Genomic DNA, 144,179 nt, shown 5'->3' with positions numbered 1-144,179 from the left:
CCTATACAGAGAGCAAATGGATATCTGGAAGGAGGGAAGTGTGGGGAAGAGAAGGGCCAGAAGGCTGGAGCAGGGTCTTTAAAATGTATAGCAAATATTTGTGAGTAGGGACTGAGGGAGCCTGGGGGCTGGCATGGGCTTCAATACACAACCTCTGATAAACGTCAATGGAACCATATGTCATTTTTGCCAGGGATAAGAGAAATGACTCCTAGTGGCAGATGGGAACTGGTTTCACAAGTCCCTGCGATATTCTGGCCTTTGTCTAGAAATCCCCCCATAGTTCAGTGTGAATTTATTCTGGATATTTGGGCTGCCTGAGACCTGACACCAACATGGTGGATTCTAGGCATAGACTATCCAATTTATCCTTCTGCAAGGTTTCTAACCAGAATCCAGATTAAGTTTCTTAATTCTCCAAAGTTGTTCATTGCTGATGTTGACTTCTGATAAATAAATAAGAATTACACAAAGTACCTTAAATTCATAAGCAAATTCAGTGCTCACAGCAACCTCTTGAAATGGGTACCATTTCTCTCTTATTTCTACAAGGACAGAGACTGAGGCCAAGAGTTTTGCTTAGACAATGACTGGTCAGTGGTGATGCAGGCTTAGAGTCTGGCACTGTTATACCTGCACATGCAAAAATACAGCTCACATTTCAAAGAGAATAAGAGATCATTCATTCTGGAGCCCAAGATAAATGATGACGTGCAGGAACACAGACTCAGATCATCCCAAATATTGTATTTCAACACAGTGACAGTTCCAAGAACTTTTTGTACTAGCAGAATAACAAAAGCCATAAATAAGGCATTTAAAAAAATACATTGGTGGAAAGTCAATGTAGCCCCCACAGGTTCATATGTTTAAATGCTTGGTCCCCAGTTTGTGCAACTATTTGGGAAGGATTATAAGGCGTGGCTTTGTTGTATGGGTGTGTCACTGGGGGTGGGCTTTGAGGATTCAAAAGCCTACACCATACCCACATTCCCAGTATCCTCTCTCTCTTGTCCTCTGGTTTGCAGATCAAGATATGTGTTCTCAGCTGTTCCTGCCACCATGCCTCTGCTCTACCATCACGGACCCTCTGAAACAGTAAACTTAATGAAATGTTCTCATTTCTAAGTTGGCTTAGCCATGGTTGTTATGAATTATTTGTGGGGGGGGTCGTCGGAGGGACCCTGAGGGTATCCCGAGTGTGCAGGGAAGCATGCTGGACAGATGCAGTGGCAGGCTGGGCAGATGCAAACCATGCAGGCATGGTGGCCATGGCCAGTAATTCACAACCCAGATGCTGCACCCGAGTGGAGAGTTTATTATAATAGAGAGATGCAAAGGAAGATAGGAAAAGGAGAGAAGAAGAGAGAGAGGGGGGTCAAGGGTTCCTGGGAGGGAAAGCAGAAGAGAGAGAGGGGAAGGGAAGGAGTTTTTCCTTAGAATGAGGCTTTTACGTCAGGATGCAGGGTAGCGCCAAGGGGTGGGATTTCAAGGGGCGGGTCAGAATAATAACAATGGTGTTTTGTCACAGCACTAAAAAAGTAATTGAGACAGTTGGGTAGGTGAATTACAACCAAGCCAGGAAGTCTCTGCTGTAGGTCCCAGATGTTACCTTGATGACGTTCTTAGCCTTTGAGTTGGGAGAAGCTAAGGGGTCCCGTTGGCATATTACATTAGAATTTTTCTAATAGTTACCAGGATTGTTTGATCCTACCACACCACCACCATAGGTGGTGGACAAGCTGTGTAAAGATCTAAAACTAGCCTAAAGTAGAATATTATGGAAGAAGGTGCAGAAAGGACATAAGAACTAGAGGAAGGAAAGGAATACTGTAAAACACTGTCTCCTGAAAACGACCTCTCTTCTACGCATGAACTCAGCACCAATGGCTACCCACCCAGGATCTGCACAAAACTAGGCCCGACAATATTTCAAGACGGGTGGTGGAGGATCTTCCACCCTCTCTGAGGAGCCATAGATAGTAAATGATGATTGAAAAGGTGGGAATCAAGAGTCCTCACTGATGTGCTCATTGGCTCAAGTAAACAGCCTCCCACTCATGCTTCTGCAGGTGACCCTTAAATATAACGGCTGTAATAACAACAACCAAAAGACACCAAGATACAAAAAAGAAGAAGTGGGCTAGTGGTAGAAGGGAAGGGGTGAAGGGAAGATAATGGGGGTACACTCACGTATATTTTACATATAGATGTGAAATTGCTTAAAAAAAAAAACTTTTAAGATCATGATAATTTGACTCTAAGCAACAGCTCTCCACCATCATTATTTTTTATCAGACGTGTAGAATGTTTGGGGGGGGTGTTTATTTTATCCTGGAAACTTCAACTCACACACCCACATGCTTCTCTCAGCTTAGGTTCCTCTACCGAAGCGGGACCCACGGGCTGGAACTCAGCCTGTAGAACTTTGAGCGAAGAGAAACTCCCAGGTGGGAAATGTGTAATCGGAACCTGGGACGTCTAGCCACTGGAAATGAAGGGAAACCATGTTGGGAATCATACATAATAAGCCCCAGATGTGACAGCAAGTCTTCGGGGTGATTCATCCGCTGCCACGGCCGGAACCTCAGCCTGGAAGAACTCGGGCTGTGTCAGTGTGCTGAAATGAGGACAGCACTCCTTCCTGTTCTTTTCTCTGGGCTTTGGAGATCTGCCAGAAATGCCTGGGACTAGCCTTAGGAGGTGTACTGGCAGCACCCCTCGGAGTCCTTAGCCAAAACCTCCCAACACTGTGGGAATCACTGAGACTCATCTGTTGTACCTTACTCAGAGGTAGTCTTTCCACCGAGATAATTGGTTTAGCACAAAGGAGCTGTTGTGGTTTGGAGCTCACAATTGATTACTAGGTTAAGATAAGTGTTGTTCTCGCCTTCTTTCCCCCTGGAGACCTCAGATAGCCAAGTACTTTTGACCTTGTGCAACTGATATGGGGAGGAAGGGGGAGGTAGGATGATGTGAGCATCCATTGTTCCACTTTTCAGCATGTGTTTTCACCCCTCACCTTCACACAAGCCACAGACATCCCCCCTCACTGGAGAGTTGAGGACAATGTGATGATCAAAGGCCCTCATAATAAATGGAAACTCTGTGCCTCAAAGAGTTTAATGAACAAAACTAGCCCAACTAACGACATTCCTCTCCAAAGCATTTTCTCTGTGACTGTTCTTATGTATCTAGTCATAATTATTACAGAAGATATAGAAAATACCTATCATCAAAAATAGGAAATTGAGCCGGGCGTTGGTGGCGCACGCCTTTAATCCCAGCACTCGGAAGGCAGAGCCAGGCGGATCTCTGTGAGTTCGAGGCCAGCCTGGGCTACCAAGTGAGCTCCAGGAAAGGAGCAAAGCTACACAGAGAAACCCTGTCTCGAAAAACCAAAAAAAAAAAAAAAAAAAAAAAAAAAATAGGAAATTGAAAATCAGGGACAATTGCCATTAGTAATTTTGTGTATCTCTGAAGCTTTTATTATTTTTTATTTTGTTAAATTTATCATTTTTAATTTCATACATGTATCATATTATACTTCTCTCCTCCCACCAATCATTCCCAATCCCCTTCCCACTCCCTCTCAAATTCATAACCGCTTTTTCTTTAATTATGTACATATATGCATATATGCACCTACATATAAATACATAAATACAATCCACTGAGTCTGTTTACTGTTGCTCATATGCTGCGGGCTGCAGGAATATATCATAAGAACTCAGCTGGTTATGGCAAAGTCACTACCTGGAGGGATCATGAAATTCCTCCAGAGGAGGCCAAATCCCAAGGAGTTTTTGGTGTTACTTGGCTTGTTATATATCAGCTGTATTCTGTTATGAAAATCATGTGTGCCTTCATAGCTTTCCCAATTGACTTTTCCCTAAGAAGGGCTAACAGTGTAGACTGATCACTCTCTGGACATACACATTCCAGGTATTTGGAGAACAGCCTCAGGAAAGGCTTTCTCTGGAATCAGATTATCTATCTCCCTTGGCCACTTTCAAGGACTGCAGGAAACACCACCCAGGTGGGCGCCCATTGTTAGTCCCAGGTGGACTAACAGTGATAACAGCCCACATGCAAGTCTCCTGATTTACGGTAAATTCCACAAGGAGACACCGCCTAGGAGAGGTGGACGTTAAGTAATAGCTTTACACAATTTAGTTCGGATCCTCCCTTTATATACCGAGACTTCCAGGAGGCAGGAGAGAAGAGAAAAGAGAATGGAAGAACTAGATGGGTAAGAACTTGAGAGGAACGAACTGAGATAGGGAAGAACAAGATTGAAGGACTAAAAGAGAGGACAAGAGGAACGAGATGGAAGATGAGGAAGAGCCAGATGGGGAAGAACAAGATGAGGAAGAGCCAGATGAGAGAGAAGGAGATGGGAGAGGAGCTGATAGGGGAAAGAACTAGATAGATGAGAACCTAGAAGGGACAGAACTAGATGAAGGAATTAAGATAGAACCTAGAGGGGACAGTAGATAAATATAGAGAGAAATCAGGCAAGAAAGGAGCTAGACATGAGAACAGAACTGAAGCTGTGTATAAAGGATGTTATGCCAGAAGAATTAAAGCGAATGGACCAAAGAACTCTGCGTGCGTAGACTGATTTACCGACCTTAAAGAATAGATTCTCAGCTGGTTGATAGATCCTTCCTCGGACCCTGGAAAGGAGACTATTAGGGGCTGGACCCCAATAGTCCCCAACACTCATATGCATATGTATCCAGGGCTGACAACTTGGTATTAGATATTCAATTGGTACTGGACAGCCAATTAGGAGGCTCTTACCTGGGGAAGACTAATTCTCCTCTCGGCAGTTGTTCAATACCTGGAGCTCTTCATAGACTATTCAAACATAAACATTTAAATACATCTTTTTTTTTGGGGGGGGAATTGGATCAAATTCTACATATGGCCTTGACTTAACAACAGCTCGTTATCAAAGACTCTCCATAGAAAAAGTTACACATTTTCTTTAGCGGCCGTCCTTTGGACTGCAGAACCTGGGCACCGTCCTGGGTCATCAGCTTCCTTGTTACGTTCAGGCACATCTCAACAACTGTCATTCACACGGTATTGAGCATCACCTGCCAATTGTTTCCTCAAGATAAATCACCAAAGCTCAAAATAAACATTAATTAAGGCTTATTAATACCTTTCCCGAGAAAGATGGTATTCATTAACGATTTCACTAGTGATGTTGAAAGTGCCATGAAGACCTTCCAAAAGAACAGAACAAACTGGAGACCCCCCACTAACTCCTAAGAGAGCCAGGGTTTCCCTGTCTCACCATAGCCTGACCCCCAATGTACAGACACTGGGACGCTTAATAGTTCACATCAGATGATATAAACAATTCTCCCTCTGTTGTCTCCATCTCCAGGTTATGAGATGAGAGAGTTATTATGCCAGAACAGTGGTGAGCTCAGGGCCTGTCTGGACAACATTGTCACCATGGGGAACATGAGAAGAAAGACCAGCAAAAGTCAGCATGTGCTGTAAAGGCCGACACATCTGAAGTACAGATTTATATATGAATCTAATACTTATAAGTCATCTCTTTTTTATTGAAATATTTTTATTTTATAATTAATTTAATTTTACATATCAGCCACGATTTCCCTGTCCTCCTTCTCCCAACCCCAGCCCTCCCCCCCCAATCCACCCCTATTCCCACCTCCTCCAAGGCAAGGTCTCCCCTGGGAGTCAGCCCAGCCTGGTAGATTCAGTTGAGGCAGGTCCAGTGCCCCCTCCTGAGCAAAGTGTCTCAGCATATGCCCTAGATTCCAAAAAACGCCAGCTCATGCACCAAGGACAGGTCCCAGTCCCACTGCCTGGGGGCCTCCTAAACAGTTCAAGCTATTCAACTGTCTCACTTACCCAGAGGGCCTGGTCCAGTTCCATGGGGCTCCTCAGCTATTGGTTCACAGTTTATGTGTTTCTGCTAGTTTGGCTATTTGTCCCTGTGATTTTTCCAATCATGGTCTCAATATCTCTTGCTCATATAATTCCTCCTCTCTTTCACCGATTGGACTCCTGGAGCTCCACCTGGCTGGGTTTGGCCATGGATCTCTGCATCTGCTTCCATCAGTCACTGGATAAGAGTTCTATCATGACAGTTAGGGTGTTAACTCATAACTCCAGGGCAGCTACCTAGTAAAGAGGACCCTAAGAAAGACACAGGGATTGCCCAATGACAGAGAAATGGATGAGATCTACATGAGCAAATTGGACCTGGGGGGGGGGGGGGCGCGTAATGAAGGGCAAGGGTCGGGGAAAAGAGAGCTTAGAGGAGCGGGAGGTCCCAGCTGGATCAGGAACAGAGTGGGAGAGCAAAGAAAGAGAGACCATGATAAATGAAGACCTCATGGGAATAGGAAGAAGCAGAGTGCTAGAGAAGTCCCCAGAAATCCACAAAGATACCTCTACTATAGACTACTGGCAATGGTCGAGAGAGTGCCTGAACTGACTTATAAGTCATCTCTTAAGTGCCAGCCCCTCTCCAAGTGCTTTATACATCTCAACTTTTTTATTCTCGTAATAATTCTATGATAAAGAAGATACTGTTTTGATCTTACTTTTTCCAGAAGGCTAAATACTTCGTTAGAGTTAATGAGTCTCTGAGTCTAACCAAAAAGCAGCTTTGCCCACTAGATGTCCCCGATCACACTAAAATTATTCTCAACAATGCCCACACCCAGGGATACTGAATACTCCATTCTCCAGTGAGCAGGAAGCATGATCCCACTGGGAGAGCCACAGAAAACATGGAGAAAACAGAACATTGCCCACAAAAAGCCACTTCATGCCCAAAATAACTAAAATAACTTTAGATAACAATGTATTCCCTGTATCCGACTTAGTCTTGCTTTCATTTGCCATTCACCAACTCTAGTTATTCCATTTCCTGCAAAGATGCATTTTTTTTCCTTCAATAAACAGAATTGGGCAATTTAAAATCTTACAGTTTCCAAGGCACTTTGATATATGTCATACCCTTAAGTCTGCAAAACACCCAGTTTGAAGGTACTGGGCTCAATAAATAGGATCCAAGACCTAAGCACCATCACTTGATGTGACATCTCCTCTCTACTTTCAACTCCATCCTTACCTGCCTTTGGAAACCTGCAACTGGCATGGAAATCATGCAAAAGTTTACAGGCACATACAGATAGGTCAAAAGACATAGGTATGTCGGGAGATTGACTGGACAGATTTGAGAGAAAATAGACTCACATGTAATTAGGGAAGGTCAGAGAGAAAAAGAGTATTCTTTTTTAAAAAAAAGTACAGTCATGGGTTGGATAAGGTCAGGTTCCAGGAAACAGGACAACTCAATTCTCACAGTCAATAGAATCTTATTTTTTAAAATACAGCATAATGGCTCCTGCCTTCAAAATGGAGTCAGGCAGGTTCCTCATTCCCCCTGATTTATGTTTCGCTGTTAAATCTTTGGTAGGGGGATGTCTTAATAATATCTTCAAGCAGCAATGATTCTAGAGTTGTTATCTGATGAGTAATCATGTTGGTGACAGATTGAAGGGCACAGAGCCCACTTATGACAATTAGTAAAAATAATATTAGAGGGCCAATGAAGGGGGAGAACCATTTTAGCCATATTGTGTGGTGATATTTTATCTGTGTACCCCAATAAAGCTCATCTGAGGAACACAGGAAAAAGCCAGCCACTATAGTAAACCCAGAGTCAGGCAATGGTAGCACATGTCTTTAATCCTAGCATTTGAGAGGGAGAGATCCATCCGGATCTCTGTGAGTTCAAGGCCACATTGGGAACAGTGTGGTGGCACATGCCTTTAATCCCAGCCCTAACCATAGAGGTCTGGAGGTCTGTACAGACAGACAGGAAGTGATGTAGCTAGGCTGAGAGAGGAAGTGAGATGACAGAACAGAAAGGCATATACGTGTGGGTTTACAGGAAGTAGGTCACTTTAGAGGCTGAGGAGTCGGTAAGATAGGGTTGGCTGTGACTTGTCCTATTCCTTTGATCTCTCAGTTTTCACCCCATTATCTGGCTCCAGGTTTTTTATTACTAAGACCATTTAGCAATTCGTCTTACAATATTGGCCAGTCTAAATTTGTTTGAGAGATTTTTGTCTATTTTTTTACAAAGATTATCAATTTGGTGGTCAATAGTGTGAGTGAAATCAGAGATATTAAAACAGCATGTTCCAGTAAATTGCTGACAACCAAGATTATGTTTAAGTAGAAGGTAATCTATAGTAGCTCTATTTTAAAGAACAGTTGTTCTCAGTTCTCCCATTTCTTGATTAATGTTTGCTAATGTTTTTGCTGTAATATTAGTGGTCTTTGCAATTAGACAGACTATTTTAGAAACTTCTCTCTGTAGTCTAACGACAAGTCCTGGGACAGGTAACAGAGAGGCTGTGGTAGCAGCAACTCTAGTGGGATCTAATAGATGTGAGGAATCATCACAGTTTGTAGGAAGAGCTCTTGTAATTCTATTAACAGATTGTAAAGATTTGCTGAGCAAAATAGGTATAACAGATCCTATCCCACATAAGCCCTTATATCCTGCTGGGAGTGCAGAACAAGTATTATTTTCACAGGGAAAAAAAAAGTCCATCCTAAGAGCAATTGTTTACCAAAGGAGATAAGATGTGATAAGAAGTGGAATTAAAATAAGAAGGGACATTTGTGCAATCAAAACATAGACAGTGGAGGAAAAAGACATTATCAATGGGAACATCAACCACAGCCTTTAAAACATTAGTAGGGGCCTGTTCCACTTTATCCCCCATTATCATTGTACAATTTTCATAAGAAACCTCTGTTCCATACAAATTTCTTTTTAAGATCCAAGGAATAGAGGGATCTTTTCTGACACAGAAGGAGTGTTCTTGTTGGCTTTTTAGTGCTAAATGAACCCAGAGATTATATTCCACATTATTAGTTATGGACAGGGTTACTCTGGGTATGTTAAATTCAATTGAAGTGATTACTGAATCTTCCCTTCCCCCTCTTATTTTAGCACCCTGTAATTTCCACTATCAGAACCCTTTAAAGAATATTTGATTATGCTAAAGTCTGTGTTATTATGTTGAGATTGGTCAGTTAGATTAGTCCATCCCGAGTATCTCCCATCCATCTGGCTAAAGACAAATTGTCCCCCTTCCCTTGTTCAAATATGGGCCCCGGTGAATAAAGGCAATCGTTTGCATGGCAAGACAATATCAGGATGTTTTCAATGATAGGAGTGCCTTTTGTTTCCCCTGTAAAGATGCATTTGGGTTCTGTTTGCATAAGTTGAGAATAAAACAGCAAAACTGTTGGCCACAGGACAGTGATGATGCAAATTTCAACAGCTAGAACACAGTTATGTTAGACAGTCAAACCTTAGAATGTTTGATTTTTTTTGTTGTTGTTGTTTTTGTTTTTGTTTTTTGAGACAGGGTTTCTCTGTGTAGCTTTGCGCCTTTCCTGGAACTCACTTGGTAGCCCAGGCTGGCCTCGAACTCACAGAGATCCACCTGGCTCTGCCTCCCGAGTGCTGGGATTAAAGGCGTGCGCCACCACCGCCCGGCTTAGAATGTTTGATTTTTAACAATCCTTTTTCAGACACTTTCCACCTCTGGGAGTTGGACTCTTCTTCTGTGGGTTCCTCAGGTACCTTCTTGAAGTGTCAGTGATGAACCCAGGCAGAAATACCAGGGACTTTAGCAGCAGTAGGAGTCCAGAGAATCACGGTGTAAGGTCCATTCCATTTAGGTTCAAGCTGGTCAGTTTTCTGTTAAGTTTCTGTCTGGCAGACTTGTCCATTGGTGAATATGGAGTGCTGAAGTCTCTCACTATTAGTGTGAGGAATTTAATGTGTAATTTATGCTTTAGTAATGTTTCTTTCACATATATGGATGCCCTTGTATTTGGGGCATAAATGTTCAGAATTGAGACTTCATCTTGGTGGATTTTTCCTATGACGAATATGTAATGTCCTTCTTGATCTCTTTTGATTGATTTTAGTTTGAAGTCTATTTTGTTAGATAGTAGGATACACCAGCTTGTTTCTTAAGTCCATTTGGCTGGAAACACTTTTCCCAGCCATTTACTCTGAGGTAGTGTCTGTCTTTGAAGTTAAGGTGTGTTTCTAGTATGCAGCAGAACGATGAATCCTGGTTTTGTATCCATTCTGTTAGCCTGTGTCTTTTTATAGGTGAATTGAGTCCATTGATATTCAGGGATATTAATGACCAGTCATTGTTAATACCTATCATATTTTGATGGCAGTGTGTGTGTGTGTGTGTGTGTGTGTGTGTGTGTGTGTGTTTCCCTTCTTTAGGATTTGCTGGTGTGATTATCTATTGCCTGTGTTTTCGTGGTGCATCTAACTTCCTTGGGTTGGATTTTTCCTTCTAATGCTTTCTGTAGGGCAGATTTGTGGATAGGTATTGTTTAAATCTGATTTTGTCGTGGAATATCTTGTTCACTCCGTCTATGGTGATTGAAAGTTTTGCTGGGCATAGTAGTCAGGGTTGGCATCCGTGGTCTCTTAGTGTCTTCATAATGACTGTCAAGGATCTCTGGCTTTTAGAGTCTCCATTGAGAAGTCTGGTGTTATTCTTATGCGTCTGCCTTTTTAAGTTACTTGGGTTTTTTCCTTTGCAACTTTTAATATTCTTTCTTTATTCTGCATGTTTAGTGGGTTTGATTATTATATGGTAAAGGGACTTGGGGGTGGGGAGTGTCCAGTCTATTTGGTGTTTTGTAAGCTTCTTGTATCTTCATAGGAATTTCTTTCTTTAGGTTGGGAAAGTTTTCTTCTATGATTTTGTTGAATATATTCTCTGTACCTTTGAGTTGGTATTATTCTTCTTTTATCCCTATTATTCTTAGGTTTGGCCTTTTCATAGTGTCCCAGATTTCCTGGACATTTTGTGTTATGACTTTGTTGGTTTTAATGTTTTCTTTGACTGATGAATCTATTTCCTCTATCATATCTTCAACACCAGAGATTCTCTCTTCCATCTCTTTCATTATGTTGGTTATGCTTGCATCTGTAGTTCCTGTTCATTTACTCCTGTTCATTTTCCATTTCCAGCATTCCCTCAGTTTGTGCCTTCTTTATCACCTCTATTTCAATTTTCAAGTCTTGAACTATTTCCTTCACCTATTTGATTGCTTTCTCTTGGTTTTCTTGGCTTTCTTTAAGGAATTTATTGATTCCTTCCAGTTTTTTGCTTGTCTTTTCCTCGATTTCTTTAAAGGAATTTTTCATTGCCTCTTCAAAGACCTCTATCATCTTCATAAAGTTATTTTTAAGGTTGTTTTCTTCTGCTTCTTCTACATTGGGATGTTCAGGTCTTGCTTGTAAGAACCACTAGGTTCTGGTGGTGCCATATTGCTCTTTATGATGTTGAATGTATTCTTGCACTGGTATCTACCTATCTCTTCCTCCAATTGGTGCAAGCAGTATCTGTGTCTCAGGGAGCCGCTCTTGGTCCAGTCAGTGCTGGTGGTGTTTGTGTCTTAGGGAACTGCTGGGGTCTCAGGGGATTGGTGAGTTTGTGGGACAGAGAGGTGCTTGTAGACTACAGGGTCCAATGGGGGATGGTGGTGGGAAGGTCTGCCCACAAAAGTCTTGCCTGCTGGCCTGCAGCCAGGGCTGCAATGGGTGGGGGTGGGGGGCACACACTGTGCCTCGGGGTCTAAGGCCTAGAGACTGAGCTGACCGGCTAAGAGAACAATCACTTACCTCTTAGTCCGGTCAGAGTTGGCAGAGTCTATGTCTCAGGGGTTGATGAGGTCTTGGAGCAGGAGGAGGTTTGGAGGACAGAGTGGGGCTTGTAGATTACAGGGTCTGGTGAGGGTGGTGGTGAGAAGATCTGTTCTCAGGAGTCTTGCCTGCTGGCCTGCACCTGGGGCTGCAATCCAAGCTGGTCAGTTTTGAAGCAGTGGACTAATACAGCATCTCTGGCCTGGAATGGGTGATCATGTGCGTGGTACCCAACAGACTGAGCAGCCTGCACCTGATGGAGAATCTCATCCAAAGTTAATTTCAATCCTTTTAGGGACTCAGAGATTGGAGTGGGGCAATCTGATAACAGTCTGGTATGTACCTGAGAGATCATGGGAGGTGGTCACCCATAGTCTATTTCATATGGGGTGAATTTTTCTCAGTAGGAGGTACATCAAACTTTGAGAAGAGCATAAGGCTATGGGTCAACCTAGTTACTAGAAGTTTCAAGAGTGTATTTAGTTAAAATATTCTTTAAAGTTCTATTCATCCCTTCTATATTTCCTGAGCTCTGAAGATGATGATACATACACTGACATTTCCAACTTATGTTATGAGCCTTAGAGAGCAATTGAGATAACTTGGCTGTAAAGGTCAGGCCCTTGTCAGGCCCTAGAGATATGGGAAAGCCAAATCTGGGAATAATTTCTATTATTAATTTCTTAGCTACTATGTGGGCCATTTCCGTTTGGGATGGAAAGGCCTCTATCCAGCCTGTGATAGTATCAACAAAGACCAGCAGATATTTATAGCCATTTAGTCCTGGCTTGAATTCAGTGAAGTCCATTTCCCAAAATTCACTAGGTAGTGTATCCTGACTCCATTGGCCTGGAGGAAGTATGTCCTTCTTTGCATCTACCCGGACACAGGTCAGGCAGTGGTCTGAAATGCTCTGAAGTTTTCTTAGTGTCCAGGCAGCCAGATGTGAAGGGAGATGAGTTCTGAGATTTTCTTATGTAACAAGTACATGGCATGATGCAAAGCAGTTAGCCAGTTTGGGCCTACTGCCTTTGGCATGCAGATTCTTCTGATAGGCAAGATCCATCCGCTGCGACTCTCCTGAGCCCCCAAGTCAGAATGTGGATCATACTCAGGAACATCTTCATTGAGGCAGAGTGGGGGGCTCAGGGAAAGCAGATAGTTCCAGGACAGTCTGGATTTGGGTTCCCTGAGAGCAGCTTCTTTGGGCAACTTGAGCTGGATGGTTGTGACCTTGAGTTTGGGGTCTTTTTGTCTTTTTGGTGTCCTGCCCAGTGAATAATGGCCAGTTCAGTGGGTAACCAGATGGCCTTTAGCAACTGGACAATTTTTTTTATTAGTCTTTCTCTCTGGGGTGAGTAAGCCCCTCTGCATATATATGTCCATGAACATGAATGGTAGCAAAAGCATATCTGCTGTCTATGTAGATGTTCACCTTTTTCCTTCAGCTCATCTTAAAGGCTGTGTCAGAGTAATTATTCTGCTGTCTGGGCAGATGTGCCCCTGGGCAAGGCTTGTGCCCAAATGACCTCCTTCTGGCCTGTAACCACTGCTACACCCACATTCCTGGCTCCTTCTTGAATGAAGCTACTGCCATCCATACAGAGATCTGCATATCTCTGATACTGAAAGGAACATCTCTCAGATATGGTCCCGTACCTTGGAAGTCCATGGAGGGGCTCCCCAGGGTTATCATCTGGCAGCAGGGTGGTGGGACTAATGGCCAAGGATTTATCAAAAGTCAGTCTGTCCTTATTTAAAAGGAAGGCTTGGTAAGTCAGATGAGCATTAGACATCCACAGGTCGAGGGCATCTCTTATCAAGACTTCCACAGTGTGTGGAACTGTTACAGTTAGAATCTGTTCTAATGTGAGCTTGTCAGCTTCTTTTGTAAGATTTACAGTGGCTGCAATGACACTTAAACAAGGGAGTCATCCAAAGGCTACAGGATCCAGTCTCTCTGAGATGTAAGTTATTGTCCTTTTCCAGGGACCCAAGGTCAGAGCCAGGACTCCCTTGACAATGCCCTTTCTTTCATGGGTGTAAAGATGAAAGGGTTTGGAGATATCAGGGAGAGTTAATGTGGGGGCTTATACTGGGGCCTCTTTTAAGTTCTTAAAGGCATATTCATGTTCCTCAGTCCATTCCAAGGGGAAGTTGCCCCTAGCCATAACAGAGTACAAGGGTTTGGCAATTTCAGCAAACCCCAGGTACCCAAAGATGGCAATATCTGACACCCCCCAGAAATTCCCTAACTTGTTTCTTGGGTTACTTCAGGGTATTTACTACAGAAGAGACTTAAATCCTGGTTGAGTGCTTTATAGAAGATGGTGGAAGAGTTTTTGAACCCTTGAGGAAGTCCAGGTTAGTTGTCCTGCTATCCCAAGTTCAGTGTCAGCCCATTCAAATGCAAAGATGGGATGACTTAATTTTGACAGAGGGTTGGAGAAGAATGCATCCTTTTAAGTCCAATACAGTGTGAACTCTATGTTCTGGTGGTAATAACTTAAACTAAGTATAGAAATTAGGAACAGTTGGGTAAATGGACTCTATCCTCTTGTTTGCTTCCCTCAAGTCTTGTACTGGTCTATAGTCTCAAGTTCCAGACTACTGGGCAGACAGCAAAGGGATATTCCAGGCTGATGAGCAAGGAATAAGTATGCCTGCTTCAAGGAGGCACCTGATGTGAATCTTAATCCCTCCCTTTAGCTTAAAGTTTTCCTGTGTCCCACCCAGTCCTGCAGATGCTCCAACCCAATTAAACACACAGAGGCTTGTATTACTTACAAACTGTATGGTCTATGGCAGGCCTCTTGCTAGCTAGCTCTTATATCTTAAAGTAACCCATTTCTATAAATCTATACTTTGCCACATGGCTCGTGGCTTACCAATAACATCTTCACTTCTTGCTTCTCCTGGAAGCGGCTTGCAGCGTCTGCCTTGCCTCTCCTTTCTCTTCCTGTCTGTCTGTTTGGATTTCCCACCTGCCTCTAAGCTGCCTTATCATAGGCCAAACAGCTTTATTTATCAACCAATCAGAGCAACACATATTCACAGCATACAGAAAGACAGCCCCAGCACCTCCCCTGGCTTCTGAACTGATGGGGTACTGCTTGACTGGAATGGGCATCGCCCCAGATGTTAGTTGCACTATGATGGGTAGTGCATGTTTTGCCAAGCTAGGAGGATTGTCCTCTGTCCAAACTAGGTATTTCCTGGATCAGCAACTTTTTCTATTCCCCTTCAAGGGAATGGGTTGGATTTTGGAGGAGCAGATATTCCTCACTTATTGGTCAGGTTATACTTAAAGCTTTAGCAGGGCCTCCCAGTTGCAACCTAGGAGAGTCTCTTGAAAATGATATTGTTGCCTGGAGCTTGTTCAAGAGGTCCTCTTCCAGTAAAGTGTTATTCAGGAATAACAATAAAAAGATGAGTTATAGTTCCTTGTCCTAGGTTAACAACAGTCCAGTCACTGGTCCATTTTTATTATTTGACACCCTCTGTTGCCCCCTGTACTTCCATTGTTTGCTTGGTAAGGGGTCCCAGGGACTCCTATAATACCAAATGAACAGCCCTGTGTCCACCAGAAATTTTATAGTTTGCCTTCCTATGGCGAAGATTACCATGGGCTCCTGGAGACCCAGTTAGAAGGAGCCTTGGCCTCGCTAATCCTCCATAGCTAGGGATTGTCTTGGGTTTGGAGGAGGGGTACCTGTTTCTCATATGGATATTCATTTTTCCAATGACCTATTTCTTTGCAGCAAGTACACTGGTCCTTTTGTCAAAGGTCTCCTCCTTCCATCATGGTATGTGACAGGGGGTGGGGAGTGGGGGGGGTGGAGGGGGGGGTGGCTGGGGCTTGCAGTGCAGCCACAGTGGCGCCCCCCATCTTCTTTATCAGATCTTCTTTGCTGTCTCTGCCGTCAAACACTGTCTGGGCTCTCTCTAGTGCCTCTGACCTGTTCTTTCCTGCAAACCCGTCCATCTTTTGTATCCTTCTAAGTACGACCTGGGCCAGCTGAGTAACAAAGGCTAGGTTAATCACTTTAAGATTTGCCAGGTTTTCTGAGTCTACGGGAGTGTGTAGTCAATAGGCATCCAGGAGGCACTCCTGGGAAGCTGAAGGTGATTCATCTGGGCCCTGTTTCACATCTGTTACCTCAGATTGGTTAGTGGGCTTCTGGGCTTTCATTCCTCCTAGCAGAATCGGGTGGTATTCACTGCGTGACCTCCTACCTCTCTCTATACTGTAGACACATTAGGGTCTCCTTCTTGGCAGAGCACAGTCAATCACTTCTGCCCTCTGGTCACCAGCCATTGATGCTTTTCCGGGGAGCGTTTCAGCTGCTTTCCATGAGAATCTGTTCCCTTTCTTTGGTAGGGAAGAGAGTATGGAGAATCTGCTGACAGTTGTCCCACATGGGGAGATGATTAAAAAAGATAGAATCAATTAGAGAAATTAAGGAATCAGTGTTGGTGCTGAAAGGGGGTTCTGGTTCTTCCAGTTTGTAGAGATCTGTGGAGGAGAAAGGGACATACAGGTAATGATTGTCAGGAAATGACCACAGGGGACTGAGGACTGAAGGAGGTGCCACCCCAGAACCAGAATCGGAGGAAATGATGGGAGGGCCCTATGGGACTCCCTGGTGGGTGTGGAGAGCGGGAGGGACAAGAGGAGGTAGAGAAGAACTGGAGGAGGGGGGCAAAGGTAGGTGGAGGTAGGGAAGAACTAGATGGTGGGGTAGGGGTAGACACGGACGGGGAGCAGAGTGAGACCTTGGTGGTGGGGACTTGGGTGGCAAAGGTGGAGGTTGAGGTGAGGAGGGGAGAAGATGGTAAAGATGGTTATACGAGGGAAAAGGGGTTCTTCCTCCTGTGAGTCCCGCAGAACGGTCTTCAGAGGGGGCTCCTTGGTCACCCTTGAATAGTCCATCTGTTGACAACCAAGGATTGGCCACTTTGCCCATTTGTGGACCATACAGACCATTGGGGGGGGGGCGCAGGCTGGAAATTGCTTCAGCCCAAGGCAAGATGTATCCAGTTCGATCTGGGTGGCCGGTGAACCACTGCCCAGGCGATCTGAGAGTCAAAAATACCCTGGGAGTCAACCCAGAATGTGGGCCATTCAGTTTCACAGAATGTTCAGAGGTGACTCTTGGTGATAGGATAATCATAATCCTTCTTAACTATGGCGGGAGGTAGGAGGCGGGGCCTGGGGGTGAAGTTTATCAAAATTCTTTAGAACACAGGTTAGAGGCCTGTTAGATTTGCTAGTCTTACTACCCATACTGTCTGTCAGTTCAGTCACCCCAAGTCCAAAGTAAATCAATTAACACAGGAAGTACAAAAGGCAGAAAGAGAACAGTAAAAATGAAGCCAAGACAAGACGCACAAAGACAAAAGAAACTGGGCATAAAAACCAGACTAAGAACCTCAGGTGGGCAGTGCAACATCTCGCTTTTTGCCCTGGATGGGAGAATATTGGGGTCCCATCGAACCCTCTCCATATTCCAGATAGGGAACCCACAAAGCAGATCCAGACTGTAACTCACCAGGAGGCCTCAGTAGATGCTTGCTGCTTTTCTCAGCATGAAAGCTCACCCCAGTGGTCTGCAAACTGAAGGCAGTCCCAGCGGAACCTTGGAACGTTTCAAGGCAGGTGCCTCCTGAGGCAGATCCCAACCTCCCCACCCCGCTCCAGGCGTTCCAGAGCAAAGTTCTGGGTTTAGAATTTGGGTGGGTGGTGTGTATCTCCCTGGGGCTCTCAAGAAAATGCTAATCACAACGGTAAGCAGAAGACCACTACCACAATTGAGCCAAATTTGAAGCAAGCTTTATGTTTCTTATTGGGGTGCACCCAAGAGCTGGCCACCGACCGCCTCTTAAGTCATGTTGAAGAGAGGAGCCTAGAATCCATCTCTTGAGCCCCTTTTAAGGAGTAAAATCACAAGCAGTTTTGCAGAAGGGAGACAGTGGGGTAATAAGGAATTTTTTAAAAAAAAAATATTATGCGGTCACCATGTGATTAGGGAAGGGTCAGGGAGGGTCAGTGTGTTCTCAAAAACAAATCAAAGTTATAGGTTGGAAAGGTCAGGTTCCAGGAAACAGAGCTACTCTCAACTTTCACAGTACCTAGAAACTTACTTTTAAAATACAGTTGAGGATTTAGCTCAGTGGTAGAGCGCTGGGTTCAGTCCTCAGCTCCAGGGGTGGGGGGGGGGTGGGGGGTGGGGGGGGGGAGGAATACAGCATAATGACTCCTGCCTTCGAAATGGAGTCAGGCAGGTTCCTCAAAGACCCTGTATTTTTTTTTTTTTCTGAACTTTAGTCAGCGTCTTATCCTATGAGAAATAGAATATTGTCTTAAATGTCACCATAATCCAAGCTCTCTGGCTTCTTGTCTCTCTGCAGTTGATAGAGAAATTAAACCCATTGTTGCATTATTTATTTATTCATCTGCCCACTCACATCCGTGAACCTGTGCAGGCTTCTTCTATGCTGCTTACCAAAACAGCCTTGGGCTCTCTCAGTCTAAACACACACACACATGAACATGCATGCACACGCATTCACACACACACACTCCCACCTCCCACACACATCTGTGCACCTACGCACACAACTACCATCTGCAATTCTGCATTCCTCTGGATTCCAGATGACAAAGTATCACCACTCCTGCTTGTGTTCTTTAAACTCCTCGAGTGGTTGTGTTTTTAGGATCTGAATGTCGAATCCTCCAAAATTCAGATGTTAAAATCCTAACCTCCACAGTGATTTTCGAAGGGGGTGTTGTGTTTGCACCGCCAGACACCCAAGCAAGACCACCACAGAGCCAATGTCCAATGCAAAACACAAAGGGGTTTATATAGGAAAGGTTTGCATGCAGCTTGGGATTGGACGAGGGGGTTAGGAGGGAGATAGTTCTTTGAAGTTACTGGCTGAACTATAAGCATGAGGTTACTGATGGCTAACAGGATTCAGCGTATCTACAGAGACATACATTTTTACTCCCTATGTCCTGCTTTTGTTGAACACAGGATAGATACATTCAGATTTATTGTTCCAGTCCTACTCTCTCCTGAGTTCAACTTCTGGTCAGCTGAGCCCATTAATCCCATATCTTGTTTTGCCAAGCCCAGGATATATAGATTTATTGTTTCAGCCTTATCTTCCCATAAGTTCAACTTCTGGTCAGTTCTAAAACTGCTGGTCAGCAAATACCTTTAGCTCTGGGGTGACAGATGTATGCCACCATGCCTGGCCTACAAATGCATCTTTGACATTATCATCCATGTGAGCAAACAAAACGTAGCATGTTACTCCCCTTCTCAGTATGCTAGAAGTTGCCCCATTGGCCACGAGGTCCAATCGAAGTTCTTTGAGATGACATGCGAAGCCCTCTGGACCTGGCTAATCCCACCATTGCAGTCCTCCCATCATTTGCTGAATTCTGGCTACAGAACTGCCCTTGGTCCTGGCATGCTTGGAGCTTATTCTGCCTGGGACATTGCTGGTCCCATCATTTCTGACCACTCTCCCAGATGCATGCATGGCTAGCCATCTAAGTCTTCATTTTTCAGGATTAACTGGATGTCTTCCTCTGATAGACCTACCCTGTGTGTTCTCTCTATAGGACCCCCAAATCTTCACCTTGTCCCTGTTTCTGCTCTTCATGTCACTTTCATAATTTCCATACACCTTGTTTATTTGCATACCAGTTGATCATCTAACTTTCCACTAAAATGTACTTTGTATGAGAGCAAGGCCTGCTTATCTACATACTGCCTTAACAGTTTCTGTTAGTGGTTGGTTGTTTCAAAAATATAAGAACAAAAGAGAGAAATGAATAAATGTCAGAGCAATTGAATAAACAAACCAATGAGCAACTAAGCCTGTAGGCATGAATTCCAACTTTTGCTTCTGCACTTTCTTAACTTTGCCACCACCACAAAACAACAGACTGGAAGCTTTTTTTGTTTGTTTTTCTTGTTTTGTTTTGTTTTTTTCAAGACAGGGTTTTTCTGTGTAGTTTTGAAGCCTGTCCTGGAACTCACTCTGTAGACCAGGCTGGCCTCAAACTCACAGAGATCTGCCTGCCTCTGCCTCCCGAGTGCTGGGATTAAAGGCGTGTGCCACCACTACCTGGCCAGACTGGGTAGCTTAAGCAGCAGATCCCAAATTCTGGAAGTTTAAAGTCCTATTTCAAGGTGCCAGCATGATCAGTTTCTGATGAGGGATCTCTGTGTTCTCAATGCCAAAAATTTATTGATTTGTATAAAGCCATTGAATGCCATCTCAAAGACCCTACTCTCAGGACTCCATCTAATTCTGACTACCTTTGAAAAGCCTTTCTACAAATGCCATCACTTGAGGGGTGGAGCTTTAATGCATAAATTGAAGGAGTACAGTTTGTTTATCCCATTCTCTTCCCTCTGTGGGCTCAAGAGCGATCATTTCTGTTTTCAATAAAGTACTCACTTCTTCCTTTGGTCCTTGCTACCATCCTGAGTACTTACAATCTTAAGCAGCAACTAGTTTCTTACATGGCTGCCTCCACAATCAACATTGTGAAGTCCCTGAGGACTGTGCCATCTCTTCATTGTGTTACATCTGGTACCATGACTGGCAGGTAGAGAGAATTCCAGAACTATACATTGATTGAATGTATTGAAAAAAAAATTGAATGATTGAAAAAAAAAATCTTCAATGAATTCCAGCACCTAAGAAGGCACTAAAATACAACCCAGGCAGCTAATATTCATATTATAAAGCAAATAAGAACTACTCAGAGGAGATTAATATTTAAACTGTCCTACAAAATCTGCTTATAGTTCACTATCATGCATTAAGTTGTCATATGATTTCTAAGACAATTTATATTGGTGATGTAGGGCTATGATATTAAATCATCATGGACTGTGTTACCTATATACCTATATAATAGAATTTTATTTTCTCACAATTCTGGAAGGCACTTTGAGATAAGCTGTTGGCAGGGTTGGTGTTTCCTGAGGGCTATAAAGCAAGAAACTGTTTCAGATCTGTCTCGTCAGATTATTCATGGCCATCTACTGCTTTATTGTCCGTCATTTCCCACCCCCATAATCATCTGTGTCTAACTTCTCTCTGTAAGACAGTAGTTGCACTGGATCGGGACCTCCATAATGAGCTCATGGTCATTTATTACTCCTGCAAAGATCATGTGTCTAAATACAGTCACAGGCTGGCATCCTGTGGATTAAGATTTTAACGTAGGAAATCAGATAGAGACTGTATTCAGTCTATAGCACAATGTTGTGAAGATGAGAAAAATAAAAGGCAAGGGATATAAGCAGTCACAAGAAAGCAAGGAAGGAAGAAACATGCAAAAACCAGAGTCAAGGACGGAACATACTTGCAGTAGTGAAATACAAAAAAAAAAGTTTCTGCACGTGAAAAAAAAAAAAGTAGAAGAAGACTAAACAAAGGGCAGAATAAACTCATGTTAATGAACAGGGGCTTTGGTAAATGCTTGGGTATATTTAGAACAGCCAATTTAAAGGAGCAGGAAAGGCTATAATACATTTTGTAAAGCACAGTCCTTCAATTGTGGCCACGTGGTTTTCCTGATTGCTTCTAAGAAGGGAAGCCTCTAGGCACATGATAAACTTTAACTACTTAAGAAGACTCAGTTTCTATTGGTTCTGGTGGCTTCTGACTGATGGCTTATATTGCAGAGTGAGCTATCTATCCCCCACAGAGGAGAAAATGAAGATGATATACTAGGAAGTTCGAAAAATTAATAAAAGAGCAGGAATTCTTTTTCATTCAATTTTGGTTCTTCCTCCCACGTTTTTCCTCTTTGCCACCCATCTTCTAGGGTACCCAGTTGGCTCTCCAGGAAGAGTGACTCGCCATGTGTAAGGAACCCCAGGGGAAGGGGATGGAGGTGGCTTAGGGGTAGACTAAGAGGAAAGACTGGCTTTGAAGGTGACTCATACTTCCTAGATTGTTGCCAGTGATGATTTTACTTGGCAAAAACCTCTCATCACACTTTGTGAATATGCTGGATGTCTGTTAAAATTTAAATTAATATGTTTTTAGACGGTGAAGAAGCACACAGCTCGTTTAAGCTGCGAGTTTTATATATCATCGGTGTTCTTGGGTGTTCTTACAGTGACAGAGCAGGAAGATGTGCCTGCTGCTCTTGGTAGAGACCTGCTGTGATTTTGTGATATTATGAGTTCTTGTTTCTTTTGCCTATTTCTGGTTTATAATAATATTTTTAAAAAAATAATGTTAGTTTTAGATTTTAAGGTGAATATTTTAAAATCAATCCAGGTGTCTAAATTGATGTCCTTTTAACTCTGATTTTTCCCCCTATTAGTTGGATTATCTAACACACACACCCCATTTGTAATGTGTATCATTTCCTCATAAGAAATTAAGTGTTTGAATTTTTGTTAATGACATGGATTTTTTAAAAAAGCATGTGTGAAAAAGAATAACTAGGAAAATAATCACCTCCTTTTTTGTTTCATTCCTAAAAATACAGAAAGAAAGTATGAATGGCAGATAGCCAGATAATTATAAGAGCATTTTTCAATTAGTAAGAATTGGAATGCTATCTTAACATCTAAGAAACTCAGACGTGCCTGAATTTCCTGGTTCACGTCTCTTCTCACCATGTGCCCTGTCCTAAAGTCAAACTCAGCATTTCGCTACGTCTCTAAACTGACTCCACCATTCTGTACATTTGTAAGTAACACCAGGAACTCCCAAGGAGTTCTGGAAGGGATGAGGGCAATGCACATAAATCACATCACACATCACCCAGGAGAGTTTAAGAAAAGTTAAACTCCCTGGTCACCCCCAAACTCCTTACTCTCTTCTGCCCATCGAAAAAGAAAATCTTTTCGCGGTGATAGAATTAAACCTATCACATTTGACTAACTCAAGTCTAACTTGAATGACTTGAGTTCCTCAGCTACCAGAAGGAAAGTCAACAGTATCTTTCACAAATAAGTCTCATCAAAACTGCAACAAAAACAGGCAACAACAACTGGCTAATGATTTTCTTTTTTCTCAATCAAGTCTGACCCGGGGGTCTATGTAAAAATGAATAGGGAAGGCGCCAAAATGAAGTAAAAATATTTGCTATAAAAATGTGTGTGTGTGGGTGTGTGTGTATGGGTGTGGGTGGGTAGATGGATGAGTACATGTGTGTTTTGTGTGTATGTATGTATATGCCTATGTACGTGGTGTGTATGTGTGTCTGTCTGAGTCTGTATATATGTGTGTGTAATAGTGGTGATGGTGAAATCCTGAAGTTAAGAGAAAATTATTTTCACCAGCGAATACAGATGCTCATATACTCATAAAGATATGTGGACAGAAGCCTGGAAGAGGCAAGGCAAGGACTCTTTCAGCCTGACCTTAGACTGCCCTTGTCCTGAACTTTGGAGCTGGCGACTTTGGAGCTCCAGGTGATGAGACCAGGGGCTTTCTAAGCTAAGCCCCCTCTGCATGGAAATATTCTGCTGTACACCCTTTCAAAATTCAGGAGTTTTGTAAGTAGGGGAGATTTTAGATACTTCTGCCATGAGAGACAATGAATATGCTTTCTTGACAATATAACTATTTCCCCGTGTATACGTACATCAAAATATGCCACAGAACTTAACACAGAAGTTACATAATACAGTACAGTGTTTTTTAAAGTACATTGCAATAGTGTTTCTTAGAACATGGGAAACCTTTCAAAACAATTATTTTTTTTTATAAAGAAAACCTAAAAACCAAATCCTATACTGCTGTATAACTCATTTGGCTGACCAAGATGAATTTTGGTTAGAAAGACAGAGACAGTTTCCTTTCATCTGTGACCATTCTAGGACTAAGCAGCATCTAAAACTATGTAGAGCAAAAGGGTGAAAAGATTTACCTTGATGGCTGTCAGGAATCCAAATTTGAGCTTTTTTCCAGCTGTTTACGCCATCCCTCGGCAACCATTTAGTAATTGCCCGGTTACTGTTTCCAAGCATGTGGGCCGTGGCTTGTAAAGTCAGGGTGGTAAGGGAGGAGAACCCAGCCTGCAAAGTTTCCATCAAATACGTCTGAACTGCAGACCGGGAATGAGTCACGCTGACTCTCCTTGGTCATTGAAGTTATATGGAAATTTTCTTCCTCACCTTGGCACTGCTTGCTACCAGCTCTGATGACTGCTTCCAGTCTTTGGGTGCTCTGTGCTGCCTCCCCCAAACTGGTCCCCGAGACACAACATAGCTTTGTTCCCCTCCCTTCACTCTTGCTCTTTTCAAAGTATATGCTTTCAAAATATGTGCTTACAGTTATCTCTGTTGTTCTGATTTTAAAATAAAGACATAACGTTAGATTTTGATACTTAATCTTGTAGTTAGCGATTGCCTCCCAAAACCAGTTCAGCTATGCCGTGTGAGTTGTCTGCTTGGCTGCTCCAGACCGTCTTGATGAGTACAACCATCCTGCCATGTTCCCTAAACAACTCTTTCTGTTCCTCCCCTAAGTGTAGCATCTTGGCCTCACAGACTTTTCTGTGACTCTGAAGCAACCGTCATCCATTCTGACCTGGGTGTGGAGTTAAGAACCAGAGAAATTAGTTTCTTTTTTTTTTTTTTTTTTTTTTTTTTTTTTTTTTTTTTTTTTTTTGGTTTTTTGAGACAGGGTTTCTCTGTGTAGCTTTGCGCCTTTCCTGGAGCTCACTTGGTAGCCCAGGCTGGCCTCGAACTCACAGAGATCCGCCTGGCTCTGCCTCCCGAGTGCTGGGATTAAAGGCGTGCGCAACCAATGCCCGGCAAGAAATTAGTTTCTTAAGGATGTATGTATTTCTGAAAGGCCACAAAGAACGAAAATTAATGTGGCAAACCTGTCTTATATGGGAACAGTTAAGAGTCCAAAGGACAAAGCTTTCAGGACAGTGGAATTAAGATGCTTATTTGGACAAGCCCCACACTGGGCAGAGGGGGCTGCACACTGGACCGTGGTCTGCTGTTTTCTGAGCATCGCTTAGAGCAATTGTACCATCTCTTGGGGTTGTATAGAAAAACTAGACTGTGTAAATGCTAAACATTGAAGCCTTGTGTGTGCATATAACAGCCAATGGCATCTGAACAAGGCCCATGGGACAGTTAACAGTACTGTGTCATTTCTTGGGCTTGGTACTTTCCTAAAGGCACAGAAGATGTGGACATTGGGGAAGCTGGGCAAAGGACAACCTGGGCTTTCAAAGTATTGTTTTTATTAACTTCGAGTCAACCTATAACAGTTTTAATACATTTTGAAAATTCCAGAAGACATTTAAAAATCTTCCCAGAAGTGTGTACATCACACTAAAGAAATAATATTAAAATGTAACTTGCCTCACTTCCAGTATATTTTTATGCCCCTAAGTACTATGGCTGTTATATTTTATTGAAAATAAATGTTTTCATATCATAAATTCTGATCACAGTTTTCCCTCCCCTAATCCCTCCCAGATCCTCTCACCTTCCCACACTGGCCATTTAGATCCCCTAGTGCCAGAATACAAAAGATTAAATAAACACTAAAAGAAGCAATGGACGCAATGAAATCTTGAATAGGTTAGACATGGCCCGAGGGACTGAAAGAGGCAGGTGGCCCCAGACAGGAAAGGGCAGAGAAGAGGACAGTGTGGAGTCTTTGGATGGATTTCCTCACATCAAAGCCATCAACTGAAGATTTGAGTCTAAATTGTTCTTGAGTTATGAAAGTTTGGTTTAAACACTGTGAGAGGCTGGAGGCAGAGCTCAAGGGGACAGCTGATGGAATCCTGGCAGAACAGCGTGTTTCCTGAGCTGTGGTCCAGATCATCTGAAGCATTTATCTAAACTGACTGCTGTGTCCAGTTTGTCTATCACAGAGTGTGGAGGGTCAAATAAATTATCCTTAGAATTGAAGGATACACCAGTGAATAAGGATTGTCATCGACGGTGGCCAGAGTTAAAGCTCAGCGCAACCACAAACAGGATGGAGGATGCTTTTCATGTTCCTGACTCATCCTGCAGGAAATAAGAGAGTCAGGCTTCCATATCGGAGGCAACAAACAACAGACACGGTCCACAGCCCTGCTGACACTGTGCCTCATTCAAGCAGAAGCAATTTCCTAGTTACTTCTGGGAACTTCATATGTCACCAAGAGTACATAACGCTACCTTGTGGCACCCCGTCTGTATCTAGTAGCGCATTCCCCTGTGATGGAGGCACTAAGCAACCCCACCTTTTGTGGAAAGGAGAACATTCAGTTGTAGAATGTACGGAGTCTGTATGGGACACACCAGCAGGGAGATAGAACTTTAACCCCACTCTACTGTCTACAACTTAAGAATGAAATCACAGCCTCTAGATCAGCAGTTCTCAACTGGTGGGTCACGGCCCTTTCACAGGGGGCGTCCAAGACCCTCAGAAAGTGCAGATATTTACATTACGGTTCACAACTGTAGCACAACTACAGTTATGAAGTAGCAACAAAAATAGTTGTATGGCTGGAGGTCACCACAACATGAGGAACTATATTATAGGGTGGGCAACATTAAGAAAACCACTGCTCTAGACACCACTGTCTTGTGATGCTCAAGGAAGGATGCTGTGTAGGTAAGTCTTTAGGAAAGTACCAGTAACAAATAGAGCAGGTATCATCTTACAGAGACAAAGAAGGATTCACTGCAACAGTCAATAGGCAGGTTTCCTTAGCTTTAAGAACAATAAACTAATTGTTCTATAGTCCTTCGTTGCTTCCACAAATTGCTGTTATTGACAGTTAAGCAATATAACTGGCCTCCCCAGACTTCTAAACCTATGAACCCTAATTTGCACATTAAGGAATCTAAAAATGTCAGAATAAAGGAGTTCCTTTAATCCCACATCCAGTGGCATACTTGACTGGTTGTTATTCCAGCTACATTCATCCTGTGGCTTTGGGATGATTCTAAATTGCCCTGATTCTCTGTCATTGAAGGGCTGATGTTTATCCAAATCCTAGTCCCCTGATTCAGGGAGTGATTGTGGTCCACCAGGGACACAGTGTAAAAAGGAAGTTGTTTCCTCCAAGATCCTTGTTTGTGTTTTTGACAACTGTTTTAGTTTATAACCTATTTCCACCCCCACCCCTGCCCTCCAAAAGTAAACAGACCACAAGTCATGGTGCTGTGGGGGTGTGGGTGGAAGAGGAGGGAGGAGAGAGCTTTCCCCGGAGCAAGAGGGTTTTTTAGTGAACCAAAATTTAATTTGGAAACAAACTCAAGTGCCCAAACCAGATGGAGTCGACATGAAGATCGGTCCAGTTTCTAAGCATAAACATAGTCTCCCGAAACTCCATTTGCTGGTACAAAATGGTCAGACACCAATGGGTACTCATATTAGATTCCAATAACGTTAGTGGCTAAAGATGCATTTCATCGTGTGAGCAGGCACACCTCTTTAGCCCACCTGGCCTCATCTGTCTACCTAACCATACATAGCATAGAGTGGTCTCTACTGGACCAGGAGATGGCAGTTATTTCTGATTCTTTCTGGGAACTTTCTCGAACTGTGACACTGAAAACCCTTCCTGGAAGTTTTTTGGTTTTGTTTTTTGTTTTTGTTTTTTTTAGGATACAATTTCACTAAGAAAATACATTTTCAAAACTTGAACTAAGTTTAGAAAATAAGCCAACTTTTAGAGTTTCTCTTCCTTCCCACTCTGTTCCCAAGACCTTAGCTGACTTCTTTGTGTTACAACAATAGTTCATTGTAACAATGATAATTCATTGTAATTCTTGATTTGGTAAAAGAGGAATTCACATAAACATCCCTTTTCCATATGCCTGTTTATCAAACTACATATAACCAAAACTGCCAGTAACATGTGGTCTGCCCATTCTATTGCAGGCATTTCAGTTAAATACCCATCTATATAAAAAGCCTACCAAGGGTGCTGGAGAGATGGCTCAGTGGTTAAGAGTACTGGCTGCTCTTCCAGAGGACCCTGTTCAATGTCCAGCACCTGCCTGGAAGCTCACAACCATCTTTAACTCTAATTCCAAGTGATCTGATGCCTTCTTCTGACCACCACAGGTGCCAGGCATGCAAGTGGTACACCAATGCATGCAAAAATCTGCAAAATAAAAATTTTAAGCCTTTTGAAATTTGTTTGATTACATATTTAACTATCAACAGGGGGGGGAAAGGAAAGTCACATTGTCTGAGATGACAGAATTCTACTATATAAAACACCAACTTGTAGATGGCCGGGTGGTGGTGGCGCACGCCTTTAATCCCAGCACTCGGGAGGCAGAGCCAGGTGGATCCCTGTGAGTTCGAGGCCAGCCTGGGCTACCAAGTGAGCTCCAGGAAAGGCGCAAAGCTACACAGAGAAACCCTGTCTCGAAAAACCAAAAAAAAAAAAAAAAAAAAAAAAAAAAAACCACCAACTTGTAAAGACTAATGTATGGAGGACCTGTCCCCAGCACTTGAGCTGGCTTTTGGGACCTATTCCCTATGCTGGGTTGCCTTGTCCAGCCTTGATGCAGGGGGAGAAGCTTGGTTCTGCCTCAAATTGATGTGCCATGCTTTGTTGACGTCCATGGGAGGCCTGCCCCTTTCTGAACAGAGATGAAGGAGGAGTGCATGGGGAGGGGGGTAGATGGGAGGCAGGAGGAGGAAACAGGAGGAGAGGTATAGCTAGAGTTTTCCTGGTCCTGCCTGGCCCATGGTCAGGACAAATCTCTCTCACCCACCAGTCCTGTAGCTGCTCAGACCCAACCAAGTAAACACACAGAGACTTATATTACTTATAAACTGTATGGCCATGGCAGGCTTCTTGCTAACTATTCCTATATCTTAAATCAACCCATTTCTCCTCATCTATAAGTTGCCATGTGGCTCATGGCTTACAGGTACCTTACATCTTGCTTTTCATGGCAGTGGCTGGCAGCGTCTCTCTGCCTCAGCCTTCCACTTCCCAGAATTTTCCTCTCTCCTTGTCCTGCCTATACTTTCTGCCTGGCTACTGGCCAATCAGTGTTTTATTTATTAACCAATCAGAGCAACACATTTAACATACAGAACATGCCACAGCACTTCCCCTTTTCTTTTTTTCAAAAAGGAAGGTTTTAATTTTCACATAGTAAAATTACAGATAACAAAACAATTATCAAGCAAGAATTACAGTTATAATATCTAGTCTGTTTATAATATCTAGTCTATTTGTATTTGGCAAAATTAAAGAAGATATCCTATCTATCCTATAGTGTGAGTCTAAGGTTTCATATCTAATTTATCTTTTATCATAACTAAGGAAATTTATAACTGTTTAGTCTGCAACTACATCAAAGATCTCAGAAGGATATAATATTACCTGAGAAATGGAAGGACGCAAGCAACTTTCAGGAGTCTTGCGAGAGTAGACAGAGACAGCTAGCAGCCTGGACAGTCATCCAAAGTTTCTTTGTAAAGTTGGGGCATCTGTCTTCAGCCCACAGGCTTAGAGTCTCTCAGTCATTTCTCTCTGTGGCCTGTAGAATGTTTGGCAGTTTCTTCTGCAAAGCAGAAACCTGAAGGACCATTTCGCCAAGCAAAGTTCAGTGGTTACCTTCTGATGGGTCCTGCATGTCCAGTCAATCAAGCAGTCCAGGCAAGAACAGTTTCTTGCCCAAATGGCTATTTTTGCCAAGAAGAAGATAAACTCCATATAGAGTGTCTTCAATGCCCATCCTCCTCTCTGAAGTAAAATGGTGCTGCCAGAAAGTCTAAATTTTTAAAAATATTGTAAATGCCATATCCTGTAGGTCTTTGAAGTGTTTGAAGATTACCTACCTAACTGAACTATATCTATGTATACTTAGAAAACTTAACTAACATGACTACAAGTTTGAGTATCATAGATGACTAATTATTAATCTATTTCTTAATTATCCATACAATTTAAATGAGTTATATAAACAATACCTCAAACAAGAGTAGAAATATACATACAGTATAACAAATTTAACTTTAAATTTTTATCAATAGACTAAAATCCATAGCAATGTAAAACATTTTTAAACAAGTTGTTGCTCTTTAAAAGTAGGTTCAACAATTTACCCTTTTATCCTATCCTATTTATCAAGTGAGCCACCATGTGGGTAATGGGAATTGAACTCAGGACCCTTGGAAGAACAACCAGTGCTTATAACCGCTGAGCCATCTCTCCAGTCCACCGAGGGTGTCTAGCCCACTGCGCCCCACCCAACCCATCTTGAAACACAGACCAAGGAGTCTAACGCGTGCACTAGTCAGGGGCTCATCCAAAAGCCACTGTGGAGCAATGAAGGTGAAGGGCCCTGCCGGGGGGCCTGAGGTGGGATCCCGAGGCCTGAGTGCACAGGGTCGGCGATGTATGCAGTTTTATCCAGTAAAGTGAATGATTGGAGGTCTTGGGGCCAAAGCAATCTCAACCTATTCTCAAACTTTAAATGGGTAAGAAGCCCAGCTAGCTCAGTCGGTAGACATGAGACTCTTAATCCCAGGGTCATGGGTTCGAGCCCCACATTGGGTGCCAAATGTAGATGTAACAGTCTTATTAAATAAGAAACACAGAACCAAATGCAGAGTTAAAAGCCCAAGAGTTCAGATCAGTAGTTAAGAGCTGATACTAAAAAAACCTTTCTTACCCTTTGCTCCCACTATCGTCCTTTCCCTCAGAAAGAGACCTACTTCCTGTGTATCTGTCTTTTCATTGACTTTCTGTTCTGCCTTCTCATTGGTTGTAAACCCGACCACATGACCTCATTGTCACTGCCTGTCTATACAGACCTCCAGGTCTTCTATGGTTGGTATTAAGATTAAAGGCATGTGTCTCCATGCTGGCTGTATCCTTGAACACAAAGAGATCTGTCTGTCATGTGATCATGATTAAAGGTGCATGCCACCACCACCCAGTTTCTGCTATGGCTTGCTATTAGCTCTGACCCCCAGGCAACTTTATTTATTAACATACAAATAAAATCACATTTCAGTACAAATGAAATATCACCATAGAGAGGAGGGAGGGGAAACTTGGTTGGTATGTAAAATAAGTAAGTAAATGTAATTAATAATTTAAAAGGTCGATGTATGATCATCTTGGATGCTCAGATTATTCTTTCTCACCACACCCATGCCATGTACAGTGAATGATCAACCACACAGGTCGTGGGTACCAGACTAAAAAGCACATGTCATTTATTGAAATGTCACACAGCAGTTGCCCTGCTTGCTCCAGTAATTTCCATTTTCTGATGGAAAGAGCTTTTTTGAATTTCTCCATGTCTTAAATGAGCATGTATTAGTTATATAGTGGTCTTTGTTATGAAATTTTGTGCACATCTACAATGTATTTTGAGCGTATTTCCTCCATTACCCTCTCTTGTTCCCTCCTCTTCTGACTCATCTCTTCCTCCTCCCAACCAGTCCCTTTCTATTTTCATGTCTCTTTTTCACTTTTTAAGAAAGGGATTTCTTAATCATTAAAAATATTTTCCTAAAAATTAGAAATTACCAAGGGGGGAAAAACATTTGCATCTGAGCCACAGTAACATGAATGGACAGTTCCCCAAATCCCATATTTAAAAACTACACTTCAAAGGAGAGCCATGCCAAGGGTAATGGGTCAATAGGCTTTAATCATTGTAAACATTGATTGAGAAGATTACATATGAGTTTAATATTTATACATGCTAATGTATAATTAATTTGTTATTTAACACATGACAGGTACCTTTATATTGCATGAGTAGTCTTATAATAAATACATACTGCTTTTAAAATGAAAATTTCCATTTTTGGTTGGATTGAAAACCATGCTTCATTGAATTCAGAGCTAAAAAAAACTGACCTGATAATTAAATCTGTACCAATATACTCTAGTTTTATTTTAAAATGTACACATACATATTCCTCATTTTAAGGAACTCACCTAGAAGATACACTTCCCAAAACATAAAACTTCATATTTATAGTGTTATTCATTGCTATATCTTAGTAATTATGTTGGGAACAATGTAAACATATTATGTCTATGATCTGAATAGCTTCTGCACATACAGCATATATTCTAAAAGGAGACTACTGTGTTTATAGATCAGATATCTGTGACCACCAACTCAACTAAGTGAGCAGTGTGCTGTCAGTACCAACCACACAAGTCAACAGTGTGTGGTTCTGCCAAACATAAAGTACTGAGGACAAATGCCACCAGTGTAATGTCACTGCCCAAAGTGGAGAGCAGGAGACTAATCGTGAGAAAATGCCCCACAAATCCTCATAAACAGGAAGCCAGGATTCTTCAAAACCATCAAAGCTGTTTGTTAAAATGTGAGAAATGAATACACATTCTTTTTTCTTTCTTTCTTTCTTTCTCTTTTTCTGAGACAAGTAACCTCAAACAGAACAGAATGCTTGATGCAGTAAATGAACCTGCCTCAGATCCTGGACCAGAAAAGAAAATATTATAAAGAATATTACTCAAACATGAAATTTTGTCAGTCAATAAAGTATATGTCCGTACAGTCTTGACATTAAATCTCTGGTTGATTGTGTTAGTGCCCTTGATCTTAGAAAATATACACTGAAGGACTGGGAATAAATGGGTCAGATGACTGCAGTGCACTTTCATAAAGCTCTTTAATACATTTATACAATATGTAATGTATACACACACATGTATATATATACACATATGTAGTGCAAATGTTCACAATCGCTGAGGCTCTAGTGAGGGTGACTCAAGGATCCTTCAGGCTATTTTAGGAACTTTCCATGTGTTTAACAGTCTTTCTAAATAATAGCTTTACTGCAGCTAACTTCAGTGTTTATATTTTTAGATTTAACAGGCAAAATCTTATTGCAGAATAAAAATGAAATGCTGAAAATTATAGTTGCAATTCCCATTAAGTCCATGGCCCTTTAAATCATGACATTCATTCTTTCAGAATAGTCTTTCTTACAAACTTCTTTTTTCTAGTTTTCTTGGCTTTTCTTTTCTTTTTTTCTTTTTTCTCTTTTTCTGGCAGTGCTGGAGCCTGAATGCAGAGCCTTGCACATGCTAGGAAAGCATGCCCCCATCACAGAGCTACAGCCTAGCTTTCATATTTCTGAGGTTTTTGTCTTGTTTCTTTATGAGACAGGGTCTCACTGTGTAGCTTTGGCCGGCCTGGAACTCACTATACAGACCAGGATGGCCTCAAAGTCACAGTGATTCTCCTGCCTCCACATCCCAAGGGCAGATTAAAGGTAACACCATGCCACCCTACATATTTCTCTATAATGAATAATGAGGTACAAAAAGAAGGTAAGGTTTTACATAATCTCTAGGTGAAACAGATCAATTTTTCTCATACTGACCTTTTTATTTCTATGTCATGCTGTGGAATGCCTTTCTGTACACTGTGAATATGTGTTGCTCGGATTGATTGATAAGTAAAGCCATTTGGCCTATGGCAAGTCAGGTTATAGCTAGGTGGGAAATTGAGAATAGACAGGAAGAGAAAGGAGAGACACCAGCCTGCCATCCAAGGAACAACATGCCAACAGACCGGTAAGCCACGGAACACATGGCAAAACATAGATTAATAGAAATGGGTTAATTTAAGTTATAAGAGCTAGCTAGCAAGAAGCCTGCCATGTGCCATGCAATTGGTAATTAATATAAGCCTCTGAGTCATTATTTTATAAGTGGCTGTGGGACCTTGGGGCCAGGCAAGACTAGAGAAACCTTCTGGTTACAAGGCCAAGTGCTCAACAGTTTAGCCATGACCAGAGACTCTTGTAGGTAAACTGGGTTTCCAGGACCACACACAGTTCAGGGTTGTAAACATCCAGCACTTATCTCCAAATAGAGAGGTATCTAAAGCCCAGGAATTGTCCTCTATATTGGAGCCCTGTTGGAAGAGAGGAACTTGGAAGGGATTCTGTCTGTACATAGACTATCATCACACTGCTGGACATACGAAAGGAGTCTCCTGTTTGAGTCTTCCCTCTCCACCTCTTCGTAGTTTACAGTGTCACTGCATTACTTTTTATACTCAGGCTGGGAAGATGGCTTAGTGTTTAAGAGCACTCCGTGCTCTTGAAAAGGACCCAGGATCCTTTCCAAACACCCACGCCAGCAGCTCACAACCTCCTGTAACTTCAGCTCCAGGGGACCCAACTCCCTCTTCTGGCCTCCTTGGTCACCAACACACATGTGTGTATACGAGGCAGGGGTGCATGGGGGGGAGGGGATGAATAAAATTACATTCAAAAAGATTTTCTAACAACTGTTTACAGAAATGAAAAAGATAGATTAGAATGAAAATATGCAATACGACTTTAAGGATTAAGGAAAAATAGAAAATTTTATTTTATGATTTTTTTTGGCAGAAAATTTCTTCATGTTGTCAAATTGCTTTATACATTCATTCAAATAACAGTTTCAAATGTGGGTAAATATGTCTTCAGTTGCAAAATCTCAGAGACAGGCTGTGTTTTTTCCTGATAAAAGTCAAGGCCAGCAAGGAGTTCCACATCACGGACCCGGGCAACGTGGGCTTTAAACCTCTCTTCCACCCAGAGGTCTTCTGTTTTATTTTCCTGGAAAATGAAACACAAACCTGTTTTCCACACTCCATCCCTTTTCATTAGCATAAAGATATTGTATTACTTAGGTAACAATCCTTTTGTGATTTTTTTTATTGCCATGGCTCTTCATTGATACAACTAAATTTTGTTTAATCAAACAAAAGTACTAAAGTACTAAAAATTACTAACCACTGTAAACTCACACCCACAGTGTACTTGCTGCAGTCACAAGCTTGTGTGTGTGTGTGCATACATGGTCATGTGTGTGCATGTGGAGACCAGATGCTGATACTGTGTTAAGCTCCAGGGATCTTCTTGCCTCTGCCTTCCCAGGGTTGGGACTTCAGGTGTGCAGCACACCATTCAGTTTTTTCATGCCGGTGGTGAGGATCTGAACTCAGGTCCTCAAGCTTGCCTGGAAAGTACTTTATCAACTGGGCTATTTCCCTAGCCCCTAGATGCAAATATTTGTAAAGACATGTATTTTAGGTATTGCTGCTTTGTTCTGAGGTTCAGAGCAAACATTACTAACTTACATGAGTCACTGAGAATCTAAACAGTTCTCTACCTGTTGCTAAAGATCAGTATATGGTACACAGCATTGGTTTGGGTTTTTGAACTTACACTAAAGGCACTCTAAGTGCTATCTTCCAGTTACTTTTTCATTCAAGGCCAAGTTTATAATCTATCCATCATGATGGATCCAGATCTAGATGGGTCATATTTTTAGATGAAATCTCTGATATTTCTACATCACAATTTAATGTAGCTTCTCAAAATTGCCAAGCTGATAGGAATGGGTATTTTCACTATTATAAATAATACTGTGATGAATAACTTGGAATGTTCTCCTTGTGTTTAAGAGCATAGATTTGAGGTTATATAAATGAAATTGCTAGATTACTGAACACGTGTAGTTATAACTCTACAAAATATTAAGCATAACATTCCTTAAAATGTTTATGTCAATTTACGCTCTTGTAGGTAGTGGAAGATAATCCCCATGTCATCATATCTTTATCCAGTTGTGAGTATGAAATAATGGTTAATTGGTTCAAGTGTCTCATAATTACCATTATAAATGTCTCACCATATTGCTATATTCCAAATTCTAATTCCCTCTCCTTCCCACCCCCTGTGAGTGTGTGTGTGTGCTTAACACTTTATGCTTCAACATGCTGGGATTTTTGTTTACATATTCTTTCATTCAGGGAAACATTAATTTAATGCCAGTCTCAGTGTAGAACTTCAATGCTTGTGTCCAGAGTAAAAAAACTAGTTATATTACCCTAGTGAGTGTTAACTATACACACACACAGACACACATACACAAAGACATTCAGATATAAATACTTGTTTACATGTGCAGATTTAATGTTTGATATTAATTCTATAGCCCACACATCTACAGACAAGCAAAACTCTATCCATAAAGCACTAAAACATGTTTTAGATAGAATGCTTTTGTGGGGGCTGGAGAGATGGCTCAGAGGTTAAGAGCACTGACTGCTCTTCCAGGGGTCCTGAGTTCAATTCTCAGCAACCATATGGTGGCTCACAACCATCTGCAATGAGATCTGGCACACAGACAGAACACTGTATACATAATAAATAAATAAATCTTTAAAAAAAAAAAAAAAGAATGCTTTTGTGGTAGCCCAGATGAGATAGATGTGAGTAATAATTTTCTGGGACCCAGGCTCTCTCCCAGGCATACTCACAGGACAGCTTTCTATGTTGGTGGGTCGGTGAGGGATGATGAAAGGCAGGACGTCTAGCCAGTCAGGGCAGCTGTCGGGTGTGTAGGCATTGTTTTTACAGCTTGTCAGCACCACAAAGTAGTGTGTTGGGATAGGAACATCAGTGTCAGCTACATGTCTGAAAACACAAGTGAAGTGATTTGACATCATTACAAATGTCTTTTTTTTTTTTTTTTTTTTTTTTTTTTGCATAGCTCTAAGGAAATCCCCACGTGAAGACTTGCCAGAAGGAACAGGTGGAAAGCATGGATTGTATGGGAAGTGTAGTTTTATCAGTCTTCCACTTCAGTGAGCCAGAAATTTCTAGTCCAATGTTAAGTGTGATCATTCTAGCATTCTAGCAAAATATCAGAATACAAGGAAAGACTACACGGAATCCTGCCGTCTGTGTGTTCCCAAGTCTGTTGGCCTCATCCTTCACAAGGGTATCTTCTCATGGTGGAGGTGCTAAAAACAAAGGAGCCCACTCCCTGTGCCTGTGCTCTCCACTGTGTGTGGACTCATCTTCTCCTCTACGACTCTCATTTAATAACTTTAACATGGAGGTGTCCACAGGGTTTACCTGGGGATAAATCCACATAACTGGTGGTGCACGGGTTGCCTTCCCAGTAACAAATGAGAAGGCACATTTTAAAGTTTTGAGTGAAAAATAAAGGTATTAGTTGAGTCCACTAGAAGAAATGTGTGAATTGTATGCAGCAACATATTACTGATTCAGAGTCAGGCTGTCTGGATTCCCATTCTGGCTTTTCCAACTTATTTGGTGAAGAATCTATTAGACAAGTTACTTCATCTCTCTTAGCTCTAGTTTCCTCATTTCCGACTAGGGATAAGGGAATCTTAACATCAAGCTGTTTTGTAGATAAACCAAGTCTGTGTAAATGCTTAGAGAAGTACCTCCTATGTAGTAAAGAGCTCTCAAAATACTTGTTAGAGTATTTCAATGAGAATATCTGATGTTAGCAAATGATGAGTAGACTCAACTAAACAATAAAACACAAGTCAGGTATGGTGGCACACAGCCTATAACCTCAGCACTTGGGAGACAGAAGCAAGAGGATCAGGGACTCAGGTACATCCTCCGCAACATAGTGAGTTCAAGGCCAGCCTGGGTTACGTTTGACCTTGTCTCAAAATCAAACAAATAAACAGCAGTGACATGAAAGAGCAGGAAACAACACGGGCTGGTTCCATCCTTAGCCTAGCTTTGCTTTACCAGAAGGCATAAGTGGAAACCGGAGCTTTGCGTATCTGGGCTGGGGTGCGGCGGTTGTCTAGTTTTAACCTCCTGACATTTTGATAGGAAAAGAAGCAGTGGATGGGACTTCTTTATGAAACAGTCAAGCTCTAAATCACACTAAAGCACAGCAGTCATTCTTAACAGTCTATTATAATCAGGCGTGTGTACTTTGGTCCGGCTGCTTTTCTAATGAAATCTATTTACATCTTCTGTTGAAAAATACTTTCATAGATTGCCCACTGTATCTGTGAAATTTACTAAGGTAAACTTAGTCTTTATTTGATTTTTTTTCCAAATTACAGTTGGGTCAAATCTATATTCATTGAAACTACACTGATGCTCTACATCTCTTTTAGAAAAATCTCATTTTGTCTTTGCTCACAGTTTATAACTTTTTCAATGGCAATTTTTACTAAACTTGGCCTGCAAACTTTTGCAGTGGCTATTAGTTTAAACACTGGCGGGTTCCCGGCTTGTGCGTTTGACCAGCAGTATGGCAGAAATGAGGCGTCTGCCAGTGGCACATTAAGCTGGGTGGTAGATTTAGTCTTTACTACTATTTAAAAAAAAATAAAATAAAATAAAAAAGGTTTCTGGGCTACACGCTGCTTTGATAAAAGCTTAGACCCACTATTTCTGAGACTTGATGACTCCCAGAGCTGGCGGAAAATGTACCACTGCCATGTTGGGAAGCTGAAGTGGGCGGAGCCAGCAGCCACAGCGCCATTTCAGTCTTAGAATGGTGCAGTTTAAAGCAATAGGCTCAAGGTAATATAAAAAATAAGCCACGTAAAGATGGCTACCACACAGAGAATCTGGATTATGTTCTTTTTGATATTCGTAACTGAAGAAAAACATTTGATTACAAAAGCTGTTGAGTTATGCCAAAATGTATATTTTAAAGGTACCTTAACTTCAAAATTTGGATTTAAGGATATGTTGCTTTGAAAAAGAGGTTCTGCTTTTGTTTCCACAGAAAGTCAGAGGCTATGGATTTGTTCCAGATTAAGATACATCAGGTTTCACCAGCCAAGACCCCCTGAAAGGTCTCCGATGACACCATGCCCCAGATGATCCAACATTCAGAGCAGTTTCAAGGCAACTGGTTCATACAATACAGCCTCACGGACTACTCCATAGGCCTAAAATTTTCTTTGCGTCCCCATAAGATACAACGCCCCCCTCCAGCAGGAAGTAGTAAGAAATGCTACGCCCAAATTCCCAAATATACCAAGCTGGCTTTAGAGGTGGAATTGGCTCACTCCCCCTCTAAACCCAGACATATTGCTTAAAAAAAATGGTTAAGAGATTCTTGTGTTCCAAATCAGAAGAGCCCTCTGGTGTGGGACAGAGAAAAACCAATATTTTTATTTAAAACAGGTTGATTATAAATGTGATCTCTTTCTAAAAAAGAAAAGGGGATATGATATAGATATATAGGAGGATATAGAGATGATAAGATAAAAGGGTAGATTAATGAAACTACTTTTAAAGAACAACTTGTTTAAAATGTTTTACATTGGTATAGATTTTAGTTTATGTTTAAAATGTTTTACATTGGTATAAATTTTAGTTTATTGATACAAACTTGAAGTTAATTTTGTTATACTGTATATATTTCTATTCTTGTTTGAGGTATTATGTTTAACTCATTTAAAATTGTAATGGATAATTAAAAATAGATTAATAATTAGTCATCTATGATAATCATATTTGTAGCCATGTTAGTAAGTCTTCTAGGTGTACATAGATATATTTCGGATAGATAGGTAATCTTCAAACACTTCATAGACCTACAGAATATAGCATTTAAATAACTTAGAAATCTGTTGACGTGAGACACAATTACTCCTGGCTACACCAATTTGATCCTGAGAAAATGTTGGGCTTCTAAGACATTTCCATTTGGAAGTTTGTCTTTTTGGCACAAAATGGCCTACTGGGCAAAGAACTGCCCTTGCCTTGACGGCTGACAGTACAAATGCAATGCTGTCCTTTCTGGACAAGCGGGACACAAGGAAAGCGACCACTGTACTCTGCCAAGACAGGGTAAGATGGTCTTTCAGAATTCCTGCTTCTAAAAATGGTCTGTCAGATAATCTAGGCCTGTGGCCAATTTGAATGCACCAACAATGCTGAGAAACATTAGGTTACTGTCCAGACTGCCAGCTGTCTTGGTCTACTTTTGCAAGATTCCCGAAAGTTGTTTGCATCCATCTACCATTTCTCAGGTCTTTGATGTGGTTAAAGACTAGATAGTTATAATTTCCTCAGTTATGATAAAAGATAAGTTAGATGTAAAACCTTAAACTCACAAATATAAGATAGATAGGACATCTTCTTTAATATTGTAACTGTAATTCTTGCTCGATAATTGTTTTGTTATATGTAATTTTACCATGTTAAAGTTAAAACCTTCCTTTTTAAAAAAAGAAGAAAAGGGGAAGTGCTGTGGATATCACTCTATATAAATAAAACACTGATGGCCAGTGACCAGGCAGGAAGTATAGGCAGGACAAAGAGAGAGGAGAATTGGGGAAACAGGAAGAAGGAGGGAGAGACACTGCAGCCACTGCCAGGACAAGCAGCATGTAAAGACACCGGTAAACTATCAGCCACGTGACAAGGTATAGATTTATAAAAATGAGTTAATTTAAGATGTAAGAACAGTTAGCAAGAAGCCTGCCATGGCCATACAGTTTATAAGTAATATAAGTGTCTGAGTGATTATTTTATACGTGGATTGTGGGACTGCGGGGCTTGGTGGAACCTGGAGAGAAGCCCTCCAGCAACACTATATGATTTTTTTTTTGCTAAATATTTAGGAAGTTTAAGTTGAAAATTGGCAGCTATTATGTATATACTCTATAATATTGAGATTATTATAGATTTTATATATAGATTATATTATATATTATATATAGATATGTATATATATACATTATATATTATATATATACTCTATAATATTGAGATTATTATAGATTATATAGATTATATTATATATCATATATTGTATATTGTATATAGATATGTGTATATATAGATTATATATTATGCATATACTCTATAATATTGAGATTATTATATATTATATATAGATATGTATATATAGATTATATATTATATATATACTCTACAATATTGAGATTATTATATAGATGATATAGTACCTGAAGTATTGAGATTTTCTCTTATAATACTCTACTACTAAATCAAGAAGTCAAATTACTTACTGTGTAATTTCATCTGGAGCATCAAAATGGCCATCATAATTATAATCAAATATTGGTCCACTGACTACATTCACTCCATTTCTCTCCACAGCATATTTTATAAGGAGAACCTCATGGAAGTAGTCCCACATTTCTAAAAAAACAAAAATGAAAAAAGTGAGGTATTTTAAAATATCTGCTTCTACTGAACATGTGGAAGTATTTTCTATGATGGGTGCATTTAAACGGCATCACAGTCTACTTCAGGAACTGGCAGTGGTGATTGGATGATTGTACACATGCAGCAAAAGGAAGCAGCCATGTTTATGACAACTCTTTATTGCTTTAGTTTCAGACTTGAAATTAGAGCAAAATATGCCTCCAAATTCCTACAACCGTGGATGCTAACCATAGTCAGAACACACATGCTATCTTATTGATCATCATTCTGGGATACATTTACATGACTTATGTGAATGTTAGTAAAATTCAGCTTTAAGAATAGCTCTTAACAGTTAAGAAATAAGACCAAAAAATTTTTAAATTATCAAATTCTAGCAGCAAGTCTGGTTGAAAAGAAACTACATCAAGAGTTTTGCAGCCATATTTAAACTTAACAGAATGAAATGATTCAATATCAATAGCAAATTGCAGTAATAAAACATAGGTTCCATTTGGTAGTCCAAGGAGTCACTCTATTAGTTTAAGGTGACTATGTATGAACCACCAGGCCTGCAATCCCAGCTACTTTGTGGGATTAGGAAGAAAGATAAGAAGTTCAAGGGCTGACTAGACCACAAAGTGAGTTCAAGGTCAGCCTGGTCAATTGACCAGACCCTGTTCCAAAATAAAGAATAACAACAGGCTGAGCATCTGGGTCCAGGTCCATAGGTCAGAGCGGACTTATGGGTCAGGAAGAGTGCTTGTCCAGCACGTGTGAGGCCCGGAGCCTAACGGCCCGTGTGGGACTGGGAAGGCAAAACACTTACTTTTGAATTCTTCATACATTGGAACCAAATTACTTGTAATTAAAGCATCATATTGACTCTCAGAAGTTCTTTTGATTGCTGTAAAACAAACATACATATATGCTTTAATACAGGATTTCAGCTGACTTGGTTTTTTTTTTTTTTTTTTTGCTTTCATGAAACCTCTTTCTACTATAACTCTCCAAATCTCTAAATCATGAATCTCTTAATCAACCATCTTTGTTTATGACTTAAAAAAGAAAAAAAAACTAGAGTCACATACCAGGAGTCAACCCATTCCCATTCCCAGAAAATGAAATTGTTAGAATTCTCATGAAAACTACGCTCCCTGACAAACAGAAAAAAAAAAGACTTGAGTTTTAGAAAAATCCCACTGCCTTTCATGTGACCCCATGAGAGATTCTTTCTTTAAAAAAAAAAAAAAAAAAAAGCAGTTTGCAATTCATTTGGCTGGTTAATCTCCAGTTCAACAGTTCAAAGCTCTCGAACCCAGAGCCAAGCTGACAGGCCAGGTTCCAGCCCCAGTTCTTTGCGCTAAGAAGCAGCTGAGTTCTCTGCAAGAACCTTAGTGCGGGCATGATGCCAGAGACGACAATGTTTTCTTAGATGCTTGTGTTGCTTTCCAAATACCCCTCAGTTATAAAATTAAACTTAAACCTGATGAACTCTCTAAACATCTGGGCCTGATTAGAGCGAATGTGTGGTTCCCACAGAAAGAAAAATTTATTAATCTTTAAGGGAGCTTAAATCTTTAAGGAACCTCTGGCCAGCCCATGACCGCCAAAGCCCTTAGGCAGCCCAAGCAGATCATTTGGGCAGGGAATATATGTTTAACACACACGCCACATCCAGCTGATTGAGGGCTTTCTAGCTGGTGCTCTAAAAAAGAGTCTCACTAACCAGGAGGATAGAGGAAGCCATGGACGATATTCTTGTCTGCTAAATAGAAGGAACATTTTTGGCTTTCAGAAGGAGGAACCCTGACATCAGCCCGCAGACAGTCTGGGACAGTGGGAGGAAGAGGCGATGTGTCTCCCTGTTGAAAGAGAGAAAAGGGGGGAAAATTTACACCCACAGTTGTGGCTGACCCATTGCCTTATTTGGTTTACGACTTCCCTGGGCTGTTTTTCATTTACCCTCTTCCTATTTTCTTAGTGAATCAGGTCTACGCCAGCCATGGGAATGGATGTATTCAGCTGTGTTTTTTTGTGTGGTTCTCTTCTGGCTAGGGGACATTGGGAGGACAAATCAAATATACCTTGGAAAAGAACATTTGCAGAATAAAGCCTGAGCTGAGAGCAAAGGAATAATGGGAACTATTGCTGAAAAAGAAAAAATCTTTTTGAGGATTGAACTTTTCTGTAGGGACATGTTGTGTACGCAAATAAGAAGCGGGTGGAAAGTGTTGGGACTGGAATGCTGGTTCCCTAGTTAACAGCACTGACTGCCCCTTGGTACAGTTCCCAGCATCCACATGGCAGCTCATAACTGTCTGTAACTTCATTTCCAGGGAATTTGACACCCTGTTCTGGCCTTGTGGGCACCAGACAGAGAGTTGGTGTACATCTGTACATGTAGGTAAGAATCAGCTACAGTTTTTCTAAACTGGGCAAGAAGTTCTAATCAGCCTACAAAGAGCTATAGCTATATAAACACACACACACACACACACACACACACACACATACACATCTACATATTATATATAACACATGTGTTATAACATATACAACTATGACTATGTATATCAGGTTGGCCTTGAACTTGCCATATAGCCAAGGACGACTTTTAATTCTTGATCCGCATACCTCTACCTTCCAAGGGATTACAGGCATGTTTCACCAAATCTTATTTATATGGTGGTGGAGAATGAACCCAGACTTTAACGCCTGCTGGGCAAGCACTCTACCAACTGAACTACATCCCCGGCTTCCAAACATTCTTATTTTTGAAGTAAAATAAGTTTGTGAAATAAATCACAAAGTAGATTTAAAAGATATCATTTCCTTTTTAATCACATTTGAAGACTAATACTGAACCTCATCTGCTGTGGGATGGTCTGTATGTCAAATCTGTTGCTCTGATTGGTCAATAAATAAAACACTGATTGGCCAGTGGCCAGGCAGGAAGTAGGTGGGACAAAGAGAAAGGAGAATTCTGGGAAGCAGAATGCTGAGGTGGAGACACTGCCAGCTGCCGCCATGAGCAGCAGCATGTGAAAATGCCAGTAAGCCACCAGCCACGTGGCAGGGTATAGATTTGTGGAAATGGATTATTTTAAGCTATAAGAACAGTTAGCAAGAAGCCTGCCATGGCCATACATTTTGTAAGCAATATAAGTCTCTGTGTTTACTTGGTTGGGTCTGAGCGGCTGTGGGACTGGAGGGTGACAAAGATTTGTCCTGACTGTGGGCAAGGCAGGAAAACTCTAGCAACACTCATCCACAGGATTATTCTGCAAGTGTGATTGATGCGTGGACTCCACATGGATAATGACAATACATTATGTGGTCATCACATCTGATGAATATATACTCATAAATAAGTAAAAAATATATACTATTTGTTTCCATTTTCAGAGGCCTTGATTGATTTATTCTGCCCTGTACTTGATGGACATTTTCCTGGAGAAAAAAAAAATCTTGAAACAATGCATTTAAAAAGAAAATTATGCTAAGGTTGTCCTGTTTCTTATTCAGTGTGCTGTGCTTACAGCAAATGTTAGCTCTGTTGTCTCTCTGATACACGTGAGATCAAAGGCAGTGTTCTCTCAGGCAGGAGCACGTGCCAAGGGTCTAGAGCAGGAGACAGCTGAAGGGAAGGGAAGTCGGGGGTGGGGTGGGGGGCAGGGACTGGAAATGCTGGCACACAGCAGTGCTTGCCTAGGAACTCCACACAGTTCCCATCTTGATTAAATATACACCTTTATCTTTGCTTTCTTCTAAAGCTCGTGAAGAAACATTAATAACGAAGACACATAAGAAATTACAAGAGCTGGGCCGTGGTGGCGCATGCCTTTAATCCCAGCACTCGGGAGGCAGAGCCAGGCGAAATTCTCTGAGTTCGAGGCCAGCCTGGTCTACAGAGCGAGATCTAGGACAGGCACCAAAACTACACAGAGAAACCCTGTCTCACACCCCGATCCCCCAAAAAAGAAAAAGGAAATTACAAGAAATGTTCAGAAGTTGTTAATGAACAAGATGAAACTTCCTTTAAAAGACAACAACTAAAAGCTAGATTTACCATATACATGACTCTGCTCTATTCTTACGAGTCTACCTAAAGGACTCTTAGCCAACATATCACCCAGAGGGTTAAATTCTATGTTTACGGCAGGATGATTCACTACAGCTGTGCAGAGGCATAGAGAAAGAAAACACGCTACATATGCGCAATGGAATTCATTCAGTCATTAACAAAATAAAGGTATGGTGCAGCAAGAAAAACAGATGCATCAAGAGATAATTAAGCAAATCTAGGCAGTCTCTGAAAGACGATATTGTATGTTTTCTCTTATGTGTGGCTGTTAGATTTACATAGATACATAAAATCATGTATGTATATATGACAAGAAAGTAGAGGCCCAACTGTCCAGGGCAGCAGCTCTTAACCTGTGGGTCATGACCCTTTTGGCGAACGCATATCAGATATACCACATATCAGATATTTACATTACAATTCATAACAGTAGCAAAATGACAGTTACGAAGTAGCAATGAGATGATTTGATGGTTGGGGGTCACCACAGCATGAAGAACTGTATTAAAGGGTTAGAGCATTAGGGAGCTTGAGAACCGCTGCTCTAAGGGGATGAAGGGACTAATAGGGATGGGGGAGACCTGAGGAAGAGGACAGAAGGAGGTGGGGGAAGAGGCTCTGCGGTGTGTGTGTGTGTGTGTGTGTGTGTTGTGTGTGTGTGTGTGTGTGTGTGTGTGTGAAAAATGTCTTCACGAACACAGCACCAAGAACAGTGACTATGTAAAGTGAAAAGGTAATTAAATGTGGCAGAGAGAAAAGCTATACAGAAGTTGGAAAGCATGTAAACAGTGCGCAGACGCAGACGGAGGGCGGCCGGTGGAAAATGAAAGCCGACAACCTGCGCTTCGGGGAAGCACCGAACAACAGCGAGAGCGCGGATTAGGGTAGAGTTTGATGTCTCCCAAAAATAGAGGACTGTGTAGGCCTGACTGAAAGCAAGAGGGGAGCTTAAACATATGTGAAGGGGGGGGACAAACAGAACACTTACCTTCCGGGGAGCCTAGACTACAGACAGCCATGGTACAGGGCATGGCGAAGAGCAGACATGCCATATTGATAAGAAGAAGATGGAACTCTGCCTGAGTGACAGACCCCTACCCGCATCCCATGACCCCATGTAGACTCTAGATGGTATATCGCCACCGGTGGTTTGGATTAGAAATGCCTTTTCTTCCAAGAAAGACACGGGGATCGCCCAATGACGGAGAAATAGCTGAGATCTACATGAACAACCTGGACATGAGTGGGAGTAATGAAGGGCGAGGGTTGAGGGAAAGAGAGCCTGTGGGAACGGGAGATCCCATCTGGATCGAGAACAGAGAGGGAGAACAAGGAGTAGGAGACCATGGTAAATGAAGACCACATGAGAAAAGGAAGAAACAAAGTGCTAGAGAGGCCCACAGAAATCCACAAAGATGGCCCCACAATAGACTGCTGGCAATGGCCGAGAGACAGCCGGGACTGACCTACTCTAGTGATGGGATGGCCAAACACCCTAATTGTCATGCTAGAAACCCCGTCCAATGACTGAGGGATCTGGATGCAGAGATCCACGGCTAGGCCCCAGGTGGAGCTCCGGGAGTCTAATTAGTGAGAAAGAGGAGGGTTTGTATAAGCGAGAATTGTTGCAACCAAGGTTGGATAAAGCACAGGGACAAATAGCCAAAGGAATGGAAACACATGAACTATGAACCAAAGGCTGAGGGGCCCCCAACTGGATCAGGCCCTCTGAATAGGTGAGACAGTCGATTGGCTTGATCTGTTTGGGAGGCATCTAGATAGTGGTACCGGGTCCTGGGCTCATTGCATGAGTTGGCTGTCTGAAACCTGGGCCTTATGCAGGGTCGCTTGGCTCAGTCTGGGAGGAGGGGACTGGACCCGCCTGGACTGAATCTACTAGGTTGATCTGAGTCCTCCAGGAAGGCTTTGCCCTGGAGGAGGTGGGAATGGGGGATGTGTTGGGGGGGAAGGAAATGGGGGCAGGAGGGGGGAGAACAAGGGAATCCGTGGCTGATATGTAGAACTGAATGGTGTTGTAAAATAAAATAAAAGGAAAAAAAAAAAGAAATGCCCTTTCTTGGGGAAACAAATTAGTCTGATAACAAAACTTAATATTTATAGTTAGCAGTACATGACAAGATGGCCGCTCCTCTTTTAAATCAAACTATGGAATCCTGTTAAGTCAGAAAGCACCAACCACATAGTTCGGTGCCTAGCACCTAAAAAGTGAGTGGACAGCCAAGGAAGGTCCAAAAGATATTTAGTGAGGGGGGAGAAAGAGGAATCAAAGAGATAATATGGAAAGCAGAAGAAAACCTTGAGACAGGTATGGGGATATACAGCATCTATACACTAAAAAGAAAGAAAGAAAGAAAGAAAGAAAGAAAGAAAGAAAGAAAGAAAGAAAGAAAGAAAGAAAGAAAGAAAGAAAGAAAGAAAAAATGATATGTAGAAAAAAGAAAGTAACAATAGTATGCTCTAGAAGATGATGTTGAAGATATATCTCAAAAAGTAAAATAAAGACAAATAGGTGAGGAAAAGTAAGGAACTGCAATGTTGGCCCATTAATATAATATTCTATAAGTTTATAAAGAAAAAAATATTCAAAGATTCAAAAGCCTGCTAAACCACCAGTTAAGTATAAAACCAGAATAAAAACATTTTGAGAGCCGGTGGTGATGGCACACACCTGTAATCCCAGCACTCGGGGACAGAGACTGGCAGATCTCTGTCAGTTCAAGGTCAGCCTAGTCTACAAAGTGAGTTCCAGGACAGGCACCAAAACTACAGAGAAACCCTGTCTCAAAAAACAAAAACAAACAAAAAACAAACAACAACAACAACAACAAAAAACATTTTGAGATCTGCATAGTCTCTAAAACGGATCACCCTGAGCTAGGGATATAATACATTCAGTTGTGGAGTACTTGTCCAGTGCACATGAGGCCCTGGGTTCGGTTCCCATCACCTCCCCAAACTGGATGTGCTAGCACATGCCTGTAATCTCAGCATTCAGGAGGTGAAGACAGACAAGGAGGACAAGAATTCTGGACTACATGAGACCCACTGTCAAAAAAAGGGGGTGCCTTTTCTTCTTCCTGTCTAAGAAAGCAGAAAGAAGCAGACCAAGAAACAGGAAGATATTTCAATAAATGCAATAGATTAACAATAACCTTTTTTTTAAACCCTACTTTAAGATACAGGGTCCAGAAAACTCATTTAATTTATACTATTTCACAAGCATAAGAAAATGTTCTGAATGACTAGTCCCTTCACTTGGCTATGTTGTGAACTGGGACAACCGTGATGCCTGAACCAGTCAGCTCCTTAGTGAGATTTTTAAATGGATTACATTTCATGATTTTATCCTAACATCCCCCAAAGTTAGTAGGATTTTTTTCTCGAATAAAGCTATTAGAATGTAATTGCCTACAGTTGCAATCATGAAAATGTTTAGGAGGGAAGGCTATCGAGATACAGAAAGAGACTGTAGCTTAAAAATTGTGCACCAGCAATTTGGTCAACCCAAGTGTTCACAGTATTATGAAAGTGGAATTCACACTGACTGAGGGAAATGGATCATGATGGCTGAAGCTCGAAAGTATTAAAACATTGTCACACACTTTCTGCTAACTGAAACTTTTCAGACTTATTTTTCATATATCAAACTTGAACCCACGAAGGGCCACACATTAAGTCTAGGAATGTCAGGACACAGGCTGGTTCCTAAAGGTAGGATGAGGCAAGAGACAGCCCAGTCCCGAAAGGATGCAGAAAAGCTCCATCATGTCCTCCCGCCCTGTCCTAGGAAAAGCGATGGTGACTGGTGATGAGCCCCTCCTACCACTCACCATCTCCACCCCACCCCCACCCATCACTCCTGCAAAGCTTCCACCCCACATCTTTCCAGAGACCCTAAGATTTCTGAACCCCAAAGAGAGGCAGGAAAAACAATAAAGAAAATGCTGCCAGAGACTCGGAGAAAATACAGACTTCCCACCTCTCAAAAATGCTTCACGAACAGTGAAAATGGGCATGGACAACAACGAGATGCTTTTCTTTGCATTCTGGTGTGTGGACCAAACAGATCTTGATCAGCAAGTAAAAACAACTCCATTAAAGTGATAGATGCCCCTATCTGTGGGCTGCCCACAAAAGCTGTAGTGTTGTAGAATATTATTTTAAGATGTATTAACACTTGTTTATGCCATGGAGTATTTGTTTAACGATGCAAAGATGTGTTGCATTCTTTTATGTTGCATTTGTTTAGCTCTGTGAAGCTTTGTTACTTTGCCTGTCTAAAACACCTGATTGGTCTAATAAAGAGCTGAATGACCAATAGCAAGGCAGGAGAAAGGATAGGTGGGGCTGGCAGGCAGAGAGAATAATAGGAGAGAAATCTGGGAGGAAAAGACTGAGAAGCCAGAAAAGAAGGAGAGGAGGACTCCAGGGGCCAGCCACCCAGCTACACAGCAAGCCATGGAGCAAGAAGTAAAGAAAGGTATATAGGATAAAGATAAAAGCCAAGAGGCAAAAGGCAAATGGAATAATTTAAGAAAAGCTGGCTAGGCCTGGCGGTGGTGGCGCACGCCTTTAATCCCAGCACTCAGGGAGGCAGAGCCAGGCGGATCTCTGTGAGTTCGAGGCCAGCCTGGGCTACAGAGTGAGTTCCAGGAAAGGCTCCAAAGCTACACAGAGAAACCCTGTCTCAAAAAACCAAAAAAGAAAGAAAGAAGGAAGGAAGGAAGGAAGGAAGGAAGGAAGGAAGGAAGGAAGGAAGGAAGGAAGGAAGAAAGAGAAAAGCTGACTAGAAATGAGCCAAGCTAAGGCCAGGCATTTATAAGTAAGAATGTGCCCAGTGTGTGATTATTTGGGAGCTGGGTAGCAGACTCCTCAAAGAGCCAAAGAGTAATAAAACAACCAGCTACACTATAGTGTGTCTTGTGTTAAAGTCAACAACTGCACACAGTGGTTGATTATTTACCTGATTGTATAATTTCTTTTTCGATGGAAAAATGACTTGTAGTTCAAAAAATGTCTGGGACATGTATTATCCTTGGTTATTTAAAAACTTACAAATAGCCAAAGAAACCCTGTCTCAAAAAGTAAAAATAAAAAACCTTACAAACATGATTAGGTCATAGTTTATAGAACCCAAGGGCCTTTTTAATAGTTCCCACTCAGAGGCAGGGATCTGGTTCAGTAGCAGGGATTGGCAGCAGGTGTAAAGCCCTGAGCTCGGATCCCCAGAATCCACACAGCGCCTAGCACTGTAGTGCAGGTCTGCAAGCCCAGAGCTCCTGAAGCAAGGCAGGATGGAGGCAGGAGAGACTCTGGAAGCTTCAGGTCCGCTATCCTCACTTCCTCAGCCATGGACAGCAGTGGCTCTGTCTCCAAAAAGGCAGAAGGTGAGGACCAATACCAATGACTTCCACATGTGCATCTACACTTACATATATGAATATACAGACACACACATACAGAGAGATAGAGAGATTTTAAAACTTCCCCAAAGGTGTGGGAGATGTGTATGTGTGTATATATATAATAACAGTATATTATATATATAGTACTTATGAATATATAGAGGAATATAATATTATAGTGATAGATATTTTTACTATTAACTTTTTAATCAATAAAAGTTTCAATTTCATACTAAAATTAATGGAGTAGCTCCTTTAAACAATCATCACAATTTATTTTTTATCTAGTTAGACAAGTAACTCAGACTTTCCTACTGAGTAGGCCCAGAAGCAAACCTGAGTAAACCCTGACCAGATTTCATGCTTCCAGAAGCTGTTGTGGGAGGACCATGATTTCAAGTCACAGTTCCTCCCCCGGAACTCCTCTGCCATAACAACCAGAATGACAACACCCACCCAAACCACAGAGAAACAAAGACGCCGTAAAACTGAAAGACAAACCGATTGCGCCCATGCTCCAGAAACGCTTATTTAGAGCCTGATTTCTCAGACGCAGAGCTGATCTACGACATTTTATGTGAAGCTCCAAACATCCTCCTGTGTAATTTTCTTGAACCACAACACACAGGCAGAGTAATTTCTGAATTAGAAAGCAGAAAATTGCTAGAAGCCCATCCTGTCACGTGTAGCGGGAAACACACACTCACCTTTGTGGGCTCAGAGAACGCACAGGGTCTTTTGGTAATGACGGTGACGACGTTAGTTTTAGAATATAACAAAGACCACCTAGCTTGAACCCAGTTACAATCTCTCTGCCTTTGGCATCCTCCACTGCTCTAGTAAATTCAGGAATGCCAGACAAGGGGAAGCATCAAAAACATAAACATCCCCTTAACTCCAAGCAAGCTCTGCCTGCCTGGACTTTTCATGGTTCAGGGACTGGACAAGGAGACTGACCTTGAACATGCTGTCGCTCTCAAAAGCAAACACAAACTAGAGATTATTCTAAGGCAAGCTGAAAACACACACACACAAACACCTGAATAGTGTGCCTATTAAGAGAGTAACGGGGCTACCAGCCCACATAGGAACTCAGGTAACTGTGAAATATTTACCCACCTTGGGAAACAAACATTAGCACCCTGTTAGTAATGGCCACAACTGAATCACTGTTGGCTGTGAAGCTGACTTTCAGAACCCAGACAGCTTTAACTGGTAGTAGAAAAATATGCTTATTTTTCTGCAAATGTCCCTAACTGGACCAAGAAGAGGAGATAACTAGACGCAGCCAGTTACTTCCTCTCTAGAAAGGAAGTGGTGCCCTTAGCAAGACCAGGAATAGCTAGAGTTTGTCATAGCTTTCTCGCTCATAAAAACTATGATTTTTCTACACACACACACACACACACACACACACACACACACACACACACGGTTTCCTGATTATTTATTCACCCTTCTGCTTGGTGGTATAGCTTTGTCCTTACAATGTTGAGACTAATTCACCCAATACACACCGTTCAGTTAGCAGTGCCCAGACAGCGCTGTTGTCCTGTAGACTTGAAATAAAACCCTTCCCTCCGCTAAAGAAGTTCATGGATAGATTTTGGGCAGACTTTGCTTTCATCTACAGTTCTCCAATTGCTAATGAGACTGAATCACTGGGATCAGTTTTACTGTGCATTTACTAAGCTGTTTGTCTTTCTCTTGTTTATGTAGAGGGCTTGGTTATCTGCCTTAGACCCTAATTACTACTCATGATATTCATGACGTGTTTCTATATCCAATGCAGATGTACTGTTCCGTCTATGATTTTTCCTTTCCATACACATTAACATGAATATAGTCTAACTCAATTCCTTTTTTAATTTTGTTAGTATTATCCCCCCCCAAAGCCCCAAGGTCATAAAAATGTAAATGAAAAAATATGGATTTGCTATTCTCATTTAGGCCTATAAGTCAGTCAGCAAGTTAAGTTTGTATAGAGCATGAGGCAGGGATCTAATATTTTCTTCATGATGGGTACCCAACCATCCCAGCACCATTTAGAGGATCAGGAGTTTGCCAGGTAGTGGAGAGGGTGCTGCAAGCCACAGAAATATACCAAGCAGGATTTCAGCTGATTATGACAAAGCTAATACCTGGAAGAAGCCAAGGGCCTTCCAGAGGTCAAGCTAAGGTTCAAGGAGCCTTGGTGATATTTGGCTTTTGATTATCAGCCATTTCCTGCTATGAATTTCTTGTGTGCTATTGTAGCTTTTCCATCATTTATTGGGCACCATATCCCCTCTACTAAAGGAATATTTAGATAACCTTGTGTGCTGACAGCTATGCTCAGCCAGAACCCCAGTTTAAACCTCCCTGTAATTATCGTCATGGCAGCATCTGGCCAGGTCCATCCCCAGAAGGAAGAAAGTACCTTATCAGAGATACCTCTGTACTCTCTAAGAACAGACTTAAGTGTCCAGGCTACCTGTGTGAGAAGGCCTGGAGGATGTGCCAATTAAGCTTTACTTCCTCCTTTCTCAAATCTTACCTCTAGTACCAGATCTCCCTTTAACTATGACCAGAGGCATCTAGCTGTACACAGGTTGCCTAGCGACGAGCAACCTTCCCCCACCCTGCAGAAAAATGGCAGATAGCTTGGAAAGATAGGAGCCACAGGAAAAAAAGAAGGTAGTTTTATATTCTCCCATTGACCTAACAACTTATAGATTTTTTTTTTTTTTTTTTTTTTTTTTTTTTTTTTTTTTTTTTGGTTTTTCAAGACAGGGTTTCTCTCTGTAGCTTTGGAGCCTTTCCTGGAACTCACTCTGTAGCCCAGGCTGGCCTTGAACTCACAGAGATCTGCCTGCCTCTGCCTCCTGAGTGCTGGGATTAAAGGCATGCGCCAGCAACTTAGAACTTCTTAACATTTTCTACCAATCATGCTTCAGGTTATAGTTGAGCACATAAGATCCCTCTTCTTAGATATTACCCAAATTTAGTCTTTAGTTAATTCATTTCCCCATTAGTCACTTCCCTTTTGGGTTGCAAATGATAATTAACAATTACTGCCCCTCTCTGTGATTCTTATCACCCCTCCGTTTGACCCTGGAATCCTGGCTTTGCACTGCTAAGGAAATACTGCTTGTAAGTGTATATATACCAGGACTCCCAGGGCACAGGGAGATGGAGAAGAGAAAAGAGAATGGAAGTACTAGATGGGTAAGAACTTGAGAGGAACAAATTGAGACGGGAAAGAACTAGGTTGAAGGGCTAGAAGAGAGGACTAGAGGAACGAAATGGAAGATAAACAAGAGCCAGATAGGGAAGAACAAAATGAGGAAGAAACATGAGAGAGAAGGAGATGGGGGAGGAGATGATATGGGAAAGAACAAGATGGATGAGAACCTAGAAGGGGCAGAACTAAGATGAAGGAATTAAGATAGAACCTAGAGGGGACCGCAGATAAGTGTAGACAGAAATCAGGCAAGAAAGGAGCTAAAAATGAGAGCAGAATAGACGCTTGTAGACAGAGAACTGACACAGAATAATAAAGTATATGAACTAAGGAGTTTCATGTACATAGATTCATTTCTTTTCACCAAAGATTAATTATCAGCTGGTTGTAGATTCTTCCCAGACCCTGGGAGGGGACTAATAAAGGGATGGACCCCCATATCTCCCAATAAGAGGGAAGGAGATTTACATCAGCAGGTTCTCAAATTCAGGCTAAAGAGACCTGTGATGCGATGCATATATACATATAATATTCTAGAGCACTAGACTGCTCAAGGGAGGATTGGATAGCATTTACATTATGCCTTTCACAGCTCACAGCACACAGGAAAATGCTTATTGAATAATCAAAGAGACAAGAGCCTTATGTAAGTCACTATCACCTCTAAGGTGCACTGGCCGCCTACTCCAGGAAGTAGGCAGGCAAGATCTCATGATCCTCCTTTTGCTTCTGTTTGGAATGTCCTTGTCTCCCTCCTTACCACTTAGCAAACTGGCCAACATTGTTACTTCTAATTTCTCCAGGCAAACCCAATGTCTTCCTTCTCTGCACCCACACACCACCTATAGGGCTTTAGGTCATAACTGCAGCATTTCCTTGTGAGTGACAGGGAGTCTGTACTCAACACAACTGAATTCAGCCCTTACAGAGTTCAGAGTTAGAATCGTTCCACCGTGGGCTGACGGCGGGGCTAAAACCTTACCGGCTTGGGAACTGTGTATGAGCTCCACATGGGCATCTTGATGGCTTTTCCAAACCACTGATGTATCCGCTATGGTAGAGGAGACAATGCTCTTTGTTCTCCTGGGTCACCCTGGGCCTTCCAAATGGCAAGTTTGCTTTCACTGTTTCTGTGACTAAAATAAAAAATGACATAAAACTTTCGGGACATCAGCAAATGGCACACAGTAGCTACCATTCTCTGACGGTGGGTTCTATGTCAGGTCATTGGATTAGTATTTTGCAGCAGTCCTATGAGATATATTGTTATCTCGTTACACCCGCCACGAAAGTCAAGTTCAGACATGTCACTGGGCCACCCCAGGGGCTCAGCAAAGACCGGAAGCCTTCCTTCCTTACCTCCCTATCATTGAAGAGCTCACAAGCTATAGCCTAAGAGAATTGTTAGAGAGATTCATTATCCATTTCTGCTATGTGAGGTTAGGATAAGGCAAGCAGGGCCTGGGCTGACATGGAATCTGCTGGCACCTTTACTTTAAACTCAGTTTCCAGAACTCAGTGAAGTGAACTTCTGTTGTTAGGTCACCATGTTTACAGTGTTCTAACATCCTGAAGAGCTAAAGAGAGTTTCTTTGATATGTATGTATGTATGTATGTATGTATGTATGTATGTATGTGTTTGTACTTAATATGTTGTTATAAACTCAACTGTAAAAACTTAATAATATCAGCCAGGTGGTGGTGTCAGAGGCGGCAACGATGGCAGCAGTGGTGCACGCCTTTAATCCCAGCACTCGGGAGGCAAAGGCAGGCGGATCTCTGTGAGTTCAAGGCCAGCCTGGGCTACAGAGCAAGTTCCAGGAAAGGTGCAAAGCTACACAGAGAAACCCTGTCTCAAAAAACAAAAACAAAAAAAAAACTTAATAATATCTAGAAAAATTATATTTGGACTGCACATATATGAGTTTTTTCTTATCATTCACCCCCAGATAATATACCACAATAACTATTCTCATAGCCTTGATGTCATTATTGGATATTATAAGTAATTCAAAAACGGTTTAAAGTTCATGCCGGGATATGAGGAAGTGACATGTACATACTACACCATCTTCTATAAGGGCTTCAGCATCCTCAGATCCAGGGTATCCACAAGGGGTCCAAGAACAACCCTCTATAGATATTAGGGATGACTGTATCCCTATTTTGTAACTGATGCAACTGAGCTACTGTGACTTTGATACTTACAAAATAATAAATACATCATGGTAATACTAATGCAAAAGACACTTGCAAATTCTCTCCATGGACTTAAAAAACAAACAAACAAACAAAAAAACCTTTACAACTACATGAGGTCGATACAACTACTGTCAATGAAGACACAGAGGCATGACAAAATTAGATTTTCCCAGGCTAGACAGTAGGAAGGCTCCAAAGGACAGGTTCAAACTCAGCATTTCCATTTGTTCATAGCTTAGAAAGGGAATGGAAGACATGGATGAGGCACAACCATTTCAAGAGTGTTCCTGGGAACACTGTAGCTCCAGGCTGGCTACTCTGTTCCTAGAAGAAGTCTATGTCTGTTTGCTTGCTCCTCTTGTATATTGTCCATAAAATCTACATTCAAAAGTCTTTGTGAGTTCAGTTTGGAAAATCATCCAAGGGCAATGTTGTGAATTGTTGTTAGCTCTAAGTATCTACTGACTTACTGTCTCCTTCGGTGAGATTGAGCATTTGATTAGCTTGTTCTAGTTGAACAGTCTGTAAGATGAGAGAGAGAAGGGAAGACATAAGTCAGGTTAGAAAGAATGACCAAGAATATTTCTGTAAGCAATGGTACAAAATATTTTACTACCGGACAATGAACCCAGACTAATCTGTGATTAAATTCCAATTATGTCGCTGCTTAGAAACACAGAGGTATTTCTGCCCCTGTGTGTGTGTGTGTGTGTGTGTGTGTGTGTGTGTGTGTGTGTGTGTGTGTGTGTTTGCAAAGATATTGTTAATGCAGAAAAGCATCCTGATACCAGCTGGAATTAAGTCGGGATGACCGCATCCAGATGCTTCTCAAACTTGGGTGTGGATACAGATGCCTGAAGGACTTGTTAAAGTTCAGATTCTGATTCAACAAACCTGGGAGAAGGCCTGAGTTCCCACATGTCTTTCTGATTTAGAAGAGATGGTAAGCTAATTCTGAGGCCACATTTTGAACAACAGGAATTCTTTCCAGAGGAGGACTCTGGGGTTACAGTCAGATAGAATCGCAGGATTTTGAATAGTAGTATATCTAACTTCTCTTGGGCCCCTTTTATCTCTAAAATATGGAACTGATTACCTATTTTATATTATTAATATTTTTCATGGCAGTTCCATTGAAGCTGTCTGGAACAGAAAGCAGGAAATTGCCATCTGAAGATAAATACACAAAAGAGAACTCTACACCCCTCCTAGGATCTTTTCCTACAGACTTACCATTTTTGAGAAATTTTACTGGACTTCTATCCTTCAGAGTCTTCACCCATAGCAATGAGGAACAGTTCCTACCTATACCACTTACATTTTAAGTTACTCTTCTGATCCTTGTCCTTGGCTCTCCTAGTGAAGTTTCTCATAGTGAAACTTTACCTTATCAACAGTCTCCTGCGATCTGAAGCCTTACTTCTGGACTCAGCCCAGAGCTTAATCTATTCAAAAGACCTTCTCTGTATATATTGCCAGTTTTCCAGTGTTCAACTGCCTCCTGGCAGATTCTGCACTACTGTTCAGAAAATGCTACACAGCACATACACACACCATGAGTGTGTCTAAAGCCAGATTATAATCCCCTTTCCCTCTATTCTAAATAGCCGAGGACACCATTTGATTCTTAAACTGTAAGAAAATGGTTTAAAAGAGAACTCAGAGTGCCATGATTACTATGTTGAATGTCTAAGGTGAGTTCACATGCAGTAAAATGAACAATTCCTTTCCAAACAATGCTGTCCAGTTCACAGAGAATACTCACATACTTAACCTTATAGCATACACACTATAATATCTCACTTCCAGATACAGGTCAGAGAAACAAGAGGTATGTACTCAATAAGCATCCAGGTCAGAATGTAAACCTGATGGCTCTTTACATTCTTGTAAAGACACGAAGCTGTTACTTACAGAGTTCAGCTCAGAACATGAGCAGTTCAGTGTGTCTGCAGGCAATGGAGTGGTAAAGCCACAGCTGGAAGGTGTTGACAGTTCCCCGGCATGAGATGGCTCATAAAACGGTGCCTTCAGAAGATGGTTTAGACTACCATGTGTACCGTTGTTTGGTGCTGGTTGAATGCGTAGGAGATCTGTTATTTTTAAAAAATAACAATCAGTTCAAATTAGCTTGGACATGGAAGGCAACAACTCCTTTGTGGGGTATTGGGGGTGGGGGAGAGTCACCCAGAGTTTAATGTCTGTTATAAAGTCTGCTGCAATGTAGTTATATTTTTGCAGATATGACTTAGTTTCATGACTTCCATCCCTAAAGTCTCCAGCCTCTTGTCTATACTGGTGATGAACCACAGCAACTTCCATGAACTATTCCTCTAGAGAAAAGCTGCATTGTTTAAATGATCTCTTTGCTCCTTAATCATACTATGATTGTGGAGTATATAAAGCTATACTCATTGTTGTTTATTTGTTTGTTGTTTTTGTTGTTATTGTTGAGACAGAATCACCGTGTAGCCCTGGCTGACTTGGAACTGGCTGTGTAGACCAGGCTGGCTTGGAACTCCAGAGATTCACCTGCCTCTGCCTCCCTAGTGTTGGGATTAGAGGTATGTGCTACCACGCTTGACAAAAACTATGTTCTTGGGGCAAAGAGATGGCTCGGTGGTTAGAAGCATTGGCTGCTGTTAGAGAAGACCCTAGTTTAACTTCCAGCATTGATCTGGCAGCTCCCAGCTGCCTGTGACTCCGCTTCCAGGGGACCCAGCACCCTCTGGCCTCTGCAGGTATCTGTACCTACACAGTGCACAAAAATTCATGTAGGCACATATATATACATAGAAAAAAATTAATAAACTTTAGAAAACTATGCTATTAATAAAAATACATTTCTGGAAAGTTAATTTAAAACCTTACAGTCTATTTATGTAATTATATAAAAATTCTCTAAGGATGAATATTTGTTTTTAAAACTTAAATTACAGGCCAGTGAGAGGACTCAGTAGGTAAAGGCAGTTGCTGCCAAGCCTGATGGCTTGAGTTTGATCCCCAGGACCCACATAATTCCTGTAAGCTGCATATCAAATATTTTACAGGCATCGTTATTTTAGAAGTTCTGAATGATAACAGGGTCATTTGGAACTGGGCCTGACCAACCCTTTTTGCTGGAGAGGCTCTTTCTCAGGTCTAGTTAACTACCTTTGGTGAGACACTTTCCCCTGAGATACCGGGCAGGTATTAATATTGTCAAAGCTGTTAAAATCTATTAAAGATCACTATTAGTGTTGATAATAAGTTCTTCATTTTCCTCTAAATGAACAAAGACATTAAGGAAGGGGTAATACAGCTCCCCATTTAGCAGCCTTTGGATTGTCTCTTGCTGTCCTTCCTGCCTTGAGTGAAAGGACGCCAGGACGCCATAACAGCCACAAAGAGCGCAACCACAGAGACAATGGCGGAGACCGCAGAATACCAGAAGCAATAGAATAGCAGTAGCAGCCAACGCTGAGCAGTCCACAAACCAAGCTGTGAAAGCCTCAAGGTAGGGGATTGCTTGGCAGCTGAAGAGGGCAGTGGTACCCCAGCCTCCTGAGCGACCTGTCTAGATGCCCCCAAACAGTCCTGTCAGAGGCAGCCCCACCCTGAGTAGCCTGGCACTAAGCAAGCTGAGGACGCAGTCTGGGCAGAGATAACGGCAGTGGAAAGAGAAAAAGATACACATGGCGAGAAAGTGGACAGTCCATACTGACAAAGGATAAACAGCTCTGCGGAGCCAGAGAAGAGAACATGTAGACCTTGGCCACCAAATGAGCTCCAGAGGGCTGTCAAGTCTCACAGCCTAGGGTCTCAGACCCATGGCCACAGCGGTAACACCCCCAGCTGCCAAAGGCCAAGAGGTCTGATACACAAGACCTGCTTGAGGACTGAACACAGAGGGCGCCACTTGCCGCTGCTTTGACTGGTGCTGCGGCTGCTGCTCACCAAACTCGGGTAGAAATAGAAATAGAAGCTGCCAAGAAGCCAGGGCTCTAAGCGCTCCTCCCTGCCTACCCGTGACTTCTGTCTGGGTAGAGCAAAGTGCCTGGCAGACAACTCACTCACACACGCACACACGCACATGATAGCAAAATCCGATGTCCACTATGGGGCTCTCATTAGAACAAAAAGCACACGCTTCCTGGAATGAGTGAGATCACACGCAGCGCACAGATTTCTGACCATTGTCTCTCTGGCCCCCCGCCTCTCCCTTCCTAGAAGCTCTTTGTACCCTAAAGTCCCTGAGATACATGTAGAGAACTTTGTGTAATAAGAAGTGTCCAGCAAAATGAGACTCTGTTACCCTTTGTAGTTCCAGAGGACTTCTCCTTGTAATAATAGAAAAACATTTTTAGCTGAGTTTTTGTGTATACATATGTATGCATGTGTGTGTTTTTGTATATGTATATGTGCATACAAGTGCACATGTATATGTGTGCATATGAAGACCAGAAACTGGTATCAGGTTTCTTCTTCAATCTCTTTCAACTTTATTTTTTGAGACATGGTTACTCAGTGAGACTGAGCCTGTCCATTAGACTGGCTGGCCAGTGAGCCCCAGGGATCTGCTTGAGTCTGTTCCATCAATAACTGTGAGGAAACACTTTACCACAAGGGCTGAGGATCTGAACTCAGGTCCCATAATTGTGCAGGGAGCAATTTACTGACTGACATATCACCTTGGACTTAGGTATGTTTATCTTTTCAAAAATTAGAATTGTTTTATTTTTCTAAATTTTATTAAATTATCATTTAGTAACTAAAATATTTTAAAAAAATCTTGGCTTCCTAAGATATAAGATTATCATTATTAGTAAAACAAAAGAAGTTACTTTTGCAACTGAAAAATTCTCAATAAGAAATTTTCCTTATCTTTCTGCTTCCCATCTTCCTAATACAGGGCATGTAGCCTTCAATTTATCCCCAACTTCAAATAAGAAATTTATTACAAACTCCTGCACCCTTGCTGTGAGCTAACTTAAACATACTCACCACACAGTAGATTATAAACTTCAATATTTTCAAATGGTTCAATTTCAGTGTTCTCTTTAAAGCTGGGTCCATGTGCCAAAAAGATTGCCTACATGATAAGAGTTATATTATTACTAGATTGCTGTGGATATTACTCTATATAAATAAAACACTGATGGCCAGTGACCAGGCAGGAAGTATACGTGGGACAAAGAGAGAAGAAAATTGGGGAAACAGGAAGAAGGAGGAGAGACATTGCAGCCACCACCAGGAGAAGCAGCATGTAAAGACGCCGGTAAGCCACCAGCCACGTGGCAAGGTATAGATTTATAGAAATGGGTTAATTTAAGATATAAGAACAGTTAGCAAGAATCCTGCCACGGCCATACAGTTTATAAGTGATATAAGCGTCTGAGTGATTATTTTATACGTGGATTGTGGGACTGCGGGGCTTGGGGAACCTGGAGAGAAGCCCTCCAGCAACACTAGATGACATCTAACGTAACTGACAAAGTATATGAAGAGACATACATTTCTGTTGCAGAATATTTGTTTATACCATAAAGATGTGTCTTTGCCAAGGTACCTTCTGATTGGTTTAATAAAGAGCTAAATGGCCAATAGCTAGGCAGGAAGAGGTTAGGCAGGACTTTGGGGACAGAGAGGACTCTGGGAAGGAGAAAGGAGAGATGAGCCAGATGCAGAATGAGTTGGACACACAGAATGGGATAGATGTCAAAGTCACATGGTAGAATGTAGATTAATTAATTTTATTAAAGTTATAAGAACTAGTTGAAAACAAGCCTAAGCTAAAGACCAAGCTTTCATAATTAGTAAGTCTCTGTGTCATTATTTGGGAGCTGGATGGCAGGACAGAGAAAGACTCATTACATGTTTCCTTCTGGGACAACTCCCTATTTGTTCCTTAGACCTCTGTAAGAATTTCTTTTAGAGATGAGAAATGTTTTTTAAAACAATTTGCACCTGTGATCTGCACCAATCCCACTCAACCATGATACAAGCTGTGTTTGCTTCTGTCTTAACTTGCTTCCCCAGTTCCTCACATGCAGCAGATTAGAGGAAGCAAGCAACAGTAGGAAACCTATATCAGCATAATTCCTGGACATCTACAAACATGCATTAAAAGTTCATCATATCACACTATGCTCTCTGCTTATTCCTTACATATCACTGCTCAAAGACTGCAATGCCTGAGGGGAAATGCTGATGCTTTGAGCATTAAGCATCGACACAAATTCCTAAACTCATCTTCTCTGACACCTCTTCATTTACTTGTGGGGTAGCAAGACCCAATACGTTGATTCATATTTAATTAATCAATTCTAACTTGACATTATTTGACAGATCTCATTATCTAAGATTGAAAACAACTAAGGTAAAGCAGCAAACACAGAATTTTTTTTTTTTTTTGGTTAATGGAGTACCCCAAACAACTAATTTTCCAAAGGTAGGAGAACCAGGTTGCAGAGACCACAAGTCCGGTGAGGGTTTATTACAGAGGAGTGTGAGCTGTGCCTTCTCCAGGGACCCTTCTTCACGGCTCCTTCCCTGGGCTTCAGGCTCCACAAACTCCTTGTTTTCTTCCTCATTATCACTTACTTCTGTGTCTCTTTGCTTGTGAGTGTTTCCTCCACGGCTTCAAATAGAGATGCCCTGCACTGAGTCCCTGGTTTTTCTCTGTGTCTGTACTCAACCCCCCAAGCGCAGCACCTGGATCTCTATGTTTTAAACAGTTTCTGTGCCTGAGACTTTCCAGCAAAGACTCTCACGCTCTTCAACATCTCTCCTGAACATTTAATATGCACTGCAGACTTGCATGCCCAGCCTGTCTCTTGCTTCCTCCTTCCCAATCAGCGGCAGCCAGAGTCAAACACCTTCCAGTAGTTTGCCAAGGCTCCCTTGTCCCCAACAAATGATGAACGCCAAACTAGGGTCTCTGTATTGGTTATTTCTTGTGCATAGGACACTCACTCTTCCCTTAAATATTGGAAAAATTGTTTCATCTTCGAGTTTCTGCTCAAATGTCCCCCAGGATCTCTGACTCTGTCTCACAAAAGTTGCACACCACCCTCAAAGATACCCCAAACCTTACTGGGCTCTACGTTTTCGCTGTGCAACACAGCAGTTCGCCCACCCTGCCAAACCACACATTCCTTCTTTATTTGTTAGTTATTTCTTATCGCACTATTGATGTGTTTGTTCTTTAAAGCTGTAGTATTACCTCCATGCTTTTAAATTCATTGTTGTAGCCGTGTGTGCCTCCTCCACAGCTTGAACTTGTTGCGCTCCTGTGAAGAGGTAACACACTGGTCAGTGGACTGATACAAGTTGTTATTCTAAGTCAAGCTTTGATGACTATTTATATAGCTTCTGTGTTCTAAGTTACTTTTCTGATAACCAAATACACACCTTTTAATGGTCAAATCCACAGCCATCAATAAACCAAAGAGCAGGACAGAAAGAATGAGGATTCTAGCTTTTACAAAGAGAACTTAAGGATTGCTACCTCTAGGACACTGACAAAGGAGCAATAATAGTAAACACAGATTGGAAGGTTCCACCTTCAGGATGGCTCAACAGATGAAGGCACTTGCTATCAAGCCTGATTGAACTCTGATCAATCTCCAGGACAAGCACAGTGGAAAGTGAGAACCAACTCCTGAAAACCGTCCTCTGCCTCCACATGCACACCATGGCACATGTGCCCCACACACATACACATGCTTGCTTATGTTGGAGAATATTATTTTAAGATGTGTTACAGCCAGGCGGTGGTGGCGCACACCTTTAATCCCAGCACTCAGGAGGCAGAGCCAGGTGGATCTTTGTGAGTTCGAGGCCAGCCTCATCTACAGAGTGAGTTCCAGGACAGGCACCAAAACTACACAGAGAAACCCTGTCTCAAAAAACCAAAAAACAAACAAACAAACAACAAGCCCCCCCCCCAAAAAAAAAGCCTGGCATAATTGTACACCTTGTATGTTCATGTTAGTGCTGGGTTGGGGGTTGGGGAGATATGCAGATCGCCAGAGCTTCCCAGCTGGTCAGCCTATAGCCAGTTGGTGAACCCCAGGTCCAGTGAGAGTTCCTATTTCAAAACGTAAGTTAGAACGCAATAATAGAAGATATCCTCTGGCTTCCATCAACACTTGTGCACCCATGTGCACACAAATGCACCACACACACACACACACACACACACACACACACACACACTTGCCAATAAAATTTATTCTACAAAAGAAAAACACTTGATAGGCAAAAACTTAGGGTTTTTTTTTCCCCAGCCAGTCCCATAAGTAGCTACATGGGCAGGCAAGCCTTGAACGCACAGGCTGATACTGGCCAGACCTCACTGCCAGTTTTTGAAAAGGATACAAAGCCCGTCATTTGGAACTGGGCTTTGGCACATGGTACCTAGAGGCACTGTGGTGGCCGGACCCACCTTTTATAATCCGAGGTCATTATGTACCAATGACCTCCTGACTTCTTTGATTTTATACACCAAACAGTAAATACTTAAGAGACCGTACCTCCATTTAGATATATTAAATTACTAACACCTTATGTTTAATAGTAGTTTAATTTAAGGCAATACTTTCAGAGAATGTGGTCTTGAACCAGGATACCCAAGCAGAAGACACAAAGGACTAAGAAACCCATTCTCAAGGAGAGTCTATTGCCATCTAGTGACAAAGTGAGGAACTGCGTATGGTCTGGTCAAACTGCATTTCCAGGTTAAGCTGCACTGATACCTACTAGGCCAGAAAATACAGAACAACACTGATTCTGCTGATATTCACTCATACATTTAAAAAAAAAATGCTAAAATAATATTTTAAAACTCAGTATCAGTCCAGGTGTGGTGGCATACACTTTTAATTCCAACACTCAGGAGGTAGAGGCAGGCTGCCTCCATACTGAGTTTCGGGCCAGCCAGAACTACATAGGGAAAACCCATCTCAAAAAAACAAAAAACAAAAAACAAAAACAAAAACAAAAAAAAACAAGCAGTGGTGGCACATGCTTTTAATCCCAGCACTCGAAGGCAGAGGCAGATGAATCTTTGTGAGTTCGAAGCCAGCCTGGTCTGCAAAGTGAGTTCCAGGACAGGCTCCAAAAGCTACACAAAGAAACCCTGTCTCAAAAAAACAACAAAAATCGGAATCCCTTCATGACAAGAAAGTAGATCTGTATTTGTTCTCTGGCTTATGTACTCAGATGTGTCGCCACCAATTAGTGACCAGGGCCACCAAAAGACTATTTTATGGAAGCCAGGAAGACAATGGTCTTAAAGAGCCAGCTAACCATTCCGGCGATGGCCACCCTCAGCCTGGATGATGACAAATCCTTAGCTGTCTGTCTATCTGTCAGGGTAGAAATGTGCTGTCACTCATATCTCAGGAGCACTTCTAAGCATTTTCAACCCCCCTTTATATTTGATCTGTATTATGAAAATTAAGATGCTAAGAGCAAATGTCTAACAAAAAATCAGCAAAGAGGAAGTCCTGGGTAGCATAAAAAGGTCAAGGCATTGTGGGTAGTCAGAGTTCACCCCTAGTGGGAGGGCAGAGCTGAACAAGCAGACCACCCAAGATCTCTGCTGGGAGTAGACAAACCTCATAGCCAGCCACTGCCGATCCACCATGAGATGAGCTTTGTCGATTCTGACATTGTTGGCATAGTGCAGTCGTTTCGGCAGATCAGGAGTCAGGTAGGGTTTGAAATGTTGAATGGGTTTCCGGCACTGGGGGAAAAAAAAAAAGATGAGCATTTCTCCATAACACCTCAAATATGCAGACTAACTTCTAAAACTTCAATTTAAGCCGGGCAGTGGTGGCACACGCCTTTAATCCCAGCACTCGGGAGGCAGAGGCAGGCAGATCTCTGTGAGTTCGAGGATAGCCTGGTCTATATAAAGTGAGTTCCAGGATGGGCAGAGCTGTTACACAGAGAAACTCTGTCCAAAAAAAAAAAACCTCAAGGCAATTTTTAACGATTTTTTAGAAGTGGATTTGGTGCTGGAGCAATAGCTCAGCAGTCAGAGCACCTGCTGTGCCTGCCAAAGACCGGGGTTCAGTTCCCGGCTCCCACGTGTAGCTCACAATCACCTGTAGCTCCGGTTCCTGGATCCCATCCCATCCCTTCTTCTGACTCCCTCAGGATCTTGCAAGCACATGAGCACATAAACTCATTCAGACAAACATACACATAAATTTTCAAAAATGAATATTTTCCAAGTAAGTGGCTTTAAGATTAACCAATAAGGTAGAAATGTTAACCCTCTTATCCACATAGCCAAATATAATAATCATGTTATATTTATCACTATGCAACATTACTGCAATCATTATGTTGAAATTGAAATTTTGTTTAAATGGTTAATGTCTGTCTTAAATTTGTATTCTTGGGTGTTGATCTTACATTACCACAAATTTCTCCTCCCTTTTTTTTGACAGAAAATTAATTATGTGTAGATTTATAGTGACAACTTCAACTTTTGAGTCTAATTGTATATGTTAATAGATATGGATACAAATATACAAGTCAGTTTAATTGTGCCCAAAAATCCCATCAAAATCGACTCATCTGACTTATAAATAACCATTCCCTTAGCTCACAAATCACTTAAATAGCTTTTGAAACTAAATACATTCTCCTATTTGTAAAAGTGCACGGGTTCATCACAAAGTAGTAAAATTTTATTTTAAAAAACTGTTCAATAATTATCATTTTAAAACTTTAAAAATGAAAATCACATTCGTGCCTGCTCATGCAAAGTAAACATGGAGAATTGAGAAACAGAATTACAAAGAAACTTTCATAACCTCTATGAGAAACAAAATCGGAAAAAAATACATACACATAAGTAAGAATATGAGGAAATGAAAATTCCTCTTTCTTATTCTTGTGTATTTTAAACCATAGTATCTCATCTTAATTATCAACCTTGTGTCACTCTTATCTCTTAGGCAACTTACAGGAGGAAAATGAGGACTATGAGATATGACATAAAGACAAAATTTAAAAGAGATGTCGGCAATGGGAGAGTAAGGAGACATGATCAAACCAAGGAGGAAAGTGAAGGGCCCTCTAACAGGCCCCGGCATGGCAAGCATGGCTCCAGCAGGCTAGCCCTCCCCCCTCCCCTCTCCCTTGCTAAACTATTAGATGGCACACCTAAAGCTAGCCCCCAAGGCCTAGTCCCTCATTTTACCACCGACTCAATCCTGAGACTGAACACCAAGGTCCAGCAACCAAAATCCATTATTTGGCCACACTGGCTAACTTGTCCAATCAGGACCTACCAACTCACCCTAGACTTAGCCCTTTCTCCTCAAGAAACACCTGTTAAACCGGGTGGTGGTGGCACGCGCCTTTAATCCCAGCACTTGGGAGGCAGAGCCAGGGGGATCTCTCTGAGTTCGAGGCCAGCCTGGGCTACAGAGTGAGTTCCAGGAAAGAACGAAAGAAAGAACGAACGAAACAAAGAAAGATGTCCGATCTAAATGCAGCATCCCTACCCCGTCCCCCACTTGCCCTTGGGGTAATAAATCTCCTTGGGCCTGAGAAGTTGGTGTCTGGACGTGTTCTATACCCACTCCGAGGCCCCCTTACAGAGGGGAAGTATTTATTGCACACTTCTGCCAGGTTTCTGCTTCTTTGCTTTGTTTCTGTTCGGTTGCCTGTTTCGGTATCTTTTCTAGACTTCGTACTCTCTACATCAGTGTTTTTGTCACTTCCTGGCCGGCACGTGGCAATGCTGAGTACAGCTCCCCACAAGAGAACAGAGCACCGTCTCTGAGATCGGCAGGTAACTGGACCGATCACACGTTTTCTCTGGGTGTGCAGCTGAGGTAAATCCAGAGAAGACGGGTTCTGAGGAAGCACCTGGCTATTCTTCGTGTTTTAGAATTTGGTGCACAGACATCAGGTTTAAGGTTAAAACGTGTCTCTCATCGTCGTTAGCATAGTGTGGAGGTTCCGCTTCAGGGCTGCTTGAGACTGCGCTACTACGGGGTTCCAGGAAAAGCAAACCACTTCGAGGAGAACTGCAGCCCGGTCCTCCCAGGCTATGCAGCTCCACACCAAGCCTGCACATGTGACACCTTGGGAAGGACCTCAAAGCCTGCATTCATTCCTCAACTCTTTGCGCCTCTCGGATATCAGAGATGCGCTCCTCTTCCCCAGCATAACTTCAGCTGCATGCAGATCATTGAGCGATGGGACACAAAGAAAACAATTGTGTGTGAAGAAGCCTGAAGAAACTTGGAAGCGCAAAGCCTTCCAGTATGAGCGCTGCATGTACGCAGTTCACCGGTAGGGGGCGAGGTTGCTTATCAGTTCTGAAGGGTTACTGTGCTAGCATCTCTGAATTTGCAAGAGGTTACAGATGACATTAACCATGTATTCAGTGTTTCTTTATCCTCAATAGTTTATATTCCATCTTCCTGTTTTTGTTCTGACTCTTTGCCACGCACACTTAAAACAATTTAGCGTCATTCATAACAATAATAAACTAATAAATTCCATACAATAGGAATATACCTGTATTTTAACAGCAGCAACAACAACAATACACATTAATAGATCTTAAACATGGAAATTCACCATAAAAATTTCCAAAAGGGACTTACACTGAGGTTCCTGACAATTTCTTCAGAGTTAACTGTTTCAAAACAAAAAGATAAATCACATTACATATAAGTCACTGACCCAAATGCACACACCTATAGCAAATTTGACACACATATCTATTTATCCAAAGCTGTGATCTCAAAAAATTAGCTTAAAATTTCTTAAATCGAAGAATTACTTTAGAATTAAAGACTGGAGGACGATCTGTTTTGAACCAACGGTGTGAGGAGGCACCACCGATCACGTAGACTAACTACACTTAAATGGGGGGATTTCTCATGTGCTTTTGTGTGGTTTTCCCAAAATGCCACAAAGGAGCCTGTAGTCTTGACGGGCTCTCAGAACGTGGTAACTACGGTTACTCTTTCAACGTTTCCCTTCATTTTCTTCATACTTACACGTAAAAAAGTCCTGAGGGATATTACTAGTCCTGATGCGAGGGGCGGGTCCTTGGTACATATAGAAGTTTATCTCAGGGAAATAATCGGTCATGTACTCCACCTTGTCACAGTAGGTCTGGTCCATTCCTAAAATAAAATAAAAACATCAATGGATATACATATAAATGATAACAATCGTCTGTCTTTGTTCATGTCCAATATATGTGTCAAAGACAAGCAGAGTGAGCATTTGTACAGTTTATTCAGTTGTTATTCTGCAAATGGCAGAAATTGAAAATCAAGGCGATGGATGAGAAGACTCCTCATCATGAAATGAGACCCAGTAGGAAAAACTAAGTAGGTCATTTGTTTAATACAGATGAATTAAAGGATTCAAAAGATACATTTGACGTTCATGTAAGCATCGTGTTCTCTAGAACCAGTTGTTAATGAATTTTTTTTTAAATGGGCAGATTCTTAAGACTGCACGCAAATTTTTCAACATCTTCCTTTAATAAAACATTCGTGAAAAGTCCTTCCTGTAGCTTCAAAGCAGCAGGCAAAGATAGAGAGCACCATTTTAGAAGCTTTCGATGTACTTTGCATTGGACATCAGTGGGGCAAGGAGGCGGTTTAAGCATGAGCACATTGGCGTGCAGGAAGAGGGGTCTGCTTCCTTTCCTGTTTAGCACAAACAAACTCAAAAGTTAACTTTGAGCTGGGTAACAAGAGGAGGCAGGGCTTTTGTAGATAAGAAAAATGCTTAAATGCACACTTACCATATAATTTAAGAAATACAGGGAGCTCCGTAAGACACCCCCATGCAATAAAGTGCGGCAGCCACTAAAGCGTAGCCAACTACTACAAAGAAATCATGGCTGAAAGGCCTCCTGAAGGACTTTGTAAACTGAGCGACATCCCTGGCCCACATCCCTGGTAACTGCTATTAACTCTATTTGACTCTGCTTCTCAGAGAGTAAAGCATATGGACAGATATGCAGAACAATTAAATAATTAAGGTAGAATTTTTAGACCTCTTTCCATGAGTTACCACAAAATCCATTCTTTACTTTTTCAATAATGTCTACATCTGGAAATCCAGATTTAAAATTTCACCATCATTTTTTTATTATCTTTGGAGGGATAAAATATAATCAATGATAAAATGTAATTTTTTAAAAAAACATACCATGGTCAGCCAGAAGGATTATATTGACACAGTTGTGTAAATTCCTCTGTTTCAGACCCTCCATCAACATTCCGAAGGCATCATCAACTAACTGCAAGGCTTTAATTACCTAGAAAAAAAAGTTTTTAAAGTTCAAGTTGCCATTTCAAGTTGTTTCAGTTAACTAAGTCATTACCCCATCAAGGAAAAATTAAGCATATCTTCGTCTCTAAAATTGTTGCAGTTTGAAGTACAACATGAGAGACAGCACCTGTCACCACAGTTACCAAAGATAAATCCTCTCACGTTCTATAAATAATAACAAAAAAGTTGGACCACATTTCCTACAAAGAAAATCTAACTAAAGGCTATAATATATGAAAGAATATTGAATACCAACAAACACCATTCATTACAGATGTTTTCATAAGAATGCCTGATGGCGGAGGCATGAATCTGGGTACTTCTAAAAGAGCCAAAGAGTTGCATACATTCTGAAAGGTCATGTGACGGTGGAGACCAGACCATTAAAAAGCAGTATGTTCCACAACCTGATAATTCAATGTCTATGCAAATATTGCATGCAAAGAAACCTATCATGTTATGTGGAATATTCCTTTACACTGTGTGAATATATGTCACTGTGGTTTAATAAAGAAGCTGACTGGCCTATAGCTAGGCAGGATAAGGTTAGGCAGGAGAGCCGAACTGAGAGGACCCTGGGAAAAAGAAGGACAGAGTCAGAGGAGGCGCCAGGAGACGCAGAGTGGGTAGGATGGGAAGGAAGTGCATACATGAGGTAAATGAGCCCCAGGAAAGCACACAGATTTTTAGAAGTGGGTTAATTTAAGTTATAAGACTAGCTAAAAAATAAGCCTATGTTATCGGCTAAGCATTTATAATTAACATTAAGTCCCTGTGTGGTTATTTGGGGAACGGCTGGCAGGACACAGCTGATCAGCGGTCTAGATAGAAAAATTCACCTACAATGTTATTGACTTGCAATTTTAATTTAGTAAAAGTAAATTATACCCAGATTTTAAGATGCATATGCTATTGTCCTTACAAAGTGTGTGTGTGTGTGTGTGTGTGTGTGTGGTGTGTGTGTGTGTGTGTTTGTTTTTGCTGGAGCTCAGGTTCATAACCACAAACATGCTAGGCAAGACAAACTACTCTCCCTGCCCATAAAACATTTTTAAAGAGAACAAAGCATAGGAAAATGCTCACAACACCATGTTAAACATTAACAAAAGAAAATCAAATTGTAAACTCAGCCATTCATATTACATAACCCTGGTTTTGTACGTAAGTATCTCGCCCTTTCTAAGTAAAAACAAATGAACAGGAAACTTACAGAAATATACCAAATCACATAAACAATGCCTATCTCTGACTATCAAGTTGGGGTTCATTTTCTTTTAACTGTTCATAGCCTCTGTGTTCTACAATTTCTCTTAACTTTATCAACATAGTACATTGAACTGACCTAAAGTTTAATGAAATTTCAAAGTTGTCATTTTTCAGTATTTTTTAGTGAAAAAGAAAGTATCATAGTAATGGATTAGGAAAATGAGTCTTGTTTCTCATGTTATTACAATTATCATCTTTGTTTTCTTCTTTAGAAACCGCATTTTACAAATCAGACCGAGCTGAAGACATTAGCTAATTCTCACATGGAATCCTCACTCATGGATGTGGAATGTCCCCTTGAAAAGACTGAGCACTCTCATGGGCCACAGTTACTAAGAGACAAAAAGACTAGAACCAAGCCAGGATCTGTCTTAGACTAATCTGTCACCACCTCCAAGCTGCTCATCTGACTCTCAGGCTCAGGGTGTTTCCAATCTAGCTGGCCAGTGTCCCAGATCCCAGTGTCCTTTTCCATGTCATCATCCGACCCACGTCTCCCAGTCACATCAAGAGCTGGCTCTCATCCTCTGTCCTCTCCCGGGGCTTGCTACACTGCTGCCACTGGATGTCCCACAGTCTTGAAATCACACATGCATGTATCCTTCCTACTCCAAGGTCAATGTGAGCTCTTGCAGGGCAAGATCCATACACCCCAACTCATCACACATCTGCTAACTCACCTTGGCATCTTTTAGGAATTTATGCTCTGTAGAAGGAAGAAGTAAGCAGCATTGGGAAAATACTTTAATGAAAAGGAACAGAATGTTTATAGCTGTGGTTTGGATGTTAGGAAGCTCAGCTTCTCTTTTGTATTGCAGGCATACACAGGGTGCTGGGTCTCTAGCACCAGGGGAAGAGAAGAAAATGAAAATTCTGTTTTGCATAGAATCTTGATGGTTCACTTTCACAATGATCACTGTGGGAATGGTATATGAAATCCTGGTGAGGGATTGTGCTTTGCATCTGCAACTTCTTTCCTGTAAGTCTGAATTTAAAGCCACTGAGGATCTAGCTGCTGGAAGCTCTACATAGCAATGCTTTCCCAAAGCCCCACCATCCTCCCAGACATAACCTCCTCCATACATCTCTCTACAGTAGCACTTGCCAGTACTCTGAAATTCTGCCATGTGTGTGAACCTTATCAACATTGAAGCTAATCTGTCTCTAATTCTCTCTCCGGAACAACTTGTTCCTCCCAACTTTTCATCCTACTAAAGGTGTAAAGATTCCTTACTGGATAATGAGTAATAGGTGACTTTTACTGACTCGTGAAGACCAATCTGTGTGAGTTTCATCTTCCATACTAAGCCATCCTGACAATAAAGCCGCACTCAGGAGACTGAGGCGAGAGGATTGAGAGTTCAGTGGCAGCCTGAACTAGACAGTAGGACTCTGTGGGAAGAGGGAGGAAGGAGGAAAGGAAGGAGAGAGAGAGAGACAGGAAAGGGAGCAGGAAGACAGGAAAGAGGAAGGAGGAAGAAAAGGAGGAAGAGGAAGAAGAGAAGGCGGTGGAGGAGGAGGGAAGGTGAGTGAGGAGAGGGGAGGGGCAGGAGAAAAGGGGATAGAATAGAAGGCTGGAGGGGAAGGAGAGAAGAACAGGATTGGGAAAGGAAGGGAAGGAAAGGGAGGAAGAAGAAGAAAGATAAAAGAAGTTTCTGGACTCCTATGGCTTCCTCACTAGCCAAATCCCAGCGCCCTCTAAACGACCATTTCATTAAGCCCGCTCAAGTGTAACTTTCCCATCACATATCGCCTAAGCTATCAAAATTTCAGTAATTTAAAAATCTTAATCTTAAAGGCTTCCTTTAACAGCAAAAAAATTCGTGGTATTAACTCGTTACTTCCCTCACTCTTTCCAGGAGACTTTCTGAACTGAGACATTACCTTCTCCACCCCAGCCTCGCAGAACGTTAGACCCACCAGAAACTCCTCAGAGTAGCAGAGGAAGATAGGTTTTGATGAGTGTAGAATCTAGAACAAATTAGTGAGCTTAGTGCATGGGCCGAAGCATGCTGAAAGAGCCCTGGTGCTTTTAACTCACAGGTTTTAGGAACTTTGATTTAAAACGTGATTACAATTAACAATGATGATGATGATGCTAAAATTGCAAAGCCGTCAACGCTTCTGCACCCATTTTTCCTGTTGTTGTGAATCTTACATAGGGTTTTGTCTTCATCTTTACTCCCTCCACGTGACATTTCCACTTCTGTGCATATCTACCTGCTACCAATTTCCAGCTCTTCATCTGCTCTCAGCTTTCAATACATAGTCGATTGCCGTTTGAAAGCTTATATTCATTTGAACATCATAGTTACCTCAATTGCATAATGAGCATCCACACACACACACACACTCCAACCATCCCCCTGTGGTAGGCTTATAAATGTCAAGGGAACCACCATCACTCACCTATTTGCATATGACAGAAAGCAGAAGCGCATCTTTGCTCATCCATCTCACACCTAGTCACGTCACGTCTACCCTCTAACTGATGCTCAAACATACCCCCTTCCATCCTTGACGTTGGCCTCCTCCCTGGCCCAAGACTACTACCCCCTCTCTGTTCTGGACTACTGCAGAGACTAGGATGTTTCCCCCTCCTTCTTTTGCATTCCTCTTGCCCGGTAAAAATGCTCTCTAAATAGACATGGAACTGGCCATTCCACTTTCCTAATAACAACGCCTCGGTGCTGCCCACCGAACTCTGGCCTGCAGAGATCTGCATGACTGGGTGTTGGCCTCCTTCTCCAGGCTTCTTTAGAGCCTTCTCTCTGATTCTCAGCGCCCTAGTCAGGGATGCGAGGGACTATTCACACTACACTTCCAACAGTACCCGACACAGAGTAGCTCACCATAATGGTTTCCCGCTATGACCATCCTTTCCAATCATGGTGCTGTCCACTTGGGGAAGGGGGCCAGTAGTCTGTCGGCATGTGGTCCTTCTGGGCGTCACTGTAGGAGATCCTCAGCTCCCTCTATCGGGACATTTGTACATTTTGTTTCTTTCTTTGTTACTCAGGGGAGACTCTCCCGTAGGTTGGTTGTAATGTCAGCTGGGCACAAATTAAAATTGAGTTGGAAGCCTCACCCGAGGAATTGTCCTGACTGGTGTGGAAAGGTATTAACTCATTACTAACGTTGTGGTATTAACTCACTGCTTTCTTTATTCTCTCCAGGTGGCTTTCTGAACTAAGCCTCCTTGACAGTGGGCAGCACCTTCTGGTCGCAGCCCAGATAAAAAGGGACATTTCAGAGAGAAGATCATCTCGCTGTTTGCTTGGTTGGCTCTCCCTCTTCCAAGTTGATTTGCTCTGTTGTTGCTTCTGATTTTCTGGGCTCCCGGTGCCAGGCTGAGAACACTGAGGCCTCTTGCCTCATGGACTGAGTAGCTGGCTGTTGTGGCTGCCCAGCAAGAGGCAGCCGTTCTGGGACTTATCCCAGTTACCGAGGCACCCAGCTTCAAGGACGGAGTAATGCCTGAGTTCCCAGTGTCTCAGGTATGATTGAGCTGTCATTGCCATTTTAAAGCTCACTTTATAAGTTATTTGGGAGGTGTGTGTGTGTGTGTGTGTGTGTGTGTGTGTGTGTGTGTCCATTCCCTTGGCTCCGTTCCTCTAGAGAACCCTGACTAAAACACCCTCCAGCAAGCCGCAATCCCACCCACATCTGCTAGAGCAGGGCTTCTTCATAGACATCTCTGAGCACTCTTTACTTGCAGGGCTTTTCATAATTACTCTTAAAACTTAAAACTCAATACTTTTAAAACTGGAGCATGGAAAAAAGGAAAAGAAGTAGGCGTTAATGGTACCTAATCTAAATCAGATGCAGAGGCAGATACATCCAGGACAATGTTCCTCCTCAAATGATTCATCTTATCAAACACTCGGAGCAGCAAACATAGATAACAGCTAGACTAGAGAATAAATAGAAGGGGTTTGAAGTTGGTGAATTATTCACCCTCAGATACACCGGAATAAGTGGAAAGTTCGGTATTAAGTTCAGAATGGTACTGGAAAGAGGCCCCTTTGGTGGTGAGAACCCAGCAGGGCCTTGCCTTCGGAACCATTTTGGCTTAACAGGAAGAAAGAAAAAGGTAAATAGCAAAGGAAGAGGCCCAAACAAAAATGCTTACATTTCAGCTGAGAACAATTGTTAAATGAGTTTCCACAGGGCCTCTTACTCCCGGGAGCTTGTAAAGCTTCCCATTATGGCCAAAACAACAGAGGTTCAGGAAACGCATGGCTTGGCTTGTTGGAAATAGTATTTAAGGACAATGGCCATGTGGAAAAGTTGTACGAGAATGGTCTAGCTAATGAAGAAATGGGTATGAGCAGCCACTCCAGTGATAACGAGGGCTCGGAGAGAATCAGTCCCCTGAGGTGCTTGGGAAGAGAGTGAGTGACAGTGGGTATGGTATGAGTGACAGCTGGACACACCACAACAGTCTGCGGGTGACTTCACTTGAAATGTCCATATTACAGTGCTGAGTGGCCATGCCGCGTATCTCGCCTTGAGTTCTCAGTATGTGAGTTAGCAATGCCACATCAAAGTTTTCATCAGATTGCCAATCAAATGAATCAAGATATGGTTAGTTAGGCAGTTATCCTTCCCAGAACTTTTTAACAACTTCATGATTGAACTAGTAAACTAAAAATACAGATTTTAGACTTTTGATTACTTGATCTCATGTATTTCTTTTTTTTTTTTTTTTTTTTTTTTGTTTTTCGAGACAGGGTCTCTCTGTGTCACTTTGTGCCTTTCCTAAAACTCACTCTGTAACCCAGGTTGGCCTCAAACTCACAGAGATCCGCCTGCCTCTGCCTCCTGAGTGCTGGATTAAAGGTGTGCACCACCACCACCCAGCTCATGTATTTCTAAAATGTATGTGTCCAGTAGAGATTTTTAAAAACCCATCTTACTTTGTAGGTTAGAGCTGGATGATTCTCCATTTGTTTGGAAACAAACAAACAAACAAACAAGCAAACAAACTTACTCCAGCACTGACTGGTCCACTGTTATGCCCTGCAGAATCAGGTTCTTCCACGTATAAGGTATAAAAACTGGGTCTAGGGGTAAAATTGAAACAAAGGAATGCATTTACAATGTGAGAAAAGCCTACAGATAGATTTGAGCATCTTGCAGATCATGAGCATGCCGGCTGTTCCTGCCTCTTTCCCTCTGTAAGGCCCTCATCCAGGTGGGTGGATGCACTTGGCTTGAGTAGAGTCTCCTAACGGGAAGGAAATAATACTTTCCCAGAATCAGCACTATTGTGGCTCAGTTGTGAGAACATATCTTGCTCTTGTAGGTAAGACCTCTCTCAATGCATGCAGACCTTTCTACTTCCTGGTGTCTGGCCTTTGGCTGACTCTTTGATCTATGCCTAGTTCCTTTGTGAGCAGCTGGTCTCTGATGTGATGGCTTCTGTTTACCTGGTACTCTCTTTCGGTATTCTGACTCTAGTCTGTGACCCTGGCCTTGCACCTGCCCCTCCAGCTCCTGGAATTGATCCTCAGAGACAAGTGGAAGAGCATCCTCTATCATTTCTGCCTCAATTCTATATCTTTGGGATATCTGCCTCAATTCTATCTTTGTGATATCTGCCTCTCCTCTTAGGGACTGACTGTACCTCAATTGTTAATGTCAACAAGCCCCCCCATCCCACCCCAGAGCACCTGTTCTCAGGAGTAATTCTTGAAAAGTGCTCATTAAAAAGCAATGCCAATTGTTGGTATGGTGACACGTGCCTGTCACTCACATCTCTCACCCCAAAGAGGATAATAAGAGAGTTTTCTGTGGAGCCAAATATGAGTGACCAATCCTACATTCCAGCACGGAAGCAGTTTCATGAAGTTCGGATAGTATCAGAAGAGAGAAAGTCATAGATCAAGAAGACACCTTTCAAATACATTGGTGAGAACATCAGAGAGGTGGGTTACGGAAAATATGGAAACAACTCTGCTATCAATCCTAGAAGCTGTTGATGACGTTCTTAGCCCTTCAATTGGTGGAAACTAGGGTCTTGTTAATAAATTCCTAAAGTTGTTTTTTACCCGTTAGTCACAGGATGTTAGGTCTGACATAGAGATGGACAAGGAGTGGCTAGTTGTAGAGCTGCATATGGCTTAAAATAAATTGTAATTTGGTTCTAGACATTACCAAATCTTTACAGTCATTGAAGTGCCAATCAGTTAATCGGCCTTGGAGAAGGTTTCAGTTGGAAAGAGTAACTTCTTTCTAGAAACATCCGTTCATACTCAGCACTCAGTAGGCAAAGGCAGGGAGATTGCAAGACGTTCAAGGCAGCCTGGTCTGTATAGTGAATTTCAGGCTGGCATCTAACTAAACTACTCTTAAAATACCAGAAGAGGTTAGAAGGAGGAAGAGGAGGCAGGAGGAGGAAGAGGAGAAAAGGCAGACAAACAGACAAAGAAAGAGGAAGGAAGGAAAGAAACAGGAAGGAAGGAAGGAAGGAAGGAAGGAAGGAAGGAAGGAAGGAAGGAAGGAAGGAAGGAAGGAAAGACAGAAGACAGACAGGGAATTTCAAGATTTTGAAACATCGTCAGTGATGGTACAGAAAGTTTCTGTTTCACCCATATGCACGTCACAATGGAGCCCTCTTCCACAGAGGAGTTACCTTTCAGCTTTGGGCAGATCCAGCCAATTTAACAATGTAGAGATCCTCCTCTCATATGGGACAGAACTGGAATAAAAAGTTTTGAAAGTTTAATCAAACAATGTCAATCTATTCTTCCTTAGGGAGGGGACTTAATACCTTCAGGCATTCATTCTGCAGCGCGTGACCAGAACACTGAAAGGGTGTGGCGTACTCAAAGGGTCCCGTTGTCAACACTTCAGAAAGACTTTCAACAAACTCTGCCTAATCAATAGAGTTCTTTCTTTCCTCCTTACTCATTTCCCCTTTAATTTTCCACAACGAAAATGAAAACCATCAATTATCAACAACTCATTCTATTAACTTTTACTCATTTTTGCTTTCACAGTTATTGGTTGTCTACTGGCAGACCGTAATATGCATTTGAAGTAGAATTTAATCGATGAGTGAGAGGCCTGAAAGACTTGCTCTCTGGCTGATATATTGTGATGGTTGGTTTTATATGTCAACTTGTCACTTAGAATCACTTGAGTGGGTTCTCAATTAAGGAATTGTCTATATCAAGTTGGTCTGTAATTATATCTATAGGGGATTGTCTTGATTATTAATTGATGTAAGAGGGCCCAGACATTATAGGTGGTACTATCCCGAGGCAGATGGAAAAGAAAGTTAGCTAAACATTAGCCTGTGGGTAATGCAGCAAACAGCATCCCTCCATGGTTTCTGCTTCAAAGCTCTTGCTTGAGTGCCTGTCCTGACTTTCCTCAATGGTAGACTGTGACCTGGAAGTATAAACAAAATAAACCCTTTCCTCTTGTAGGATGACTCTGGTCATAGTGTTTATCGCAGTAAGAGAAAAGAAACTAGAACACATAGAAATCCATTTAAAGTGGTTCAAAACAGTGTCTGCAGTTACCTCTCTTTGATCCTGCTCTCACTAGCTTCCTAGAATACAGTAGCACATTAGAAAGAATATGCAGAGTGTACTCAGGAAGAAGGATCTGAATAGCTGAAAGATCTAAATGTTCTTTCGATGAATGTCACATCAGTAGCTTTCTGGCTACAACTCCCTTACAACAATATACCTTAGAAGCTATATAGAGAGCATGCGCATCGAAAGGCATTGAAGTCTTTGGTGCAAAACAGTGCTGTCCTTGGACTTGGACTTTAAAGGAACCCTTTTGACTGATGACTGAGAATAGATGAGAGGGGGGAGGAAGCAGAGGGGTGTCTAGAGAGGAGCCCCAGTGACACAGGCAAGGAGATGAACGTACAAAGCAGAGCAGTAACAAAAGACTCTCAGGTTGCATCATCTGTGGCTAACACTGGATGAGGGATATAAGAAAGAGAACAGAAACAACAACTCTAAGATCTTGGGCCTCTACAACTGGGAGAAGAGAATTATGACCAAAACTAAGACCAAATGCGCCTAGAGGGTAGCTCAGTGGTAAAGTGTAGGCTCAGCATCATGTGACCCAAGATTCAATTACTAACACTGAAAAGAAAAAGAAAGGGACAGCAAGATGGCCCAGAGGCTGCGATCATTACTTTTAATTGTCCACCTAGAATCATTTAGAAAGAGAATTAATGAAGGATTGACTACATCAGGTTGGCCATTGGGTAAGTCAATAAAATTAATTGATGGAGGGAAATCCAGACCAATGTGGGTAGCACCAGGCCCTAGGCAGGGACTCCTGAACTCTATAAGGATGGAGGAACTGAGCTCGGCACAAGCAAGCAGGTGAGCATGCATGCGTTCATTCTCCCCCAGCTCTCGACTATGGACTGTCTCATGCCCCTGCCTCTGTGGCATCCCTCAGTGACAGATTTTAATCTGGAAATGTGAGCTTAAATAAATCCCTTTCTCCCATAAGTTTCTTTTTGTCAGCAACAAAACATCAATAAAAATGAAGCCACAACAGAGAAGGTGTCTGCTACTGAGCCAGGAGATGAGTTCAATTTCTGGAACCCATATGAAAAAAAGATGAGAACTGACTCTCGAAATGTGTCCTCTGACTTCTATATATGCTCCATGGCACACTTGAGCACAGTACACACACACACACACACACACACACACACACACACACACACCAAACAAACAAACAAACAAACAAACAAACACATAAATGAAAAATCTGAAAGACAAATTAATTAATTAATTAATGAGAAAGCTGATTCTATAGATCTCTGCCTAGATGGGTTCTTATCCAGAAACACTTTTCACTACCTGCTGTAATTCCTGTACATGGTAGGGAAGGAGCCGTTGATAGCCACATCAGATCCTGGCCAGTAGTAAGCAGCAGCTTTTAAACCTTGATATATTGCCGTTAGCCAAATCTAGAAAGAGTGAGAGTCAATAGGGTAACTGTTTCAGTACAAACACTGTAACTTGCTGCTAACAACTATTTTGACCGGGGAGTGGGGGGGGATTTGTTCACAATCATTCAATTTTGTCTTTACAATAACTTAAAAATTTACAATCCATCAATCGGCCTCCAAAGAAAACATCTAGTAAAGTGGTAACAGTTCATTATTTCTTTCACTCTGATAAAATTGCACAATTCTTCCCCTTGGAAGGAACTGCAAAACAGCGTGGGGGGAAATAGATACCTTTCCGAGAAAATCGAGGGTTGGTACACTGATGATACAATACCCAAATTTCAACATAAAGGACCATAAGTGTTTCTTTTAAATTCAAACGATAATAAATAGTAGTAAAACCTTCTCATCTGCAGCCATTAGAACCTACATGGGTGATGTGAAACTCGGGGTAAACTCAGAAACCTCAGCCATTGTCACACAGAAAGCGAGGCTTGGAGGCCACGAGCAGAATGGTACATACCGGCTGCCCACTCCACCAGGCAGGATTGTTTTTCTCCACCGAGGAAAGTGAAAAGTTCTTGTTGAAGTGCACATCGTACATGTTATTGTCAATGATGCCGTGTGACTCTGGATACAAGCCCTGTAATGTTTATTACAAAGGTAAAAGTATGGAGGAGTGTACTTTAGTACATAAAATACAGGCAGGTTGCAATAGCAACAGATTTGCATTCCTTCCTACCTAGGAAGAATGTCATACTTTTCAATGTAAAAGTCTAGCTCCAAACCTAAACACCAGGAAGATACACAGATCCTTATCCTAGAACCCTGTTTCTTGGCTTCAGCAGCAAATGACTGACATCAAGCAGCTGGTTTATATCGATGCCTGTTGTGGCTTCACCGTTAAATGTCCCACAGAGGCTGTTGTTCGAACACTTGGTTCCTGACTGATAGTACTGTTCTGGAAGACTGGGAGACCTTTAAAAGGTAAAGCCTTGATGGAGGAAATGGGAATCGGGTCCCTGGGTATGGGTCTGGAGGTGTGTGTTTATTTATATATTTATTATCTGTGTGTGTGTGTGTGTGTGTATGTGTGTGTTGTGGGGGTATGAACACTCCACAGCAAGCACAAAGAGGTAAGAGGACAATTTGCAAGAGTCAGGTTCTCTCCTTTCACTAGGTCGATCCTGAGCATGGAACTCCAGGTGTTAGGCTTGGGGACAAACACCTTTACCAACTGAGCCATCCGCCAGGCCTTGGAGCCCTGACCTACTTCCTGTTTTTCTCTCTCTACTTCCTGTTCTCTCTACTTCCTGACTACTCGTGAACATGACCAACTGGCCTCCCACTCCTGGCAACATGCCTTCTATCAGGATGGAACGTGTCCCCTCAAACTGAGCTTAGAGTAAGCCTTTTCTTACGTGCTTCAGTTCCACAGGGCATTTGTCCCAGCAGTGAACAAAGTCACTAACCCAACTCTTGTGTGCTTAGTAACTCTTTGTTACCTATATTTTTTTCATTTACTGAGGAGAATCCATTTGCCCTGGCTGTTTAATCTTTTAAAAAAAAAATGTCACTAGAATGAGTCCATTTATGAAACAAAATTCTGTCGAGTAAAAATCATGAAAAAACTAGAAGACACTAAAATTTTCCACAGGGAAGTTCCCAGCTGACCTTTAGCTAAGTAAAGGACAATCAAAAAGTCCAGGAGAATGATATTTCTCACATGCCGGAGGTTGCCATGGCCTCACAAAGGTGAGTTAGCCTAATGCTAGGTATTTTGGGTTAATGAATGCCTCATGGCACTCTATTGGCCTCACACTGAACCATGCCTTTCCGGCGTGAATTCAGTCACGTATGATTACACACATACTTATGAAGTGTGTGACAGAAGCCTGCCCAGTTCTTGCTCAATATTTCTGTGTGATGTAGTCAGTTTCCTGTCCATGGCATCAGCTCTTCACCAGGGTCAAGCACTTACCGTGACAATTGTATAGTGATTTGGGAAGGTTTTGGTAGGATACATTGCTCTCATGTATTTTGAGTGAATTCCACATGTTTCTGTCAGAAAATACAGTAAGAGATTAGAGAGTCGTTTCTTTCTCGGAAATATTTTTGCATAATTAAATACCAGCATGTTTCCAGAGAACTGAAAAGTGGATTAAAGATGGAAAGAGGTTGAAATTCTGACCCCTAAGCTTTACCCATTACTTAAAAAAAAAAAAAAAAAAAAGTCCATCTTTAGGAGACCAGTGGGCTCTCTTCTGGGAAGAGCCGGGAGGGTTTGCAAGGCCCTGTGGTTTCTGCTGCTGCAGCTCGCCTCTGCTTTGACACCGCAGGTAATCCATGCACAAGTGACTGTGACCGAGATACAGTAAATGCCATCATCAGTGGACATCGAAATTGGAATTTCATATAATTTTAAAAGCTGCAAGATTTTCTTCTTCTCTTTTAAATCACTTAAAAATTTTTCGCCCGCTGGTGGTGGCGCCTTTAATCTCGGCACTTGGAGGCAAGCAGATCTCTGTGAGTTTGAGGCTAGCCTGGTCTACAAAGTGAGTTCCAGGACAGCCAGGGCTACACAGTGAAACCATGTCTTTGAACAACCCCACACACCCCAAAAAAAAATTTTTAAGCCTATTCTTAGCATATGTCAGATCAAATGAAATAAAGCAGAGTGATCATAATGTAGCCCAGGAGACCCAGCTTGTTGACCTTTAAGATAAAAGTACCCTAAACTACACAGTACTGGCATCGTTTTCTTTGGACTCCTCTCTTCATGTATCTGGTCATTATGGCAACCATTTCTACACAGTATTTAGCTCTCAGCTGACAGTTTCTATATTTAAAATAGTCAGCATAACAAAAATCACCAGACCTGTCTACACACCTGAAAAGGCATTTGAAGTATACAGCCGCAAAACCCAGGCCACCAAGTAATGTTTGCAAAATGAGTTCACTCTCCTGCTTATTGTTTGGAGTTCCCTTTCCATTTGCTCTACGAAACTTCCTGGAAGCTGTTTTTCACAAAGTACGGCGTTAATTGTGCTCCCATTGTTGGTCTGTTTTCAATGTGAGCAGTAACCCCGTGAAAGGAGGTCATCACTGCTAGAACACATTGCTATTTCCTTTGCGCAGGTGAAGCACACAGAATGTTTCCATCCCAAGTGCCACAACACCTCCTGAGAGCCAGCGCTCCATTATAGATTCTCTTTAAGTTAAAGCACAAAGTGAAATTGGTTGATGGCCAAACTGTCACATGCTCTGCAGCTGAAAACAATGTTCTTCCAAACGGGCACGAGCTTGGTCTCCTTCCCAGCCTTTGTTTGGTGTTTTTTAATAGGATCCAGAAGTTTCCCCCTTCAGAATCTCCTGGGGACCCACCCATATTGAGTCCACTGTGTAGGGCCCTTGATAGGAAGAGGAGAGGTGGAGGTGTCCCCTCCTTAAAAAGTTATACATCCGGTGGTCAGGAAGTTCTATGATAAAATGAGATATAGTCTACTTTAATCATTAAAAGAATGACATGAGAGGAAAATTGTATATAAGGAACAGAAATGTAGAATCAGTTCCTGTTTTGATTTCCTTAGAAAATGGGTGGGGCAACTCAAGTTTCTAAATGCTTATAGATACCAGCTATAAATGAACTGTAATTAAACAGTCACCACCCTGGTTATAATGTCCCAAATATCTATGCCACCTTCAGACTCAGGCTACCACTTTATGTCATGTTTTATAACCAGGACACTAAAGGACATGCTACAGAAAGCATGGCCTTCTAGGAGTGTTTCTTCTGAATCTAAATTATGACCCAATAGAATGCTTCTAAAAAGACATGATGGGTTGCTTCCACAGGGAAAGAAAGGCTGTCAGGCCAACGTTTTGCTTTGACTCTGTATTTTCTAATGTTGCTTAAAAATATCCATTGTGTACATAATTGACTTACAGAAAACATTTTCAGAGAAACAAAATTTTAGGGCTGGGGAAATGGCTCAGTCAGCTGCAAGAGCATGAGGAACTGAGTTTGGACCGCCAGTACCCACATAAAAAGCCAGGTATGGCCATGGGCGCCATTAACCCCAAGTCTGGGGAGGCAGAGACAGGTAGATCCTTGGAAGTCACAGGCCACCTAGCCTTGGTGAACTGACCTGCTCCAGGTTCAGCTAGAAAACCTCTCTCAGGAATTAAGATGAAATTCGATTGAGGAAGATGCCTGATCTCGACTTCTGACTTCTTAAATACACAAGCACACAAGCGAAGCGAGTGTACCATGCACAAGAAAGTAAAGAAGATTCCAAATAAAAATAATCCAAAAAACGTAACCAAGATCATTACCTATAACCAGACTTACAGCCTTTATGACTATAAGAAGAACAGAAAACTAAATGAGGAAAAAGACCAAGTCAAGTAATGTACAGATTGGAGCTTTAAAGCAGTCTTGATAAAATATGAATTATTATTGTGGCATATCTGTATGCCACAAACTGATGATACACAAACAACTCAGCAATATTTACAGACTCGAGATATGTGCCTTCCATTTTTTACATATCTTGTACCCTCTGCAAAGACTGGTCAAATGAGCTAACTTATGTCCTATCCCGAACTCAATGGACTAGGTAAGCTCTGTAGGGTGTTGATCTCTCAATGATCCCAAGTATGTGTCTAAGCCCATAGAGCCCAGGGAGAAGAAAGGGTTAAAGAGGGAGTGGTGTTGAGAACTTGAAAAAGTAGGAAGCCCTGTTCCTCTTCATCGCTCCACAGGCACAGCCCTTCAGTCAGAACTGAATCAATCCCCTGGGTGAGAACTCCAGGATCCTCTTCAGAGGCTCCTGAAAGTCTGGCCATGGCGAGCATAGCCACCTGGTAACTGCTGTAATTCCTCCTCACTCAGCCAGCACTATACCCCATATGATCCACTGGGAACCTCTAGGTCCCAGCTTCCCCCGGGGAGGAAGAGAATTAAACCACACATCTAATGGCCAAACATCCCACTTAAAATCCAAGTGGCGAGTTTTTCACTTGTCTTGAAGAACTGGAGTGACCTAGCCTATACTAATTCTCCAGAGACCCAAGAGAACAAGAAGGGCTGAGCTAATGTGCACATTCACCCCAGTTCCCCACTCTGTCTTAGCCCAGAGTGGGTAAGGAGTGCACCCTTGTTGGGAACATCCCCCGGAGCTTGTCTAATCGTGCATCTCTTTCCTCAAAGGAATAGCTTCTGTTTTGCCCACTGTCAGAGTTACTTTTCCTGACACTGAAATAAAATACCCAACAAAGGCAGCTTAAGGAAAAAGGGGTTCACTTCAGCTCACAGTCCTTTGTTGTGGGGAGTTCAAACCAGCAAGAGCTTGAGGTGGCTGGTCTCATTGTATCCAAAGTTGATAAACAGAGAGCAGTGAATACTTGTGCTTTGGCTCGGTTTGTTGTTGGTTGGTTGGTTGGTTTGGTTTTTGGTTTTGGTTTTTGTTTTCTTTTCTTTTCATGTTTCAGTCCAGGATTCTATCTCAGAGAATGGAATTGCCCCTTTTGTGTAGGTCTTCCTACATCAGTTCACCTGATCAAGCCCCACAAGTATGCCTAAAGACCCATCTCCCAGATGGTTCTAAATCTCATCAAGATGACAACAGAGATTAATAATCAGACCTGCCTTTGTAGCACTAATAGGAACCAGTCTGCTTGCCTGGAAGCCAATGAGATCAAAGATAATGAATGCATCTAGAATAACAGTTAACAAGCTGCCTCTCCCTTATCACAAGGAAAACGGGCAAAGGATACAGCATTCCAACTTATTTTTCTGGGGTCACAGAGAGTTAGAGGAATGCCTGATGATGACAAAATTGTATTTTGGTCTTGCTTGTTTTGATGAGAGCTGATATATATTTGGTATTTTCACATGCCCTAAGAACAAAGAAATAAGTTGAACCTAATAAGGGTTTGAAAGGCCGCTAGCTGTATAATCAGGCTAATTGGTAAGTTTCTCTTATACAAGCTCAATATACTGTGACTAAGAGAAGTGACTGTCTTGTCTAATTATAGACATGAATACAGTCTATAATTAGTAAATAAAAACAATAAGGAAATAAGTTCAAAACAAAGGAACAAGACAAATTTTCAGAAGCCAACCTTAATGAAGCAGCAAAGTAAGATTTGTCTAACACATAGTTACAAACAGCTACTGCAAGGATACTCAGTATTGATACATGTACAAAACCAGATTTTATAAAAGACGTACGCAGTATTCAGATTTACCAAAGAATGCCATAACATCACTGAAAATTTCACTAGAGGACTACAGATTCAGAGTAGATCAAGAAGAAATAGTCAGAAAACTCAAGGGTTTCACTGAAAATTATTCATACAGAGAACAAAATTTAAAAGTAATGACAAAGAGAATATAAAGACAAAGTGTCTTATAATACACCATTAAGAGGACCAATATACATACCATGGGATTTCCAGAAGAGGAAGAGAAAGAGAAGGGGCTAAAACGTTTATTCAAAGAAATACAGGCCAACACACCCAGATCTGGGAAAGAGGATATGCATTTAGTTCCAGAACACCTACAGAAACCCAGAGGACAGGAACCTAAAAGCATGGGCAGAGGTAAACATACAGACAAATACAGAATGTCTTAATTCTTTGCAAGGAGTAGGTAAGTCACATTTAATTCCCACATAAAAGGCAAAACACAAAATATTATAATAACTGCAACTAAATGGTAAGATGATGGATAGACATTATGCACAGGTATAAATTGTGACGTAAATTGTATGTTGAGGGAAAAGTATGGAGTTTTCCACATAATTAAGTTTGTTATTGTGAAATAGGTGGTTGTAATAGCATCTAAAAATGCAAATTGCCATGGTAACCACAAAGAAAATCTGTACAGAAATTATATAAAACAAAAGTGAAAAAAAATCAAAGCAGATTTTTAAAGATTAAGAACAAAAGAGGAAAAAGGGATCAGAAGAACTAACAATGTCAGGAAGAAAGCAATGAGTAAAATGGAAACAAGGAATCTTTCCATATCAGTGATTATATGAAATGTATACACCCAATAAAAGATAGAGAGTGGCGGAGTATATTAAAAAAACAAACAAGCAAGTGTATGTTAACTAGGAAACTCAGTTTGATTTAAGAGCACGGACAGTATGGAAAAAGCTATCAAATTGTGCACCAGTATATACACAATTTGTTGTGTAAAATGAGTGCCTTTTAGAGGTCCTCTGTAAACTCTGTGCTCACAGACTCGTGCACTTAGGCTGGTAGCTCTAGAGCCAAGTGTTCTTATCAAAATGCAGAAGACAGAGGGCAAATGGCCTGCTGCAGAGAACGGAAGGGACTTACTGTTCATACATGCCACCCTTGCCAATTTGAATCCCCCCCCCAAAAAAAAATCAACAAAAGGAACCTGCTGGATTTTTATTGTCTACTAGATACTTGTCTTATTTGAGCCTCAGTTTCCCACCTAACTTTCCAGAAAGGCAGCTTCCAACCCAAGCCAGATCCCTTCCATCTCATTGGAAAAGTCCTGGGTCTTGTCTCCAGCCATTCTGTGTCTAGTCTTTCAAGTTATTCTGAAATAATGCCATAATCCCGTCACAGTATGAGTCTGGGAGCCATATCCTCATCCATTTAGTAGTTATTAATATGACTCACTGCTGTGCGGTTTGAGTTGATGCTCAGTTTCTACAAGCATTGTAGTTCAACCTCAGCAGCTTGATGAGATGCTAGGGAGGGGTACTTGGACTTCCTTAAGAGAGATGCCTACTTCACCTCCAGGCTACCATAATGTTGACCCTATTTTGTAATATCTGCTCTTAATCCATGGATTAGTTAGTTTTGTGTCAGTCTAACCATAACCTGAATAAGCAACAAGAAAAGCAGGATTTAGTCTGGCTTCTTAAGTGTCCAGAGGATTCAGTGTTCAGAATACACAAGAATGTGTACTGAGGAAATTCTCTTTCTCCTGTCAAGAAGGAAGTAGCAAGGGAGAGGCAAGGAGAAGCCAGGAACAATACTCCAAGGACCTGCTGACTTAATTCTTCCAGCTAGGCTCCAAACTTTTTGCGAAAGTTTCCAAACATCTTGCAATAAAGCCACCAGCTGAGATCCAAGTATTTAAAACACCAGCCTGTGGGGGAGGGGTATTTCAAATCCAAACCATAATACTCCAGTTCCCTAGAAACTAACAAGGAGGTAGCTGCATTGGCAGACTTAAGAAGTAAGATCTTGACGCATTGGCTATCAAGATGGACTAAATACATGACTAAATGTATTCTTTAAAGCAGAAGCCAGAAAGCTCTGGTTGAAATATTTGTTAATGTCATTTCCAGTTGTTGGTGGGGTGAGAAAATCAACTAACTCCACTTGAAGAGAGATTCAGTTCAGACTTCTATTAAATTCCCTTTTGAAAACAGGATTTCATATCCATGTTACCAAATAAATTTAGAGAATGAGGTAAAAACTTCGAGGTGTCGGTTAACTTCCCAGACCCTAGTAGCTCTGCACTTGGGAAATTCTCAGTCTCTTTGCCAAAGATCTGTCTGAATGAAGGGACGCTGAAGGCATTGGGCCGCAGTGTTGTAGAGAGAAGCAGGCTGCCTTTCCAGGTCATCTTGGCATGAGGTTAACTGAATAAGTCATCAGATCTTGTCTTTTCATTTTACCAGCAAGAAAACTGAGGCTCAGAAAATTCAATCCCCTTACTCGGGCTTAAAGAGCCATTTCCTAATAATTTGAAGAAAAATCAAAACAAGAAACCAATCAAATTGTGACTGTATTTGAGAATTTTGGAGATAATAGAGAGTCTGGGGAAAGAGAAATGAAAGACCAGAATTGCAGAGTAGTGGATGCTATGAGCCCCGGAATTTGCTCTCAGGCTGTGACCTTGGGCATTCAGATTTTACTTATTATTATTGTGTTGAGTTTCATGAAGGCCAAGTAGCATAGTGCTGTGATAATAAAAACTGTTTGTATCATAACTTGAAACCACAGTGAGCTGACAGCAATCCGACCTGCTAGGAAAAGACCATCTTACAGAGAAACAAACCAGGGCTGCAAGGAAGAAGGGAAGCTGCCTGAGGTCTCTTAGCAGCGAGCAGAGGAGCTGGTTCCTAGGCAATCCGATACTAGAAGTGGAGACGGAGCCTGAACATGGAAGGCTCTAGTGGTGTATTAGTAGATGCCAGATCTACCCAGCAACCCAGGCTCCTTCAAGCTCTTGTCTTCCCGAGTCACAGCCACCTTGCTGAGACTCAGAACCCAGTTCTGACAAATGCCACGTTTGAGTTGGTACACATAACGGATTTCCACAGTTCAGAAGTTACCTTCAAACATGGGTCACGCCAAAATAAACAAAATGCTGAGCGTGCTACTTCAGAAAAAGGCAAGGAGAACTAACAAGTAGGAAAACCTTTCCCTAGTGAAAATAGATAAACCAGGAGACTAAATCATTGAGATCTTGAGAGGATCGGGGCCAAGCCAAACCACCAAAGCTATCAGAGGGGAAGTCCTCTTTCAGCTACAAGTTGAGTGGGTTTCTTTGTCATTTACACTCAGTCGGCTGTCAGGACTTACTCAGTTTGTTGATGTTCGGCATGAGAGTACTCCACGTTTGTAAATACTCAGCTCTAAAGCCGTCCATGGAAAACAAGATAACCGGCGGCAGGTCAAACCTGAAAATGGAAATCAGAAACTTTATCCATGACCTTGGCACTACTTAACCATTCTCTACATTAGAAAACACTTAATAAATAAGCAAAGGAAATGGTTCTGGGTCAAGCAACAGTCTCTGAATTTCAACCACCTTTTGGATGTTCCCCTGACATAAATTTGGTAACTAGTTCATGATGTGTTTCTTACTCTAAAGCTTCGTTTTTTTGACTTTGTGCTCGTATCCTAGGATATTAACATGTATCCACACATTTTAAAGCCCTTTTAGACCTGTATTTAATATAAAATGATCAACAGCATTTGGCAGTTACAGCCATAAACTGTATTTTTAAAATTTGTTGTTTATGTTCACTTGTTGACTTTGGCTTGCATGACAAACATGTTCGTGTGTGACCGATGCATACTTTCATGAATTTTTACTAGTCAAACTCTGCCATGTAACCATCACTCATCAGGAAACAGAACATGAATAATACTGCAGAAGCTGCCCAGATTCCTTCCTCATTCCTGACCTCAGCAAACCCCATCTCCAACCAGGATGAGCAGTATCTTGACTTTTAGGAACAATTGTTCCTACTTCGATACTGACTTTATATATAAATTGAATCACATCATATGTATTGTAGGGACTATACTATCTTTTGCTTGGCATTCATCATATTTGAAATTAATCTATCTTGTGGCTTAAAATTATGTCATCCCTTGTAACATTTGCTTAGTTTCTAGTGCATGAATGAATCACAACTCATTCTTCCCTCCGTTGACAAGCATTTGGGTATTTTTCAAAGTGGGTTTGTCACGAATAGCAACTATGAACACAGTAGATTTGTTTTTCATTATAGTGCTTGAAAAGTGGATATGATGCCAGGCATAGTGATACATGCCTTTAATCCCAGAACTTGGGAGGCAAAAGCAGAGGGATCTCTGAGTTACAGGACAGCGAAGGGTATAGAAGAGAAATCCTGCTGGAGAGATGGCTCAGAGGTTAAGAGCACTGGCTGTTCTTCCAGAGGTCCTGAGTTCAATTCCCAGCACCCACATGGTGGCTCATAACCGTCTATAGTGAGATCTGGTGCCCTCTTCTGGCCTATAGGCACATGTGCAGGCAGAGCACTGTATGCATAACAAATAAATCTTTAACTCGCGCTATGGTGGCACATGCCTTTAATCCCAGCACTCGGGAGGCAGGGCCAAGCAGATCTCTGTGAGTTCAAGGCCAGCCTGGGCTACCAAGTGAGTTCCAGGAAAGGTGCAAAGCTACACAGAGAAAGCCTGTCTCAAAAAAAAAAAAAAGAAAAAGAAAAAGAAAAAAGAAAAAAGAAGTCCTGTCTTAAACAAAACAAAACAAACAAAAAGACTAAATAAACAAAAAAGAAAAAAATTAGTATGGAAAAGCAATTTTCACCTCTGTGCTAAAGCAGTTATATATTCCATTGCTTTTAACAAAAGCATACTTTTTAGAGAAATTTGGTGAGAGTAAATCCTTAAAATTCTAATAAATTACCCAAATATGACTGAAAACAAAAGTCTGAATGCTAGGTAAAATAACAAAATGGCTTCCACTCCTTCAATATAACTGAGTAAAGCTAAAAAGTCACCAGTACGGCCATCACTTTCCTATTGTAGAAGACACTATGAAGGGGATCTAGAAAACGAGTTTGTTTGGTTGCTTAGAATATTTATTTGTTGCAGAATAATTAACAGATTTTTGAGTAAGACATTGTGCTAGATGCTGAGTGTGAAGGCATAACAGAGTCATAGGAAATGAAATTGAGAGGTAGCTCGCCATGGCCAAGGTCTGATTCTCAGTAGGATCAAGCACACAGAAGAATGCCCGGTTAAGTCTCCACAAGGTAAGAACAGGCTTTCTAGGAAGTGTGCCTGCTAAATGATCAATAGAAATTACACAACAAGAGAATGGGTCTAATGTCCAAACAGGGCAGTGCCCTGCCCATGTGCCCAGAGAGAGCTGATACCTACAAATACATGTTTGAGTCTCAAAAACAATGTGCTAAGCCAGAAGAACCAAATGTGAGAGGATATACAGCAAGATTCATACAGCATGATTCCATTGATGAGAAAGTCTAAATAAATCAGGGATCACTGGGGAAAGAAATCAGAAGCCTTTAGAGAGCAAAGACTGGGAAGGGACATGAGGGATCTTATTGGGGTGCTGAAACTATTCTGTGTCTTCTAAGTGTTCTGACTGCTAGTTACTGAGGCTTGTGAGTTTCCAAGTTTTATTGTACCATATGCTTAAAATAGGAGTATATATGAAGCATATCTTAATTTATAAATAAAAATGAAAAAAAGTGGGACTGTTTGAACTTCAATATGCAGAAAATACATTTAAAAAAAGGTGTTGGTGGTGCACACCTTTAATCCCAGTCATTCGGGGACACAGGCAGGCAGATCTCTCTGAGTTCAAAGCCAGCCTTGTGTACAGAGCAAGTTCCAGAACAGCCAGGGCTACACAGAGAAACCCTGTCTTGAAAAACAAACAAACAAGCAAAAGTAGGGGCTGGAGAGGTGGCTCAGCAGTTAAGAGTGCATACTACCCTTCAAAGGGTCTGCATTCAGTGTCCCGCACCCACATCAGATGATTGACAAGTAATTGCAGCTGCAGGAAATCCAATATCATCCTCCTGCTTTTGTAATCTCGGCACTCACACACGTGCACCTGCTGCACACGGACACACACTCATCCACGTGACTACAAATTAAAAATATTTTTTGTTTGGTTTTTTGTTGTTGTTTTGTATTGCTTCTGGTTTTGTTTTTGTTTTTGTTTTGAGACAGGGTTTCTCTGTGTAGCTTTTTGGAGCCTGTCCTGGAACTCATTTTGTAGACAAGGCTGTCCTTGAACTCACAGAGATCCACCTGCCTCTGCCTCCCAAGTGCTGGGATTAAAGGTATGCACCACCACCACCCTGCCTAAAAATAAATATTTTATAAAAATGTAATGGTGTGCAGCTTATATTAGAAAATACCCAGACAGCTGTGGGCGCTGGGCACCAAACTTGGGTGTTTTAAAAGGCAGTGAGCACTATTGACCACTGAGCCATCTCTCCAGCCACACATTGTGAATATCCAGCTTCAGGATAAAGCTCAGAGAAGTGCCTGGTGGAAAACCCCACGGGGCAAAACCAGTACTCAAGCTTTGTCATACATCCTTGCTGTTTTTCTAGAGGCTCCTGAAGAGGGCTAGTGAATCTAAGAATTGGCACAAGCCAAATAGCATGACATAGAGCCAAACATGTTATCTCTCAACGAGGGTTTCCTAAATTTCATCATGAGAGGGGAGAAGAGGTGGGAGATTAATCAGAGTTACACGACCAAAGCAAAAGGATTTGTCCTTCTGAATGTAGGGGAAGGGGTTGTTAAGTTGGTGGATGGACATGCTGTGTCTATCAAATTGTCTTCTAAATTGCTCCGTTTATGATCAGCACTGTAATCAGTTTTGGTCAGAGAACCATCTTCCTGCAGCGGTCAGCAGTTAACTCAAGAGACTTGTAACTGGTCAAAGTGCTGAGAATAAATTTATCAATGCTTAGTCACAAATGAGATAGATGTCCATGTCACCCACTCCAAGGCTCGGGGAACACTGTGAAAAAAGGGACAGATAGGATATAAAAGCCAGATGAGAGAGAGAGAGAGAGAGAGAGAGAGAGAGAGAGAGAGAGAGAGAGAGTAATACTGACTTCCAGACTTGACTGTTGCAATCTCACAGCAGCCATGATTACCTTCACAAAATCCCCACATGACTGGGCCTATCAACACCCTGGCATGGAAGGGGAGGGGCTCACAGGACCTCGTCCCTTCCCTGAGGATATATGCAGATAATGGTTGATGGGGAAGGAGACATTTTTCTTGAGTGATGTAGTCAGAAGTGAGAGGCTCTTGTAAACCAACTCCCACCCACACCCTTACAAACATCTGCAATCAAACTCACTGGGTCACCAACAGACACACGGAAGAACTGAGAAGGGGCAGGGGAGGTGCTGGTTGGGAAGAACTAAGGGATTAACAGGAGTGAAAGAGACAAGAGGAGGTAAAGGGGTGAACGCTGAGGGGAACCCTGCAGGTGTCCAGGCAGAGGGGAGAATGAAAACTCACTTCAGACTGACTTTGTCAACCTGTATCAGACTTGGGGAGTCTGATGCCAGATGGTTCATTGTCAGCATATTGAAAACACAGTGCAATTTGGGGGGGGGGAGTTTCAAGGCAACAATGATTCCAATTCCAGGTACACAATCAGCTTAAGCTGTAAGTACATAGCAGAAACTCCTTTACAAAGTACATGTGATCGTGAGGGGGAGTTCTATAGCTAAAGGACCTAGAATGGTGTGGTCTCTTACTGACAGCATAGAGGTCATCATAAAGGACACATAATAGCTCCCCTAAGGATGGGAGCTAGGAAGGGATAGAGGCCCCTCTATGTTTAACATTCCTGGTTTCACCAGTGATCTGTGGGCACAACCTTTGTACCCCCAACAGAACACAATCCAAATATACTATGTACATGTATAAAAATGTCAAAGTGGAATCCATTATTATGGACAATTAATATATTTAATAAACATTTTTATAAACCTAACTTAGATCCTATCCCTGTCTCCTTCATATTTCTGTGTTGTTTGTGTACATATAAATTAAAAATATCCTGCTCTCTTCTCTGGGCTAGTGAAGACTTTCAAACTTCTATCTAATTTTTCTGTTAAAAGTTGTGGCTTCTTTTTTTTTTTTTTTTTTTTTTTTTTTTGGTTTTTTGAGACAGGGTTTCTCTGTGTAGCTTTGTGCCTTTCCTGGATCTCACTCTGTAGATCAGGCTGGCCTCGAACTCACAAAGATCCTCCTGCCTCTGCCTCCCAAGTGCTGGGATTAAAGGTGTGCGCCACCACCGCCCTGCAAGTTGTGGCTTCTTATCCAAGAACCTGGTCTTTTCAGGCTCGTATAAATCAACTCAGACCATTTATTTCCGAGATCTCTGTCTCAAGAGCTTGTGATTTTATTTTATTTTATTTTATTTTATTTTTTTAAGATTTATTTATTTATTATGTACAGTGTTCTGTTTGCACATATCCCTTCAGGCCAGAAGAGGGCGCCAGATCTCATTACAGATGGTTGTAGGCTACCATGTGGTTGCTGGGAATTGAACTCAGCAACCTTTGGAAGAGCAAGCAGTGCTCTTAACCTCTGAGCCATCTCTCCAGCCCGAGCTTGTGATTTTATATGATATAGTTTTTTAAAGAAAGACAGCGTTCCTCTATGTTGCTCCAACTGGCTTCCAACTCCTTGGCTCAAGTGAGCCTCCTGCCTCAGTTTCCCAAGTAACTGGGACTTCTGGTGCTGGCATACCACCATGCCAGGTTCCCTACATAAATTTTTTAATGAGATGATGCAATTTTAAAATGCTGATTCTTCATAAAGCCAGATATTCCTTTCATCTTTTGCCACCCCACTGCTATCCCTAACTGCTGGGCCCAGAAAAGTGAGAGCTGGCTGGGACAGAGGAGGGAAGGGAAGTTCACCCTGACGGGGAGGTGACAAGGGGCAGGTCTCTAGCCATCACCAAAGCCCTGGCAGCAATGGCTATACCCATGGGAAGAGAGGCATGATGGGTAGACATCACTTGACAAAGGTCCTCCTGTCACTGTGAGCCTTCCTTCCCATGATTCCCTTTCCCTGCCCTCATTTGGAAGATACTTTGATTGTAAGGATGTTAATTGACTGGAAACAGTCCTGAGGGAAGTAAACTTAGTCTGAATTCCAATCTTGCCCATAGGACGCTGGGAATGTGGGTATGTGCCAACAAATAGGCTTCAGTTATTGTGAGGCATGACTATAATATCACACAAAAGTAATTTGTCAACAGCAGAGCAAATAAACATCTGCTGAGTGTGAATCCACAAGGAGTCCAAACTTCTGTTAACGATTATATTGTGAGAGGGGAGTGTGGAAATTCTACTTGGCTTCTCCCTGTGGCTTCATGTGCCCGTTAGTTATGAAAGGATGGTGAAGTCTCATGCCATTCCTGCTTACCCTTCTGGACACTGGAACTCCTGGGATGTGGCACAGGCGTCTGTCACCCATGGGGTCTCTCCTGCAAAGCAGATGGCACTGTTTAAGGCATCTGTGCCACACACAAACAGAAAGCAGCAGGGATTTGCGGGGTGTGTCTTCGCCAGCTGTTGAACTGTTATCACTCGGATGACTAACTTCTTCCAGGACACAGTATGCGCTATCTCATGTGGCGACAGGGGCCGTGGCCTCTAAAGACTGGAGATCAGTGATCTACACTGCTGAGTGCCAGGAAGGGAAGCCACTCCATCCAGAAAAACAACGGAGAGTCCTTAAGTGGAAAGACTATTTCTTCATTAATGGGTTTGTTTTTCTTATACCCCACCTGAAGGATATTTTCACAATGGCCGAAATAACAATAACAGACTTAATAAATACTGACACAAAACCTAAAGAAAAGAGGAAGACAACCATGAAGAAAAGAAGTAACTAACTGGAATGGTTGGTCTCAGATGGAAAATACTGAAAAATCTTAACAACAAAAGTTTGCTGCATGAATGTTTCCCTTTATAGAACATTCCAGCTAACTAACAAAACAGAAATGACAGAAGACCCATGTGACCCTGTGGAACTCCTCATGACATCTACCACAGAAGATACAAACCGACATAATACACAAATTGTGGTTTGCAATAAATCAATAAGTACCAGAGTTTCCACGGTGCTCGAGCTCTAATTACTAAATTTCTGGAAATATATGGAGTGATAAATTATGTAAGTCACAAAGCATTCAATTAGCAAAAACGTAAACTAGGAAACTCTTTAGAACAAATTATCTCATTTCTCCAGTATATAAAATGTCAGAGGCACAAAAAAAGAGAAAGCATAGTTTTTTGTTTGTTTGTTTTTTTATAAAACTTGAAATGTATCAGTCACTTGCAAAAGCAAGCACCTATTTGAATTTTACTTCAATATTTTAAAACACTATTATGAAACAAAGAGTAAATTTTGAACATAGATTAGATATTTGACGAATAGAAGCAATTATATTCATAGTTAATATTATAATGTTATTAAATCTTTATCTTTTTTAGACACATACTTTAAATATTCCAGTGTGGTGATGCTAATGCCAGCTTTAAAATAATCTAAACTTAGAGAGGGAGAAACAGACAGAGAGAGACAGAGATGGCAAGGAGGATGGCAAGAAAATGATGTGTATCCTTTGGTTTTAAAAAATTAAAATAAAGAAAATATAAGGCCGGAGAGATGGCTCAGCAGTTAAGAGCACTGGCTGCTCTTGCAGAGGACCAGACTTCAACACCCAGATACACATGGGAGGTTCACACCATTTTAACTGGGGTCTCACACCCTTCTGACACCTTATGCATTCCACCGAAAACAGGCACAGACTTGGTATACAGACATACATGAGGAAAACACTCATACACATAAAACTCTTTAGAAAGAAAAAGAAAAGGGAACACAAGATTTGGAGATATGCAGATCATGGTCCTAGACTCCATGCTAATGTCACACTGGAAATCATCTAAAAGACTAGTCTATGTATCACTCAGTTACCTAGATAAACATGAATCTTTATCTGGGTTATTCCTTTAACAATTCATAGTAACAATTAACTAGTAGAAAACAAGTAAAAATATACAGAGATGGATTCTTACATAATAGCAAATAAATACCATATTGCCCTGTAAGAGGACAAGTAATTTCAACCCCGCCAGAGGCTACAAATTCAATGACTGTATTTCAGCATTCTTTCTATCCTTTATATGCTCTTCTTTCTGAAGCAGGTTTAAAATCCAGTTGCTTATCTTTCTAAGTCACCAAACTTTTCCTCGCTCACTCTGCATTTATCTGCAAGTCATGCTACCTTTATAAAAAATATGCTTTGTCAGCATGAGATGGGATTGGCCATGAAATGATAAGTGCTGAAGATAAGTCATGGACAGACATGAGGAAAACACCAGAAGACTCTCTCTACCTCTGCTTGATAGAAATTAACCTGCTGGGCGGTGGTGGCAGATGCCTTTTAATCTCAGCACTCAGGAGGCAGAGGCAGGCGGATCTCTGTGAGCTCAAGGCCAGCCTGGTCTACAGAGTGAGTTCCAGGACAGGCTCTAAAGCTACACAGAGATACCCTATCTCAAGAAACAAACAAAAAAAATAATAATAACGGAAATTTTTAAAGTTTTCTGAATTTGCCAAAATATAAAAGCCATGAGCAGGTTCTTGCTCCAAAATGATTCTGATTCTCTTCAAACTACTCTCTGAAGCTGTTTATTTAAATCTAAAAAATTTATGACTTTAGAGTGAGAAAGCACCAAATTTAATTTGAAAATAAACAGGCAATTAACCCTACCAGACTAATGAATCTGTAGAAGACCAAACTCCCGCACTGCTTATAACAAGCTTGTCTCCCATAAAAGTCAAACAAGGAACTCGGACGAAAATTCTACATGATCTCAGCACAAAGCCTGCAGATAAAATATTAAAGTTAACAAAACTGGAACAAGAGAAGGAGACTGTAAGGACAAGAAAAATTACAGCCAGTTAAACTAGAAAACTAGGCCAACCAGAAACCATACTTGCTTTTCCAAATACTCAGAAAAAAAAAAATTTATGACTCAATATTCACTACTAAGTATTTGGAAACTGTTACCATTTCAAGCGATTTTCTCAGTAAACCTGGTTTTGATTATTTTTAATTATTTCTCATATAAAATGACTCATATATCAATACAAAACATACTTTCTATTCTTGACTAGAGTGAGTAATGTTTCTAAAGACCGTTAAGAATCACCCAAATGTAACTGTTGCCTTGCTTGCTGACCTTGACCTTGATATCCTCCCCATGCTAATTCCCTGCCGGGTTCCACCCTCCTGAATACTTAAGGGAAGTTCCTTGTCTATGTATCCTGCATAATGGGCGTTAATAGCTTAGATGCAAGATTGTGAGAATTTCTGCCCTCCGGGGTTCTCCCATTGTGCTGTAAGCCTGTATTTAAGACCTCCTCCCTCCTTCAATAAATGGCATTTGGTATTAAAAAAAAAAAAAGAAAGAAAGAAAAGAATCACCCAAATGAATGATAAAATGGTAATGTGCTAGAAGGGGGTCCCAAGGCTCACATCTATATTGTACAGTCATGGAAAAGCCATAAATAAGGAATTAAGCAAGGGCCCAGGGCATGCCCCCATGCCCTGTGTTAAAAGTGCAGCAGTGGCAAATACATCCTACTCATAGAGAAGCAGAATATGCCTCTTGGAACCTGCTTGCCCCAGTAGCCACGGTTGACCAGTAAGCTCAGACATGGGCCAGTAGGGACTGAACACTCTACCTGTTGAAATTCTTTGTCTGCACAACAGATCTAGATGGGAACTTCTCTGGTAGCCATGCTGTTTCCTGTTTTGCAAGTTGTCAGCGCTATATATCTTATCTAAGTTGAAGAGTTGTCCTTCTTGGAGAAACAAAGAATCCTTGCCTGGAAGTCTCTTGGTCTGGGCTTGTGTGTTAGCTTCTCTGTCTGTTGTTGTCGTCAAACATGGCGGCCAAGACAACTTATAGAAGAAAGAGCTGATTTGAACTTAAAGTTCCAGAGGGATATGGATTTGCTATGACAGGGAGCTTTAGACCCAGGTAGCATAGCGGCCAGAGCCAAGAGCTGAGCGCTCATATCCGTAACAAAAATACAAAGCAGCAGAAGAAAACCGGAAGTGATAGGGGGACTTTAGCTCTGAGAGTCCACCCACAGTGACACACTTCCTCCAGCAAGGCCATACCTCCTGACCCTCCCCAAATTGCACCACCAACTGGGGGACCAAACATTCAAATTCCTGAGACTATGGGGGACATCTCTCATTCAAACCGCCATAGCTCCTTTCTGCCATTTCTAGGGTATAGCAACTAGCTCTAGAAACATTTCCACTCTAATTTCTGTCTCTTGCTTCAAAACGTAGAATTCAACTTAATTTCTCTATTTTGTTTAAAAACATTAAGTCAGTGGAGTGTAGAATCACAGGAACAGGATCTTTAGTGTAAAGAAGATTAATGTCTGTGTGATGTGCAATTTTCATAATGCATTGGGGGGTTCTGAAGCATTAGCTTCCAACAATTTCAAATCTCTCTGAAGTGAGCTGGAATGGCCAGGAGTCAGATGCTTGCACTAGTTTCTTGTATTGGTAAGAATTCCCTAAGGGCTCTTAGTCCTTAGATTGTGATACCTCAGTAAAACCCCCCACTCTATCCCCTACAGACAAAGAAGCTTAAACCAGGATTCCTAAGTGTAGATAAGAACTTAGACCCCTTTTCCCCACGTGGCTGTATCTGCTACAGGGACTTTGGAAAACACAGTCAGGATATTCGACCAAAAGACTAAAAAGGGAGGCGGATTAAAATAAATTATATGGTCTGTGCCTTTAAGAACTAGCCTCACAAACAAAGGAGAGTGCTTCTTCCAACCTCCCTGCTGTGAGTAAGAGATTTGGAAGAGCCTCCCTGGAGGCTTATAAACTTAGAAAACACCTTACTTTTGCATTCTGTACCTAAAGTCTCCAGTGGTGGCTTTGGGGATGTGATCTAGGCACAACAAGACCCTCACTCTATTGTCTCAAAAAGGGGGCCTTAGACAAAGATATCTCAATATAGATAGACCCAGGCCAGTTTCAAGTCCCCAGAAATGATGGCGCCAGCCCCAGGAACCAATTAACCATGAGGTGCCCCTCTCTGGAGATAACATGACCAGACCCCTGAGAGGAGTTGTAAAACTCCTGACAGGGCAAACAGATAAGCTAGAATAAGATAAAGTCCAGGCCCAGGAAAAAACGGGACCAATCAAGGATGGACCCGTACTAACCCCCTCCCCTCTAAGAAATTTTATGGGTTTTGCCTATAAAAACTAACTTCCCCAAGAAAGAGTAACTCTTCTCTGCCTCACTTGAGATGGCTTGAGTTGAGTTCCCTGTCATGACTTGTAACAGATAAACCTTGCTTTTGCATTCTGGTATGCTCGTCTTTGGTGGTCTCTCTGGGGGTTACGATCTGGGCACAACAAGATCACTCAGGACACGGATCATTCAACATTTGGTTGATAGCTCTGTTATGTAGCTGTCTCAGCACACTTTAATTATGGAATCTGCCATCCAGTGTCTCAAACCACAAGTAAACATGGCATGGTCACTGGACTGGAAACACCTTGCTGTTACATGATAATAAGGCTATAAGCTCTTGTATCTGTCTATGAAAGAAACTTCCTTTCTAAACCTCCTTTCATCTCAAAATAAACACATTCCATCTTTTCCTGTATGCAGAGTAATAGCTAAATTCTCTCTGTCTCTCTCTCCTTAACAATCTTTGTAGCTCAGGATAGCCCTGAGAAACTGAGTTCCGGTGAACCCACAGAGGCAAATGCACCAATACCCTCTGCTTACCCTGGCAAACAGTCTTGTAGTCGGCACAGCAGTCCTTCTTCTGCAAACAGTCATCTGCACAGGAGCAGAGGCTGGTCTCCAGTCTGCTCTCCCCACAACGGAATGAATTGCACGTCCATATTTGAGCTGGAAAAGCATGCGAGTCAGTTCTGAGCGCTTACGTGCACAAAACAAAGACTACAAATGCCATGTGTTCTTCCCGTTGTCATTACAATACAGTCAAACTCCTGATTTACCTGCTTTAATAGATGAAAATACATCATACAGAAAAAAAAAAAAAGATGCCATGACTCCACTTTCCTTGCTTGGGTAGCAGACAGAAGTGAGGCTGCTTCATTGGCTGAACTTGGGCTCTGAGTTTGTAGATGTTCTTTCTAGACCCTGGCCCTATTCCCACTCATCTGTAGGAATTGCAAATGGTGAAGCATCATGAGCACTGATGCGATATGAGTGTACCCAAGAGCAGCCTTGCCCGGCCTTGTCTGAGGACAGTCAATAGAGAAAGGAAAGGGATGACGGAAGTAATAAGGAGCATCCTACAGTTCCGTGGAAACCCAGGGCATTGTGTAGCATCTCACTTTCTGTACGGTTCCACCTTAACTGCGGTCTAACTGCGAGCTCCTGTGTTTTGCACTGAGGAGGGGAAATGACAATAATTAACCTGGTGCAGACACCCAGAAAAGATGCCGTGGGTCGAATTGTGCCGTCTCAAGAGGAGATCATGAAGGCCTGATCCCCATTATATGTGAATATTATCTTACTTGGAAATGCATGCCAGTCATTTGCAAAGAATCAGGTAAAGTGAAGTCAGTGTGGCAATCCTCAAAGTCAGTGTGGTAATCCTCAATGCAACGGCTGGCCTTTTTCTCTCCCTTTTTTCTCCTCTTCTCCCTCTTTCTGCTTTGTTGCTGCTTTCTTTTGATCACCCTTCGCTCTAGAGCCCCATCTGACCTCGTCTTCCCAGAAGCCCCCCTTGCTTGGCCTCCTGAGTACTGAGAATACAGGCCTGGACCACCCTGCCCTGATTTGGTTTACTTATAATACCGGGGCAAGCTGGAAATGAGGACACACAGAGGAAGGCTATGTAAAGAGATGCCGATCACGTGACAGTGACAGCAGAAGTTGAAGCTGTGGTACTGTCAGTCAAAGAACGTCAAAGCTTGCCAATGACCAACCAGACCCTAGAAAAGTGGAACCCAACTCTTCTCCCTCACAGACAAGGCTACCAACATCTAGATCTCAGATTTCTCACCTCCAGACTCCAGAGAAAGGACTTCAGGGTTTTGTTTTTTGTTGGTTTTTTTTGTTTTGTTTTGCTTGTTTGTTTGTTTGTTGTTTTTTGTTTTGCGAGACAGGTTTCTTTATGTAGCTTTGTGCCTTTCCTGGAACTCACTTTGGAGACCAGGCTGGCCTCGAACTCACAGAGATCCGCCTGCCTCTGCCTCGCAAGTGCTGGGATTAAAGGTGTGAGCCACCACCGCCCGGCAGGACTTCAGTTTTTTTAAGCTACCTAGACTATGGTGCTTTGTTACGGTAACCCTGGGAGCAAACACATGGTGGAAGGTTGTGACGCCAGAATGATGGCAGCCCAACTAATTCGCTAATCAACAGGTTGTCAAGACCCGTACTTGACTTCACACAGGTGTCCTCAAAGTCCCAGCAGCAGTCCCCTCGGCCCGTGCATCCTGAGTCACACCGGCAGCCCTCCAGTCCTCTGTGTGATGAGTCAAAGCATTTTTTCCTGCAGCTGCCTGTCAAATGAAAGGCAAAGGACAGCAGCATTGAGCAGTTAGCCAGGGTTTCATCCCTTAGGCGGTGAGCACGCATAGATGTCCTTAGCACAGACTGAGACTAGATTGATGATGCTAGAGCTCAGTATGACGACGCTGTGCTGAAGAGGAGAAATGGGTATATACAAGCCGTGTATGAGAGCACAGAGGTAGGACAAAAGCTAGCAAGGGGCGGGGCGCAGGATGACTCCACTGAATCTCAGGTCAGGGGCGGGGCTTTTGCAAATTACCAAATTAGCAAAGCCAAGAAGGTCAGTGTGCAGTTTGGAATGGCTAACAGGTAGAGTTCAAGACTCAAGACGGACTGGTATAGGGAGAGGAAAACTGCTCGGGCCAGGCTAAGAAGAAGCCTGAGGCTCAACTGCGCTGAGAAGTCACTAAAGAGTAAGGGGGGGGAAAAAAAAAAAAGAGCAACTCAGATTTGCATTTTAGATGCTCATTCCAGAAAAAAAGGGGCAGGCAGGGAATGAGAAGAAGGAAACTCTCAAATCCAGTAGGGGATTTTAACCCAAACTAACGAACAAAAAGAGGAGTGTCTCAAGGAAGGCAACAGCAGTATACACAAAGAAGACACAGACACAACCTAGAAAAAGTAAAGTGCACTCGAAGACGCTTTATATGTAGAATAAAAAAGAGGAATAAGTTAAAAATGACTCCTGGCATGCAGGGCAACGTGTCCAACAACATAAGCTCAATTCCCATTGTACTCAGAATGAAAATCCCAGACCAAGCTTTGATATCCCAGCCCCTATGGATTCCCTCCTCTACCTGGCTGAACCCAGCGTGAGACTGCCTCCCTCCGGTCCTACTAAGCCTAGCTCATGACCTCCCAGTCATCCCTCCAGGAGAGCATGCCAGGCATTCTCCTGGATTAGGCGTTTGCCTTTGCTGTTTCTAGCTCCCTAGAAGGTTCTGCTGGAATACATGGCTGGCTGGTTCGAAGTCACAGTCTGCCTGGCAGCATTATCTAAACTCTGCTAATATGGAAACTCCCTCCCTCCCCAACAAGGCTTCCTGCTCTCCACCTGCCCTTATCTGAAAAATGTTCCTGGCCCTGGAGGACTGACTTTATCTAAAAGCTGTCTCTAAACCAGCTGCCTGATTCATCTTTAGCTTGACTCTTGGCACAAATCCCTGCAGAGAAGACTTGTGCTAGGATCTCTGCTACAGGACCCTACTGCCACATCCTAAGTCTTGGGATGGGAGCGTGCCACTCAATGTAAATTAGGATTTGTCCCCAGGCTCCCCAATCCTATATGTTCCTTATACTCTAGAATAAAATGGAGCTGATTCATCGAAGTCTGTCTCCAGAGGCAGCGCTCCATTTTTGCTCATGAGCCATGGATAAAGCTTTCTGTCACCCTGTCTGCCTCTTTCCTCTCACAGACTGATGACTGACAGGCCAAGAAGAAAGAGAACCCCCACATTTTTCCTTGGAGAGTATCCCCGCTTCTTCATTTCCATGAGCTCCTAACTCAAAAGTTCCTTCACACTCACATCCATTCCCACACACTAGCCTGACTTAACGTTTCATTTTCTTGGTTTTGGTTTCACTCATCATTCCCTGGAAAGCCCGCCCCTCCACCCCTATGCTACTTGGCTGAAGATGGTCTTCAACTTCTGATCTCCCTGCCTACTTCCCTCTCAGTGCTGAGACCACATCCGGTTTATGTAGTCCTGAGTACCAAATCCTGGGCTTTGTGCATGCTAGGCAAGTACTAGACCAACTGTATCAACAGGGCGACATCTTCAGCCTAGAAATGGACACTCTTGAAAGGACCTTTATCTGTTCTCTTCACCACTATATCTTAATTAGAAAAGTATGGGACAAAAGACAACGTTCAATTTTTAGTGAATAATTAAAAGATATGTGCACACATGACAATAAATTTGTAAGAATACACACACACACACACACACACACACACACACACACACACGGTTTTAAAATCCACACAAGGCACAATTGACATTGCAAATGAGGAAGCCTTACATGGAGCAGAGAATGGTTAAAATTGTTCCTCATTTGGGTTGAAGGGATTGGGCACAAGAGTGAATAAGTGATAACTGGGCAGACTGTGCTCAATGCCAAGGAATACGGAAAAGAATGAACGAGGTGGAAGGGGCCTCGAGTGGGAGAGGAAGAAAGACTGAGATGCTGGTAGGAGGGCTGAGGACCTGAGATGAATGGGGGAGGAGGAAGGAGAACCATTCTGGGAAGCCAGCCAGTAGGTATAAGGAAGTAAGGAACAGGGGGCAGATCTGAGACAATAGGGGATTTTGTTCAGAGATTAGTACATGCCTCTTGCAGTCAACTTGTGCAATTTGGAGGATAAAATAGCCAAGAAATGATGCCCATGTGTATGCATCAACACCAGAATGATACCAGTGAAATGGCTTGCTGACATTCACTCCAGCCAGGAACAGCTGCACCTCTCTGAGACACAGCAGTCCAGTGACCACAAGATGGCAGGAATTTTACAGCTAATATGCATGGTGTTTTGTTTTGTTTTGTTTTGTTTTTAATCTCTGCTGTGTTCCTGTGTTGCATGGAAGAACTGCATGTAAATTCTTAAATGACAGAATAGCTGGAGAATTGTCAGTTAGCTTCCCCCAAGAGCCTCCCTAATGAAGAGATGCTAAGATTTTTCTCAGTGGAGCTGAATGGAGTATATTAGTCACATTGAAAGGGCATCAGATGAGTTAAAAACAGACTTGTATTTCACCTTAGTAAAAAAACCAACACAATCTATTAAAAAATATAGGAGACTGGTCAGTAGGATGGCTCAGGAAGTTAAGAAGTTTCTCACATGAATGAGCCCGATGATCAGTCCCGAGAACCCTAGAATGAGTGAGAGAACAAACTCCCCAGATTCTTGTCTTCTGCTCTCCACACATGTGCTGTGCATGAACACACACACACACACACACACACACACACACACATCATGCACATATGCATGATACTAAATAAAATTAATTTTTAAAAAAATTATAGAAAATGCTGATATCATCCCTTATAAATGGTATATTCGCTATTTGCACCAGTAGGATAAAAACAAAGGAAATATGATTTTAGAGTTAATGGGATGTATCTCCTATTTTTCTTTGCTTCTTATAAGAAAAAAAAATGAAGCGTTTATTATGTTCTACTTTTGAAGAATTTAGTATTGATTAACCACATCATGGGGTGTGAAAGACGTGACAATACTAACATGCTGTCAAGGCACAGAGGAGGCAGACAGTGTAACAAAGACTTTGGAAGGTCGAGAGGCTGATACAGTAGAAGTCAAAAGGCTGAAGAAAGCGAGGTCAAGGGGCTGGCCACAGTGGAGGTCAAGGGGCTGGCCACAGTGGAGGTCAAGGGGCTGGCACAGTGGAGGTCAAGGGGCTGGCCACAGTAGAGGTCAAGGGTGGCCACAGTGGAGGTCAAGGGGCTGGCCACAGTGGAGGTCAAGGGGCTGGCCACAGTGGAGGTCAAGGGGCTGGCCACAGTGGAGGTCAAGGGGCTGGCCACAGTGGAGGTCAAGGGGCTGGCCACAGTGGAGGTCAAGGGGCTGGCCACAGTGGAGGTCAAGGGTGGCAGAAGGGTGGCCACAGTGGAGGTCAAGGGGTTGGCCACAGTGGAGGTCAAGGGGTGGCCACAGTGGAGGTCAAGGGGTGGCCACAGTGGAGGTCAAGGGGGGGGGGGGGGGGCTGGCCACAGTGGAGGTCAAGGGGCTGGCCACAGTGGAGGTCAAGGGGTGGCACAGTGGAGGTAGGGCTGGCCACAGTGGAGGTCAAGGGGCTGGCCACAGTGGAGGTCAAGGGGCTGGCCACAGTGGAGGTCAAGGGGCTGGCCACAGTGGAGGTCAAGGGGCTGGCCACAGTGGAGGGGGGGGGGGAGGTCAAGGGGCTGGCCACAGTGGAGGTCAAGGGGCTGGCCACAGTGGAGGTCAAGGGGCTGGCCACAGTGGAGGTCAAGGGGTTGGCCACAGTGGAGGTCAAGGGGTTGGCCACAGTGGAGGGGTCACAGGGAGGTCAAGGGGTTGGCCACAGTGGAGGTCAAGGGGTTGGCCACAGTGGAGGTCAAGAAGCAGACACAGTGGAGGTCAAGAGACTGGGCATAATCATCAGATATTTATAGTGACAATAAGATGTCTCCAATTGGTTACTTTGTTTTCCATTTTGTAGGCGAGGGTGAAAGTCAAGTTCAGAGGAACAATGAATAATGTTGATTATGAGGGAGGTGTGGAGGGGAGCGGGGGCGGGGAGCGGCAAACAGATCTGACAAAAGAGAAGTCTGAATGAATTAAAGCCAGAAGGATGAAGAGACTGTTTATCTTGTTTGTTGGCTTTCGATTTTTTTTTTTTTTTTTTCAAAAATGCTGGGGGACATACCTTGCTGTTCAGGTTTCCTGAGCCCAAGTCCCAGGCCTAATCCGAGCGACACAATCACCAGCAGAGCAAGAAGAACCTATTACAAAAAGAAGAGGTCATCTCTGGGTTTTTTTGTTTTGTTTTGTTTTGTTTTTTAAATACAGACAAAATGACAGCCAAGTACCTTTCCTTCACAGGTCTACACGAAGTGCATGCGGCTTGCAAAATCTATCTGATTACAAAAGATACCATATGCAACAATGACGGGAACATGATAAAAAGAGATTTGGGAAAAAATTACTTATTTTTATTTGTATCCGCTTTTGAAAGAAGTTCTTCTGTAGCCTAGGCTCACTGGGTAGCCCAGGACAACCATAAACTGATGGCCCTGCCCCCTACTGGTGGGATCACAGGTTTGTGCCTCTGCTGCTGCCTGCTTTATGTAGGGCTGGAGATCAATCCCAGGACTCCATGCATGCTAGACAAGGACTCTAGTAACTAAGATACATCCTAATCCCACGAGAAAATGTTTTGTACACCAATTACCACAGATGTCCAAATTCAAACCCTTTCGTAATTCAAATACGTGTTTGACTCCAGGTGGAGTGAAAGCAGAAATTCAAACCACAGGAGCGATTTACCCACCTCACCCCCTCACCCCACTCCCCACCCCACCCCGCTGTTTATCTCACTAGGCTTGGAGAATATCTGGAGGAAATGATTCCCGGCATCCAGTAGAACTGTGAAATCCTTAAGCGCCTCATTGCTAATTAGCCACATCTTTTGTTGTGTCCCGGAGGACGAGGGAAATAATTAACACGGGTCAGCACACAGCATACTGGTGATTAACTGGAAGGGTCTTCTTTGGTCTGCAGTCCATCCACACAGCTGATAGGACTTAGAAACTTCTGGACCACAGACTGTTTAGGTCATTGTGATAACTACTGTGACAAAGCCATGCAGCACAGGACACTCCCTACTTCCACCAGATTCAATGGCAACCTGATTAGATTCTTTTACCTAAACCATGAATTCAAGTGGGAAGAGTACTGGCTAGTAGGGCTGGACATGCTGTACGTGGCCACAAAGAATGGTAACGGGGTCCAGTGAGATGGCTCAGTGGGTAAAGGAGATTGCTGCCAAGCATGATGACCTGAGTCAGATCCCTGGATCCCACAGAGTAGAAGGAGAAAATAACCCCCCCAAGTATGCTGTCTTTAGACTTCTGCATGTGTGCTATGGCATGTGCTTGTCCCCATCAATAACTGTATTTTTTTTAAAAAAAATTTAAAATAGTGGTAACAGACACAAGTTCAAATGACTTTTGAAAATAAAATAATCAGCTGGGCGGTGGTGGCGCACGCCTTCAATCCCAGCACTCGGGAGGCAGAGCCACGCGATCTCTATGAGTTCGAGGCCAGCCTGGTCTACAGAGCGAGATCCAGGAAAGGCGCAGAAACCCTGTCTCGAAAAACCAAACGAAGAAGAAGGAGAAGGAGAAGAAGAAGAAGAAGAAGAAGAAGAAGAAGAAGAAGAAGAAGAAGAAGAAGAAGAAAATAATATTGATTCTAATTTAAAAGCAAGCAATAAACCTTGCAAAAGAACAAATGTAAAATTGTTTACATAATAAGGAACTGCACAAACTATTGACATTGAAGAGTTTGAATTTTGAAAACCAACTGAAAATTTAGCACATTAACTTTTTTGTTCAATGAGAAGCAGTGAGTGTAAATAGCTACTTAAGAACAACGTTAGTGGGCGGTGGTGGCACACACCTTTGACTCTAGCACTTGGGAGGCAGAGGCGGGCAGATCTCTGATTTCAAGCCCAGTCTGGTCTACAGATTGAGTTCCAGGACAGCCAGGGTTATACCTGGAAACCTTGTCTCAACCCCCCCACCAAAAAGGGTGGGGGGGACATTAGGAGTTAACCCCTAGTCACAGTGCCCAGGAACCACAGGTATCCTTAGCAGAATTATTAGAATACATAAGCCAACCAAGGTCAACTCCTTATGGAAAACTAGTGCATTACAGATTTACAGATGAATATGTTTTGCCCTACGTCTTTTCTTTGTGTTTTCTCCACTTAAGCTTGCTAAAAACCAATGTCTGTCTCCCCTTTCTATGCTTTAAAATTTTGTAATGTTAAAATTCACATTTTTCATGATTTTGTATTTACTGTGTATTTGTGGCTTCCCTCCTCCCTTCTTTTCTTCATCCCCCTCTCTCTCTCTCTCTTCCTCTCTCTCACACATTCTGTAAGTTCCTTGGCAGCCAAAGATTCACAATCACTTTCAATGTGTAATCTATTGACATCTTTTTGATATTGAAGTACACATGCATCTTGAGCTGTCTTATGCTGAGAACAAAGTAGGAAAAAAGATTCTGGACTCCGAAACTTACTGAGAACTCAACATTTATTTGCCTTCAGCTTTGCTGGATCGAGTATAAGAGAAATGTGTAGAAACCTTTAAATGTGCTAATTTTTTAATTTAGTTTTGTTGTTTTGTTTTTGAGATGGGGTCTCATGGAGATCAAGCCAGCCTCAAACTCCATTTGTAGCTGAAGATGACCTTGAACACCTGATTCTACTGCTTCTGCCTTCTAAGTTTTATGATTATAGGCATATACCACCATATCCACTGAAACTTTGAGAGGGAGAGAGTCACTTTTAAGGTATAATTTTAAAATAGTGAACTTCCTAATATACAGGGAAGAACAAATATGCCATAAAGATTCAAAAAGAATCCCCAGGTTAGAGAGGTAGCTTAGTCACTCCAGTGTGTACCTTATAAACACAAAGACCTGAATTCAAAATCCAGAACCCAAATCAAAAGAGTGTGGCCTGGTGGTGCGCTCTACTGGGAAGAAGACACAGGAGCATCCCTGTGGCTTAATGGTCAGCCAGACTCTCCTAATCAGCAAGCCCCAGGTCCCTGTCTCAAAAAGAAAAAGAAGTGGAAGTCTCCTGCGAGATAAAAAAAACCTATGCTTGTGTTCGTGCTCACGGGTACCTCAGGAAGATAAGGAAAAGAAAAATACACAAAGCACCCAAGTTTTGTTCCCAAAGGATTTTGATTCCTCGAGTTGACAAGATGGGATAAAGAAAACAGCATAAAAGCTGCACGGACTTCTCTGTAATTCCTAGAAAGATTAAACACTGAGAACTTAATGAGGATTTGGTTTATTGTAGTCGCTGCGCTCAAAGCCAGTTCGTGCATTGTTTTACTAATGCTAGAGAAAGGAGTGGGGACATAGGCCAGCCCTGAGGAGTCAGAGGAAGCCACAGGAAGACAGACATGATGCTGGGTGAGCAGTCAGGTAGGAGCTATCTGAAGCTGAGGGAGGAAGACCCAGCAAGCAGTCAGAGATAGTGGCGTAGGGGGAAGTCCTAGGCTGGGGGCAGGTATGACACAATATCACAAGCGATTACGGAGACTGCCTAAAGAAAAGATTGTCGGATAAAATGTGGGGAATGCTTCTCAGTAACAGTCAGTGAAGATAAAGGTAAATCAGCGGAAAGACAAGTTTTAAACATGAGCCTTTCCATATTGTCAAGGAGGCGAGGGGACAGAACATTAAAAAAACAAAACAAAACAAACAAACAACAACAAAAAAAACCTACCAAACTTCAAAACATCCACATATTGTTGTTAGGGCCGGGGCCATTCAAATTGGAAGTGGGGGTGCATGGGAGGGAGAGGCAGATCAGCTGCTAAGGAAAGAAAGTCAGAGCAGACATTTGGATGAGCCATGAGAAACTGGGGTGCTGGACAGAGTCTCCCACATCTCCCAAAGCTTGATGAGAAAGAACAAAAACAGACTAATGAAACCAAAGAGTTTTTTAACGTTATATTTTGGGACAGGGTAGATAGCAGAAAAACCATACAAAAAGATGAACATGAGGAAGGAGGCAAAAGAAACTCTCTCACATGGAAGCTAAATAGAATAAAATATTGATAAAATCAACAGTTCCTCAAAAAGTATATGGTAATGATTTCATTCACTAAATCCTTGCTCTTACCGTATTCATGCCATTCAAAAAACGGCTTGAGCTCCAACTATAAACATGTGGAAAAAATCAGTGCAAAGTGTTCTCATAGTTTTCTGTCTTCTAGCGGAATACTAACCCGTTGTAATTCAAAGTTGCGGTGGAATGCAATTAATAACGCTAACTTTCATTACAGTCAGAAAAGATAAAGCTGTGAACAGTTACTTAACGTTTTAACTTAAATAGCAGCACAAACAAACAGGAGTGGAAAGGCATGCAACTCACATCTGCCACCAGGCTTGTAAGACTAAAATTAACCGCTGTACTCACCACACAAAGGATTTTGTATTTCCTGAGACTGCCTTTCTTAACGGGCTCCTCCGTAGCTAACGTGAGCTGGGAGTCCATTGTTCCTGCAGCCCTGCAAACCTGTTTAGCCAGAAAACAACAATGCTCTTTCTTTCCTTTAGTCAGGGAAAAAGAAACTGTCCTGAGTGCCACAGCTGTGACTGCCTTTTAAATACCGGAGAAGAGCGGAGCTCTGTAGCGATTGGGTAATCCAAGAGGGGGAAAGCCTGGTCTGAGAGTATTGCCTACGGAGTAAAGTTCGTTTCTCCGGACATTGTGGACAGCTGTTCTTTACAGCCTTAGACATTATCGTCTACAGTAGTCAGGATATGGAGATAGCAAGAACAATATGTTAATCAATTTTTAAAAACCTTACCCTTTGTTTTTGTTTTGTTTGTTTGTTTTATGACAGGATCCCATGTCATCTCTATCTCCTGAGTACCAGGATTAAGACAGCACGTGCCGCCATGCTCAATTTACAAAGTCCTGGGAATTGAACTCAGGACTCAGCTCCACCCCCAGCTCAATGGTTTTCTGGGTTTTGATTTTATTTTTCTTTTGAGGCAGGATCTTATACGGTAGCCTGGGTGGCCTCAAGTTTCCCAAGTCGTCCTCTCGCAGACTCCCAAGAGCTGATGTTGCAGGCACGAGAAACTGATCATTTATTTGCCTTAAAAGTAACTTCAAACAAGAAGCCTTGGGACAGGGAGTTTGTACATTTATACAAACGTATGAATGTATATCGTGTTGCAGTTGAAAATGAGTACATTTAATAAAGAGTTGGGGAACTCGAGAGATGGCTTGGCGGTTACGAGCACATTCTGCTTTTGCAGCGAGTTTAGATCCCAGCGCCCATGTCAGGCTGCTCACAACTGCCAGCAACTCCAGTTCCAGGGGATCTGATGCGCCCTCCTCCGGCCTCCAAGAGCACTGGCATACATGCACGCACACAGATATACATAAACAGTGCTCCAAGAGCACTACCACACACACATACACACAAATAAAAATAGCTATTTTAGCCGGGTGGTGGTGGCGGCGGCGGTGGCGGCGGCGGTGGCGGCGGTGGCGCACACCTTTGATCCCAGCACTCAGGAGGCAGAGGCAGGTGGATCTCTGGGAGTTCGAAGCCAGCTTCGTCTACAGAATGAGATCCAGGACAGGCACCAAAACTACACGGAGAAATCCTGTCTTGAAAAAAAATCTAATTAATTAGTTAATTAGATTAATTAAACTAATTAATTGATTTAAAAATAAGCTATTTTAAAAATACAGGGGCTAAAGAGAGAGCTTAACAATTAAGAGTGTATATGGCTCTTGCATGAAATCCCTACATCAGACGGCTCACAACTGCCTATAACTCCAGCTTCTGGGGGATTCACAACCTCTGACCTCCAAGGGCACCTGCACTCATGAATACATAACACCCCCCCCACACACATATACATAATTAAGAAAATGAATTGATTGAAATAAAATAGAAACGTGTTTGACTATAGTAGAAATCTTGAAACTACCGTCAAGTGTTTTAATTCTGTGAAGATTGTGTCTTACATTTTATAAGGTCCACAATTTAAGAATTATTTTATGCGGACAACAAAATAGTGTGTATAGGTGGTGATTTGGGTAAGAATGGTCCCTATGGGCTCATGTATTTGAATGCATAGTCACCAGGGATTGGTGCTATTTGAAAGGATTAGAAGGATCAGGAAGTGTGGCCTTGTGGGAGGAAATGTGTCCCGGAGGCTGGGCTTTGAGATTTCAAAAGTCCATGCCAGGCTCATCCTCTCTCTCTCTCTCTCTCTCTCTCTCTCTCTCTCTCTCTCTCTCTCTCTCTGCCCACGGATCAGGATGTAGAACTCTCAGTTACTTCTCCAGTACTGCCTGCCTACCTGCTGCCAGGCTAACTGCCGCGATGATAATGGACTAGCTTCCGAAACGGTAAGCAACTCACAATTAAATGTTTTCCTTTATGAGAATTTCCTTGTCATCATGCTGTCTGTTCACAGCAGCAGAACAGTGACTAAGACTGTGTGTTTTCACTGCTTACTGCAGGATATGATATTTAGCAATTTTCAAAACAGGAGGAAGCTGGACTGGACCAAGATTTTGCTATCCACCATGACACTGTGAATGTGGATGAGAATGAGCCACAAATTTGCTTCATGACTCCAAGGCTGGGTCCAGGGACTGCTGGCTACCAAACTTGAGTCTTTGATGTCTTCTTCCCTTCCCTGTCTCTTTCCCCCTCATTGGGCCCTCTCACGGCATCTTTGTAGTCTAATTCCTGGCTTCCTTTGGTTTCCAGACAAAAGGAGCTCCCTGGTCCCAGGTAGAAGATAGTTCCTGCACTCTGTAAGCTTGACTGATTGATAAAGGAGTGCTCATTCCTGGCAACGGGGGCTGCTCAGCCCTGTTTGAAGGGATACAGTTCTTCATGGCAGGAAGGGTCTGATGACTCTGTGATGGCTGCTTTCTCACATCTTAAGAAATGTTTTCATACATGCTATCTCATGCCAAGCTAAAGACATCTTTAGGGATGTTTGGTCAATGGTGGAGCGCTTGCCTAGTACATGTAAAATCCTGGGTTCAGTTTAAGTACCTAAAAATGACCCAAGTGTCCCTTATAATGATTTTATTCTTGTCTCCTAAGTGAGTAAATTACAGCTCTGGTTGCCTAAATTATATGACTAACTCTCCCAGTACTACATATTTACTAAACACCAGAACTAGATCTGGAACCTAAGTCTTCTAATTCCTTTATCCAAGCCTAGTTTAGTTGATCACACAACAGGTTCTTGTAGTGGTTTGAATAAGACTAGCCTACATAGGCTCATATATTAGAATACTTGGTCATCAGGGACTGGCATTCCTTGAGAGGGATTAGGAGGTCTGGCTTTGTTGGGTAGGTATGGCCTTGTTGGAGGAAGTATATCACTGGAGATGGGCTTTGAGGTTTCAAAAGCTCAACCCAGGCTCAGTGTCTCTCTCTTCCTGCTGCCTGTGGATACAGATGTAGAACTCACAGCTCCTTCTCCATCACCATGTCTGCCAGCCTGTGGCCATGCTTCCTGCCATACTGATAACAAACTAAACCTCTGAAACTGTAAGCCAGGCTCAGTTAAATGTTTTTCTTTTATAAGAAAATTAGGCATTGAGTAAGACAGCTCTGTTTTCCAATGCATATAGACTGAAGCATTATAATACGTTTACTCGGTGCTGAGATGAAGGTTCAGGTTGATGGAATCACTAAATTACTAACAGCGGGGTCAAGTCATAGCAAACTCTCCAGGTTTTGATGACACTAAGCCAGTGATTCTCAGAGTGGAAAGCTAGTCCTATAACCACTGCTTGCCTTGTCAAAGAGACCATGAGAACTCCTCTCTGGTATAAAGATTATTTAAAACCCTCCAAGCTGGAGTACACCCTATGGGAAACATTGCTCTAGGTAAACTTGTCCAACTATGACACAGTAGAAAATCAACATGAAAAGAATATGCTTTGCTGTACAAATACTCAGAAACATTAAGAATAGTTCCAAGAATCATATCAAACCCCTTCTTCTGTTATTAAAACCACTCTCTCAAGCAAAATGTCTGTAGCACAAAGCCAGGTTTGTGTAACTTGTTCATCTAATTTTTTCCCATCATTTCCTTAGCTTATTATGTGTCTTCTACTCAAGCCTGGTCTGTAGAAGCAGGATCATTAACTGTTAAAACAAAAGAAATGCTTTTCAGAAGATTCTGTTGAGATCATCAAATCCAGGATTTGCATATTTTTTAATTAACAAATTCTGTTCCTTGACAATTTTATATGTACTTATAATGCATTCCGGTTATATTCCCCTTGATACACCCTCTCTTACCTCCACTTCACTCCATCAGTCTCCCTTCTTCCCCACAAATCTGTTTTGTTTTTTCATATTCATGACATTTTGTCTTGTTTTATATCCCAGCGTTTAACAAGGTCTGTCTGTGTGACCACGAGTTTGGAACTACCCATCAGAGACTGGGGTGGACTCACCAGTAAGTATACAGCTAGATACTATGCCTCCCTCTGTCCCAGAATGCATTAGCTGGGCCTGACTCGTGTAGACCGAGTGTCAATGAGCACACCTACTATGAGTTCATGATTGCCATGGCCATGTGATGCTTAGAAGATGGTGCTTCACAACCCTTCTCTCTGTCTCCTGGCTTATACTGTCTGCCTTCTCTTCTGCAATATTCCCTTAGCCTTAAAGAGGTGGTATAAATTGTATAAGTGGCAGCCATGAGTCTCTACCTTCACCTACTTCCATTCACTGCAATCAGAAGCTTCTCTGGTTATGGCTGAGAATACCCTTTGCTTGCATGTGTTAATGTAGATATTCATAACAGAATTTGATGCTATGCCGACTCAGCTAAGCAGCACGAGTTTACTTCGCCCGAGAGCTTAAGACCTCTTCAGTCATGAGGTCCTGACTGGGTTTACAGTCTGAGCAAGGATTCCCTCTCATAGGGTGGGTCATACATCTAACTGGGGAGCACCAATGGGCACATTTGCCTGGACATGTGTCATTGTAGTTAGGCGTTCCAGAGCTGGGTCAGATAGTTTATGCCCTTTCCTCCCGGGCAGGTTACATGATACCATCTGACACTGTGAAAGCCATCTAACAGAAAGGAAGTGTCCAGCTCAGTTACAGCTTGGTTTACTTATATTTTGTATTCAAGATGTCTGGTATCTCTGACAGTAGAATCATCTCATCTGTTTCCGGTGGACAATCAAGTGAAATTACAAAAGCATACATTTAGGGGAGGGGCCTTTGAAGCCTCCCTGACCAACAACTCCCATGGCAGGATTCCATACCTGGTACTGGAGTTTTCCTTTGGTGACCCATTAATTACAGAATCAACATTATTTAGCCATCTGCCACCAAACTTATTTTGTTAACCAGATAGTAGGTGCCCTTCTTTACTTTCTATCATTGTAATAATTATGCACCATAACCAAAAACCACTCAGAGAGGAAAGGGTTAATTTCATCTTACACCTGACAAGCAGTCGTTACGGGAAATCAGGACAGGAACTCAAGGCAGGAATTGAAGCAGAGGCCATGGAGGGGTGCTGTTTACAGGCTTGCTCCTGGTGGCTTGTTCATCCTGCTTCTTTATACACCCAAGGTCACCTGCCCAAATATGGCACTAACTACAGTGGGCTGGACCCTCCCGCATGGATCATTAATAAAGAAAATGCTCCACAAATTTGCCTACAGGCCAAATCCTTGAGATTCTCTCTTTCCCGATATGTCTAGGTTGTGTCTAATTGACAAAACAAACAAACAAACAGTGGGGACAGTAGGTTTGCATACAGTTTTTTCACAGCCCCCTTCATATTAACTTACACTCTCTCCAGTTGTAGTCCAGAGGGGGTCGAGACTTCATCTGGAACTTGTAGAACTTGATCATGTATATGAGTCTCCCACATTACTGGTTTCAGAGCTGCAGGGTTGAAGGGTCTAAAGAGCCTCTAAGGGTGGTGGTGACACATGCCTGTAATCCCAGCACTTGCAGGTGGATCTCTGAGTTCAAGACCAGCCTAGTCTACAGAGTTCCAGGCCAGCCAGGACTACACAGAGAAACCCTGTCTCAAAACAAACAAACAAAAATAAAACCAGAAAACAAAAAAGAGAGCAGCTGAGGCTGGCCACTGTGACAGACTCGGGGAAGGCCATAGACTTGGGAAGGTACAGTGTTGTATGATATTTTGTTTGTGTTCTGACAAATAAAGCTTGTCTGGAGGTCAGAGGGTGGAGCTAGCCACTAGTTAATCACAGAGGCCAGGCGGTGGTGGTGAGCTCCTTTAATCCCAGCACTTGGGATCTCATGCCTTTGATCTCAGCACTTGAGGAGGTGGAGACAGGAATATAAGGTGGGTGGAGACAGGATCTCCCCCATTCAGTCGGAGGATTCATAGAGATAGAATCGGGGAGCCCCATTCAGTCAGAGGATCTGGAGAGGTAAGAAATGACTGTGACTGCTCTGCTTCTCTGATCTTTCAGCTTTCACCCTAATATCTGACTCTGGGTTTTTTATTTAATAAGAATAATTAGTATTGTGCTTCGCTGCAGTCTCAATTACAGTGGAGATCCTGGGATTGAAGGGGTCATGGAGAGAAGACACTGAGGCTTGGAGTCAGGTGGCAGAGCCAGAGTCTCTGAAGAGAAGCCAGGAGGTCATTGGTGGGTGTGGGTGCAGTCTGTAGAGATGTCTGCCTATCGGAGTTGCCAGGACTGTGGGATGACCACCACAAACAGCAGCAGTTGTGGAGGAGAGCTGGCCTGAGCCTGTAAGATAAGCTGTGTGTTCTGTGAATGGCAGAGCCAGAGACATGGAGCTGTCCAGGCGGCTGGATTTTAGAAGATTGTGAGTAAGCTTCTCAGACCTCAGACACTCAGTTACTTTCTCTGTTGGATTTTGATTTTGCTTGGACCTGACTGTAACCGTGCCCTGGTTCTGCCCTTTTGTAATAAGAAAATATTTAACTTGCTTTTTATTTTGTGGGAGCCTACGGTTCAAAGATTTTGGACTCGCAAAGAAATCTTCAACTTTTAAGTCATTGGAATTTTTAAAGACTGTGGGACTTTTAAAGGTTGGATTTTGTTTTATATTGTGGTGTTAATATTAATGAGATCTTGAGGACAAACAAGAAAGGAAAACTTACGATTTCATAGCAATATATTTATGTGTCAAGCTGACAAGGAGTCAATTGTGCTGGTTAGTCGTTTTTCAACTTGGCACAAACTAGAGTCACCTGAGAAAACGGTATCTCAGTTGAGAAAATGTTTCTGTCAGATTGTCTGTAGACAGGTCTGTGAGGCATTGTTGATTAATGATTGGTGTGAGAGGGCCCAACTCACTGTGGGTAGTGTCACTCCTGGACAGGTGGTCCTTGATTGTACAAGAAAGTAGACTGAGCAAACCATGAGGAACAAAACAGTAAGCAGTACTCCTCCAGGACCTCTGCTTCGATTCCTGCCTGCAGTTTCCTACACTACCTGAGTTCCTGCCCTGACTTCTCTTCATGACAGAATACAACTGTAAGACGAAATAAACCCTTTTCTCCCCAAGTTGCTTCTTATGATGGTGTTTATCACAGCAATAGAAACCTAATTAAGACAACATCCATCGATGTGTCTTGATTTGTTTTTATGTTTTGTGATTGTTGCCGTTGTTCTAAATTTTGAAATTCAGCTTCCTTAAGTAGAATCTTCTACAGTTCTGCTAAGTCAGTAGTACTTTCTAATATCCCTTCAGGGATTTTTACATATAGCCAGTGCCAGTCTAAAAATGTTCTTTTTTAAAAAAAAAAATTATGGATTTATTCCCTGCTGCAAACATCCTCTCTATGTAATCAAATTTGCAAATATTACAGATAAAATTAGAAAGGTTTGGTCACCTGTGTAAGATATCTTGACTAGTGATATCTCAGAAATGAGATACAATTTATAATTGTTGCATGATCCGGGCTTTAGGAAAGATTGAGCCCGTATCAAAATGTGCCTTAAAAATTGGAAGCCACTGAGTTTTAGAATGTAAGCATTTGTTGTTTGGCTTGAACTCTTGCAGGCTTCTGGGTTTTGAAAACCTCTGCTATCGCTGCCTGGGGGCCAGCCTTCAGGCAGCAGAGGGCTCAAAGGGAAATCCACAAAGAATGAGTTTACTAGTCTCTTATCTGAGGGGGTTAGGGAAAAAGACACTCACACATTCTCTTGATGGTTTCCCTCAGATCTTTCTTTATTCTTCTTTTGTATTCTCTATTCTTTATTTTCCTGGTGATTTCCTTCTCTCATTCTTGATGTTCTCATTCTAACACTATCTTTATTCTTGATGTTTCCCTTCTAGTTCCTTCTAACTCTCTCATTCTTGTTGTTTTCCTTTCTAGCTCATTTTAACTCTCTCATTCTTGATGTTTTTCTTCTAACTCTCATTCCTGATGTTTTCCTTCTAGCCCATTTTGACTGTCTTTAACTCTATCTCTGTTTCTTCAACTGTGTTTTTACAACGTACAGACCCCAGCAAAATCATTCAGGCAATATAAAAATTACAATGTGGTTATGTTCTGTTTTTCAAGTGAATGATTACAGTGAATACAAAACAAACAGTAAAAAATAGCATATTTTCCATACCCCTTACATGATTAAACATTTTACATATTACAGGTGAAAAATAAATTATCCCAAGAACCTGCATACACTCATATCCAAGTAACTTGTTCTAGATTAACTGTGTGGGCAAGCAAGGTATTCTTTCCAGTCAGGTCTTTTACTGGCAGGCTGCATTTTGTAGTTACAAAGAAAGGGCCAATTACTTTATTACTTATCTTGAAAGATAATCTTATAAGGAATCACAAACATAAACTTTTATATATGAAAATGAATCAGTCATCTGTACTTTAAATCTTTAGGGATGCATACCAACTCATCAATAGTTTTTTATGTCAGGAGATTGAGGTCAAAAATGGGTACAAAAAATTAATCATCACCTTTTATCAACCAATCCTAGCAAGAAAAGTGTGTCAGCTAGTAATAACTGGGCTGCTTTGTTCTTGTTCCCTGACCTTAAAGAGTTCCTCACTTAACTACGTGCCTTTCTAAAACTTTAAATTATCTTCTTGGATTTTTCACCTCAAAGCTATTTGACAAAAATATCTTAGTCTAACTTTAAGTTATTTTCAAAGCTTTGTTTTAGCTGTGATGTACTTCAAAACCTATTAACACACCTCCCAACATTAAGATTAAAAGAATTTAAGCTAGCTGGGCTAACTGGGACTCAATTGTTTTTCTTAATCATTAAGCTAAGTCACAGTCTATACAGCTCCTCAATAGAGACTCATGTGTTATGGCAGTGTGATACATCCTTGTTTGTATTTCTTATCATCAAAACTCTATTTAGACTAACATTATTATTACCATTTAGACAGTACAGCTTAAGAAGAAATCATCTTCATAATAATCCACAGGTTAAAAATGCCCAGTAGAGCAGGGTGTTTCATGAGGTAAGCACACTACATTACAAGTAGTGGGGAATCTCCCTACACCATTCACACCATCCCAGATACCAGAGAAAGATAGCAGAGCAAATATGTAAAGGCATAGTTGAAGCAAAAGAATTCCAGAGTCTGTGATCTTGGGGCCTTGCCTGTCCAAGAATGACTCCTCAGAGACTTTCCTCCAGGCAGACTGACACCTTGAACTTCAATTGCCACCTGCTACTCCTCTGACATGGCCACCAGCACTCTGCCACTTATGCCATTCTTGAGGCTCTTGCGTGTATCTGTGATGGTTAATTTTAATGGTCAACTTGGAGAAGCTGTAATGCTGTTATTGAATTAAGCACTATTCTAGGATGTTATTGTGATATTATTTTGTAGATGTGGTAGCAACTACAATCAGTTGAATTAAAAAAAAATCATCAATAATGTAAGTAAAGGCTGAAGAGAGGGCCGAGTGGTTAAGAGTGGTTGCTGCTCTTCCAGAAGACCTGGGTTTGGTTCCCAGCACCTGTATGGCAACTGGTAACCATCTCTGAAACTCCAGTTCCAGAGGATACAATACCCTCTTCTGGCTTCATTGAGTTTCTGCACAATCTTGGCATATGTTTGCACTCACAAATGCACATACACATAAATAAAAAAACCATAAATATTGAAATAATGATGATGGTGATGATGATGATGGGGATGTAAATGGTCCTTCTTTAATCACTCAGAAATGGCCAGAGTAAAACCTGGGGACTGAGCCATACCTCACTTGGTAGAGTGCTGTGGATATTGCTCTATATAAATAAAACACTGATGGCCAGTGACCAGGCAGGAAGTAGGTTGCCAGGCAGGAAGTAGGAGGGACAAGGAGAGAGGAGAATTCTGGGAAGCGGAAGGCTGAGGAGAGAGACACTGCAGCCACCGCCAGGACAAGCAGCATGTAAAGATTCTGGTAAGCCACCAGCCACGTGGCAAGGTATAGATTTATAAAAATGGGTTAATTTAAGATATAAGAACAGTTAGCAAGAAGCCTGCCACGGCCATGCAGTTTATAAGTGATATAAGCATCTGAGTGATTATTTTATAAGTGGATTGTGGGACTGCGGGGCTTGGGGAACCTGGAGAGAAGCCCTCCAGCAACAGTAGAGTGCTTGCCTAGAGTTTGCAAAGCCCTGGGTTCCTTCCTCAGCACCCCATGAAACCAGACATCATGATGGCAAACACTTGTAATAGTGCACTTGGGTAGTGGAGTCCAAAGGATCAGACCATCCTCCGTTACACTGGGACTTCACAGCCAGCCTGGGCTACATGAGATCTTGTCTCTCTCAACACCAAAAAAAATGGAGAAAAGGAGCAAAAACAAAACTTTGCTAGGTAGAATATTGAATCTTGAGATGGCAGCTTTAGCCTGCACTCTGTCAGGCCCATCTGGTCAGTTTTATGGGTTTTGGACATACCAGCCCACAAGACAGTGAGTGAACCAAGTCCTTCACACCTGTATCACCCTGCTTCCAATTAAATTTCTTTGGAGAACCTTACCTCTGTTTCCATTTGTTGTTGTTGCTGTTTTGGTTTGTTTGGGGTTTTGGGGGCCTCACTAAAATAAACAAACAAAACTCTCCCTTTACTTAAAACACCAGGATCTGTGTTCTTGGTTTTTTAACTTGGTTTTAATCCCCAAGCTTGACAGTTCAAACAATAATTTGTATGTCTTTGCCCCCAGATAGTTTCTCCTGTCTTTCCTCCCTTCCACTCTCATCCTCCATGTTAGCTCTCTGTTAACAGTCACAATGTCTCCAAGCTCACTTAAGGGAGAAGGGTTGATTGCTCCTATGGTTTCAGTCCATGTCAGTAGGCCTTGTGACTTGGAGCCCGTGGCACAGTAGGACATTGGGGAAAAGATGCTTTGACAGAAGAAGCTACCCAGCTCATGGCAGCAGAGAGAGAGAGAGAGAGAGAGAGAGAGAGAGAGAGAGAGAGAGAGAGAGAGATGGGGGGAGAACCCCATCCTTTTTAAAATCTGGGAACATAAAAAAATACTGAACAGATGAGGGCAGGTTTGTGGAATATTTGTTTATACTATAAAGATGTGTCTCTGCCTAAGGCAACTTGTGATTATTTTAATAAAGAGCTAAATGGCCAATAGCTAGACAAGAGAAAATAGTGGGACTTCTGGGCAGAGAGAGGGAGAAACTGGGAGGAGGAATCTAGGGGCGTGATTTTGCCAGTAGACTCAAAGCAAGTTGGACATGCTGTACTAAGGAGAGATAACTGAGCCATGTGGCAAAAGGTAGATTTAAAAAATATGGGTTGATTACGTTATAAGAGCTAGTGGGAAAACCCAAGCTTTCATAATTAATAATAAGTCTACAGGTCATTATTTGAAGGCTGGCAGTCCAAGTATACTCTGACAAGAAAACTTGCTACAGGGCAGTCCCTGCAGGTGTCAGAGAGAGAGGAACAAACCTGTGAAGAGATGAGAATGAAAACCCGGTTCAGACTGACTTCATCAACCTGGATCAGACTCAAGGAGTCCAGTGCCAGGCAGTTCATTGTCAGCATATTTAAAAACACAGTGCAGTTTGGAAAAAGGTTTCCAGGCAACAGTTATTTTAATTCCAGGTGCAGAATAAAACTTCAGGTGTGACTACTTAGAAACTCCTTTTACATTTACAAAGTACCTGTGACCATGAGGGTGGGTCCTATAGCTAAAAGGCCTAGAATCTAGTGTGGTCTCTGACTGATAGCACAGAAGTCAAGCAGGCCATACAGAACATGTGACATCTCTCTTAAGGATGGGTAATGGTCCAGGGAGGAAGAGTCTGGGATAATCATTCTGGGGGATTTGGGTGAAATGTGCCTCCACAGATAGCAAAAGTGTCACTCGATCATTATTAGGGCAATCCACTCCCAGCCTTCTGGGCAGGAAAGCAGATGTTTTATCTCCTCCCTTGTGTGTTTAATTGATTAATTTCTGCTAATATTGTTGCTGTAAACAAAATGGGTATAATATGGCCTATTCCACAAAAACCTTTACAAACAGTCCTTAGCATGGCAAAACAATATCATACTGTCTCCTATTACAGGTGTGTGTGTGTGTGTGTGTGTGTGTGTTTAATCTCCCCTGATAAAAGGCATTTGGATTATGCATTAACAAGAATTAACATGCAATACAGTCATTAAACATAACACTATCAATTTTGGGTTTGTCCTTGCTGTTTCCCCAAAGTCTCAGCTTAACGAGTTAAAGCCCTGGTGTCTCCCCAAGTTATCAGCTTACTCTCCCTCTTGGGATGATGATGATGCTCTTGACGGATTTATCATCTGCCTTCAGATGTTCCCTTCGTCTGGTGGTCTCTGAGTGTTCTTGTTGGATGCATCAAGTCAGGAGTCATCTGTGACTTTGTTCATTTTGGGGAAGATATAAGCATCACCTCAGTGTTAGAGCATCAGACTCTTTCTTCTTATTTAGCATTTACTTTAGATTGTGCTTCCTTTAGGACAAATGCCTTTGGACAGCAGAAAAAAAGCATTATTCTTTTTTTTTGTTTTAATTTAAAGTTAGCATAGGTAAATAGTATGTGAGGATTTAGGTGGGTGTTAATACCCTCCTATTTATTTATTTATCTATCTATCTATTTATTTGCTTATTTATCTATTTATTTGCTTATTTATTTACTTAATTATTTAAATTTGCCAACTAAGTAACCAATGGTGTCATTCCACAATAGCTTGTACCCTGTCGATAATAGGGGATTTTAGTAACTAAAATTAAATATTATATATATATATATATAGTGACTAATATTAAAATTTTTCAGCTGGGCAGTGGTGGTGCACAACTTTAATCCCAGCACTCAGGAGGCAGAGCCAGGCAGATCTCTGTGAGTTCGAGGCCAGCTTGGTCTACAGAGCAAGATCCAGGACAGGCACCAAAACTACACAGAGAAACCTTGTCTCAGGGGAAAAAAAAAATTCTCATATCATTTGCAAGCAGGGTCATTATTAATTTTTAACTGTAATGAGAGTCCTAGAAAGGAAGTGCCTAAAGAGCTATTTGACAAAGCTAAGTTTCAGATACAATACAATGGCATTTTACTGGCATTTCCAGGGCCCCTCACTATGTCTGCGGCTGTGCTCTGTAGCTGACTAGATCGGGAGAGGTAGTGTGCAAGTCTGTCGTGCACTCTGAGCACAGATCTTTACACGACAGCAGAGAACGTCTAAGACACAGACAGCCATATTTTCAGATGTTAAGCTGATGGCCATTCGTTATTAATTATGCATTAGAAATTTGGAATACTGTGTAAAATTTGTCTTTATGTTGTATAAAGCAATGCTTTTAATAAAGGACAGGCTCTTGTGAGCCGCTTTTAACTGTTTGCCTTACCAGAGTCTGATCTTTTATCAGACCAAGGGCAAGCATAAAACTAAAGAACAAACAAAACCTATTGAATTAGCAGCGGTTATTAACCTTTAAAGATTTAAATGTAAAACTCTGGGATCTTTACATTCAGAACAATTTTAATTATGAGTTTTAAAAGATTTTCCTACTAGGTAACAGGATATTTAGAAGTACCTGAGAAATAATAACAGATAATCCTGAAGTAGAAAACAATTGCTTCCAGGTTCTGGCTATTACAAACAGTGCTGCTATGAACATAGTTGAGCATGTATCTTTGTGGTATGACTGAGCATTCCTTGGGTATATGCCCAAGAGTGGTATGGCTGGGTCTTGAGCCAATTTTCTGAGAAACCACCATACTGATTTCCACAGTGGTTGTACAAGTTTGCATTCCCACCAACAATAGAGGAGTGTTCCCTTTACTCCGCATCCTCTCCAACATTGACTGTCGTCAGTGTTTTTGATCATTGGCATTCTGACAGGAGTAAGGGGGTATCTCAGAGTCGTTTTGATTTGCATTTCTCTGATGATTAAGGATGTTGAGCATTTCTTTAAATGTCTTTCAGCCATTTGTGATTCTTCTTTTGAGAATTCTCTGTTTAGCACTTTAGTTCATTTTTTAATTGGATTGTTTAGTATTTTGATGTCTAGTTTCTTGAGTTCTAACATGGTATATACTCGCTCATGAGTGGATTCTAGATATAAAGCAAAGAACAATCAGACTGCGACCCACAGAACCAGGGAGGCTATATAGCAGGGGGGACCCTAGGATGACTGTGGATTATAATGTTTTGGTTTTACTCAATTACTGGGCAAGCCTCAATCAAACATTTCATTATTAGGATAAGAATTTATACTGTATCAAGCTGATAATAGAAAAATAAATAAATTAATTTAAAAAAAGAAAGAAAACAATTGCTTGTTACCTCATTTTGTACACATCCTGCTTTCTCTCTGTATCTGGCTGGTGACTCCTCTGACTCCACCCTTCTTCCCAGCATTCTCTCTGCCCTGAAATCCCACCTAGCTATCAACCAATCAGCTTTTTATTAACAATAAAAACAACATATGTTCATAGAGTACAGAAGGATTATTCCACAGCATTTCTCCCCTTTTGTCTGATTAAAAAAGAAAGGTTTTAACTCTAACATAATAAAACTATAGACAATAAGAACAATTATTAAGTAAGAATTATATTTATAATTTTTCATGAGCTGCATAAGCACAATACCCCAAACAAGAGTAGAACATATAGTATAGACAAATAATTTTTAATTTTTATCAATGAACCAAAATCCATACCAATATAAAATATTTTGAGATTAATAGTTTCTTTTAAGATTAAAGTTGATTTAATAGTTTACCCTTTTTTTCCTATCATTCCTATATCATATATCTTTTTTATTTTCCTTTAGAAACAGATATTTGAATTTAACTCCTTTGGCTAGCTTTTTTCCTGACCATGACCAGTAACAAATTGTAACCAAGCCCATTAAATGATAACAAACATTCATAACCCATCTTTTGGGAATGTGAGCATTGTTTTTTCTAGACTGCTTCCTGTTGTCTGGGGGCTCTGGCATCTTTGGGGTAAGCTGAGAAAATTCAGGATAATGGTTAAGTCTTGGCTGGAGTATTCTGTGAGGCTGGATCATCTCAGCCAGCAGCCTTGAAGCTTTTCTGGATGCAGAACTCTTAGAAATGCAACAGAGACATTTTTGAGGTGCTGATCACCTGGGCCATTCTTTACTGGTGCCTTGTCCCCCTGTTCTAAAAATACATGAAGTTTTCGTTGTAGCATACATACCTGCATTAATACAAGTATTAACTGTGCATTGTACACAAGTCAGCCAAAAAAGACTTTTTGTTTTGTGTTTGAGCAGGTAAAATATACATCATGTGTCTTGTAGTTCTTCTAGGTTTATTTCTGTATGTCTGTAGTCAGGATTTTCAGGGAGTCTTCCTTGTTCAAACCTAATCATCTTTAACCTTGAAGGAATCCACAGTTTTTTGTTTTCTGTGGGAACAAAAATGGAACCTCTTCCCCAAAGCAACACTTTTTTTGACTTCCATTTGGAAGTCAATAATTTTAAAAAATAAATAAGTTGGTTTAATCTAGCAGCTTCCATAATCCAATGTGTTTTAGCAGCTATCACTTGTTCATCAGCAACCAAAAATTTAAAGACAGCACAATAACATACAGAATCCAGAACCCCTATATATTTTCCATCTTTATGTGAATTATTATTATTATTATTATTATTATTATTATTATTATTAGTTTGGTTTTTCGAGACAGGGTTTCTCTGTGTAGCTTTGCACCTTTTCTGGAACTCACTCTGTAGCCCAGGCTGGCCTCAAACTCATAGAGATCTGTCTGGCTCTGCCTCCTGAGTGCTGAGATTAAAGGTGTGCCCAGTGGCTTATTTTTTTTTTATTCCTTTTTAAGGACTTTATTATTTTTAAACTGTTTTTTTAATCTATAACTGTGTATACCCTTTTTCTTTTTTCTTCCAAGCCTATATATATTTTCTTCCAAGCCTATATATATATATATATATATATATATATATATATATATATATATACACTGTAACCTGTTTAGAGGTTTCTTTTGTTTGGATCTGTCTTTATTGAGTATCTATATTGTTTTTTTGATCACATTAAATGAATCTGAACCTGCTGTGTCAGCTGCTGGCACTCCTTAGCTTAGCACATGGCAGCTGGTGACTGGTTCCATCCCATAGGCAGCTGCTGGGAGACACCTCTGTTCTGTGGCAGGTATGAGACTGTGAGACTAGGAAACCATGCTTGGCTACATTTTGTGTGTTTGGAACCTTTTTTTTTTTTTTTTTTTTTTTAAGCTTTCTGAAGTTTTATGTGGAAGTAGGTGCCAAATGTTTGGGTGATATTTATCAAAAGAAGTTTCTGTGTCTGCCAATCAGCTCTGTCCTGACAGCTGCTCCCAAAAAACCATACAGAGACTTACTACTGATTGTAAATGGTTGGACAATAGCTTAGGCTCGTTTTAAGCCAGTTGTTATAACTTAAACTAACCCGTATCTATTAATCTATGTGTTTGCCCAAGACTCGTTTACGTCATCTATGAACTTCCCATGTTGCTTCTTCAACATCTCAAGGTGTCTCCTCACACTCTGCCTTTCTTCTTCCCAGTAGTGTCTTCCTAGTCTGGCTCTCCCACCCAATCTCTTCCTGCCTAGCTATAGGCCAGTAAGTTCTTTTATTAACCAATGAGAGAAATACATATTTATAGTGTACAAAGATTGTTACACAGCAATCTTGAAAAATCTTAGCAGGTATAACTTTGTTGGTGATCCAATCTTTTTCAAAACCCAGAATTCTAGAGCTAACTATTACTACAGGGGAAGCTATAGCCAGGAAATGAAGGGACTTTTAAAGCTTTTATGTCATTGATGGTAATGAATTTATTAATGTGAACCACCAAGCCACAAGCTTTGTGCTGGGACTTAGCAGGTGTAAGAATGTTGATCTTCTGAATTTACTTTAAAGAGCTTTAATCTGAAGAAACAAACAGTGTAGGCTATAGGATAGTGTGGTATGTGCTGTGGAAGTGGTGTTGATGTACCAAGGGAAGAAGTACATTTTTCTAAGGAAAGGAGTTCATAGAAATAATTGAGTTCCTCTTCAGTCTACCAAGATACAGAAAATAGTATCTGTCTTTCTGCCTATCTATCTATCTATCTATCTATCTATCTATCTATCTATCTACCCACCCTTATATCTATGTATCCATCTGTGTGTATACATACATATATAATACATATAAATAGGGTGATAGAAACTCTGCACACATTGAAAGCTGAAAACACAGACCTCTTGCTCTATTTGGAAGCAGAGATTTGACAGCCTTCAGAATGTTATCCACCTACTTACACTGAAGGTGTCTGTTCTGCTTACTCAGACTTGCCAAAGAAGGAAGCCTAGAATGCTCAACCTTGGGAATTTCCCCAAACAGCATGCCTCAAGACACCCCATATTGGTGTTTAAAGTCAGCCCAACCATCACCTCAGAGTTTCTGAGTAGCTCTTTGTGTCTCTACATTCAATCATGAACACAAAGGAAGAATTTCTAGGCAGCTGAAGAAAGGCAATAACAATCAAGATAAGGTAACAAGGAACATACAAAGAGTGGGGGACTTAAAAACTATCACTAAAGTGGCATATATACCTGTAATCCCAGCACTATGGAAGATGAGGCAGGGGGATCCCAAGTTAGAGGCCAGATTAAGTTACATAGTAAGATATATTTTAGTAAAATAAAATACAGTCTAAAATGGAACTAATGGCTGCAGAATTCAGTGAACATATGAAGAGTCAACGGATTCTTGACTGGGAATGTAACTTAGCTGATAGGGTGCTTGCCTAGCACTCAGCTTGCCATGCCCTTAGCCCAGAGTTCAATGCTCAATACCACATAAACAGGGCGGGGCACTGCAAACCACAATCTATCACCAGAAATGTAAAGGCAAAACAACCAAGAGTTCAAGATAATCTTCAGCTGCAAATTGAACTTGAGGCCAACTTGGGCTATGTCCTATACCCTGTCAGGAAGGAAGGAAGGAAGGAAGGAAGGAAGGAAGGAAGGAAGGAAGGAAGGAAAGAAGGGAGGGAGGAAAGAAGGGAGGGAGGAAGGAAGGAAGGAAGGAAGAGAGGGAGGGAGGGAGGGAGGGAGGAAGGAAGGAAGAGAGGGAGGGAGGGAGGAAGGAAGGAAGGAAGGAAGGAAAGAAGGGAGGGAGGAAGGAAGGAAGGAAGGAAGGGAGAAATGAAGAAAAACAAGGAAGAAAAAGAAAGAAAGAGACTATCAATCAAGTACAAGGAGAATTTTGAGAGAAAAACAAATTTAATATATTTTAGATACTTGGTGCACTAAATTGCTTTTTTGCTGCTGTGATAAAACACTGACCAGAAGCAATTTCATGAAGAAAGATTTTTTCCTCTTACAGTTTCTGATCCATCATTGAGGGAAGCCAAGGCAGCAACTCAAGCAAGAGCTTGAAGCAGAAACAGTAGAGCATCACTGCTTATTGGGTTGTTCCTCGTAGATCACTCAGCTTGCTTTCTTATACAACCCAGGCCCACTTGCTCAGGGATGGCACTGCCCACAGTGGGCTGGGCTCTCCTACACCGATTGTTAATCAAGAAAATACCCCCACTGGCATGCACAGGGCAACCTGATAGAGGCGACTCTTCAATTGAGTGTCCCTCTTCCTTGGTGACTCAAGTTTGTGTCTCGTTGATAAAAACTAACCAGCACATATGGTGACAGATATTTAAATTTTAATGTAGAGAATTTTGCCTCTATCAAATAATAAAAGTCAAAGTGAGACAGAAGTGAAATGGAGGAGAGAGAATCACCCACAAAATAGTTGAGGACATTTTGCTAGAAGGAAAGGAAATGTGTTTTATGGCTTAGAGGGCCACTGCATGACTAGTTAATGAGTAACATACAGACATCTACCAAAAATCTCTGTAGTGATGGTTGGATCTCCTAAGCTTCAGGCAAGAGAAAAGTAGGTACCTGTAATGTCTCTAGAATCAAAAGAGTTTAAGATTCCCCAATAGCCATGATAAAGAGAGAGGACAGTAGAGCAATGCCTTCAAAGAAAAGATCTTCAACCTATAGTTCCACATGCAGCCCACGCTCACGTTCAAGAGGAAAATACAAGAAGAACATTCTAAGACATGCGTTTTTGTTTGTTTGTTTTGTTTGTTTGTTTCTGGTTTTTGTTTTGTTTTTGTTTTGTTTTGTTTTTTTTCTTTACACCAAAACAAGATAGTACACTATAGAACAAGGAGACTCCACTTTTACAGGAAGTTGGTGGCCTGACATTACATCAAAGCAGAACAGCCCAGAAATTAAACACAAGGACAACAAAGGAAAATACAGCACAACAGATGTGCAGGGACAAAGGAAGAAACCAGTTCAGACTGGTAGAGAGTGACCCAAGAGTCTGGTGGTGTGGCCAGTTGTCCAGGGAGAGTGGACTTTGTGCTTTGAGTAATCCTGCTTTACCAGGTTCTTAGGAAACTCTCCCTCGTCTCTGGCAGTCTCACTCCTTAAGTAAGAGAAGGACAGTCATTGCATTTCATTGCACAGGGAAATTGTCTCTGAGATCTAGAAACAGCTGTGTAAGACTAGAACCTGGGAAATACATCATTGCTCACTCCAATGGCTGTGTTCACACTAACTATCCAATAGGCAGTGTGGGACACCCAGAGTGCTGTGTACTCTGTGTTTCCCAAGACTCTCTCTCTCTCTCTCTCTCTCTCTCTCTCTCTCTCTCTCTCTCTCTCTCTCTCTCTCTCTCTCCCCCTGTTCTACTGACTTTTCACAGAAGGGAAACCGCCATGACAAACCTCTGGGAAACTAAAGCCAGGCTGTGGCTGAGACACTCTGCCCAGCTTATGTTTTCCTGGGAGATTTTATTAGCAATAGTCACATAGTCCTTACTTTGTACCTCACTTTTCCCCTTGCTACTCACCTTTGGCAAATGAAGACACATATATTAGTGGATGAAAATATAAAGACAGTGAAGGGAATGACCAGCCTCTAAAAGTTGGGACAGTGTTGCCTCTGGGAAGAGGAAGGAGATGCCACTAAAAAGTGGCATATTAGGGTGTTGGCAATATTCCTCTTTTCATCCAGTGAAGGCACACTAGATATTTGTCCCCAAATATTTGCTTTATTATTACTACTGCTATTATTACTTGGAGTTTTATTTGAAAGAGACAGGGTCTCATGTCACCCAGGATAGCCTCAAATTCCTTATGCACCTGAGGACGACTAAACTTTTGGTCCTTCTTTTCATACCTCCTACGCTGTATTACAGGAGTGTACCACCATGTGCAGGTTCTGCAGGGCTGGGGAAGTGAACCCAGGGCTTTGTGCATGCTAAACAAACACTCTACCAGCTGAACTATATTCCCTACCCTCCATCAGGAAATGTTAATAGGCCTTAGATCTGGTTAAATTATTTTTAAGTTGTACATATGTCTTGTATTTTCTTCCTTGGGGATGACTGATTCCATTATTGAAAATATAATAATCCTAAAAGATAATGTTCATACCTGAAGCTAAGACATAAAATAACAAATTTGAGTCCTTAAAAAGTCTCCCTGACGAGAGCTGCCCCTGCCCACCACCAGCTGCAACATTCAGGAGAGCAGGACCTGCACCTCCCCTGGGCAGCACAATAGAGCCAATCCTGTTGGCAGAGATGTGAGTGAGCCAGCCCTGAATTAGTGAGCATGGGAGAGCTGTCTCCATTACTTGTTATGCCCCCACCATGACCCTCCAAGAGACCACCAGGAGTCTGAGTTCATGCAAAAGCAAAGAGCCCTTATTGCAAGCTCTTTTGGCCCTCCCATCCGTTCCAACACAGCGGTTGGATCAGGGAAGGCCTCAAGCTCAGTTGAGGCAGGGTTTTTAAGGAGTAAAGGATGGGGGGGGAGATTCTGGATTCAGATGGGGGTTGAACTCCTGATTGGGCAGGAGTGGGGCAACAGAAGTCTTGTCAAACAGGGATTAGTACTGGCATTTGCTGCAAGGAAATTGGCAACTTATATACAAATGATGTAAACTATCCTTTATGTTCTACAGCATCTAGTAATTGTTTGTCTTAATTCTGATTGGCCTCCCACAGGGTACAGTTTGTAGCTTTTCCTGGTTATTGTAGTGATGAGGCCTAGTCCCAGCATTGTTAGTCTGTAGCCTGTCATGGCTGCACTAATGTTAAGGTAGGCCTCTTCATTCCCACCTCTACAAGTAACAAGAAAGAACACAATCATGGGTCCTGTGTGTCCGGGGTTCTAGGGGATGATGTTGAGACCAGAGGACCATGAGTTGGACTGTGTTGACTCTGCCACACAAAGGCTGACAGCCTGTTAATCAAGCAGGGTCTCAAGGCCAGTAAGTGGATCAAGATTAGAAGTGATCCGGTTAGTGCTGAGAGTAGGTTGGTTAGCCAAGGGGACCAATTAAAAAGACCCTTATACCATCTAGAATGTTTCTGGATCTCCTATTCTCTGTCTTTAATTTTTTTCTTAGGTTAGCCACTGAGTCATGTATGATCCCTGAGAGATTGACATAAAAACAACATTCTTCCCTGAGTGCAGTGCAGAACCCTCCTTGCTGTATAAAAAGAAAATCCAGGCCCTGTCTGTTCTAAGGGGCTATTTCATCTAGGGAGTCTAGAGACCTTTCTAGTTTGCCAATCAAGTCCTCAATATGAGCCAAGTCTGAATTTATGGCTGATTGTAAAGTCTTTGTAATTTTGTCTTATAATATCAATGCTAAGGTCCCTGTACCTGTGACTCCTGCTAACCTAAGTCCGACCAAACTGGAGAGCATTATTGCAGCTACCCCTATGACTCCCTTAGATTTGAAGTAGGGAGACAGGGCTAATTTCATCTGAGTCTCTTCATAGTATTTTATGTTGGAGAAGAGCTGGATCATCATACACTACCCCCTTCCTGCATTTAGGACTGTACCATGAATGTATGGGGTCAACCCAGTGTTGTAGGCCCATCATCCAGATGGGGCACCATAATGAGTTTCATTCTGCACTTTCAAGGTTTTATTTTTGCTGGACTATCCCAGAATTATTGACACATAAGCAAACAGGTTTCCCCCAAAGGGAATTTGCCTTTGACTTAGCATTTTCATCCTGTTAAGGGGACAGGGATGATGTACTCTCTTCTGTAGCTGCTTCCAGTTAAAATTGGGGTGTCAGATTTCAGGGCCCAGGAAGGCTGAAAGGCTAGTCAAAGGCTGGGCAATGGGACATTTATCAGGAGCATCTGATTAGCTGTTCCAGGTGAAGGGACAGGGAGCAATCATATCTGCTGGACTGGTTCACATCAGCTTTCAGCAAGTCCAGAGCTCAGCAGTTTGCAGTCCATAGGTGCTCCCTGGATGGTGTCTGTTAAATATGCTGAGACAAATATAGACGTTAAAATCTAGGAGCTTAAAAGAAAAGCTTATATTTGGAATTTTTACTTATTCTAGAGTTCATTTGACCTGTGACAGGTGGATTTAAGCCTTATGGTTGTTTTTGACTCTGCAACAAGTGTCTGTAAAACAGCTGGAACAGATTTACATCTTGGAGAAACAGCAAAAACTATGGATTTGGGTTAGCCTGATGAAAATCATCTTTAAGTCTATAAAGGAAATTTAAAATCTTGAGTTTATGGCTGAATGGTGAGTACTCAGTGCTCTATCAGTCTTTCCAAACTCCTTTTACTAATGTTAAAACTCTAAACCTTTGAAATCTCAGTGTAACGATTTACTTTTAGTCAAATTTGCAAGTCATACAGGGTGTGTAAGATTAATGTCCAAGACCAATTGTCCTGTCAGGCTTTCATTTTTTTTTTTTTTGACTATTAAGGGAACACATAGAGAAATATAATATGGCACTTGTAAGCAAGGCAAACTTGTTTGCCTATTTTAAGTAAGAGACCTAATATCTTTAATTCATTAATGAACAAGCAAGATAGCTGCAACCTTGAGGGAAGGAGCTGATTGCCTGCTGTTGTCTAGCTGACAAAAGCTACAGTTAGCTTAGCTGTCAATGTCAGAGATCTGAGAAGGATTAACCAGAATGACAGAGGCTGGTTTATAGTCTTTACCTAGACAGCTATCCCAGGCTCCTATGGACTCTGTGGCGATGAGGGCAGAGTTATCACGATAGCAGTCTTGGCTGCCAGGCCTAGAGGATGAGAGGCTTTCCTGTGGAGGAGGAATGCGGGGAGATTGGCCTCACCTTGCCTAGGCAAAGTGGGGCATCAGCTCTCCAGTGTCCCGCTTGTCCACAGTTTGGGCTGAGCTTTGGCAGAGGGTGAGGCATTGGGGCAGTCTCACCCAATGGTCAGCTGGTTAGCATTACCATAGTCCAGGTAGAGTTGCCCATTGCTGTGCCCATTGTCTGTCTTCTTGGAGCCCTTGGGAGTCACTGCTAAGATCTGCAAGTCTCTGTCTGTCATATAAGTTTATCTTAAATGCCGTCTTCAGCAAATCTCTGACAATTTGATCTCTTGAGCCAAATAACTCCTATCTGTTTTTAGTTATTTGGTTTAGGCTGTACCTTGAAAACATATAAGAGGGTAGATAAATTTTTCATGTACTTGATTGCATTAGTCCTTAGCATGACTTATAAGTATAGTTCTGAACATCTTAAGAGGTGTAATCATCTCCAACAGTTTATAATAATAATAATTTTTTTTAATTAAAGCTCTTTTTAATATCAAGACAAGACTTTTAATTCATAAACATAATCTACAAACAGACTGGGAATCTTTCATAGTGTACCATTATAGAAACATAACAATTTTGCCGGGCGGTGGTGGCGCACGCCTTTAATCCCAGCACTTGGAAGGCAGAGGCAGGCGGATCTCTGTGAGTTCGAGCCAGCTGGTCTCCAAATCGAGTTCAGGAAAGGCGCAAAGCTACACAGAGAAACCCTGTCTCGAAAAACAAAAAAAAAAAAAAAAAAAAAAAAAGAAAGAAAAAAAAAGAAAAGAAACATAACAATTTCTTACACAGTGTACCATTATAGAAACATAACAGTTTCTTGTATGACTCAGTTTACCAAAATAGCCATAGCCTAAAAATGCTAGCAAAAGCAAAGAGGTTAGACATATATCTTTAAACCAGTTTTTGTAAACTTGAATAACTCTTAAGAGAGACATTCTTGAAGTCACTAGTTTTTAACTTTTTGTGGGTCCCTGTTATGCAAACTTTTGACATGTAGGTGACCCCAGGCTACTCCTGTAAAAAGGTCTTCTGACCCCCAGAGTCTTGAGGTTGAAAAATTGTTGCAAGTTCTTTGTCAGATTATTTAAGGTCATAGTCTTATTGCATTACAAGATAGAAATATCCCAATTTTCGGTGCTTAGTAGTTGTGGCCCTGACTTTAGTTGGCCAGTGACATATATTGGGTGTTTGGGATTTCAGTGTAGTATTGAGCTTTTCTCGGGTAAGCCTTTAAACATAAAAACCATGTTCTGGGGTTGACACATTTCAGTTGACAAAACCAGTTAGTCAGAAGCAGTACTAAAGGGGTTAAAAAGCAAGGTTAGCACATTTGAATATTTGCCCAGAACTATAGACATTGATGGACTAGATCTTTGTTTTAAGGCTATCTATGTAGCCTTCTGATTATTAACCCTGTGTTAAAGTTTTGAGTTAACCTTTTGTTATAAATAGTATAGATTTTAACTATGTCTAATACATTTGTAAACCAATAATTTTTTGGTTGTTCTGCTCTGGTTCTTTTTGTCTGCCAATTTTTGACCTCAGACTTTAAAAGCAAGTCTGGGTCTGAAAAATGGTAGGCCATAACCCAATTTCAGAGCCAGCTTTTTAATAAAACAGAACAGTACAAGACAATTTTTATACAGAGTGTAGTTCTAATGGCCAGAATGCCCAGAGATAAATTCTGAGCCCAGGTGGCTGGCTGCAACACTAACAGCTGAGCTGTAACCAAGACATACAGAACATAGTAAACGCATACATCTAGCATCAATAGTGTAGCAGAAACCAGAGGCCTCGAACCATACCAATTACTCTTTGCAATGAACACTTGCAAGTAAAGTTATATGGATAAAGGGGTTTACTGTGTGACTCACTGTGGATATGAAGGGATGGGGAAATGAATGGGATGGAAATGCATGATGTAAAAGACATAAAAATTAAATAAAAAGAAATTTTTTTAAAATGTTCCCTTAGGCCAGGTGGTGGCGGCGGCGGCGGCGGCGGCGGCGGCGGCGGCGGCGGCGGCGGCGGCGGCGGCGGCGGCGGCGGCGACGGCGCACGCCTTTAATCCCAGCACTCGGGAGGCAGAGGCAGGCGGATCTCTGTGAGTTCGAGGCCAGCCTGGTCTACAGAGCGAGATCCAGGACAGGCTCCAAAACTACACGGAGAAACCCTGTCTCCAAACAAACAAACATACAAACAAACATTCCCCACAGAAGTCATACTCTGCTTTTAGCTGTACACGACAGATTTCACCACCTTGTTTTTGTGCGATTGTGTGTTAAGATACTGCCTGACTGTGCAGCCCCAGCTAGCCTTGAGTTTGCCACCCCACTGTCTCTACCTCCTGAGGCCAGAATTGTAGACACGTACCGCTGTGCCCAGCTTGCCTCCTTGAGTTCCTTTTTTTTTTTTTTACATAAAAATGTCTGCCTGAAGGACGGTAGATGGGAGAATTCTGTCGTCCAGCCTCCTTGAGTGTAATGGAGAGGGTGCAGTCATCACTAAATGATCTACACTTGACTCTCAGGGAATTCAGTGGAAATGGTGAGTGGTCAGTAGACTCATAAATAAAACATATGGCAAATTGTAGTTTCCTAAGCAAAGTCAACATTCTTTTACACTCATTGTAATTAATATAAACTAAGACTAGGCCGGGCAGTGGTGGCACACGCCTTTAATCCCAGCACTCAGGAGGCAGAGGCAGACAGATCTTTGTGAGTTCGAGGCTAGCCTGTTCTACAGAGTGAGGTCCAGGAAAGGCGCAAAGCTACACAGAGAAACCTTGCCTTGAAAAACAAAAACAAAAACAAAAAACAACAACAAAAAAACCTAAGACTAAAAGAGAATATAGCTGATTTCTAAAAGTCTAATGTCTATGGATCCAGTAAAATCTCAGAATATTTAAGTAGGACAAGGCACTGAAACATGAAGTATGCAATTTTATATTAAATAGAAATTTTCAGTGACGCCAACAAATTTTTGCCACAAAAGGCAATAGAGATTTAAATGCAATTGGATTCTAGCACAGTTTCAAATAAAGTTATGGCCATAACACCTGTCACAGTCCATAGTATGTATTAAACACACACACACACACACACACACACACACACACACAGAGAGAGAGAGAGAGAGAGAGAGAGAGAGAGAGAGAGAGAGAGAGAATCTGATGAGCAGATTTGACCGAATGCTTTCTGGTGTCCATTCAAGAGGCCAGAACGGGGCAATGAATCAACTCAGGATGAGAACACTAACATATTCTGAAAAACCACCTGAGAGAACATTACACATGATGTTTTACCCAACTTTCCTTCAAGTACATGTTTGTAGATAAAAGAAAATTATATAGCTTTTACCATTTAAATGTTTGTAAGGAAATATACTAATAACCCTCATAAAATTCATAGGAAGTCCCAAATTGCTTTTATGAGGAAAGGAAGAAAGGAAGAAACAGATATAAAAGGAAGGGAGGAATGAGGGAAGGAAGGAAGGAAGGAAGGAAGGAAGGAAAGAAAAAGGGAAGGGAGAGAAAAGTAAGATGTATAGTTAAACAAAGGCTTCCTTTTATTTTATAGATAAAGGAAGGAGGGGAGAGGGGATGAAGAAGGAGGGAGGAAGGGCCTAAGGGAGAAAGAGCAGGGTAAAGGAGAGGGGAGCAAGAGGAAGAGAAAAAATGTAAACACAAACATTAAGCTAACTAAGCTCCAACCCTGACCTTCTGAGTCTCCCACCCCCACCCCAACTCAGAAGCCATATGGCAGAAAGAGAGAACGGACTCCTACACCACTACAAGTGTACTGTGGCATGTATGCAAATACACAGATATGCACTAAACAACATCAGAATGTGCTGAATAACAATATGTTCACAAGGTACAGTGGTTTTAACGGAAGCACTTTGCCCAATGGTCCTGCCTACCTTGATAATCTGGCCAGGGTCAATGTAGTTGCTTTTATTCTAATCTCAATTAGTAATATTAGCTCTTATATCACATATCACACAGTAAACATAGATATATGGATGGGTAGGAATTAATTAATGTGAGTTACACAATGAATACAAGCTGAAGAGGTTGCAACAGAATTGGAGAGGAATGGGTCCGTTGTCTGTATTGAGCAGATCACGGACCCAAATCTGCTGGAGGAAGGAGCGTGCTGCAGAGACAGCAGGGCAGATCTGGGTTCAGAGCAGGAACTGTAGGTCCAGGTCCAAAGGGGTGAGCCGATAAGCAGCAGACAGACTTCCAGTCTGTCAAAAGAGGGGACAGAGCTGATCTGAAACCTCAGCATAGTTGAGAGTTCTCTGTTGGTCCCTGACACACACTTACCTGGTATCAGACAACAGATGGGTGTGAGGCCATTGGATAACCTTGCTAGTTGTTCATCAATTTAATGGGGCTCAGATGAGGGAGTTACACCCTTTCCTTGGTCCAGCATGTCAGATAAGTTTGGGGCCTGGTATCTCTGATATGATTGTAATATGCCCATATGCCCCTACAATCTCAATTCAATATGAGAAATTTATAGGGTGGCACCCTTTCTACTTCCAAGAACTAGTCATTTATCAGCCTGTGACATGTGGATGGTGCTGGATTGATTGAGTTGTTTCCTCAACAACTCTGGTGTACAATCATCCTCCAACATCACAAGGGAGTCTAAAGCTGCCTGTAAAATGGAGTCCCTTGGGGCAAGGCACAGCCTGAAAAGCCATTGTTTTATAGGAGGTAGAAAAACTTAGCACACAGTATAGCCTAAGCTCAACAAAAACATCTGCTACTGATATTGCAAATGGCCATGGATGTATCAAAGCAACACAAATTTATTACTTTATAGTTCTGTTTATTAGAAGTCCAGTATTAATCACTCTAGGCAAAAGTCCAGTTATCAAGATGCCTGGAGCCTTCTGTGGACTTGCTAGGGAAGAGTTTGTATCATGGCCTTTCTGGCTTTATTGGAAGCACATGCACTCTTTAGCCAATAGTTTCCTTTCTCCACCTTCAAGTCCAGAAACTTCCCAGATTTTTTTCACCTTCCCCCCCCACCCTTATTTACATCCTTTTCTGACTCTCAGGAAGGTGAATGCTCCAATTGAAACAAAGAAAATGAGATTTTCCGTTCTTCCATTGTGTTTGAAAAAAAATGCTAGCCTCTATTCTCATTCCACTAATGCAAAGGCTAAACTCTGTTTACCAGACACAACCACAACACTGTACTGTTTTAACTGGTTCCCCCAAATCTCTGACACAACTTCAGCACTGAGTTGCCAGAAGTTGCCAACCTGTTCTTAGATTTTCTACAACCACTTAGTATGTATACATTCTAAAAACAAAGGCACTTTTCCATATTGTCATAACTATCAAGACCAGGAATTAACATCTCTGTTTTTTTTTTTTTTAAGATTTATTTATTTATTATGTATACCGAAGAGGGCACCAGATCTCATTACAGATGTTGTGAGCACCACGTGGGTGCTGGAATTGAACTCAGGACCTCTGAAGAGCAGTCGTGTTTTTTTTTTTTTTAAGATTTATTTTATTTATTATGTACACAGATGAGAATGCCAGATCTCATTACAGATGGTTGTGAGCCACCACGTGGGTGCTGGGAATTGAACTCAGGACCTCTGGAAGAGCAGTCGGTGCTCTTAACCTCTGAGCCATCTCTCTAGCCCCATCTCTGGTTTTTAATTAACATTAAAACCAGGGTCTGAAGGCCAGGCGGTGGTGGTGGTGCACGCCTTTAATCCCAGCACTTGGGAGGCAGAGCCAGGCGGATCTCTGTGAGTTCGAGGCCAGCCTGGGCTACCAAGTGAGTTCCAGGAAAAGGCGCAAAGCTACACAGAAAAACCCTGTCTCGAAAAACCAAAAAAAAACACCAAAAAAAAAAAAAAAAAAACCCAAAACCAGGGTCTGCATCTCCCATCCAGTCTTTAGTTGTCCTTTTAGTTTTGTCAACTTTTCTTTAGTGTGAAAAACTCTGCAGAGAGTCACGTTCTGTGTTTAACTGTTGTTGAATAGTTCTTTCATTCTCAAAGGCTTACTCGGCCATTCCTTAACTCTCTTTACTCTGATGTTTTGAATAGTCCACACCAGTTGCTTGTAGAGTACCCATTAATCTTCTTAGCTTTGTATTTCTCCGTGAAGAACACAGTTGCTTTTAAGATGTCCCTAAGTAGTCAGTTTATTTTCTCCATGAAGTAGATTAACATTGTGCAATGTTGGCAGACAAGAAAAGAAATGCACAACGTCCTCATGACATCCTATCAGGCTGGCGCATGATTCACATATTCTCATTGCTGATAATGTCTGATCACCTGGTTAACGTGGTGTCAGCTTTGCTTCTCTACTGTGATCTCTCTCTCTCTCTCTCTCTCTCTCTCTCTCTCTCTCTCTCTCTCTCTCTCTCTCTCACACACACACACACACACACACACACACACACCTCTCCTTTCTTTCTTTCCTTCCTTATTTCTTTTTATTGTTCTTTTTTTTTTCTGAAAGGATTGGTGATCGAACCCAGGACCTTGAGCATACTTGGTAAATGCTCAAACACTGAGCGACATCCTCAGCCTCGAACTTTCCTTTTGTCCTTTTGTATTAAGAACTACTGTTTACATTTTCTGCTGCCAGAAGTGGCCAGGACAATGTTCCTGGGTGGCTGAATCTCTGTTGTGTGACCTACTAGATGTAGTCTACATAAGAAAGACACCTAGAAGAGATTTAAGGAGGCCGGGACAGAATGGTTGTACACAATTTTCAGTGATGGCAGGGATGGAGACTTATCTCCATGCTGTGATCCTCGGTAACTTGAGTAGTTTCCTAATCTTTTAGAGACCTTGACTGAGACAAAACTGGATCTTTGGATTTAACTTAGAAAATATTTGTAGAAGGTACAAGTATGAAGTAGAGTTGGGGTTTATTTTAAAATAGGGCCAGCAAGCTGGCTCAGGAGGTAAAGGCAAACGTTAATGATCTGAGTTCAATCATGGCGACCCACATGTTGTCCTCTGACTTCCACACCCATGCCATAGCTCTTTCACATGAATACATAGACAAATGTATAATTTCATCTTTAATTTTTTATTTTTGAGAATTTCACATATGCATACACTGAAATGTGATCCTATTCACCCCCATTTGCCCCTCCCATTTTCCCCATATTGTCTCAGCACGCCCCTGTGCCTACGCCATCTCCTATTCTTATAACGCACTAGATCTAGTTAGGACTGATCATATGTGCATGGATGTAGTACAATCCACTAGAGCAAGGAAAACCTGTCAGTGGCCATATCTTCAAAAAACGAAGGGTTCTCGATTCCCTCAAAATTACCCACAACATATAGCTACTCAGTGAGGGATGGGACCTGAAGATCAATTAGCCTCTTTATGCCAGGATATTGGTTGGCTTGATATTGTTCTGGTCTTGTGAAGGTATTCATCGGGGCTATGAGTTCATTATGGCGATATCCATATCATGTCTAGAAGACACATTTCACAGCATTCCTCCCTATCTTCTGGCTCTTAAATTCTTTCTGCGTCCTCTACAGCTGTGGTGACAGATGTTCTGATAGGGCCAAGCTCGTTCTCTTATTCTCAGCCCTTCAACCAGTTCTGCATCTCTCCATTGACTGATGCCCACTGCCAAGAGAATCCTCTCTGATTAAGGCTGACAGCAGCCTGGGTTTGTAAGTATAAGCATACATATATAGAAGGCAATTTGACAAAAACCAGTTCAAGACCAGCCTAGGAGACGTGAGACCTTATTGAAAATTAGAAGAAGGGGGAGGAGAAAGAAGAAGAGGAGAAGACGAAGGAGCCATAGCATCAGCAGCCATCCAGAGGGAAGACCATGAGAAAACTCAAGCTGTCCATCTACTAGTCAAGGAGAAAGGCCACAGAGGAAACCAGCCCTGCTGTTGGTGCAGGTGTGGGTGAGGCAGCCCTGAAGTAGTGAGCATGGGAGAGATGTCCCCATCCCCATCTGTCCTGTGGCAGCATGGACAGGGGAGAGTCCCACCACCATCAATGCCTGAGGCAGGTGTATGAGAACTGGCCCTGAGATCACAAAGTGGGAAGAGCTGTCCCTGCCCCCCACCAGCTGCAACACTTGGGAGAGCAGGCCCTGCACCTCACAATAGAGCCAATCCTGTTGGTGGAGGTGTGGGTGAGCCAGCCCCAAAGTTGTAAGCATGGGAGAGCTGTCCCCACTTCTTCATGTGGTGGAGTGGGAGGGGGAGATGCCCCCCCCCACCCTTCACTCCTTACCAACTACAACAAACGAGAGAGCTGACCACCTTCCTCCTGACCAGTTGGAGCACTCAGGAAAGCAAGCCCTGCCCCTCAGCACAGCATAGCTGCCCAGTGGCTGGACGTGAGGGTGCCCCAGCCCCAATGTTGTGAGCAAGGGAGAGCTGTCCACATTCCTCATCTGACATGTGGCAGCATGGGCAGGGGAGAAATGCTCTCCTCTCCACCCCCTGCCCAGCAGGGCCTGAGACAGGTGGATTAGCTGGTCCTGGAGTCATAAGAGCAGGAAAGTTGTCCCTACGCCATGCCTGGGCAACACAGGAGAGCTGGCCCTGAAGGCGTGGGTGTGAGAGATCCGACCCTGGGGACATGACCCGCAGGAGAACTGGCCCTGCTCCTCCTCGCTCATTGCTCTAAGAGGTGAATTAGGCAGGGCGATGCAGCAGAGCTCCCCCTGGTGGTGAGGACAGGGGAGAACTGGCAGACAGACCAATTCTGCAGCTGCCCAGGCCCAGATCCAGGGTTGTCTTGGCCTGCCCCAACGTCCACCCCATCTATGATCTGCTGGAGCACGTGAAGGGACCTGACCCGCAGACCCAAAGCTGCGGGATCTCCACAACACAGGGCAACGACAGGATATCCAAGGAGAGTCCTAGTGAGGGCCAGCATCAATAGTGTAGTTGAAACCAGAGGCCTCAGACCAGACTAATGAATCTTTGCAAGGAACACTTGCAAGTAACGATATACGGACAAAGGGGCTTACTATGTGACTCACTGTGTCACACTGCAGCTTCCGTGATGAGATTTTTAATTTTTCTCTTAAATTTTGTTTTATTTGGAGGGGGTGCAGGGGTAAAGGACAAATGTGAATGGACAGGGAAATGAATGGGATCAA

The 144,179-nt window shown here is 42.0% G+C and overlaps 1 protein-coding gene across 1 annotated transcript; it reads right to left on the bottom strand.

The window, feature by feature from the left end:
- Window positions 1-34,118: 34,118 nt before the first annotated feature.
- Window positions 34,119-112,008, bottom strand: Enpp3 (ectonucleotide pyrophosphatase/phosphodiesterase 3). The gene is given in 26 exon segments (XM_028877404.2): window positions 34,119-34,372; window positions 36,082-36,238; window positions 40,597-40,729; window positions 41,565-41,642; window positions 42,465-42,600; window positions 54,454-54,506; window positions 54,509-54,607; window positions 56,144-56,195; window positions 57,588-57,766; window positions 60,657-60,744; window positions 62,878-62,944; window positions 65,276-65,403; window positions 68,294-68,325; window positions 68,693-68,821; window positions 69,864-69,972; window positions 76,246-76,318; window positions 77,890-77,955; window positions 80,099-80,208; window positions 80,714-80,833; window positions 82,172-82,251; window positions 89,773-89,870; window positions 95,911-95,971; window positions 101,336-101,461; window positions 102,964-103,086; window positions 107,506-107,581; window positions 111,805-112,008. Coding segments are annotated over 26 exon segments (2,622 nt in total). The 5' UTR covers window positions 111,883-112,008; the 3' UTR covers window positions 34,119-34,201.
- Window positions 112,009-144,179: the final 32,171 nt, after the last annotated feature.

This window comes from Peromyscus leucopus, chromosome 8a (genome assembly GCF_004664715.2).
Source record: "Peromyscus leucopus breed LL Stock chromosome 8a, UCI_PerLeu_2.1, whole genome shotgun sequence".
Classification (NCBI taxonomy): Eukaryota; Metazoa; Chordata; class Mammalia; order Rodentia; family Cricetidae; genus Peromyscus; species Peromyscus leucopus.
The sequence above is the reverse complement of the archived record's forward strand: the minus strand, read 5'-3'. Positions and strand labels throughout refer to the sequence as shown.